The sequence below is a fragment of the Triturus cristatus genome, chromosome 4_1 (genome assembly GCF_964204655.1).
Source record: "Triturus cristatus chromosome 4_1, aTriCri1.1, whole genome shotgun sequence".
In the NCBI taxonomy this organism is placed as follows: domain Eukaryota; kingdom Metazoa; phylum Chordata; class Amphibia; order Caudata; family Salamandridae; genus Triturus; species Triturus cristatus.
The window spans coordinates 310,500,747-310,644,925 of record NC_140585.1 but is presented as its reverse complement, the minus strand read 5'-3'; the positions used below and the strand labels follow the sequence as shown (position 1 = coordinate 310,644,925).

General features: G+C 47.7%; 1 protein-coding gene across 1 annotated transcript; it reads right to left on the bottom strand.

The window, feature by feature from the left end:
* Positions 1–51,625: 51,625 nt before the first annotated feature.
* Positions 51,626–134,886, bottom strand: LOC146854844 (keratin, type I cytoskeletal 42-like). The gene is made up of 8 exons (XM_085652219.1): positions 134,802–134,886; positions 72,203–72,285; positions 70,128–70,284; positions 69,454–69,615; positions 68,286–68,411; positions 67,704–67,924; positions 65,149–65,180; positions 51,626–52,102 (listed from the first exon to the last, which is right to left on the bottom strand). The coding sequence occupies exons 1-8, from the start codon at positions 134,868–134,870 to the stop codon at positions 51,996–51,998; spliced, it is 957 nt and encodes a 318-aa protein (XP_085508345.1). The 5' UTR covers positions 134,871–134,886; the 3' UTR covers positions 51,626–51,995.
* Positions 134,887–144,179: the final 9,293 nt, after the last annotated feature.

Here is a 144,179-nt window from a genome sequence, read left to right as displayed (position 1 = left end):
GTTTACACGCCCCTTGTGATACATTTACACCGCAGTTGCGTCACTTCTGTGACACAGCGGTGGGGTAATACAGGTGACACATTTAGACTTATTCACAACGTAATGCATCTATGGGGATGCGTCACGTTGTGCAGTCCTGTGCAACATTAAACATGCATCAGCTGTGATGTAGGCAGGGTGTGCGTTTCTTTGGTTATGCCTCGTACATGTGATGCAGTGTAATCGACGAGATTTCACTGAGTCACTTTTCATAGGGTGGTGCTATACAAACTTACGCCTGCTTGAGGCACATGTAATGAGTGGCACAGAACGTTAGGTGTAGGCGGTCCATGGACATTGTTGGATTTGCTTCACACTTGCGACACTACTCCAGCAAAGCACCCCCCTAATGCCATCAGTTGCGACACACATCTGTCTATCCCTGAGCCACAGTGCACCGCATTGTAAATGTGACGCACAAGAGTTGGATTGCGTGTCGCATTGTTACTGGCGCATCTCTGCTGAGATTTGTCAATTGCTACTTAGCAGGCTGGTGTATTACTGCAACAGTACAGTGCCCATGTTTTCTAAAGTGGGGGAGGGATTTGCCATTTCCATCGCTAAGGATTGTGGGACTTGTGCTACATACAGAGGGTGACACATGAGTCTCTGACTGGCTATGATTTTTATATACACTTTGGACTACTTCCTTATTCACAATGACAGTGCAACACAGACAATCTTTTCATGCACTTTTCCTTTTCATCCCACTTACCTGGTACCACGTAGCGGACGTCACTAACAGGCAGCCCATGGACCAAGTGGGGGTGTATCGTGGTCAGGATTTCCTCCTCCAGTGGGGTGAGGCGGATGCGGGGTCCAGAGTATGCAGCAGGGAGGATCCGATGTAATTCAGTTCGGGTGTATTTCTCCTTCACCCTCAGCCGCTCATCCTGCCACTTTTTTTGATGTCCTGGACTGTGCGCCTCTCCTCCCCCAATGCTGTGACAGCAGTGGATAATTGCTGCCACAGGGCTGCCTTCTGTGCCCCACTGGTGCAGTAGGGTGGGAGTCCATAGAGGCGTTTGTGGTGCCTCACTATGAACTCCACAAGCATGGTGGTCTCCTCTGCTGTGAAATTCCTCTTCCTTTTCAGTAGCTCCATTGTTCTCAGCCAGTGTCAGCATGCAAACACAAACTTGCTGTGGCCAAACCTGTTCATTCACTGTGTGCTGCTTTTAAATGTTTTTTGCTGCTGGTCAATTAGTGTTAATTGGCTTCAGCTGGATCATGGTGGGGGATGGTAGGCACTAGCAACATCATGGCAAACTGGAGCTGTTGGCTGGGATTGGCTGGAGTGTGTCAGCTGATGCATGGTGGGGGATGGTAGGGACTTGGACAGGTGTTTACCCTTGGCTCAAATGATCAATGGCCACAGTTAATGTAGTCTGGCCCCAAAGCTGAACTTCCGGCCCGCGAGCGGACTTTCCGGCCCGAGAGCGGATTTTCCGGCCCGTAAGCGGACTTTCCGGCCCGTAAGCGGAACTCCCGGCCCGAGAGCGGACTTTCCGCTCCGGGTGCGGGATTTCCGCTCCAGAGGCGGAAATTCCGGCCCGAGTGCGGACGTAAAGTTAGTAGTCGTAAATCCATTCTGTGAATAGCAAAAGTAGTAAGTTCAATCTGTGAATAGCAAAAGTAGTAAGTTCATTCTGTGAATACCAGAAGTAGTAAGTGCATTCTGTCAATACCGTGAATACCGAAATGGTAGTAAGTTTAGGATTTTGTCTTAAGTTTGTTCTGTGAATCGGGCCCTGTGAGAATATGGATTTCTCAATTCAATTCTCCCCCCTACTGTCAGTTTCTGGCATCTTGATTTATTGTCCTCCAGTAGCAGAAGTTTCCTTCTGCAAAGTTTTGGTAGAGACAACGATCAACTTAGCCAGCATGTCCGCCAATTTTATCCTCCTAGGCGATTTTAATCTACATTTTGACGACCCAAAAGCGGTAGCTGCTGTTGAATTGGCAGCAGATCTTGCGACTTTGCAGCTTCCGCAAAAGGTCTCAAGAGCCACACACATGAAAGGACACCGCCTTGACTCTGTGTTCTCCAACGTGGAGAACCTCATAGGAGATGATCCTATTCCTGTCCCTTGGTCCGACCACTTCCTTATTCCTCTTTCCTGGTGTCCCAGGAACATTATCCTGCAAGTCCAACCTCTAATGACTTTGAGTCGACCCAGGTCTAAGCTCAATCCAGATAATTGGATCCAGGTATTGGAGAAGACCAGACCTGTACCCGATCCTTGTCCAATTACAGCGGATAAAGACTTCTGCAACTGGATTGAAGACTCATTAAATCAGGTCTTACCCAAAACTTTGATGAAGAAAAAAAGTAGTTCCCATAAATCCCCTTGGTATTCTGCGGAACTACGGGCTCTTAAACAATGTTGAAAAGTACATGAAAGAAGGTGGAGGAAGGATTTCTCTGCTAGTAAGAAGAATGAATATAGAATAGCCATATAGCCATCTGTAAATACAGAGCAGGAATAAAGAAGGCTCAAGCATCTTTTTATGAGGAAAAAATTCTTCAGGCTTCTAACTTCCCTAGAGAAACCTTTTTAATCATTAAAAAACTTATCAAAATCCCTGTCCCCCCTATCGCCCCCGATTTGTCAGGGAAACGATGTAATAAACAGGCAGAATTCTTTAGCTCTAAAATTCATAACATATTGCAATCGATGCCCTATGCTGAGGACGTACGCGATGATTAAGTTGCCTATCCCACTAGTCATACGCTGGATTCCCTCCCCCCTCTTTCTCCAGAAACTCTTTCGACCTTATGCTCTCAGGTGAAAAGTGGCTCACCTAGGGACCCGGCTCCCATAAACATCTTGGTTAAGGCGGTATCTACAGTCGCCCCTGTTGTTGTAGATGTGATTAATTCCTCACTTAACACAGGAATAGTGCCCCCGAAGTGGAAAAGGGCAATGGTGAAGTCATTGTTGAAAAAACCCAACCTAGACCCGGAAGAGTTAGGTAACTACCGCCCCATTTCCCTTCTCCCTAGGATCGCCAAAATAGCAGAGAAATATGTGAACTCTATACATTCCAATTTTTTGGAATCTCATAGTGTTCTGCATCCCTCTCAGACTGGATTCCGCCCACGACAGAGCACGGAGACCGCTCTGGTGGCTGTAGTGGAGGAAGGTAGAAAGATTGTGGACGCTGGAGGGTCGGCAGCCATTATTCTTCTCGCCCTAAGCGCCGCATTCTATACGGTAAACCATCCTACTCTTATCCACCGCCTCAAAAAAATAGGAATAGTTGGTACGGCCTCGAAATGGCTTTGTTCCTTTTTAGAGGATCGCTTCTTCCAGGTCTTTGAGGGAGATGTGAGCTCACTACCTCAACCTTTGCTATGTTGCGTTCCCCAAGGATCTTCATTAAGCCCGACTCTTTTTAATATATATATGGCCCCCTTGACAGCAATTATAGCACCATTCGGAATTCAAATGGTTACCTACGCCGACAACACCCAATTAGTCGTGGCTCTTAACCAAACTACCCACCAGACCAAGGCCCTTTTCTTTTGTTCAACTGAGGTTTTTAAATGGATGACTGCCTCCCAGCTGAAGCTGGATGGGGATAAGACAGAGATTATGATCTTGGGACCCCCCCCCTCACCCAGCTATACTGGAGTCCTCCTGGCCGGTATGCATGGGCCCTCTTCCTGTCTTTAAAACTGAAATAAAGAGCCTGGGCATTTGGCTTGACCAGGATCAGTCGTTCAAGGTGCAGGCAAGCAAGACAGTGGCCACCTGTTTCGGCCTGCTTAGAATGGCTAGGAAAGTGCTTCCTCTCCTTCCTCCTCTAGCCAAGAAAGTCCTGGTCCAGTCTGTGATACTTTCAAGGATTGACTATGGCAATGCCCTTTTTCTGGGTGCCCCAGCGTTAGTTATGACAAAATTACAAAATATCCAAAACTGTGCAGCCAGACTGCTGTCAGGCGTATCCAATCGTACCTCAGCTAAACCATCTATTCGCTCACTGCATTGGCTGCCGGTGAAGGATAGGGTAAATTTTAAAGCCCTTTGTATTGTTCATAAATCCCTTCAATTGGCACCCATGATTCGCCCACATAAATTTAACAGGAATCTCTGATCCAATGACCTTCATTTGGTATCAATCCCTAAAGTCAAGAGGGCCAGAAGTGGCGGCCGTCTTTTTTCTTTTAATGTGGCCAATTTTTGGAATGCCCTGCCCCTCCAGTTACGGAGGGAACCCAACCACCTAGTTTTCCGAAGACAATTGAAAACATTTCTGTTTCCATAATCATCCTCAGCCCTTCCCGAGCAGTCACATTCAGCACTGGGAGGCCTCCGGGTAGCCATGCTCTTTATAAATGCCCTTTTATTCATTCATTCAATCACAGCCATCATACTCAACGCAGGATCTCTGCTCTCACTACACCGTGTGACCCTACAGCCCAGCCAGGAGTGCACAAACTGAATCTAAACACCTACATCCATTGATACGCAAGCATTGTGGGGGTACCAGGGCCTAACATGTTATTTCCAACCAAGTAACGCCCTTCAGTAGCAAGAATTGTTAAAAATGATAAAAACGGATTGATCAAAGAAAGGACTAGTCGGGCAATAAAATAAAGAGTTGCTTTACACATGGCTGCTATAGCCTTCCTATTAGAAGTTGGGCCACTGTTGCCTACTTCTGGCGACAGGGCCACTCCATGCACCAACTGTAGGTGCCTCCATGCTCTCTACCTCAATGTCCTGCATCAATCTCGTGTGTAGCCTCCAAATAACAAGCTTGATTCTCGGCTCAGTCACTCATCTTTTTTTCCTCCCAACATCAAAATGACGAGCACCAAATCTAACGACGCTCCAAAGACACAGACTGGATACAAGTGATGACGGCTCCTGAGAAAAATTTGGTTGAGGTGTTCCTCAAAATGCTGTGTCATTCACTACTCAGCCACTTGCATTCAACAATTCAGTCAACCACTGCCTTCTGTCACCTACCCATTCACTCATCCACATTACAGTAGCCACTGTCATTCACCCAACTCGTATACCCAGCCACCCACATTTACTCAGCATCTCAGTCAACTCCTGCAATCATTGTCTCATCCATTCACAGAAACGCACATAGCCTCACCGTTCAGTATCCAGCAGTTTCAGTGATTAAACGCTATACATAGAGGCTTTGTTAATGTTTGTATTATTTAACCTGCAGATTGTTTAATATGTGTTTGATCTGATATATCATATGTAGTCATTAATCTGCAGAGGAATTAAAACCAACATCACTAGCCATGATAAATTACTGAAACCGATGGTACCTTAGAGAGACACCACCACTTAGAGATGCGGTGGAGGGAAGGGATGGGAGAGCTGAGAGAATAGATTTTTACGTATTTTTGGTAAATAGACAGAGCTTCAATTTACTCCTGTGTGCTTGTTGTCCTTGGCATATTTATGGCTTGAACTCAGGTCACACAGTCTTGTCTCCCAGACAAGCACTGGCTGAAGTTATTTATTGATTTGCATTCCTCTGCCTCGACTTTTTTTTCTTGCTTCGTTGAGTAATGTCACATACTCTTAATAAAATGTGACTATAAAGTATGTGCAGACTTCCAGTAGCATGCTTCTTAAACCCACCCAGGGCCGGACTGGTCATTCCGGGCACCGGGCAATTCCCCGGTAGGCTGGATGGGGTGGGGCTGGTTTTGTGTGACAGGTTCTGTCGTTGGGGCCCCAACAACAGAACACAGTGACCAAAGCTTACATTAAGCACAATTGGGCCGCCGGTCGGTCTGACTGAGGCCTGGTGAGCACAACGATTCTCATGCTGGTGCTCTGACACGTGTTCGCCGGCTGATTTCAAATCAATTTCATTTATGGAAGCACAGGCAGGCTATGCTAATATGATCAGGCGGCAGGCCGCCGTCCTACTCATTATAATTTATTAAACTGTAAGCACCACCTGACCGGTCACCTGACCATGATGAAGTAGACTCGCGCGCAGATGTCACGGCCTCCGCGTCTGCGTGCTGCTGTTTTTTTAGGTCTCGCCTGACCCAGCGCATGCGCTGGTCAGGGGAGACATTTTGTGAGGGCTCCAAAAAGTGCTACCAGGCCAGCCTAGAGCTACAGTGCATGTGCGCAGGCGCGCGCGTCACGCTTTACCGCGATTACTTTCTCTTTCGCGGCCGCTTTGATGTTTGATCGCGATCACTTTCGCGGCCGCACGGCCGCTTTGATGTTCTCCGTGAGGCTTCAATAGCAGCAGTTAAAACAAGCATTGGCATAGCCAATAGGTCTCGCTTTTGGGACCTTATAAGCGTTTAGTTATGCAACTGTTGCATGGCTAAACACTTATAAGGTCCCAAAGGCGAGACCTATTGGCTATGCCAATGCTTGTTTAGGTTGGGGTCTGCTGCCTGGTAGTGATGCTCATGCGCATTGGGAAAAAGTGCGCGGGACTCCTCTGAGGGCAGGCGAGGTCGAGGCAGGCTGAGGCATCTCAGAGGCCAGAGAGACAGGGACTGGGAAAGAGAGCGGCTCAACGGCACCCCATATAATTTAATTCCCTCTGTCTGCCGCCCGCAGGTGAGTGCTATTTGTTCAGAAGCAGAGAAACCGAGCGTCGTCCAAAGTATGTAACCCTAGCCACGGTGCGCCCAGAAGGCAGTGTAGCCATGTAGGCGCTTCATATAGGTATTCAATAACGCACAGCGTGAAGCAAACCTTGCACACGGCGCTAGGAGGGAAAGTAAACTGAGAGTGGAGGGAGCAGGTGTGCGGGGGCACAGAGCTGCCCGGGAAGGTCAAGGGATATTGTACATAGTTTCCCACATTTTAGTGTGCAAATTTGTGTGAGTGTCTCCGCCAAGTATTTTGTAAACTGAGAGCAGCAGGTGAAAATCATGGGCAGACAATAAACATGTAGGTGGCGCAAATACCGCCTTGCCCTAACACCAATCACCATTAACAAAAACACAGTCTATGCTGCAAAGAACGACCCTGACACTCGATACATTGGCACAGCTGATGCAGCATTGGACCAGTTTCTTAATTGTAACTTGCCAGGAGTGCAGTATTATCTTTAAAGAAACAGGCGTGAGGTGATTTGCCTCTTACCGTTCAGAAGGTTCGGCTGAATTCCATGTATTCAGCACAGGCCCGGTTCTAGCGGGTGGGCCGGGTGGGCCAGGCCCACCCAAACATGAGCCTGGCCCACCCAAACAGGAGCCTTGGCCCTCGCAGTGAGGGCTTGAAGGTTGGCCGCAACGCCATTGGGCTCAAAGTGCTTCAAACCCCCCCCACCACTCCCCCCCATCCCCTCCACACCGTTCGTGTGTGTCAGCCCGGCTGAAAATGCTTCCCGGCGCACACACACACAGACAGTTTTAGAGATTATCGCAGCCGCACCCGAGTACTTCACAGGTCTTTAAAAGACCATTTACATGTTACAAGGCTTTGTTTATTTTTCCACCCCTTCATCTGCACATGGGGAAAGGCGACAAATCCTTTCTTTGGCACTGGTAACCTTTGCCTACTGTCCTGCTGCGTCGATATTTCTTTTTATATGCAGTGCAGGAGAAAAGAAGTTTGTTTATTCCTATTCACCTTCGCACAATAACTCATAAACCACCACTTACTTGTTAGCAAAAAAGGCCACTTTATTAAGACAGGTGCCAAATCATAATTTTCTGCAACGAAATAACTTTCCAAAGTTTGTCTTCAAATCTCCCCAAAACATACCTCCAATGTAAAACCCCACTCCTAACCAGAATACTGACCCCTGTGTGCATCTTCCCTTAATACTCATTTCCTGTTCACGTGACTGCTCCCCCCCCACCCCCGTTGGAGGATGGGCTAACCCGCTCAAGGCTGCCCACCCCCCCAGCAAAACCCCGCCTACCCAGGACACTATCAGGCCTGAAAAAATAAAAGGAAAACCTGTCTTAGCGTGGCAAAAGAAAATAATACCAGCTTATGGCCAACCAAAAGAAAAGGGGAATAAAACAATGGCTATGGAAAAAGAGGGTGGGTGGGTGGGACAAAACTTCAACCAGCCCCTCCTCCCCGCTCCCGAGGGTCCAGTGATTTTCCCGCCCTTCCCTCCCCCTACTTATGACCTTCCCTTGCGCCGCGCACCATCCTAATTGACTCCCTTGCCCTACACCTGGGTGGCCGCTCCATTGTGCGAAGCCACCCAGGAGGAGACCTGGCTCGCGCCCTGCACCCCCTGGGTCCCCCCTCGCACAATAACTCACAAACCACCACTTACTTGTTCGCAAAAAAGGCCACTTTATTAAGACAGGTGCCAAATCATAATTTTCTGCAATGAAATAACTTTCCAAAGTTTGTCTTCAAATCTCCCCAAAACATACCTCCAATGTAAAACCCCACTCCTAACCAGAATACTGACCCCTGTGTGCATCTTCCCCTAATACTCATTTCCTGTTCACGTGACTGCTCCCCCCCCCCCGTTGGAGGATGGGCTAACCCGCTCAAGGCTGCCCACTTCCCCAGCAAAACCCCGCCACCCAGGAAAACCGACAGAGTTTTCCTGCCCCACCTAAAAGAACATTTTTTTGTTATTGCAAAACCCCTTCTCAAGAACACCATATATGTTCCTTCCAAATTTGCGCAATCAAATCCCTTAACTCCAGAAGGTAGTACGCCTGTCCTTTGTAGATAGGTGTACCCCATCTTCGCGAAAAAGATACTCTTACGTGCTTTTAATGTTGGAGTGAGCGAGGACCCGCAACCCATGACCCTCACAGAAAAGTCTCATAGTACGGTTGACCTTCCTTCTCGCTTTTTCCATAGCTGCATGATGACGTGCTCCTTTCCAGTGCAACCTCGTAATGAACTCTGTCCAGATCAACTGGGTGCTCTCCCATGTAGACTGGAGGACCTCCAGATCATGTTTCATCCGCTTTATTAGCGTCAGCCCTGATAAGTCAACCAGGTCATTCTCACCCAAATGAATAATGAGCAAATTCGGTTGTCCCCTTCCAGAACACATTGTGGCCAACACCGGAAACAAACCCTCCCAACGCATTCCCCCTTTCCCTTTCCATACCACCTCGTGGCTAGCGCTGTGCAGTCCAAGGGAACGCCCGCACATCTGTTGTTCAGCATAAACTGCAGCCCATTTAACGAAGGAGTGTCCTACTATCCATGTTGATTTTTTCGAACTTACGGGCCCCGGCGCCGTACCTAGATAGAAAAACAATGATTAACCAAAGAAAACGAGGATCTATGCAGAGACTTTCCTAACATATTTTTCACAACACTTGGACTTCCATCTCCCAATACGGCGTATGTCTGCCCATGACCACCCCAACCTGGCCGCCTCTGTGGCCGCCCCAATACGAAAAGAATGCGTTCCAAAACAGACAGGGTTTTCCCCCAAAATAAGGAGTACCTTTCTCATCACTGCCAGCAACTGAGCCACTGAAATCGGTTGCCCCGAGTCGTGGCAAAATATGTGTCCCAGAGCAAAACTACTAAAAACCTTGAAACTCTCCCATTCCCCTACAGGACAGCAGAAACCTTCCGCACTTCTGTTTAAGAAAACCCATTTACCCCTGCCCAGCTGATCAGTCTTTGAAAATCTCAACCAAAGGCTCAACCTGTGCCCTTCGAGAAAAACCTCATCCCTGTGAATACCTGGCCTATGGCGCAACCCAAGCAGTTCCGACGCCCTGAAAGCCCCAAAAAACAACCATATGAAACACAACCTAAACAGCCTGCACTCAGACTCATCGTAACATACAAATGGCAGCTGCAGCAGCATACCTTGCAGCAAATCATGAGTCACTGCCCTGCGTAACTGTTTCGTCCCCGCCTGCACCCTACTTAAACCCCTGAGGACCCTCCTCACCAAAACCCCCTTTACCAAATCCTTCCCCCACCACAACTGCCCGTAAAAAGAAATCCCCGCCAACTTGCCAGAAATGGTAGAATGTGTCAGACCTTTGTCTATCAAGTGTAAGACAAAACCTAGTACCAACTGAGCCTCGTCCGAACTCCACCTATTCTCAGCACACAGTTTACCATAGCGTAGGAACTCTCTCCACGCTTGCTGATAGCTCCGTCTTGTAGAAGCCGCTATTGAGTTCTCCACGAAGGCGACAATTCTCAATCCCCCCCACTCCCAGACACACTGCGGGATTGGAGTCTTGGTGTGTTCCGCCCCGGGGGCCAGCCTGCGAAATCTCACCCACTGTAAACGAGACAGAGAGTCAGCTATACCGTTATGCACTCCCGGGATATGCCGCGCCTTAAAAACAACATTGAGCTGTAAACATTTTAGCATAAAAGCGCGCAGTAAGCGTAAGACTCTCAAATCCCTGGCTTTCTGTTTGTTAATCAACTCTACCACCGTTAAATTGTCAACGTGAAAAAGCACTGAACGATTCTGAAACTCATCGCCCCAAACATACAGGGCAACCAAAAGTGGAAAAAACTCTAGGAAAGCGATACTGCGACCTTGCAACATCCAATGGCGTGGCCAACTCTCCGCACACCAATGCCCTTCCCAAAAGACACCAAAGCCTTTAGCACCAGACGCATCCGAGTAGATCTGCACTTGCCAAATCATGTCTTCATCCGCAAAAAACAAAGACACACCATTAAAATCTGCTAGAAAAGTCAACCAGATAGCCAAATCAGCCCTCGTAGCTGCTGAAATACGCACTCTGTGGTGAGGCAGAAAAGCCCCAGACATAGCCATTCCCAATCTCCTGCAAAACGTTCTCCCAGCCCGGACCACCCTGCACGCAAAATTAAGATAGCCCAACAGCTTCTGCACCTTCCTGAGCTCCAACTTGCGCTCCTCAAGCACAGATGACAAAAATTCAGAGATTTCCTGAACTTTCACTGCTGGCAACCTCGCTACCATAGCCACTGTGTCTATTTCAATACCCAAGAACACCAACGTTGTACTCGGCCCCTCTGTCTTATCCGGGGCCAATGGCACTCCCAGCTCTTGCGCCATTGTCTTGAAAGAATGCAAAGCCTCCTGACACTGACCTGTGCCCTGAACACCAATGAAAAGAAAATCATCCAAATAATGACAAATGAGGGCATGACCAGTAACCTGAGTGAAACATCACTGCAAAAACGTGCTGAACATTTCGAAGAGGGCACAAGAGATAGAACATCCCATAGGAAGCATCTTATCTACATAATACACCCCCTGCACCTGCATTCCCAACAGTTCAAAGTCGGAAGGATGAATGGGTAACAGCCTAAAAGCAGATTGGATATCACTCTTGGCCAATTGCGCCTCCCTCCCTGCCGATCTAACCAAACGCAGAGCATCATCCACTGAAGCGTATGACACACATGCATCATCGGGCGATATGAAATCATTAATGGAGGAGCCCTCAGGCCAAGACAGGTGGTGTATCAGATGGAACTCTCCCACTTTCTTTTTGGGGACCACCCCCAGTGGAGAGACAATCAAATTGGGCATAGGACAGCTTACAAAAGGACCAGCAACTCTACCTGCCTCCACCTCGGCCTGCAACTTCAGCTGAACCACCTGTGGCAACTCTTTAGCGGACTTCAAATTGTCTGACCACCTACTCTGTCTCGGACCCTGGTAACCTATTTTGAAACCGTCCTTGAAACCCCAAAAGAGTCGGCTGGCAGCCTCAGCATCCGGATAGTCCTGCAACCATCTCACCAAAATCTCCCACTTAACCGGAGTAGGACCCTTTGCCTGCAAACTGGAAAGCATTGCCTCTTCCCCTCTGTCCCCTGCCCATGTCACCAAACCGCTGGCCAGCGAAACATTGTGTGAGGGGATGTTTGCCGCCACACTGTGAACACTCATGCTTATATCTGCAAAACTGCCTAGTGCAGAAACCCCTGTTGAAATTCCAACAGGCTCCAAAATTAGTTGACTGACCTCTGCCCCCAAACCCCGCCCCAGGCTGGGCGGGACGAGATGGAAAGAGCCGATAAGAAATAGGTAACCCACTTGCCGTGTGCGTAGTAGCAGGCGGCTGAGAAGACGCCATCCATTGTAGCCACAGCTCAGAATCCACATCACCCCATGGCTTGTCCGGAGACACACTCATACGAGCTCGAAACTCCTCGTCATATGACAGCCATGCAAAACCCCCAAAGTAACTCTGAGCCTTCCGAATAATATCCATGTATTTGAAAATCGCTACCGCCCTATCTGGATATTTTTCACAATAGACGCTGGCATATATCAGAAAAGCAGAAGACCAGTTCTCAATAGTCTTAGGTACCCTAGGACGCCTAGCCAGCTCCCATTCTTCCTCCTTGGAGCCCTCTTTTGCCTGAATGTCACGGTGCAACAATTTGAAAACATCCACAAACTCATGGCGCCAAATTCTGCTTTTCGTCTTGTCTGATAAATGAGAGCCCAACGGCATAGCAATCCCCATATAAGGCAATTTTTTGTGTATATTTTTATCTTCCTCCACTGCCTCCGGGGCCCCCTTACCCGGAGCCGAAAGGGGCTGTGACCCAGGGGCGGGGGCAATCCCCCCCCTCCCCTCACCCAATGATGAACCCTGCTGCCCCACCTCAGAAGCTGCCTTGTCCCCCAATGTATCCCCCCCCAATGCCAATAGACCTGGTTGCTTTCGGTGGTTGACCCCCTTGCTGCCAAACCGACCACCACCCCGTCGTACCTTTAGACAATGGAGCTGTTCGTGGGATGCTGACTGGCCGTTCTGCCTGCCTGCGACTGACAGCTGCCGGATCCCGCTCCTTTGCATTGTCCGCACTAGACGTCTGCAAAAAACTAATCACATTTGGTTGCCCCAAAAAACCCCTCTGACCCCTCACAGATTTCCCCACTTTTTCCCCACGATCACCATCCCCGTCCCTCAATTCACCTTCCTCCAATTCATCACTGTCCAAATCCAAGCGCCCCAAAACACCAAGATCACCAGCAGGTGCCCCATTGTCCCCCATCTCATCAAATAAACCCCCTCTCCCAGAACCCAAATGCCACTGATCAGTCCGCCTAGCCGAGGGGTGACCTATCTGTGAAAGGAAATCCGCTCCAGATTGCCCTCCCTCAGTAGGCCCCCCAGACAGAGCCGCAGCATGCTCCATCCGCCTTGCGCGCTTGCCGGCCGCAAACCGTGTGGCTAAAACCGGCATATCTTCCTGTAAGCCGCTCAAACCATGCCGTTCCTTCTCACCCGCTGCAAACCCCTGGCCCTCAAATCTGCCACCCCTCCCAGCGCCCGAGGCACCCTCACTGCCCACCCATATCCACTGTCCATCCCGGGGCTCCTGTAACCCCTTTGGAGAAAACCCCTCCAAACTGTAAACCGGTGCCTCTAGCCCAGACGCGGAGCCTGTTCCCCGAACCGCTGCCTGGCCGATGTATTCGCCTTGAGGAACAAGGGGGCATGCGCCAACTAATTCAGGAGACCTGGCAGGCAATTGCTGACACTCCGCCCCTCCCTGCGCACTTTCCTGCCCCAATTCGCCACCTCCTGCGTGGAATGGACCTGTCCCGACTGTACCCGGGGCCCCCACCACCCTCCTGGGTGGCACAACCACTGACTTCCCCCTTGAGGGGTATTCATGGGGCACCTCCGGAGTAAAAACACCAGGCAATGACGGCGCTGGGCTCAAAATAAACGTCTGCCCATTCACCTGCACCAACTGAGGGCTGCTCTGCCACACCAACTCAACATGCCCTGAAACTGGGGGAGTGGCTTGCCTCTGAACCGGCCCGGGGGCCTGCAACGCCTCCAAACTCCGTGCACGCCCACCACTCCGAACATGCCCAGCCTGAACTCCAGCCCTGCAACCAGCTCTCCTCCCACGAAGACCGGCTGTCGAGAGGGACCACCCCCTCCTTCCCCCCACCTTAGCGCGCCTCGCGCCCACAACAAGATGGGCAGGCGCACATACCTGCACCTCTTCTGCCGCCTCCTCCGACGGGCCAGCCTGTGCCTCGTTACCCTCGAACCGGGCCGGTTCCAGCTCCACCAACGGACCCAGCGCGACCTCCTCCGTAGCTTCGGGCCCCGGGGATAAGCAGGCCGCCACTGCTCTAGCGACGCCACTCCTGGCCTTACGTGGTGCGAGTTCGAGGCCCACCCAGGCCTGACTTGGAACGCCGGGCTTCAGTAGGTCGCTTCTGCCGGCCTCGCAAATCACCCGAACCGCCTCCCGAACCGCCTCCTGTGATGACATGACGCCTACGCAGAACTACGGTGCGCGAAAGGAGACACAAAACTTCAACCAGCCCCTCCTCCCCGCTCCCGAGGGTCCAGTGATTTTCCCGCCCTTCCCTCCCCCTACTTATGACCTTCCCTTGCGCCGCGCGCCATCCTAATTGACTCCCTTGCCCTACACCTGGGTGGCCGCTCCATTGTGTGAAGCCACCCAGGGGGAGACCTGGCTCGCGCCCTGCACCCCCTGGGTCCCCCCTTCCTGACCCCTGCAGCAGCTTATCACATCAGGCTGTGATGCAAAGTTTGACTAATGGAGTAGGAAAGAGAATGTTTTACTAGTTGTTTTTCTTTTTAAAATCTACACAGGCCCAGCAGGACACATACTTCCTGTGTGCTTCATTTGAACAGTTTTTATCATTATCATGGCCGATGCAGGATAACAGTAAGACAATAAAAGATGCCCAGATAACGCTGGTGATTAATGATCCACTGGAGAGCAATCATTTGTCTGTTAGTAGTTTTTAAGTGCAGATGAACTGTATTTTATGTGGAAGCTCAGTGGGTTACTGCCTTTGTCACAGAGATCCTTGTGTTACTTGCAGTTCAGAAGTTACAATCCTAACATAGGACAGTGACCAATTGTGGGAAGTTGGCCTGGTATATGATGCTCACTAGTTAAAGTGATCACCTTGTACCATGCCAAGCAACCCTTATGGTGTGGTTGTAAGTCAACCTTTTCGGACTAGCTGCCCTAGTGGTAGCGTAGGCTAAGCAGTCTTTGAGGCTAAACTCGTGAAGCGTGTTAAGCCAGCTGTTTTACCAAATGCAACCCCCTTTTATACCAATGAAAGGACACCACACAGATATATATTCAAAATATATATGTATTTATTTCTCAAAGTAACCCCAAGTCTCTTTATGAGCACAGGAGCACAAATCGTCAAACAAGATTACAGTAGAATACACAGAAGTTGCACTTTATATGGATAGGCCCTGGTGGCCGCTCAAACCATATACTAAAATAGTGGTATAAGTACCACGAACAGAAAAGGGAAAAGGCCTAGGGCCTCTAGAATCGCTGGGCCTACAAGGAGCTAACTTCAGTTAGTGACCAGGAGGTCCACGGGTGGCGTGTGCAGAGCAAATAGTCACACGCGTGCTCCCATAGGTTTCAATGGGTGCGTAAAAAGTACAAAGTTACTGCAAAGAGGATCTTCCGGATGGACTAGAAACTCAAGATTTGGAACACAGGCACTAGAGATGTATTACTACACTTGGGCACAGGTGTGCCAGCTTTACCTCACCCACAGGAAGCGGGTGCATAGGCCTCGAAGTGCGTCGGGTTTCTTCTATCTGTTCCGTGGAGCTTGAAGACAAAGATGCTGCAGGCGGTCGGTCCGGGAGAGATGCAGTGGATCCAAGAGTGGATCGGAGATGTTGAAGACCTGTAAGCAGAGGGGACAGTGTTCACAGTCACTAGCCAGTGACCAGCGTGGCACCAGGTGGGTACCAGGCAATGTCGGGTGCAAACAGGAAGAAAGGTGTAGCTTGTCTCTGCAGCCACGTGGTCCCTGGAGGTCGATGACGTCCAGGAGTCGGGTCACGAGCTGTCCCACGCAGGCTCTCGCTGTCGGCGGTGTCGGCGACTTGATCAAAGCAAACAAGCCTTGGCAAAAGCAATTGTTGTAGGAGATGAAATAAGCTGATGGTTCTGACCAGCAAGGTCAGAAGGACTGCTCCTTTGGAGGGGAGCAAGGGCCAGTCTGGAGCAACCAGACCAGCGGTGTATTTCGTAAAGTTCGTTGCCAAGATGGCTACTAGCCAGCGGGCCAGCAACCGGTTAGGCGCGTCGAGTGGCAAAATGCAGAAGGGCCCCACGCAGATCGTGGAGATGCTGGAGGGCTCACCTTTGGTGCAGATGCTGCTCGGGTGTTGGGCTTCTCAGATCCCAAAGCACAACTTGGAGGGAGCCTCGGTTGTTGCACTTGTCAGCTTGTCGTGGTCGTTTCAAGATGGCTGGCTCCACGTGTCTCGGTGCCTCCACGGGTCTCCTCTTTTCAGGGACTGTGGATCGGGCGGTGAGAGGTCTGGAGGTCCAGGTCTTGTCAGTCTCTGGGCTCGGGCTCCGGCGGGAGGCGGCGGCAAAGCAGACGTTGATTCGCTGGATGGTGCTTGCGTTAGCAAGGTGGTCACTCCCTGACCACAGGGGAGATTGGCTTCAGTCCTCTGTGCAGCAGAGCATCGAAGTTCCCGTCTTCTTCTTAGTGTTAAGTTGATTCCAGGATGTCTGAAGTCTTAGGACACAGCTCCTACCTTTAAGCGGATTCTAGGGGCCGGACTACCTGCTAGGTCCCTCCCTATGGGTGGGACCAGGAAGGGGGGTGGTTACACCCCCAATCCTTTGTCCAGCTCGCCCCAGGCCCGGGACTGGTGTGCCCCAGGACCGGTTTGAACTGGCATATGCACCGAGGCTCCTTGTGAGCCACAGGCATGTCTGGTTTCTTTCAAGCCCTACTTGACCAATACACAAAATCCTGTCTGGGGTGGTGCACGCACCTCCCCTGGCAGGAAACCCTTTGTCCACACCTCCCAAGCTGGAAGGACTCCCAGCAGCAGGAGGGCAGACTTGTGTCTGTGGTGGCAGCATCCATTTTGTGGAGCTGAGGCTATGTCTGATTTTACCCGGGTTTCAGGTACTGTACATGTCGTGTCCCTCTAGAAGGGTGGAATGCTAACCCCGTCGCCAGAATTGGCGAGGGGTTAGTATTCCAATTCGTATGACACCTTACTCGACATGTTTTGATAAAGCCAAACCAAAGATAGCATTTAACCGCGAGGTTCATAATGCACTTAAGAGTATATGGTATGTCGATATCTGGAAACAGTAGAAGGAAGTTGTTCCGACCACTGCAGACAGGCTCAGCTCATGCCAGAGCACCATCTCACATGGAACCAAGCACTCTGCCTTCAGGATTGTTAAGGCCTGCCATAGGAGGGACTTATAGGTTACCATGTGTCCCATTTAAGGTTAGGTATAGGTATACTACACCTGAGTAAGTGGTGATTACACCAACTTACCCCAGCTGAGAGATCAGCCAGTTGTGTCAAATTGTTAGGCCAAGCCTGGGGTGGCATAATACATGCTTCAGCCCCTGGCAGGCCTTGGGTACACCAATGCCCTGGGTACCTAGTGTACACTGGTACAGGGGATGACAGGGTGATCCAACCAATTGGGTATGTACCTAGGGTACATGGAGTCCATTTTAAAGAGAGAACAGCCAGGCTGAGATCCTGAATAGCAGGATCTCAGGCCAACTAAGTCGAAAAACCAGCTAGACACTAGGCAAAAATTTGGGGGTAACCATAGTCAGATATCCACCTTCCTACACAACCCCCCCCCCAAACGAAGGGAGATAGGGCTGACCTTGACCAGGTAAGCCTATATTGCCCAAGTGGCCATATAAGGAGGAACCAGCACTGGCATGGTTACCCCCTGTCTCATGGTCCACTAAGCAATCCCTCACCCTAAGGGTATCAGAGGGTCTCCACCATAGGGAATCTCTACCTTTGGTGTGTCTTGGCAAAGTAAAAGGCTGGTGTTGAGATGGAGTACTGAAGTGAGTGTCCTCAAAGTGAGGCCTCACCTTCCTCCAATCCCCCTCCACCATGGATGCCTTTCTTTCCTTAACTGAGTTGCACTGTGCTCTCAGGGTCAGCCTCTGGCTACCTAAAGCTGGAGGCTGGGTCCCTTTTGTGGGCTTACTGGAGGGACAGGTCAGGTCTGGGGCCCTAAGGTCCCATGTTTGCCTGTACCCAACAGAATCCCTCTGGGGGAGGTCCCTAACTACCTGTAAAGGAGATCCCTCAGGAATGTTTTTACCCATCACCTGACTAGGGCTACTAGCCAGGCAATCCTCATTCTTTTGATGGGGGGGTTCTTGTGGACAGGGGCCCTCTTGGGGTCCACTGGCCTCCCTGACCTCTGCAGCCCTGGGCTGACTGAGGCAGGGTAGAGAGAGGCAGGCTACCTGCACCAGACTGGGTCCCACCTTGGAAGGGGCCACTGACATCAGAGGCTCTGCCAGGCCAGGCCTGGCTACCTCTGGGGCAGTTCCTTCACAAGGGGTGAGGTCAGCTCCCTGAGGAGGCTGACTTTTTCCTAATGTCTGGGGAGAGGGAGACTTTTCTTCCTCCCCACTACTCTCTGTTTGTGTGGAGTGATCCATAGTTTCAGGCTTCACTACACCTATGTCAGTCTGAGTATAGGCTGAGACCATTACAGCCTTGCCAACCTTTTCAGGGGGGCACTCAGTTTGTGTTTGAGCTGTGACTGTCACAGCTCTGCCAGCCTCTACAGGGAAGTCTGTCTGTGCCTGGGCTGTGGCTACCACTGCCCTTCCAACCTTTCCAGGGAGGAAATCCATTTGGACAGGGGTTGTGAATGGCACAACCCCACTACCCTTTTGTGAAAGGCCTACCATTTTAGAATGGGTGTCTTGTCCAACTCCAGCCCAAGCTGAGAGTTCTAAGTCATTCCCCAGTAAGCAGTCTACAGGCAAGGTTGGGGACACTGCCACCCTTTTAGGGCCAGTGACACCTCCCCAGCTGAGACATACCTCTGCCATGGGATGACTGTTCTGTTTGCCATCAATGTTGGTCACCTGGTAGGAGAAACCAGGCAAAAGCTGCTCAGAGGGAACTAGCCAATGGGCCACCATTGTGATGCTAGCTCCAGTGTCTCTGTAGGCCTCAGCTTTTGTACCATTGATGTAGGGCTCCTGTCTGTACCTACCCAAAGTGTTGGGACAGGCAGTGAAGTTAGCAAACCCCATGCCACCATCACAGACAAGAGTATCTGCTGCAGGGGAATTGGCTAAGCCAGGGTCCCCCTGTGTTCCCCAAGTAAACCCACCCAAATTTTTGGGGGCACTCCCACCACCTGGGGGATTACTGCTGACAGTAATAGGTGGTGTGACAGGAGTAATTGGAGGAACAGTTTTGTTTGTAGCCCTTGGGCAACTGCTGTCAGTTTTCCAATGCCCAGGAGTTTTACACTCATGGCAGTAAGGCTTTTTACCTGTGGTAGAGGAGGGAGCTTGGGACCCACCACCCTGTGTGGAGTTTTGGGGCCCTGAGGAAGATTTCTCTTTTGCCTTATCCCCTCCCTTCTCTTGAGGTTTGGTGGTATCTTTCTTTTGGTCACCACCCCGATTCTTAGGCCTGATCCTGGTCCTGACCCATTTATCTGCCCTCTTTCCCAATTCTTGGGGAGAGGTCAAATCTGAGTCTACCAGGTGTTGATGGAGGAGCTGGTTTTGACAGTTACTTAAAATCTGTTCTCTCATCATCAAATTGTACAATCCTGTATAATCAGATACCTTACTTCCCAGCAACCAACCCTCCAAAGCCTTAATGGCACATTCAACATATTCAGACCAGTCCTGAGTCTGTGTCTTTTGGGTGTCTCTGAACATTAACCTGTACTGTTCAGTGGTTAAGCCTAACCCATCAACCAGAACACTCTTCAGGACTCTATAGTTTCTGACATCCTCTTCTCTAACAGTGAGGAGTCTGTCTCTGCCTCTTCCTTCAAAGGAGAGCCAGAGGATTGCTGCCCACTGGTCTTCAGGAACCTGCTGTACTTTGCAGGCTCTCTCAAGAGCAGTTATCCATTTGTGGATATCATCCCCACTTTTGTAGGGGGGCACAACCTTAGACAGGTTCCTATTATCAAAGACCCTATCTTTGTCCTTAGGGACAATGCTGCCACCAGTGGGTATAGACCCACTCTCTCTAGGTTGCCTAGCCTTCCTCAGTTTTTCTTCCATCAGGGCTACTTCTAGCTCCTGCTTCCTGATCCTCAGCTGGGCTTCCTGCATTCTGGCCTCATGTTCCCTCCTCTGGGGGGTGGTCATCCTTTTCCTGGAGTGACCTTGAGAGCCTCTAGAGCCATGGGAAGCATTGGAGTCACCTGAGCGATTCCTTTGTCTCCCAAGCCCTGTGTTAAGTCCACTGGGGAGATCCAATGGGGTAAACCCACTGTCAATCCCCAATAGCCTTAGTTTAGCTGGGCCAAGTATAACACTTGGCACTGGGCTAGTTCTCCCTTCATCATCACTACTTTCTGTATCCTCACCACTTTCCTCCCCTGTAGTATGATTCTCATCTAAGGGATGGCTATTGGAACTGGGTACCTCTGTAGCATCTTCAGAAGGGGGGGCCTCCTGTTCCTGACCCTAAGGGGGCTAACTGGGAAGCTTTCCTGAGTTCTCTCTGATTCTCATCATTTTGCAAGAGTTCTCTGAGCTCAGCAGAGGTAGGGTTCTTGGGCTGTTTAAGGCCTCTAAGAGTTGCCAAATGCCTGAGCTCATTCTGGTTAAGGGTAGCAAAGCTGGATGGTGCCCTCTGGGGGTCACTCTCAACAGAGATGGGTACAGTGGACCCCTCTGCCCCGGCCATTGCTCTTAAGTGTGGGTGGATGTGTTGCAATCTACCTACACTTGGGTTTACCTACTAAACCTATCTAGTAGTTGTAGTCAGGGTGTGCTACTCCCTTTGCTCTACAACAACTAAGTTCAGTAGAACTTATGTATATCTAATCTTGTTTTATATGTACCTACAGGTACCTATGTGATCTTTCAATTGGTAACCAAGAGATTACAATGGTAAAACACAGCAAGCTCAAATCCAACCGCTGCTCACCAATGTGGGAAGTTGGCCTGGTATATGATGCTCACTAGTTAAAGTGATCACCTTGTACCATGCCAAGCAACCCTTATGGTGTGGTTGTAAGTCAACCTTTTCGGACTAGCTGCCCTAGTGGTAGCGTAGGCTAAGCAGTCTTTGAGGCTAAACTCGTGAAGCGTGTTAAGCCAGCTGTTTTACCAAATGCAACCCCCTTTTATACCAATGAAAGGACACCACACAGATATATATTCAAAATATATATGTATTTATTTCTCAAAGTAACCCCTAGTCTCTTTATGAGCACAGGAGCACAAATCGTCAAACAAGATTACAGTAGAATACACAGAAGTTGCACTTTATATGGATAGGCCCTGGTGGCCGCTCAAACCATATACTAAAATAGTGGTGTAAGTACCACGAACAGAAAAGGGAAAAGGCCTAGGGCCTCTAGAATCGCTGGGCCTACAAGGAGCTAACTTCAGTTAGTGACCAGGAGGTCCACGGGTGGCGTGTGCAGAGCAAATAGTCACACGCGTGTTCCCATAGGTTTCAATGGGTGCGTAAAAAGTACAAAGTTACTGCAAAGAGGATCTTCCGGATGGACTAGGAACTCAAGATTTGGAACACAGGCACTAGAGATGTATTACTACACTTGGGCACAGGTGTGCCAGCTTTACCTCACCCACAGGAAGCGGGTGCATAGGCCTCGAAGTGCGTCGGGTTTCTTCTATCTGTTCCGTGGAGCTTGAAGACAAAGATGCTGCAGGCGGTCGGTCCGGGAGAGATGCAGTGGATCCAAGAGTGGATCGGAGATGTTGAAGACCTGTAAGCAGAGGGGACAGTGTTCACAGTCACTAGCCAGTGACCAGCGTGGCACCAGGTGGGTACCAGGCAATGTCGGGTGCAAACAGGAAGAAAGGTGTAGCTTGTCTCTGCAGCCACGTGGTCCCTGGAGGTTGACGACGTCCAGGAGTCGGGTCACGAGCTGTCCCACGCAGGCTCTCGCTGTCGGCGGTGTCGGCGACTTGATCGAAGCAAACAAGCCTTGGCAAAAGCAATTGTTGTAGGAGATGAAATAAGCTGATGGTTCTGACCAGCAAGGTCAGAAGGACTGCTCCTTTGGAGGGGAGCAAGGGCCAGTCTGGAGCAACCAGACCAGCGGTGTATTTCATAAAGTTCGTCGCCAAGATGGCTACTAGCCAGCGGGCCAGCAACCGGTTAGGCGCGTCGAGTGGCAAAATGCAGAAGGGCCCCACGCAGATCGTGGAGATGCTGGAGGGCTCACCTTTGGTGCAGATGCTGCTCGGGTGTTGGGCTTCTCAGATCCCAAAGCACAACTTGGAGGGAGCCTCGGTTGTTGCACTTGTCAGCTTGTCGTGGTCGTTTCAAGATGGCTGGCTCCACGTGTCTCGGTGCCTCCACGGGTCTCCTCTTTTCAGGGACTGTGGATCGGGCGGTGAGAGGTCTGGAGGTCCAGGTCTTGTCAGTCTCTGGGCTCGGGCTCCGGCGGGAGGCGGCGGCAAAGCAGACGTTGATTCGCTGGATGGTGCTTGCGTTAGCAAGGTGGTCACTCCCTGACCACAGGGGAGATTGGCTTCAGTCCTCTGTGCAGCAGAGCGTCGAAGTTCCCGTCTTCTTCTTAGTGTTAAGTTGATTCCAGGATGTCTGAAGTCTTAGGACACAGCTCCTACCTTTAAGCGGATTCTAGGGGCCGGACTACCTGCTAGGTCCCTCCCTATGGGTGGGACCAGGAAGGGGGGTGGTTACACCCCCAATCCTTTGTCCAGCTCGCCCCAGGCCCGGGACTGGTGTGCCCCAGGACCGGTTTGAACTGGCATATGCACCGAGGCTCCTTGTGAGCCACAGGCATGTCTGGTTTCTTTCAAGCCCTACCTGACCAATACACAAAATCCTGTCTGGGGTGGTGCACGCACCTCCCCTGGCAGGAAACCCTTTGTCCACACCTCCCAAGCTGGAAGGACTCCCAGCAGCAGGAGGGCAGACTTGTGTCTGTGGTGGCAGCATCCATTTTGTGGAGCTGAGGCTATGTCTGATTTTACCCGGGTTTCAGGTACTGTACATGTCGTGTCCCTCTAGAAGGGTGGAATGCTAACCCCGTCGCCAGAATTGGCGAGGGGTTAGTATTCCAATTCGTATGACACCTTACTCGACATGTTTTGATAAAGCCAAACCAAAGATAGCATTTAACCGCGAGGTTCATAATGCACTTAAGAGTATATGGTATGACGATATCTGGAAACAGTAGAAGGAAGTTGTTCCGACCACTGCAGACAGGCTCAGCTCATGCCAGAGCACCATCTCACATGGAACCAAGCACTCTGCCTTCAGGATTGTTAAGGCCTGCCATAGGAGTGACTTATAGGTTACCATGTGTCCCATTTAAGGTTAGGTATAGGTATACTACACCTGAGTAAGTGGTGATTACACCAACTTACCCCAGCTGAGAGATCAGCCAGTTGTGTCAAATTGTTAGGCCAAGCCTGGGGTGGCATAATACATGCTTCAGCCCCTGGCAGGCCTTGGGTACACCAATGCCCTGGGTACCTAGTGTACACTGGTACAGGGGCTGACAGGGTGATCCAACCAATTGGGTATGTACCTAGGGTACATGGAGTCCATTTTAAAGAGAGAACAGCCAGGCTGAGATCCTGAATAGCAGGATCTCAGGCCAACTAAGTCGAAAAACCAGCTAGACACTAGGCAAAAATTTGGGGGTAACCATTGTCAGATATCCACCTTCCTACACCAATGAACTGTCATCAAAGAGCTCCATACAAACATGAATGGTATAGTTAGAACTTCGCTTTTTTTGTTTTGTGATATAGTTAGAACTTCCCCAGTCTTTCATTATTCTAATGTTGCTAAAATGAGTATGTTTGGGCAGATATACATTTTTGGCAGTAAAGCTGACACCCATGGAATACTCTTTAAATCCTGAGTTTGTGCTTCTCCAGACCAAACCCTCTTAAAATGCCCACCAGTATGGATGCCATGTGATTCATACACCTTGTAATCCTCATTCCCTGTAGACTGATTTATATACTTGTATGATTCATTGTCTCTGTATAATGTGTGCGTGGTGTTAAGTACTGACACACACTACACTGATATGAGTAGCGCTCTACAACAAATGAAATGCATATGGGAGAGGGGCTACGTAAAGATGAGGGGCACTGTTGGAGGGTGGCAGTGAAGGAATCCGAGAAGGAGGTAGTAGGAGGGGCTATGGAGCGATGAGGGGCACTGTTGGAGGGTGGCAGTGAGGCAATCCGAGGAAGAGGTCATGGGGGGAGGAGGGAGCTGGGGTGAGATGAGGGGCACTGGTGGAGGGTGGTAGTGAGTGAGCCTGAGGAGGAGGTCATGAGGGGGGGGGGCTACATAGAGATGAGGGGCACTGGTGGAGGGTGGCAGTGAGGGAATCCGAGGAGGAGGTCATAAGGGGGAGGGGTTATGGGAAGATGAGGGGCACTTGTGGCATGTGGCAGTGAGGGAATCCGAGGAGGAGGTCAATAGGGGGGGCCATGGAGGGATGAGGGGAACTGTTGGAAGGTGGTAGTAAAGGTATTTACGGAGAATTAGGTTATTGGTACGGCGCCAAAAAAGAATTTCGCATCAACGCTGAAGCCGGCCTTGACATGGCCTTTCTATTTTTGTTTATTTAATTAGCAGTCGGGTCATAAGGGCTACTGTGGAACTTACTTTAAAGTGCGTGCTAATTATATTTACTGCTATATTCAATGTTTTAGGTTTGAATGTGATTTTACTAATGTTTTTACCGGGAAAAATGAAAGTGGAGCCCGATGGTGCCTGATATGGGGCTGGGGCCCAAGGTCAGCTGTGAGATAAGGTGCACTGGAGAGGAGTAGTGGATAATCAAGCCTGTAAGGGAGAGCGTTGCCGAGTCCGGGGTCAGGTGGAGGTAGTAATGAAGAGGGATTCACCCTGAAGGCTCACACAGAGTGAGCCTTATACTCCCACCTCAGAAACCTCCTCTTCCCATCTGTGGTAGTCTGCGGTCCCTAATGGGGTTTACGGTCAATAATAAGTTGTGTATACTACTACATAGGTTTTTGATTCTGGTTTATTTACAGATATGCGGGTCGGTATAGTAGAACCAAGCACTGGTATGAGAGTCTCCTATCTGTAGCAGTGCAGAACAAAACAAAATATGTATTCTCCGAGGTTCCTCCCTGTAGGGTGCTTTCTTGGCGCCTCCTCGTTTCAGGGTCCTCGGTCTTGATATACTCGGGGGTGAAGGGAGAAGGAAAGAAAAGAAAACAGGTCTGAGTCACTGCTACCAGGGTGTCTTACGGTGCTACCTTCACCAAAGGGATGTGTAGGAAGGGAAGTGCGGGGTCGGGGATATTCTACACCTTTCTCGTGTTTCACAGCCCTTCACAACCTCCCCACCGCCCCCACCCAAAAGGTCCCCTAAGAGCCACTTGCCTCGAGCCACGGCCCGTTCTCTGGACCGCGGCGCTGGGACCCGGGGTGGTTTCTCCTCCCTGCAGCCCACCGGGTTTGATCGCAGTAAGGATGTTACTGGTACGACTGGCTCCGTTCGCTTCCCCCGCTGCTGTCTCTCCTCTCGCTCGTCGTTCTCCTCCTCCGCTCACCGCTGCTCCTCCGCTCGCCGCTGCTCCTCCGCTCACCGCTGCTCCTCCGCTCACCGCTGCTCCTCCGCTCGCCGCTGCTCCTCCGCTCACCGCTGCTCCTCCGCTCACCGCTGCTCCTCCGCTCACCGCTGCTCCTCTGCTCACCGCTGCTCCTCCCGATACTCCTCGCATCCCACGTCCTTCCTCGTCCTTCTCTGTCTTTTTCAAGCATCCCGCTTCCTCTTCCGTGGCTGGCTCCTCCTCTAAGGGCGGCCTCGAGGCTAGACCGTCTCCCGTTTCCGGTGCAATGTGCCGCGGCACAGTCCTGCTCCACTTCCGGCCTGCCTCGCGTTCTGGCTCACAGATCTCCCCCGCTAGGAATGGACGTTGGGGCCATTCAGTGGAGGGATTCCGGGACAGGTAGTCGGCGCAGCCTTGCCGAGTGCCGGGTATATGAAATGTCTGGAAAGAGAAAGGTTGTAAGGACATGAACCATCTGAGTATTCGTTGATTGGAATCCTTATGTTTCACAAGCCAGGTTAAAGGGGCATGATCGGTGAGTATGGTGAAGCAACGCCCTAATAGATAGTATTGTAGCGCTTCCACCGCCCATTTTATTGCTAAGCACTCTTTCTCTATTGTTGAATAATGACACTCCCTAGGAAACAATTTCCTACTGATATAGAGGGTCGGCTTGAGATCCCCCCGTGAGTCCGGCTGCTGTAGCACAGCCCCCAGACCAATACCGGATGCATCTGTTTGTAGGACGAAGTGTTTGCTGAAGTCTGGGCTGCGTAACACAGGGGCTGTGCATATGGCTTCTTTTAGAGCTTGGTAGCTGCGTTCGTGTACCTCTGTCCAGTTTTGTATTCGGGAGGGATATGTCTTAGTTAGGAGATCCGTGAGGGGGCTTGCCAAGGTAGAGAAGTTAGGGACCAACCGTCTGTAGTACCCCAGGAACCCGAGGAAGGAGCGGACATCCCTTTTGGTTTTTGGTTGAGGCAGGGTTTTTATTGCTTCTATTTTCGTCACCTGAGGTTTAATCAGTCCCCCTTTTATCGTATATACGTGGTATTGGATTGTATCAGTTACTAGCAGTGATTTCTTTGGGTTTATTTTTAGCCCGGCGTCCTGAATGGCTGAAAACACTTCTGCTAGATGTCTCAGATGTTCTGTCCACAATGGGCTGAAGATGACTATATCGTCCAAATACGCTGCTGCGTAACCTGTGTGTGGTTTCAGTAAGCGATCCATGAGACGTTGAAATGTCGCGGGTGCCCCGTGGAGGTCAAAAGGGAGTACCCGGAACTGATAGAGCCCTGATGGCGTTGAGAAGGCTGTCTTCTCTTTGGCTTGTGGTGTTAGGGGTATCTGCCAATAACCTTTGGTTAGGTCAAGGGTTGTCAAATATTTGGCATTCCCTACTTTCTGGATTAATTCGTCTATACGAGGCATTGGATAGGAGTCGAATTTAGTGACACTGTTTACTTGACGGAAGTTCATACAGAAACATAGACTTCCGTCAGGTTTCGGTACAAGCACTATTGGTGAACACCAGTTGCTTGTAGAGGGCTCTATTATGTTCGCCTGCAACATGTCTGTGACCTCTTGTTCTACCGCGTCTCTTCGTGCTTCGGGTATTCGGTATGGTTTTAGCTTTACCACCCGGTCGTCCAAGGACACGATGTCATGCTGGGTTATTGAAGTCAGCCCCGGGGTGGTGGAGAAGATACCAGGAAAACGGTCTAGTAGAGAAGCTAACTGGGTTTTCTGGTCAGGTGACATGATGTTGCCCTCAGGGGCCTTAGTACTCGTGGTCGGGTGTGTGTTGGCGGTGGTTATCTCTAGAGGTCTCTCTTTGTTTACCGTGAGAACAGACGGCCCAGGTCCGTCTGGGTTTGTGGGCTCCTCCCATTTTTTTAACAGATTGACATGGTATATTTGTTTACCCCCTGTTCTGAGCGGTTGAAGGACGCTATATGTCACGGGAGTGATTTTTTTCTCGATCACATAGGGGCCTTGCCACTTGGACAGGAGTTTGTTGTCTGTGGAGGGGAGTAATAGGAATACCTTATCTCCGGGAAGGAATTCTCTTAGTCTGCTATTTCGGTCATAAAATAGCTTTTGGGTGGTTTGTGCTTTTTCCATGTTTTCATGTGCGAGACCCCATATTTTCTCAACAGCAGACTTTAAATCGGCTGCATATTTGGGTAGGGGTTGTCCCTCCTCCTCCTCTGTCTCCCATTGCTCGGCTGCCATGTCTAGCAGGGTTCTTGGATTTCTACCAAATAGCAACTCAAACGGGGAGAACCCCGTTGATTTTTGTTCATGTGTTCTAATGGCGAATAGGACTAGCGGTAATTGCTGGTCCCAGTCCCTTCCTGTCTCGGATATGGCCTTGCGAAGCATGCTTTTAATGGTCTTATTATAACGTTCCACCAGACCGTCCGTCTGGGGGTGATAGACCGACGTCCGGATCTGGTGGATGCCCAACACTTTGCATACTTCGGCCATTAATCGTGACATGAAAGGAGTTCCTTGGTCCGTGAGGATTTCTGCCGGAAATCCCACCCGGGTGAAGAAACTAATCATGGCCCTAGCTACGACAGGTGAAGTCATGGATGTCAAGGGAAAAGCCTCCGGATACTTGCTAGCGTAATCAACAATGACTAAGATGTATTTATGTCCTCTGGCAGAGGGCGGGAGTGGGCCTACCAAGTCCATCCCGACACGCTGGAAGGGTACGTCTATTATGGGCAAAGGACGAAGTGGGGCCTTTCTAACACCTTCGGGGTTTGAGTATTGGCACCTAACACAGGACGCACAGTGCTTTGCTACATCATTATAGACCCCTGGCCAGTAGAATCTGCCCAGTAGATACTTCAGAGTATTCTCTTTCCCGTAGTGCCCACCCCCTGTATGGTTGTGTGCTAACTGCATGACATGAGGCCTGAAAGCAGAAGGCACCAGGAGCTGCGTTCTGACCCTGTCCCCCTCCTTTACTGAACGGTACAGAAGTCCCTTAGACACAAAAAAATAAGGTCCTACCTTCTCATCGTTCTGCTCCTGTGCTTGTTCCCAAGCATGGATGAGGGTCTGATCGTCTCTCTGTGCTGAACAGAAGCTAATCGGGACCGTCTTCACAGGTTCTGTAAGGGAGATAGGAAATGCGTGATATGGGTCATGCGCCTCTGCATACTGGTGTTTTGCTTTCCTTTTCTCTGTCTTGCTTTTTCTGTCTTTACCTGCGCTTGTTTCTAGACCGCATTCGCTAAAGGGTGCTTCCTGTAACCATGAAGTCCCCTCGTTTCGTATCTCACTTAGATACTGCTCAAACTTGGGGTGGTCTGTTCCTATTATGACTGCCTCTGGCAAGGACGGTATTACCCCTACTCGCCGTATTTGTGGGTCATGAGATATGTCAAGTAGTACCTCTGCGACCGGATAGGTCTTTGTGTCTCCGTGTACACAGGTGACTTGTACTGTGTCTGTCTCTCGTAACTGAAGCTGGGGTACTAGTGACCTATCCACCACGGACACGTGGCACCCAGTATCTAACAGCGCCCGTTGCTTCTTTCCGTTTAAGAGTACCTCCTTTTTATATCTAGGAGCCCCCTGACCTCCCACACATATCCGCCCCCTTGTATATCCTACCTCCATGGGTTCTACGGTTGAGGCTCTGTGTGGACATTGTCGAGCTATGTGGCCCCACTCGGAGCAATGAAAACACTGTGGTCCCTGATTTCCTAAGCTCGGGAGAGGGGGAAGTGGTCTATTCTGGGCACGGGGTTTGATCTCAGGCCTGGGGAGGTTTCTAGGGGGAATAGAGGGGGTCTGGGATGTTCCTGCCTTAAACTCGGGTGACCTGTGGAAGGCACAGGCTAGGTCGACTGCCGTGGAGGTGTTGAAATTAGGGTGCTGTTTTATCCAAGAACGAGTAGTGAGGGGCAGGGCGTCCAGGAATTGTTCCAAGAAGATCTTTTCCGTCACTTCCTCCATTGTAGACACATGGGGTGTTAGCCAGCGGTTCCCCATATCCCTGATCCTATAGTACAGTGCACGGGGGTTATCCCCAGAGTTCCATTTCTCCCTCCTAAACTTATTTCTATAGTATTCCTGATCACAACCGAGTCTTTTCAAGATGGCTTTTTTCACATCTTCATAGGATGTTGTTCCAGCAGGGTTGGCGGCCTGATAGGCAGCTTGTAGCTCTCCCGCCAACAGGGGAGCTATGTATTGACTCCAGCGTTCCGGGGGCCACGCCGCTGACGTGGCCACCCTTTCGAAGTTCACAAAAAAGTAGTCGGGGTCGTCTCCTTCCTGGAACTTTTGGAGGACCGACCCGGGGACATTAGGGCGGACTCGAGCACTGACGATGGCGTCAGTTAACCTTAGAATTGCGGTGTCCTGAACTTGCTGGTTCGATGTAAGAATCACTGCCTGATCCCGTAAAGCGCCATGTAACACCTCCCTATCTTTTCGGGCTGCCAGTGCTTGTTCCTCTAGTGCCAACTGTAGATGTCTCGGTCCTTCCGCCAATTGGTTTGTTATGCTCTCTATCGTGTTAGGCACGGGTTGGGTCATTGTCGACACCCGGTGAAGATCCCACTTCTGACACCAAGTTGTGGTAGTCTGCGGTCCCTAATGGGGTTTACGGTCAGTAATAAGTCGTGTATACTACTACATAGGTTTTTGATTCTGGTTTATTTACAGATATGCGGGTCGGTATAGTAGAACCAAGCACTGGTATGAGAGTCTCCTATCTGTAGCAGTGCAGAACAAAACAAAATAGGTATTCTCCGAGGTTCCTCCCTGTAGGGTGCTTTCTTGGCGCCTCCTCGTTTCAGGGTCCTCAGTCTTGATATACTCGGGGGTGAAGGGAGAAAGAAAGAAAAGAAAACAGGTCTGAGTCACTGCTACCAGGGTGTCTTACGGTGCTACCTTCACCAAAGGGATGTGTAGGAAGGGAAGTGCGGGGTCGGGGATATTCTACACCTTTCTCGTGTTTCACAGCCCTTCACAACCTCCCCACCGCCCCCACCCAAAAGGTCCCCTAAGAGCCACTTGCCTCGAGCCACGGCCCGTTCTCCGGACCGCGGCGCTGGGACCCGGGGTGGTTTCTCCTCCCTGCAGGCCACCGGGTTTGATCGCAGTAAGGATGTTGCTGGTACGACCGGCTCCGTCGTCTTCCCCCGCTGCTGTCTCTCCTCTCGCTCGTCGTTCTCCTCCTCCGCTCGCCGCTGCTCCTCCGCTCGCCGCTGCTCCTCCGCTCACCGCTGCTCCTCCGCTCGCCGCTGCTCCTCCGCTCACCGCTGCTCCTCCGCTCGCCGCTGCTCCTCCGCTCACCGCTGCTCCTCCGCTCACCGCTGCTCCTCCGCTCACCGCTGCTCCTCTGCTCACCGCTGCTCCTCCCGATACTCCTCGCATCCCACGTCCTTCCTCGTCCTTCTCTGTCTTTTTCAAGCGTCCCGCTTCCTCTTCCGTGGCTGGCTCCTCCTCTAAGGGCGGCCTCGAGGCTAGACCGTCTCCCGTTTCCGGTGCAATGTGCCGCGGCACAGTCCTGCTCCACTTCCGGCCTGCCTCGCGTTCTGGCTCACACCATCAAAGGAACATTACATGGAAAAAACACTTTTTGAGAGTGATAATATTTAGAAAGAGTTTTGGAAAAGAGTGCGTTTTACTGGGCCTTGTAAGACTAAGAAGAGATAAAGGAGGGCCCTGAAGCAGGCCTGCCCAGACATATATGCGACAAAACGAGCCGACAGTGGCCCACCCAAATGTACCCTTGGCCCACCCAAATAAAAATTCCTGGAGCCGGGCCTGATTCAGCATACTCAGTCTTATTTTTGCCAATCATCTGGTAATTTGACCCCTACCATGGCTGAAATTTACCAAATTGGCTGAGCGGCACCAAATGCCCAGTTTGACTGGGTGTGAGTGTTTGATTGGTTCTGATGCTCCGTCCATCATCACCCCCTTTTGTACCGCTCAGTTTAAAAGAGAGGCTTATCCTTTATAGCTAAATTGCACAACTGCTCGCCTGGAAACTGATTCACAGTGTAGAAGTAACCCAGAGTGGAAAGATCAGTTAAATTCCAGATATCTTATCTGTTCATAATACATAGAAATATTCGGGCTGCACGAGGCTGCAGTACTTTCACTTGCAACACTGATTCTGACTCAAAGCACATACATTTCACAGATCAACACTGCGCAGTTCTCCGGCAACTACTACAAAGGAGCTCTGACACAACGCACAGAATGAGTGAGGTACCTGGCAAGAGTCCATTTGCTACTGAATAATAATATTGTCCGTCAACACTCTTGTCCTTGCAGGGAAAAAGTTAATATGATACCCTTTCACGCAGGTATTTGCGCGGAAGGGGCGTGCAATGCGTGTTGTTGTTGGCGTTCCGCAGCAAAATCTACTGCTTTTTAATGCTGCCCCAGATTTACAAGGATCTGTGCATTGTTTTTGCTTTTTCTATGTGTGCTGCATAGTGCAGCACACATAGAAAGAGCAATACACCATTAATGTCTGTTTTTGTGCAGGAAGGGACACCTTCCTGCACACAAACCATCATCCCTACAACACAGGCACCCTTCCACTATGGTGCAAGGGTATCTGTGTTGGCATTAGGCAGCTATTTTTAGCGCCTGAGCTAGGGAAAACACAGGGGTGCGCCATATTCTTGTAAATACGGCGCATCCCTACATTTTGGAAATGATGCAGTGGGGCACTGCAAAATTTGCTGCAGCGCGGCTCTGTGCCATTTCCTTATACATGTGCCCTCTGGAGTTGAGAGAGCCTGGCTGCTTTAAGATGCTGCCCTGTACAGAAGCCTCGACTCGTAATGTCCCGTTAGTCCTATTTAATCGATAGCTGACTTAATTGGAGATGGTACTTCTGCTAGTTCGCCTACGAAGGGATCCTATAAATCTGTGATATGGAATGTAGACCATCCAATTACACCCTACACTTTACTATACCCAAGCATTAGGTTTTCAGATTATACCCAAAGGATTATGTTTGTGTTTTTGTGGTTACTAATCAGGTTTCTCTTCCGTAGATAAGATTGGACCAATATACTGTTATTACGGGTCTCCATTACAAGATGGTGACCGTCTTTTATCAATGATGAGCTAATACCCCTTATATAGAGAAATGGCACATGGTCACTGACAGAATAATGTAGCTCTTGATTAACACAGACTGTTCGATCTAATTCATACATACTGATATCGTGGGTCTCCATTACAAGATGGCGACCGCCATTTTAACGATCATGAGCTAACACCCTCTTCCTTGGAGAGATGGCACACAGTCGTTTACAGAATATTGTAGCCTTTGAATAGTACAGAATGCTCTAACCAATGTATCCGACTGCCTGCTGGTATGGGCAGTTACGGATTGATCTAGGTCCGGTATTTAAGACAAAGGTTTTCGTAGCCCTTAGCGAGATGCCAAAAAGCTAATGGAAGTACTCTCCCTCATCTTTGTAAGGTGAGGTACTTCTAATGCATGCAATATACTGCAGGGCTCTGGTCGTCCTGGTTTGTGTCACGCAAATAGGGATGACAGTGTTATCTGATGACTTTGTGTTTATTTGTTTTCTGCTTAAAACGCGCTGCACACCTATAATTGTCTTAACTTTAGTTAAAGATATGGTATTGCCGTTTGTATTTCGATATTTTCAATAGCTAAGGCATTCCTAGCAAGGGCTAGCCTAATTGAAGATTACTTGAATGAGGAATTATCTGGTGACATTTCCGCAGAGTGGCACGTATGATTACTTCGAATACTTTGCAAGCATCTCTGGTGCTACGTCTGGCAGCCTGACAATCACAAATATAGAGGCCCCATGGAATATGGGTGGTTGTTAATAATTTCCCTTTAGAGCAATGGTATACTAAGTTGCTCAGAGTAGCTTTATATGTAAGCTTTTTTGTGACCTTTCATTGACTTGTATATACTGAGCACTTTAAAGTATTATGAGGGTTTGTCACAGTTATTTACTTATAGGCCACGCGCTGATATTGCGGATTTACTTTGTTTTCAGATTTCCTAACTATACTAACTCCTGTTGTGGAATGGCTTGGAGACATAGGTATGATTTAGTTAATTGGTTACTCCTATAAGAATATTTGGTCTAATGCCTAATGTGTTATTTATACATGATCTGTCTCTATGACCAGATACTAGAGGAATTGGTGAGTTGTTACATATTATGGCACTATTATGGTGGTGGGCATCTGTTCTTACAGTGTCAACGACACTTCACGGATTTAATCAGGGCCGGACTGGCCGTAGCGGGCAACGGGTATTTCTCCGGTGGGCCGCTAGGGTGAGGGCGGGCCGAAACTAGCCGTTGCAAACAGCTCGGCCGCGCCCCTCCTCCCCCACAGGGGGGCTGGCCGAGCAGTTTGCCAGGGCTGGTTTTGGTTCCCAGTCCGGCCCTGCTAGACGTTATAAAATATACTCTCCCACGGTTACCAGTGAATTGAATCATTGTCTCACACAATCCTGCAACCGCCTCTTATGGGATGTACAAAGGTACCTTGTCTGTTGCTGCCTCTACTCTTCTACCCATCAGGAGTAGAGCTAGCGCAGGGGAACCAAGGATTAAGCCATGGACATCTCTGACTCCTGGATTTAGATAATCTTCGCCTGTGCTTATAAATGTCAACTTTTTCTACAGTTTTAAACATACATTTTGGGAACAGACATTTGGTTTCCTTCTGCACTACACATAAAGAACTGCACCTTTGTACTCAGCTGTCACCACCTGGCTGTAAGCGATTGGCTAGCTAGATCTGGTGGATCAGTGAGCAAACGCATCCCTCAGCACCTGGATGCCATCACTGGCGACGACCAGCGCTCTACAAATCCACCTTATATTGCATTACACATTACAGGGGCAGTAGTTGTCTACATGGTCATAGGTTTGTATCCTTGGGTGTTCTATCACCATCTCATCCTTCTGAGGTTGATAAAATGAGTAGACTGAGCTGCATAACAATAAACACCTGTTATCTGTCAGTGGTGCCAAGAGACCTAAGGCAGTGGATGTGCTGTCCACAAGTGTAATATTGTATATATTTTTGGCACGCACCCCATGGACCCTCTCCATCATGAGCTTGAATGAAAAGACAAAACATTATTCTGAATAAAGCCTTTGTTGTGCCCAAACGCTCAGTGCAGGAATAGTTTGTTTTTGTAACAAAAACTCAATCACAATTTTATATATTTTACAATAAATAAATAACAATACCTGATGAGGTATCCCTATACAACAAAGCTCAGTAACACCCCCTACCCACTGAGATAGCTTACAGAGTTAGAATAATCATGGATATAGGAAACTGGGTTACAAGTTGAGTGGGGTGGAAACTTACTTAAGAAGCAACCACAATTCTCTACAGGGTGAAGCCACAGTTAACCTATGCTTAACCCTGTGGTAGGTTGGCACAACTTTAAAGGCAATGTGCAAAGTATTTATGCAGCACTTCAAACAGTAATTACGTGGGAACACAACACAAGAAAAATCCCACACCAATAAAGTAAAATAGAATGAAACAAACAAAATTTGACACCAAAACAACAAAAATCCAGAGATATACAATTTGAAAGGATTAGGTAGAAACAGTGCTTAACAAAACAAGCTCCAACTACAGTTATCTGGTTGAGCCGGACCAGGATAAAGTCACAAGTTCAGGCTGACCACAATGGTGCAAGATACAGGACCAAGTTAGTTCCACTGAGAAATTTATCTTAAAACCTGGTTGCGGAATGTTGTGCCGTGCAGTGGCAGTCCCAAGAAGCAATGTGAGGTCTTGTGAATGCTGCTATGTGTGCTTGCGTCAAGGTTGCTACACACTGTGTCGGTGATTTTGATCTGAAGCTTCAAGGTCCGCATCGAGAATGGGGACACCTAGCAGGCAGAGTCGAGGTGCAGGGCTCAAGATGGTTGGAGCTTTTTCTGTCCATGAGGCGCCGATCAGGAGGCCAGACAATTAGCCCTTGGAGTCACTCTGGTGGTTTTGGGTTCAAGATGCAGGTCCAGCCCTGCTGACTTAGACAGTAGGGCAGCAGGAGAGCAGAGTAGCAGGGCTGCATGGAAGTCCTTCTTGGGGTTGAGCAGCATAGCAGTCCTTCTTCTGAGTGTTTCACAGGTCCAGAGGTATACTGAAGAGTTGGGTCTGAGGTTCCAATATTTATACAGGGTGCCCACTTTGAGCTAGGAGAACCGTCTGGAATACTTCCCCTACAGAGGTTTCTGGAATTTCCTTCCTCCCTTCCCTGGCCCCAGCTTGTCTGGGGGCACAGAAGACTAGTGTGAAACCCTCTGTGAGTGTGGCGAGGCAGAGACTTTGTGATATGCAAGTGTGGTAGCTGACAGCTCCTTTCCATCATCCTTACGGAGATGACCCCTATCTCCCTTTTCTCTCACTATGTACGAGTATTACACAAAGACAAATTGCCAGACACACCTAGTCATGTAACCCAGGATACAGGTTGCAGCCATCAAATGGTTGAGACAAATAAAATCCAACTTTCTAAAGGTAGCATTTCCATAAATTTTACTTAAAATCCCCCTTCACCATTGAAGAGGGTTTTAACTTACAATTGTTTGAACTCCAAACACAACATTTCTACCTGTTTCCAAATGAAATTTATCACTTATTAAATGTTAGAGAGTAGCTTAATGTTATCCTCTGGGAGAGGTAGGCCTTGCAGTAGTGAAAAATGAATTAAAGAGTTTTTACTACTATGACATGTAGAAGTTAAAAGTACAAAAAAACACTGCACCCCGGCCTATGGGCTGTATATGGCTTACCATAGAGGTGGCTTGTATATATTAAAAAAGGGAGATTTAGGCTTGTCAAAGGGATCGTTTTGTCAGGGCGACATGGCAGTTTGAAACTGCACACACAGGCTGCAATAGCAGGCCTGAGACATGTTTAAAATTCTATTTAAGTGGGTGGAACAATGAGTGCCTCAGGCCCACCAGAAGCATTTAATTTACAGGACCTGGGTACATGTAGTCCCACTTTTCTAGGGACTTACACAGAAATGAAATGTGCCAAACGGGTGTAAAGCCAATTACACCATGTTTAAATGAAAGAGCAAAAGCACTTTAGCACTGGTTAGCAGTGGTAAAGTGAGCAGAATCCTACGGCCATCAAAAATGAATTCATCAAAGACAGAAGGAGTAAGGCAAAGGGGTTGGGGGAAGACCACCCTAATGACAGGTCTAACAATGGGTGAACAGCAATTTTAAAGGTACTTTGGAACAAAGTTCAGTAAATAGCAAACACACCTGCTAAACTAGAAAGCTAAATGTTAAAGCTTTGGGTAATACTGAATACTTGACACATTTGTTAGAGAGTGATGGTCAGTACACAACAGTGGTACTGGTATTTGGCAGCACTGGCGGGGCAGTGAGTGGTTTAGGCTGCAGTTGCCTCTTGGGAACACTTTTGGTCCTGGAGACTATCTGTTTACAAATGAATCACTGGCTGTGCCACCGCAAAACCAAGGTCATAAAAGATTTTATTATACTGTACCTAGAGCCTTTGGCCCCAAATGCACATCAGAACCACTATCATCGTCACATTAGCAGTGAGTCCCACCACTGCCGACAAGTTGTTTGATAAAAATTGCCCCTTTTGGAGGACACTTTCATATTATGTGGCGGAAAGTATCCACAACATTTACTACAAATATTCACACCAGACTTGAAAAGTTGCAATCTGGTGTAGTACATCAGGTGCGAACTCTTAAGCGGCACCAACCTAAACACAGAATGGCAGATTTACAAGCCCCTTGCGCCACTTTTGCGTCACTTTTCCCATGTTAAAAGTGACGCAAAAGTGGTGCAAGGGGCTTGTAAATCTGCCCCAGAGTGTTTAATACATCTCTGGGTACATGCGTAGTTGTCACATTCTTCCTCCAATTGCCCAAAATCCCCCTCCCATCGTAACACGTAAAACAGAGCTCCTCCTAGCTACAAATTCTCTCCTATACTTCGAAATCTCATTTGTTCTTGGCCCTCTTCACACTTCCGGGTTGGAGGTGTGGGTACATGTGCAATAGTTATTAATTAATGCATTAGCAGAGGAGAGTCACAAATGCAATGTTTGTACTGTGTTCAATAGAACAAGGATGTTTAGCTTGGGATGAGTGAGGCTTTAGGCCTACTTGAGTTTTTAATTTCACTTTGTTTATTGTGAGTGTTCTTTAGAGCCTGACAACAGCTCATCTTCCCCCTCCCTGCCTGACAACAGCTCATCTCCCCCTCCCTGCCTGACAACAGCTCATCTTCCCCCTCCCTGCCTGACAACAGCTCCCCTCCCTCTCCCTGCCTGACAACAGCTCATCTTCCCCCTCCCTGCCTGTGCACCATGAAGATTCAGATGTGACCTTCACACTCTACATAACAGTATGAAAAAAACGTTAGTTCTGTGGTGTTACTTGCTTTGCAACATTTGTAAAATGCAATATTTTGTCTTCCTGATGTTCCTGGACAGGGTAGATTTTAAAACTGTATACAAATTGAAGGCCCTTCTTTAGATCGAAAGGAGGTGCTGTTTATAATCTGAATGTAGCGTTGCTTTCTGTGTAAAGCATGCTACAGCGTCTTCATTAGGGAAGGGGCACATTTCAATATTTATCATATGATGTGTTTCCTATTCACCTATTGGATGGTTCAATGTTACTTCCGTTGTCAGGTCACATTGACTGTGTAGTTTCTCTGTCTAGAAATGCACAAAGGCTGCCGGTTTTAGGGATGATGAAAAAATCAAAGAGATGGCCAGGAGGAAAAAATATACAAAAAAGAATTATTTCTCAATAGGAGGCTAAATATTCCTCCATTGATGGAACATAGTCCTATTATTCATTCACATACATTTCAAAAAAGGGAAAAAACAATCACATACCAAAGACCAAATGATTACAAAGTTTAATTAACGTAATCCAGATAAACTTCATCATAATTTTGGAGTTTCTCTCAATATACCATATACATATATATACATACACATATAACACTTATATACAAAATCGCATAAAATTAATAATGATAACAAAAATGTCAAGTTCCTTCCACCCAAATTGTCGAAAAAAGAGAAAGTTTTCACCTAAAACCTATAGGTAATACACTTGGATTTTAGGGATGAGCCAGAGTTTCTTCCTGAATCCCACTGAGGCAGACTCCACCTCAAAGCCTGATTTACTTTAATACTTCGAATATTCAGAACATTTCTTCCCTGACTATCGGAGAACAGAACTCACGTTGGCCTGTTAGCCACTCTTCACCTTGAATAATTTCATATTCCTTCTCTCCTGCTTCATTGAGCAGCCCATGTGAGATATGCTCGTTAGTAGTCGTTTGCCCTGTACTAGATTGTTTACAGTGCTGGTTATTCATTAGATGTGTGCTTATTTTTCACTGCCAATGATATTTTGCATTTTGAGCATTTCGAATAAGCTGACTAATGCCTTTTGTGTTCTGTATTAATTTTTAATTTGTAATAAACCTTAATGTGTGGATTATCCATTGTGGGCTTTCCTGTGTGGATTTTTCTATGTGTTGCTTCTGGGTTTCCATGATTGGTTTTTAAGTCTCTGGTCTTTAAAGTCGCATAGCGCCGATCCATCAATCAGCCCTTTTGATATATAAGCACCAACAGAGGTCACTACTGTTCTAGGGATTTGCCTTCATTATATGCAGGTTTGAGTAGCAAGGTTTAATATTACTGTTTTAAGGTTTTAAGGGTTAAGGTTCTGCTGGTTAGAGACAACCGAGCATCCCAAATGCCTAGATAGATTAACAGCACTTGCAGTATATAGTGCGCCTCTTTTCTGTTAGTGAGTTATATACTTGCACCTGCTTCTTCACTTGTGTCTTCTAGGTACCGCACCCCCATTGCTCTTCACTGTCCTGCACTGGCTTTTTACTATGCTATCCATTCTTCTTGTGTAACAATGCATCCAGCACCAGGGTTAATTCAAGATTCTAGGAAGGATTGGGGTGACAGCAGGGGATGCTAGATCGGCCAATTAAAACATGGGATTAATGTTCTGGTGTTGTGCTTCTGGTTTATAAATATATGTTATACATTCATTATTGTTGTTTTCAGGGAGATCTATTCTTCATTCTCTTCAACAGAACCAACATAGAAAATCCAGTGTGAGTAATCCCATTCTAGGATGAACGTTTTAATAAGTGCATGCGTGAAATGTCTGGTCACGGGTTTAAGTCTGATGTAAGTACAAAAGTTGATGGGAGGAACCTTTGCAATTAGTTTGAACTACTGACAATTACTGTAGGTAGTATTCCAACCCACCAATTCTCACCCACAGTTCCACCTTAGAAACAGGCTCACCATATGGAATTTCATGCTGACCAAGCATTTCGTGGAAACAGTCCACGCTGAAATTCCAGGTGAGGACCTCTGTAGAAATGAACAAAGCGCTTTGACGCCTCCTCAGCGGTAGTAAGCGCTATATAGCTGCAATTACAATACAATACAACGGAAGCAACCCCAGACAGCTTTCACCCTTGTTGGAACTTGTCAGTGAGGTGTACGTTATATCCTGTTGGACAGTGAGCAAGGAATCTGGGTCTGGGCATCCCCTCGGCCACTTAGGGTGTTGTGTCAAGCTATGCCTCCTTCTAATGAGGCCTTTCTAGCCTGAAAGTACTCTGAGACTGTTTGTGTTCCCATCTGGAGGTGACCAGGCCTGCTTAGACTAATTTGCAATTGGCTGACCTCCGTTGAGAGTGGCATACTGGACAAAAATGATAGTCTAGAATGCAACTCCGAGTGATTGCCAGTGATGAGATTCATGCAGCATTCCCTCCATCACATTGTTGGTTGTTGTGGTAAGTACTGGTGTGCCCGCCCTCTTTTTGCTTGTCTTGTTGCAGGGATTCTGCTTATGCACAGAACTATGCGCAGGAAACCAGGACCTCAGAGAATTGTGGTGTACCAGAAACTCCCCTCAGAACCAAGAACCTCCATATCCGACTAGCTTAGTGTCCCATTCGTTAGCCTAGATCTAGCTAGGCGGTCCCAATGTATAGACAACCCAGAACACGCGACTTAGATATTTCTCAGGAGTGGTGGGAATCCGAAATACCTGTTTGTACTTATTTAGCAGTCCACAACAAAATAATACAGACACTGTAAAGTTTAAAGAGTTTATTTTATAAACCTCGTGTCCTAAGATGCAGTACTTTGGCTAACACTAGTAGACAAATGGTTAAGATCAGAACCATCAGCATTGTTACAATACCATACACAATGAAAGGAGCAATCATAATAATAATGACAGTGGTAAACAGCCAGACTCCTTTCTCTAATAACTAATAAGTTTATTATACTAATAGAAGGTCTCTTAGGCTAACAGGGGGAACCCCATACCGTATAGATCAGCTTAGTAGAATCACATCACAGGATCAGCTAGGCTCTCTCATGCATCAGCTCTTCTGTTTGAACGAATTCTAAAACATTCTGTCCTGCAATATTAAAAGCACTTGTCCTTCAGATATTGGCAGCTGCATGTATGATATGTCTAAAAAGTGGGACGAGAAATCTGAACACAACACTCTGCACCGTCTAGTGTCCTAGACTTGTTCTTTACATGATGTACAGACGAAGGTCGCAGCACACTGTTAAGAATGTTAAACAACAAACTGTTATCCTGTAAGGCAAAGTTGAGTAAGCATTTCTAAAATGAATAACATATAACAACAGTGTCGCGTGCAAAGCAGCAGAAATGGCAAGCTGGCTTTCTAACAGTTGGCTTGGTTATGCTAACTTAGTGTTGTAAATAGGGAGTGGCTAACCCATCCTACACCCCCCCCTTGATCGGACTACTAACCACTAGGGGCGCACTTATCAAGAACGCAGAGTTCAAGTGATATAGAACAGAACCAAGGGCATGAACTATAAGTCCATATAAGGTAAGTGTAAAGTTCGAGAAAAAAAGAAGAAAAAAATCGTGTAAAAATAAAAACGATGTCCTAGAGAAAAAAACATTAAAAAAATGTCGATAAAAAATTGACATCTATGGATGCATCCTGTCTTGACTATGTGAAACAGTCAATCCATCAAGGTATATGCACCGTAAGTTGCAACTGCTTCCAAGAGGAAATCATTGGAGCGTTCCGCAAAAGTATCTGCCATCCAATTTAGCAAGGGAAAGGAACACACGTGTTCTTCAATTATCGGAGCATCCAGCACCATAACAGGACAACTGTCAGCATCCTCGAGATAACTTCGTTCAAGGAATTCAATAGCGGCCTCTCCGATATCCCAGTTACCAAGGACTCCTTGTGTAGCACCCAAAGCCATAAACCCAATTCCGGAACAAGCAAACTCATGATCCAGTAATGGACACATTAGTTCATCAGGGTCAGGTGACACCAAGTTTGACAGACACAAGTCCAGAGTCCATTGGAAGGGACAATCCAGGCAATGAAAGACAGGCTGCACACAGGTAAAATAAGGAAACCGGAATGACAATCCATACTTGACGCTTAAGGTCGCCAGAGGTAAAGTGCCGTAGTATTCAAGCATCCGGCTACGAAGATGGAGCAGGCGGAGCATTCTGTCCTGTAACCCCAGGCGTGCAGCCATAACGAAATGCGCAGATCAACAAGAGGATCCCGGCCCCAAGAGCGAGGAGCAAGAGAAACCCTCCGAAGACACTTGAAAAAATAGAATGTAAAAACGCAGGGATCACACCAAAAATAGTTTGGAAAGATGTCACGAGGCCTGAGCCGACAATTTTAAAAAAATGAACAAGGCCAGTCGTAGACGAAGAATTAAAGATAGTCTGTATCAACGTTCCAAAATGTAGGGGGAGGTCAGTATTTAAAAGAGCTTGTACTTCAGTGCGTGTGTTTGCTATGTGAAGAAGAAATGTTTCATGGGACGAAGTCAAAGTAACTTCTTTCTGAGACAAAAGAGCTCTTATTCTACTCATCCTGTTGAACTCTGCGTTCAAGGTTGGAATCGCCGGCCAGATGGATATATCGAGCCTGCCGTGCGGGGGTGGGAAAAGGACGTTATTACAGCAAACCACCTTTTGTGAAACGGTGACTATGTAAGGAATACCCACTAGCATCCCACAGCAAGCTTCATTATTTAAAAGCAAATAACTACCGTTGGCAAGCAGCTTAAATGAAGACGTTATAACTGGCATTGGAATACCTTTTAGGACACAAGCTAAATTAGGAGCGTGTATTTTGCAAGCGCCATGTAATTGTATATGTCTACAAACCACAGAATGATCAGGAGCGGAAGTGCACTCTTCACCTTTTGAGTAAACTTCCTTGCCATCCCTCACGCATCTATATGTGAAAGGAAGTGACCAAACTTCGTGTAGGAAGGCATTACCAAGCTGTTCATATCTGCCTACGGCATAATGCTTCATGCACGAACTGAGCTTAAACCGAGAAAAAGGCAACGTGATCAATCCGTGTACAAGCCACACAGCCGAATTCAACTCAGCAATAGAAAAAGGTAACGGTTCTAGTTTTTCAATGTGCAGTAATGCGTAAGTTGCGTCTTTCATAGACATGAACTGCTGTTTATCGGTCAAATTAAAAGGAAGGAATAACGAAGACGTATTCATGTAATCCCAAGGGACTTTCCCTGCTTTTAACGTTTGCAAGGTCCATGCAAACTGCATAATTGAACGCAACTGATCTTGACCATGATATAACACAGACACATCATCTTGCACAATATCTACGACAGATGAAACAATATTATCTAATGTATAAATTCTAGAAGACAAGGTATTAATACTATTATCTATAACAGCCAATACTTTCTCCATATTGGCCTGGTCAATAGCACGTAGCCTTGAAGCAGCTTCAATTTGCGATAACTTCCAAACTTCATTGTAAATAGCATAAACCCATCTCTTGGACCTGTCAGTCGCAGGACCCTTAATAAAATCATTTAAATCTATTTTGTCATTTAACCGTGATAAATGAATCTTAACTGAAGCTAATGTGGAATGTTGCAACCATGACTGGCATAACTTACCTACCGAGTAGGTAGTTACCATGTGTGACGATATAAAACGAGGGTCTACTCTAAGTTGTGTATACCCTGGTGTCAAATCCAGAAACAGACGTTGACAGGAATCTGAACCCGTCTGCCATACCAACCATCCTTCGGGATCTATTGCTGAAATATTGAAGGTGGTGTTGGAGACAAGGGACTGCAACATAGTAAGGGACAGATCTGTGCGATTCGCCCAATTAGGATAAGCACCCAGATCCGGGATTGTGAGGGAATTCAATTTTTTAGATATAGCCAATCCAAAACAGGTGGTCTGAAAAATAGTTGAATTTAAAAATAACATATGATTTGGGATAAGACAGGCACGATGCAAAGCTTCTGTTACTTGTACCTGCCACGGTTTAGTTCCCCAAACCGATTTAAGATCGACAGTAGCTTTCCAGAGGTCATAACCTCCAATAGCCAATTCATCCATAAAGGATTTGGAATATAATAATTTGGTGTGTGTCAGTCTAACCTTAGAAGTTGGTTCTACCGCCACCTTAAAATAAAAAGAGGCAGGGTGAGACACACTAAAATCCGAAAAGTATGTGAATTTTTTCACTAAAGTGGCAGAACTGCCAGGCATAGGGACCGGACAATGTTCCCATTGAGTGAAATTAACAAAATTCCGAAAGGTATTTGCCCTGTGTAGGAAATGTGTGCCATAATGTTGATAGCAAAATTGTTCATCATAATTTGCATTATTTAAATACAAATCTTCAGCATCAAATGCAGCATAATATTTCAAATCAGAAAACAGTGCTTCTATCGCGTGCACATCCCAATCATCTGATCAGATGTTCTGTTTAACTACACCACCCATAGAAACACGAAAAACAGTTGGTACATTAATCACTTCGGTGGGACCATGAATTTGAAAGTTCACAGCATCCCAAGCAATTCCATCACGTACAGGCCAGGCGGTGATGTTCACAAAAGTCTGGTCCCTTTTCATGATGTGTGATGAGGAATGTGGGGCTAAAGTTCCATCAATTAATTGAATTGTAGATCGTTCATTCAGGTAGTGTCCATTGATCAATTTAAAAAACACTACCACAAAGCCAATGGTCATGAACAAAAAAATACTTATTAGCACCAGCCAGATGTAAGTCTAAGGTGCAACCAAAAAATGTCTCTTGAACCAGGCAAAAAATTTAGAAAACTTGGAAGGGGCAGTGGAAGTCAATGATTCAGTTTCAAAGGAAGAATGTGACTGGACAATTGTTGTTGAATGTAATAGAGGCAAAGGTACTTCTGTTGGATAAGCATACTCAGGATCATCAGGTAAACCACCAGCATTAGATGGCATAGAAGGACCAGTAACTGTAAGCATCTCAATGGAAACTTCAGGCAAGATGTTAGAGGGTGGCACCACAACAGAGTTTCTCAGCATTGAAGGGCAAGAAACTGAAGGTGTCATACTATGGAGAATCGGCCACCCGCTGTAGCTTGACATTGTCAATCGAGATGTACCTGTTATCCTTGCGACCAGGAAGTGGAGGTAAAACAACTGTACGCGTACCCAGGACTCCAAGCACCGGGACAGGTGCATGATAAGAGGGGCCGAACTCCTTCTTGTTCTCCACCTTCTCACGGACCAGGTCACCAACTCGAGGTAGCCAGCCGACTACCGGAATCTGGAGCGCAGCCTCGGATGTAGAGGGTACGTGTCCTTTCGCTAGAGTGTCTCTGGCTTCTTGTAGATTCTGCAATACAGCACAGTGGTCATCTAGGTCAAAAGGGGCGGCTGCTGCCGCCATGTCTAGACCATCAAGGTCCGGAACAAACATTCTCACTCCAAAGAGCATCATGTACGGGGTCCTCCCACCCAGAGACCTTCTAGGGAGATTATTAAGTGCACGTTGCACGTCATACAAGTGGGACAGCCAGTTCCGGCCTGTACCTAATACCCTCGCTGTCAAAGATTGCTTTAGGTCACGGTTCATCCGCTCCACAACACTATTGCCCTCAGGCCGGTATGGAGACGAAAATTTGACTTGGACCCCCAGTTCTCTCATGGCCTCCTTGTACGCCCTTGAGGCGAACGCAGGACCCTGATCAGAATGAAGGGTACCACATGCAAAACTCCCTATAAAGACACGCAAATCCTTGATGACAGTTCTGGCATCAGCACTCCTTTGTGGCCATACCCACAGGAAACGTGTGCACGAATCGACTGCAACCAAGATATATTTGTACGCAGTATCAGAGGTAATAGGACCACAGTGATCTAAATAAACGCACGCAAGTGGTTGATTAGATATATGCAACTGTGTTTGTGGAGGACGCGCTGCAGAAGAAGGTTTAATCTGTTGGCAAATGTCACAATCAAGAACGTATGCCCGCGCTTGTTTGTACAAACCATACCACCAGTAACGGTGCTGCAAAAGAGATATAGTAGCCGACACTCCGGCATGCGCAGACGCAACACCCTCGTGGGCAGCTGATATCAAAGATGGTCTGCAGTCCGCGTTGGGAATCAATCTGTCACCAACGTCGTTAATCCTCACTAACGGGACGTTATCAGGACTTAAGCGATAATGGTAGCGAGAAGGGAAACCCTTCGGAAAGTTTTTCCCGGTCTCGGAAGCAGCAATAGCCGCCAAGATTTCATCATCGATCTTACTTTTTGATCGTGTAACTGCTGCTACTAGATATGTCGCCACTGCTGTTTTTGCTGCCTCGTCAGCCAAACTGTTACCGACAGCATGGACGCCAACTCGTTGGTGACCAAGAGTGTGAATTACATTCACGAGTGGCAGTAGTTCTTTAAGTGCTGCCACTCGAACCCAAAGCGTTTTATGCTTTATTGTGCTACCTTTGGAATCGCGAAAATCATTCTGAATCCAAAAATGTAGATTGTCATTGTAAGATTGAACACAATAGAACGAGTCACACACCACGAGAGTGGGGACTCGAAGATCAGCAAACTCCAGTGCAAGCACTAGAGCACGAACTTCAGCCAACTGCGCGGTACAATCACCCAATGTCTGTGTATGCACAGCTTCAGATTGGAACTCTCCATTCACGAAAGTACCCACAACAATTGCACAGGCAGCTGAATAGGCGTGCTTCGATCCAGTAGCGGGTTGCGCAGACCCATCAGTGTAAATGACACAACGGTACTCCTCAAGTGGGCGCAACGTCGAAGGATTCGGATGAACGAATTCATAATCCAAGAACTCCTGAGACTGCAACGCCGCGTCAAAGATATATGTGACGTCTTGCGAAGCCAAGGAAGTTGCCCATTGTATCCACCTTGGATGCAAAGCCTTAGAATTTGGTACACTAGCTTTAATGACTGCCTCGAGGGCAGGGTACGGTGTTACCACCAGCATGTGCTTTCCTTGTGATAGCGCTCGTTCTTTCAGGATCCCCATCTGAACTGCTGTCAGTACTTTTTCGACAGCGGAGAAGCGCAGCTCAGCTGAAGTGTACAGATGAGATTTGTAAGCAATGGGAACGGTGTCGCCCTCATTGAACGTTAAGTACGTGAAACCCACTGCGCCTGGCACAATTCTAATGACCAGGTTAGTGTGGTTATCACGAGTTTGTAAGTATTTTGTAGCAAGAAGATCAGACTGCAAAGTTTGCAATGCAGCTGTATGCTCTGGCAGCCAGCATGATTTGGTAAAAGTAGGTTGTACCAAGGCATAAAGCGTCTTGATACGCTGGGCATAATCAGGAATGTAGGTACGACCGAAATTCAGAAAACCCAGCAATGATTGCAATTTCTTCAGCGTTGTAGGAGTACAAAGGCGTGCGCACTTCTCAAGGAAGTGCGGAGCCAAGCCGCGACCCTCACTGTTGAGTTCGTACCCCAAGAACAACACTGTGAGCTCGGCAATGTGGCACTTCGCAAAATTGAATTTGTATCCGAAGTCTGCAAACATAGTAATTATGTTATCCACGCGAGCAAGGTGTGGAAGCAACTCGTTGTCTGTTAGATAGATGTCATCAACATACGTGTATGCATCCGGGTCCATATACTCTAGGAGCGAGACCACTCGAGCAGCAAAGTCCCCAGGGCTTTTCTTATAGCCCATAGGTAGCCTCTTAAACTTTCTTTGTTTACCGCCCGAGGTAAAAGCCGTCCACTCACTACTCTGAGGGGACAGGTTATGGCTGTAAAAGCCATTGGAAATGTCAAGTGTGGTTTTAAACTGTTTTCTCACAAGACTATCGACGAGAGCCGAACCGTGAGTATTCTGTACCGCGCATGTCCGGCAGTGAGAGTTTAAGTGCCGGTAATCCAAAACTAGGCGGTACGACCCGTCAGGCTTCGTCACAGTGAATAAAGGGTTATTCATAGGTGACACACAAGTTTCAATTACTCCCTGATATTCCAATTGCTCAAGGATAGTCGCGACGTGAGATCTAGCCTCGCGACGCATGGGATATTGGGGTTGAGGCTGGGGTTCGGACCGCAACGGAATCGTATGGTCGGGAGAAATTTTATCCCAGTCCACTTGATTGCGATACAACGCAGGCGCTTGCACCTGCGCCCACTCCCCGGCCAACCTGTTAGAATGTTCCATAGGCACTGTGTGCCCAAAGGAGGGGAGGATCACCACCTCCCCTCTAGGAGCATCTAAAATGAAAGCCGGAGGCCAATCCTCCTCCGCTAACAGAATGTCATAAGTGGAGGACAAATTATCCCAAAAAACTACTCTAATTCTACGGTGTATGTCACCCTCTATTTTAAGGATTATGTCAAACATCTGTTCAGAGGGAGCTACGCGAGTATCAGCAGTTTCAACACTCACATATGTATCAGTTGCTGTCACCTCCAGATACGGACGCAGTGCTTGCCGCACTACTGTAACTTCCGCCGCGCTGTCTAACACCGTTAGAGCCCATGTCCGGTTCTGAAGCAGTGTCCTTACCATCTGAGGCATATCTCGCTGTTAGAGCAGCAACCTTCTTTTTCTGAAACGGAGGTCTTTGACGCGCAGCGTCGTCCTGCTTGCCTTTTACGTCAGTCTGGCGGGGTTGCTCACGACCTTGAGCACCCCTTCCTCTTCCACGGTCTCCGCCACCGGATTGTGAAGCCGATGTTTCCTGTGAAGAACGAGGAGAGCATTCAGAAACCTGAAATCTATCAGGTGACTTAATATTAGAACGATCGCGCAAATCATATTTACGTTCTGTAGACGACTGAACTGGCGAAGCAGAACGCGACCTACGCTTCTGTTGCTGTTTCCCCTGTTTTTTGGTTCGCCAACTTTCCTTCGGAAACTTGGGCTTCTCGTCTTTTGTAGACGAACTCACCTTAGTCTGCTGTACTACATCAGGAATCTTTACGGTGGGTTTCACGCCTAGGGCGCTACGTCCCACCATCCTGTAGGCTTTTGCAATAATTTTTGCAAATTCCCTGGGCCTGTCGGCAGGATCCACAAGTTCCAGCATATTGCCTACTTGGAACTGCATGGCATCTCCTTTCAGGTTCCCCATCACCATGGAACTAATCACATCGAAGCTGTCGACAAGCCTCATTCCCAATTCAATGGCCGCCTCTGCACCATGATTTTCCTGAACTTTCTTGATGACAGAGGGTAGTAATAGACGGAGTGCCATAGCACTTCGAATAGGTCGCAGCAAAGACCTTGCCCCAATTGTTACAATCGACAATATCAGGTACTAGATCTTTCGGCAAAGTAATGGTGAGTATCCTGTGTTTATCCACAGGAGAAGTGTTTGGAAACACGGCTTCCAGTTGATCAAACTTTTCAGCAAGCCAGTAAGGAAATTCATCCTTACTTTGGGGGCGCTTGCCTACAACCGCATTAACCATCACAGGACTAATGACCACGGCTCGGTGTTCATTCGTGTGACCCGCAACAGCAGGTACCCCCACCTGCACGTTGCGAGACACATACTACACTAAAGCCCTATGGACCGTAATCAGGGCAGTGTGTAGTACCCGTAAGTCTGCCACCCCAACCGTCAAGTAGTTGGGATGGGGTGTAAAACCGGCCAATCAGCCCCTGCAATTGACAAAGGGCCCAGTCTTGGCGGTGCCACCGTATGGGGAAGGGCGCCATTAAACCAAATGGTATGCTGCCAGGCAGAAATAGGTATTTCTAGTGTCCTATACGGAGCATAAGCTGCAGGTACTTGTGTGGCAGTGTAGGTGTGGAACGTATCATCGTCCGCATTCACCTCTGGAAAAGTCACCCAAGAGTAGAACAACTCATTAGGGTGTGCTGCGTCAGCAGCAACCACAAAGACCACAGCCAGCCCGTCATCAGGCACTCCATAAGTCCTCAAATGCTGACGTAGAGGAACCCGACTATGCGCGGCTATATCGACCGCCATTAGGACACACTATAGAATAACGACAAGTTCTACAGTAGCACTTGGGTTCAGTAAAAACTAATCTTTTTAATTATCAAGCTTGAACGAACCTTTAGTCGAAACCTAGGTAGATTAAGCCGTCACTCCCGTTATCCGGAAACCAGAGTGAGGGCGTTGTGGACTAATAAAAGTACTAATAAGGCGTATCAGATCATAACCACGTTGGGCGCCATGTTGCAGGGATTCTGCTTATGCACAGAACTATGCGCAGGAAACCAGGACCTCAGAGAATTGTGGTGTACCAGAAACTCCCCTCAGAACCAAGAACCCCATATCCCACTAGCTTAGTGTCCCATTCGTTAGCCTAGATCTAGCTAGGCGGTCCCAATGTATAGACAACCCAGAACATGCGACTTAGATATTTCTCAGAAGTGGTGGGAATCCGAAATACCTGTTTGTACTTATTTAGCAGTCCACAACAAAATAATACAGACACGATAAAGTTTAAAGAGTTTATTTTATAAACCTCGTGTCCTAAGATGCAGTACTTTGGCTAACACTAGTAGACAAATGGTTAAGATCAGAACCATCAGCATTGTTACAATACCATACACAATGAAAGGAGCAATCATAATAATAATGACAGTGGTAAACAGCCAGACTCCTTTCTCTAATAACTAATAAGTTTATTATACTAATAGAAGGTCTCTTAGGCTAACAGGGAGAACCCCATACCGTATAGATCAGCTTAGTAGAATCACTTCACAGGATCAGCTAGGCTCTCTCATGCATCCGCTCTTCTGTTCGAATGAATTCTAGAACATTCTGTCCTGCAATATTAAAAGCACTTGTCCTTCAGATATTGGCAGCTGCATGTATGATATGTCTAAAAAGTGGGACGAGAAATCTGAACACAACACTCTGCACCGTCTAGTGTCCTAGACTTGTTCTTTACATGATGTACAGACGAAGGTCTCAGCACACTGTTAAGAATGTTAAACAACAAACTGTTATCCTGTAAGGCAAAGTCGAGTAAGCATTTCTAAAATGAATAACCTATAACAACAGTGTCGCGTGCAAAGCAGCAGAAACGGCAAGCTGGCTTTCTAACAGTTGGCTTGGTTATGCTAACTTAGTGTTGTAAATAGGGAGTGGCTAACCCATCCTACAGTCTGGGTGCTTAGTATAACAACATCAAATTGCCTTCTGCCCCCAAAGCTCTGTGATGCAGAAATGTTACACCAAAGCAGTATCTGGGAAGTCAGTGTGGGCAGAGTGGACTTCAGGAATTAAGAGGTATGTACTAGGAGACAATGCTCACTCCCAGATGGTCACTTAAAATGCCAGGTGGCCCCAAAATACCTCAGGTGGCATTGAAAAGCCAACTTCTATATCTAGGAGAACTGCATGGTACTAGGACATATTCTGCTTTGGATTGAGGATACCGAGTGGCCAGCTGTGGGCGCTAGGCTAGTCTCTCGGTTATGCAAGTGTCTATTTATGTGCACATGGTGTGGGTTTGCAGTAATTGTTCTCCTTGCCCGGGGGGGGAGGCATATAGAACTTGCTGTCAGAAAGGTGTATTCTAGGCCCTGATGCTTTATGCCTTTGCTTTACTGATCGTGTTCTGATTGGCTTTAGCTGTATTTGGGTGACTCTCTCCTTCTTTCTTACCAGCTGAAATTTCCTGGGAAATCGTTTTTATACTAAAAAAAGGGCAAATGAGACACCCTTGACAGATCTTTGTAGATGATGTTTATTGAAAAGATGTATTGCAAGAAGCACAAGAGAAATACATGACCACCTTCAACCCAGCCCAATGCACGCCACTGTGAAAAACCACATCACATAAGAAGAAGCACAAAGTTGTAGAACTGAATGAGATTAAAGCCATCTCTAGTTTTGGAGTAAACATCACATAATCCATTAATAGCTCCTTTTCAGAGCACTATTTTCTGAAAATGCTAAAGAAAGTGGTGGATTGTGGCGTTTGCTTCTAGAGGAAAGTCAAAGTGGCCATTGTGGCAGCTGTTTGTCGGTGTGAATGTGGTAAAGCAGGATGTTATATTCAGACTGAGCGGGACAACATGTGTGGTTCAGCAGCCAGATTAGTGAACCTGCTCGCGGGAGGAGACAACACTTCCATTCTCAATGTCTTCAGTGATCGACCGTACTTTGGTACTTCTGGAGATTGTGGTGTGTGTCCCTGAGGAGACTGAGGAGAAAGAGAAAGGTTTATTAGCATCCTTACAGTCAATCCCTTCCATAAACCTTTAAGCGGAATTGCTTTGACCCAAAATCACAGACACATCCTGCAAAACCAGGTTTGAAAGAAGATGTTAGCCACAGGAGCTACCAAATAGCATCTTTATGCAATGCAAAATACTTGTGGCCTTATTTATATGTTCAGTAGTGCAAGCTTCCCAGGGGTGTAGCTGCAATTGGTGCAGCAGGTGAAGTGGCAGTGGGGCCCAGAGTCCTGATGACCCATTACACCCTGACAGTGCTGCACTTACTACCACATGTACACGATTCTAAAGGAAATCACTCAAAAACTATTAATTCACTTGCAGGAGTTATCTCATTCAAGGTCCCTGCAGTCTAAATAAATGTTTTAAAGATTCTTCAATGTAATTGTTCTGAATTGTAAAGCACTTAACGCTAATGGTTCCTATAATTCTGTCCTGATGAAGACCCCATTAAATGATGTTAAGGGGTCAAAACGTTGACTTTTCAGTCATATTTGCAGTGATTGCCGGACTTTGAGGAACCTAACCACAATATTGTTTTAATGGGGTTCTACATTTAATAGATGTCCTGACGGTTAAGGCATTTCTTGGTTATTCACACTGTATTGCTGTTTTTTGCATTAGCACATTGATTACTTATTTTCACTCTCACTGCACCGTCACCTGTAGCACCTTTCCATATTTTTAAATAGTTTTTTTACTCAAGTAATGCACACAGCAATTACATTTAGGATTCTTTAAAAGCATTTATTGTGATAGCAGGGTAATTGAATAGGATAACCCCTGCCAATGTATTAAGTGCCTGATTCTGAGTCTGGCGGTCCACAGACCACCAGACTAATGGGGGCACGGCAGTGGCAGTCCAGTCACCACCACACCGGCGGTCCAATGCCCTATTACAATTAGGGCGGTTGGACAGCCATTGCACCGCAGCAACCACCAGGGATCAGAGATCCCTGGTGGTGGTGCAGCAGTCGGAGTGCCACAATATGCTTGGTGGTGCCCTGAGGCACTTCCAAGCATATTACGACTTTCCTCACCGCCAGCGGTCTCATGAAGATTCTTCCTCCATGAAACTGCTGGCAGAGAGGAAAAATGAGGGCCCTACAGGGCGTCCCCTTGCTCCTGTGCACGGGGTGCATGCATGGGGTCACATGTTGTGCCTCCATGTATTACCTCACCCACAGTTCCTGCATAGGAAGGAATGCATGCCATGGTGCATTCCTTCCCGTGCAGGAATGTGCATGGCGGTCCCTAAGTGGTGCCGTTTAGGGCTCACTTGTCGTACTTTAGAATTTGGGACCGCGTAGGAGATAGGGCCCTACCCCTGTCTATCTCGGTAATAGTGAACCGCGAATGGTTAATGCGGTATGTACAAGTGCTTTTTGTAACGTTTTAGCTATGAATGCACTGTGTATACGCTATTTTACATCACTGCGTGGGTTCCATTTTGTATCGGTGGCCATTTTATGATTGCCCTCACATAGGCTATGTAGTGTGAAGCAAATACGGGCCTTTTAAAGCACATGTGGCTTTCTTTGACTTTTCTGTGACCTGGGCAGCTGGGCTCTGCTGCCCCAGGTCAAACTGGTCTCACGAGTTTCCCGTCCTCTGGCCACCTGTGATTAGCATCAGGGCTTGACACACCATAAAGTTCTTTCATCCTACACAAGCCCCCAGCTAATCTCTTTCACACATTGCTGATTCCTGCTTTATGGCTTGTTTCCCAAAACAGGAGATGCTCATGTTTATTGGGGCCTATCAATATCTGAGGTGGAATCTGAGCTTTACTGTGTAAATAATTGTGGGCTGGCTTCACTGGAATGTGGGATGGTCATCATGACTCTGCTTTTTCATTTATAATGTACACTCTGAATGACCATGCCATAAACCCAAGAATGTACGCCCGAGGCAGGAAAATCTGTATTTAAGAAGAAGCCCGTTTCTGTGATTTTTAGCAGTCTCCTGAGAACATACACGCTGTTGTACTTCTAGGACGCCTGTAATTGGTCTGCAGCCAATAAACTGATCTTTGACTTCACCCAGAAGACTCTGTGTTTCTGTAGGTCTGAAACAGGAAGAACCCCGAAGTCATAGGGTGTGTTCCCCTGCACCGCTGGGCTTAAAATACCCAGTACTTCAGTTGGCGCCCAACTCGGCGCGATTTCAGCGGTACCGGTCCAAGCCAGAGGTTCGTGAGGAGCTTTGTGTGGAAATTCTGGAGGAAGGCCGCCACTTCATCGACCCCTGCATGTTGACGTGGTCCGAAAGTCTTTTCTGCGAGGTCCTCCGCGTCCCGACGGGTACGAAGGACTGCTGCCCTGATTAATCGCCCTGTTTTGGACCCTTGACGATTTTGGTAGAGCGAAACAATCGAGAGAGTCTTCTGGTGACGCCATCGATCATCAATATTCAGTTAAGTATAAGTGGAGCGTCTCCCAGTTTGAATTTGGTATCCTTCGGGATCATTTCGATTTGGTGCTTGCAAGTCCCAAAGCCAGAGGACTCGTGTATTCACGAGACTATCGTATTCGATAATCCTTTGACGTTTGAAACTAGACTAGTGAGCGAAGATGCCTGGTTCTAGTGTATTTTGTAGATTGTTTTGTTTGGGTTGTGGAAGGGATTTCCAGTTAGAGGATTCATGTCCGGTTCCTCCAATTGGAACTCCAACTTATGAGCTTTATGTAAAACATGGCGTGGGCCCCATTGCATATAATGAAATATGGATCCGATACACCAGAAAGGACGGTGTTTTAAAATGGCCCCAAAATGGTAGTTTCGATACAGATATCTTAGATAATTTGGAAGTTAAATTGTTTAAAAAGAAAGCCCGGCCGGCGATGTTTGATTCTTTCCGCCTATGGCGAAAGGAGGCCAAACAGAAGGAAATTAAGCTAGCGAAAAGAGATAAGAGAGAGAGAGGTATGTCAGTGATGCAAGCAGCTGTGCAATTTAAAGATAATGAGGAAGAACAAAGGAATGAGCAATTGCACAGACAGCGCAAACTAGGGATTGATAAATGTTACCCTGTTTTGTCACCCCTTGTGCAAGATGAGACACAAGAGAAAGAGAAAGATTCCCTAATGTCCCATTTGTTAAGTTCGCCACCCCCGTATGCGCAAAATGCCACCGCACCTCCACAGCTTGTAAATGCGTAGCCTCTAGTAAATATGCCGCAAGCCTTCCCGCAGCCGCCAGCTCCTCCTCAGCTGGCTCCTATCCCTGCAGTGCAGCCCTCTCAAGGATCGCCAGTTTTGCTACCTGTTACCCCCGCGCTTCCTGCGACTTTGCCTAGCGCGCCAGCGGCTTCCCCTGGCGCTCCTTCTTACACTACCCCAGTACCTGTATCTGAATCTGTTTTTCTTCCCTCTGTCTATCCCCCTATTCTCGCCTCAACTTCTCCTTCAGCACGACAACGACTGGCTAATGTAGTTACTAATTTAATGTCGCCTCTCTTTGGGTCATCTAGTGCGACTCCTGGTTTACAGCGTAAGCAATTGCGCAGTCAGCTACCTGGTCCCGAAGAGAAAGAGGTGTTAGATCATTTGGCGCGTAGGTGGATTGGTTTCCCTTCATGCTATGATGTGGAATCGGTTGTTAATGTCTTTCATCAATGGGATGCCCCAAAACAGAGGTATGTGTTTGATAAAATGTGTGAATTCCTCTGTGAGGAATTCGAGGATAAGGGTGCAAACCCAAACCCACAGGAATTGTGTCGAGTAAGATTTGATTTCGGAACAGGTGTAATTGTGGGCCCCAATGTAGATAAAGCAGTTGCGACTTTACTGTCCCTTAGAAATGGCGATTGTCAGCAATCATTGTTTGTTCAGGATTTCCCTGTAGGGAAGGAAGTAAAAGCGCGCCAATATCCGATGCGCGAGGTTCCTCCAGTCTGGAGACCTGGTGATCCAGCTGCTAACCCACCTGTTCAGCCATATTTTCAGCGTGTTTGGGTACATGTCCCATGGAAGCGATCTGAGGTGTTAGCACTTAAGCAGACGTTGCCTGATCCCCGTAAGAACCCTGCAGGATATTATAAGGAGTTGTCACAAACTGCAGAATCATGTGTAATGAATCTAGCCGACATAGACATGTTGTTTGGGAATGTGGTCCCGCAGCCTTTATGGGGATCCATTCGTAATGTAGATCACGCTGCAGAACTAGGTGACACATGGGCTAATATCATTGCCGCAGACACTAGACAAGTTGGTGGTGCAAAACCTGAGCCCCTCATAGCAGCGCTCCCTGGTAGAATTATCACATACATGAAGACCATAATGCCCGCAATGCGCGTCAATTGGGACAAACTATCCGCATGCAAGCAGAAGAAAGATGAAACAGTGTCAGATTTCTTTACCAGGTTTGAAGAAACGTTTATCGACCACAGTGGTCAAGACATGAGCACTGAAGGTGGCCAACGGTTATTCGTTGATAAGTTTGTGCAGAATCTACTCCCCGAGTTGTGTAAGAAATTAAAAGACTCAGAAAGTTCTTGGGCTGTTTCCTCTTCAGCGCAAATACTGGCTACTGCACAGTATTATGAGAATAGAGACAAAGATGAGAAGGATAGAACAGATAAGAAAACGAAAGAACTAAAGACAAAGGTCCTTTTGCAGCAGGCCTATCCGCCACGTGGAGGACAGAATAATTATAGGCAAACGCAAGGTATCTATCAGCAGCCCCAACAGTTTCAGAGTAATCAGCCAATGAATGGGTATTATCAACCACGAATCCCTGTAGGTCCCAACCAATGTTCATATTGCAAAGAGGAAGGTCATTTTAAATATAGTTGCCCTAAATTAATGCAGCGTAACAGTAATGCGTATGGCGCAAGAGGTAGAGGTGGTCAGCAAGCTCCTAGAGGTAGAGGGCGCGGAAATATTACCCAGAACGCGCGTCCTCTTCCGCCTCAAAATACCATAAATCGCTTTGATCAGCAAGCCAACGCGACTGGTAATACAGCTCAGTACTACAATAACGATTATTATGCGGAAGATGGCAATGTAGAAGATGATGATTACTAGGACAGCCGTAGACGGAGAGAGGGAGTTGTTTCAGTGCCAGTGGATCAGAGCGGACCTTATGTTAAAGTAACTACAGCAAATGTAACGGAGCCCTTTCTGCTGGACACTGGTGCTGCAAAGAGTTCAATCATGCATTCAAAACTCCCTGGCGCGCCTTTGTCTGGCGAAATGAATGTCTCAGTAGGTTTTTCTGGCGCCCCAGTTTGGAACCCGATTTCTAGTCCTATGTCTCTTTCTGTTGGACCTTGTGAGCTATTAGCATCCCTCATCCTAACAACAGGTTGTGGTGAAAATTTGCTAGGCTTAGATTTGCTGAAAAGATTGCATGCGACGCTGTATTGTTCTCCTTCAGGAGTACAACTTACATTAGGTAAAAAAGTGATTTCCCCAATGTATTTGTCTAAAAATACAATGCCACCTGAATTGTCATCCCTTCCGGATGCCCTTTGGGCTACTGGTCCCAATGATGTGGGTCTTTTGGAAATACCGCCATATGTGGTAACTTTAAAAGCCAATGTCAGATTGCCACGTATTCCCCAGTATAAGATCTCCAATGAGGGTCAGAAAGCGTTGTTAGAAATTGTCAACGATTTGATTAAGAAGGGCGTAATTGAAGAGACAAGAGGCAACGTTTGCAATAGTCCTGTTTTACCTGTCTTAAAACGAACGGACCCTTCACAGCCACCTGTTTACAGATTTGTGATTGATCTTAGAGAGGTTAATAAGATTGTTGTACCACAGTTTCCAGTTGTCCCTGATATAACTGCCTTGATAACTATGATTCCAGCCTCCGCTGCATGGTTCTCAGTGATCGATCTAAAGAATGCTTTCTTTAGCATCCCAATTGCAGAGGAGAGCAGAGACATTTTTGGCTTCAGTTTAGGAGGTCGAAGCTTCCGCCTTAAACGCGCTCCCCAGGGCTACTGTGAAAGTCCATCAATATACAGTCAGGCTTTGAAAGCGCAGCTTGATGCACTGGTTTTACCTAGTGGCGCTATCCTCATTCAGTACGTTGACGATTTACTAATCGCCGCGGATACTGAAAAGATTTGCAAGGAAGCTACATTGTCATTGTTGCGTCATTTGTCTGCCTCCCATCACAAAGTGTCTCTCTCAAAGCTGCAATATTGTCGACAAGAGGTGACCTACTTAGGTCATCTCTTATCGAAGGAGGGAAGGAAACTGACCCCAGAAAGAATTCAAGCCATTGCACAGTTGAGTGTGCCAAGAACACAGAGAGAAGTGCGTGCTTTCTTGGGCATTACTTCATACTGTAGGCATTGGATTCCTAATTTTTCCTTGTTGGCAAAACCTTTGTTAGCATTAACATGCAAAGACACACCGAATCCTATTCCATGGTCTGAAGAGTGTCAGAAAAGTTTTTAGGAATTGCGTAATGCATTATGTTCAGCTCCTGTGTTGGGTACCCCTGACTACAGCAAGCCTTTTACATTGTATGTTCATGAGAAAGATGGTTGTGCATTATCAGTGTTAACACAGCCTTTTGGCGACAGACCGCGTCCATGCGCGTATTTTTCCTCAACCTTGGACCCTGTAGCGAGGGCATTGCCAAGTTGTTTGAGAGCCACAGCCGCTGCAGCTATGTCTATTCGACAGTCTGCTGGACTAGTAATGGATAATACATTGATTGTTATGGTTCCACATGCCGTGGACACATTGTTAAACAGGACCAAGACACAGCACTTAACTAGTGCGCAACTATCTGGTTATGAGCTGACACTGTTAGCAAATCATATACACATAAAGAGATGTAACACGTTGAATCCAGCTACATTATTACCAATTCCAGCAGACCTAGATGAGATAGAGCAACATGATTGTCTGTTCAGAACAGAAGAAGAGACGAAAGGGAGAGTAGATCTCAAAGATACTCCCCTAACTGAGTGTGATGGTACTCTATGGGTGGATGGTTCGTGTTTCAAGCTTCCGAATGGTGATACGACTGCTGCGTATGCTATCACAACTTTGCACACGATTGTGGAAACTGCGCGTGTGCCACAGAATTCGGCTCAAGCAGCAGAATTGATTGCCCTTACGAGAGCATGCGTGTTGTCTGAAGGTATGAGAGTGAATATATACACAGACAGCCAGTACGCCTTTGGCGTGGCTCATAGTTTTGGGCGATTGTGGAAGGAACGTGGGTTCCTGACTTCGCATGGAGCTAAGATTCAGAATGGCAAGTTAGTGAATGATCTCCTTGAGTCGCTGACCCTACCGTTGCAAGTTGCGATTATGAAATGCAGTGCGCACAAGAAAATCACTGATGATGTTGGTCGTGGTAATGCGTTTGCTGATGAAGTCGCGAAAGAAACAGCAAAAGATGTGAAGACTCGAATGTATGTTGCAGGCCCTGCCAGATGGGTTGGTGATGTTGGAATGTGTGAAAACACAATAGAGAGTGTAAAGTCCCTTCAAGCTGAAGCCACAGAGAAAGAGTTAAGCAAGTGGAGAGAAAGTATGGGTAAGTTGGATGAGAATGGTTGTTGGATTGATCTGTCAGAACATAGGCGATGGTTGTTACCTGACGCATATGTGCTTCCAGTGGTTACGATGGCACATGGAATGGCACACATCAGTACGAAAGGAATCTGTGAGTTGTTGGCTCCAGTATGGCAGAATGATGGAATTCCAAAGTGTGCAGAGAATGTGGTCAAGAATTGTATGGTATGCTTGAAGTACAACCCTGGTAGGGGGACCCCAACCCCAGCTGGTCATTTTGCGCCTCCATCATATCCATTTGAAGTTTTGCAGCTGGATTTCATCCACATGGAAAGATGCAACAACCTAAAATATGTATTGGTGGTTGTTTGCGCTTTCTCAAAATGGATTGAGGCCTATCCTATAAAGGATAAAACTGCTCTGTCTACAGCCAAAGCCCTTGTGAAGGAATTTTTCCCTGGGTTTGGAATGCCAAGAATGGTGTGGAGTGATAATGGAAGTGAGTTTGTGGGTAAAGTGATGAAGAATGTGTGTGAGGGACTAGGTATAAGGCAGAAGTTCCATGCTGCAAATCACCCCCAATCAGCTGGATTAGTAGAGCACTACAACGGTGCACTAAAACTTAAACTGGCCAAAATCCAAGCGAGCTCAGGTCTTAAATGGCCTGACCCTCTGCCTCTAGCACTCCTGTCCACCAGAATGACCGTGCACTCACGAGTGGGACTTAGTCCCTACGAGGTCGTTTTTGGCCGCCCGGCTAATGTATGGGGTGTGCCAAGACCGATGAAATTCAGTGAGATCGAGCATCCAGTACTACTTGATTACTTGTATGATTTGACGGTTAAACTGCGTGTTTTACACCAACAGGTGCATGATACTCTCCCCCCGGCTTCTGAAGCTCCTGGACACCCTATCGAACCAGGCACGTGGATCCTTGTGAAGAATTTTCAGCGGAAGACCAACGAGGAGCCCCGCTGGCTCGGCCCGCACCTCGTGCTGCTGTCGACAAGATCAGCTGTTCGAGTGAATTGGAAGAAAAACTGGATCCACGGCGCCCACGTGAAAAGGATCCCTTTGCCTCTGCCGTATGACCAGTGGGTCCAGGAGGGTATCACAGACTCTGAAACAGACACTGTACCTCGTTTTGTGCCGTTCAGTGATGCACGCATAAAGGGCACAGCTTCAGCGCAGGAAAGTGACGATATTTTGCAAGAAGCTGTGCCTCCGTCAATTCGATTGGACACTACTGAGCCTGAACTCTTGTTTCAAGATCAGACAGTGCCTGGCCGTTTTCGTTATAATCTGAGGCCAAGGTCCATGGACAAATAAATATTCTTTTCCTTTTACCTTTTTTATTTTTTGATAACCAGAGCTCTCCCATCTGAAGGACTTTCTTGATTTTTGTTTTTCGAACCACCATCCGGGTTCAGCCGCAGGGTCGCGGTGCCAAGACTTTGGGGTACAGGCCGAAGACGTTAGGTCAACGGTTCTGGTTGGTCTAGGGCGTTCCCTGGACTGACAGGCGTACTCCTTAGCAGAAGAAACTCACCCGCCGCGAGCGGCACGATTAGAGGATGGAGTTTTGTAAGATGGAGAGACTCACTGAAGAAATGAACTTTAAGACAAGAATGTGTAAAATTATGACACGCAAACGTTTTGTGTTATTATGCCTGTTTGTATTATGAAGTATGGTAATGTTTACTGTAGGATTTGTATTCTTCTCCTCTCAAGAGCCTATTGCCCCCACTGTACAGCCTATACCTCCTCCTACTATCTCCTCACACTCTTTTCACCCTCTGCCCGAACATGAACAAGTTAGACGATCAGAGTTTGTGAATAACTCGTTTATTCAGCTCCTGCACCAGCACCAACTAGTTATGAATACAACCAATTGTTGGGTGTGCGGTTTAATGCCACATACCATTAATAAGGGTATTCCCTATCTAGTGCTGCCATATAGTTACAATGGATCGTCATGGGCATTCCAGACCATGTTTCTCTATGCACTAGATGCGTACTCCCCGCGACAACCGCGTTCCATCAGACCTAGCACCAATAACAAAGCTTTAGTGAAAGGAGTTGCCGATATGAGTAGAGATATCGATGCATACTCATCCATTCCTAAAGAAGAGCTGAGAGCTTATGTAAGGTGGAACGCGACGGGGTATAGTATTAGTCTAGGTGAAAGACAGCGGAAAATCTCATCCCCAATCTGGGTCGTACCCCACATAGGTCGGTTCTGTTTGCAAGGTAATGGTCAGAATCCTAGAGCTCAACTGGGAAGAAGTGACTGTACTGAAACGTACACTTTTCCGTCACAGTTTTCCCCTGCGTTTTTGGCTGCCAAGGGTACATACTTTATCTGCAATGACCGAGCATATACATGGTTGCCCCCTGATTTCTCGGGCACATGTTATATTGCAAATCTGCTACCGCCAACATTTACTGCCGCCTCCGACTATCACAAGACCAGAGTTGTGAGAGGCGTGATTAGTAAGGAGGATACTGCCGGTCAGGAAGCGGGAGATTTCTTTTTGGGTTTCCTGCCGTTTTGGGGACCTATGGTTAATAGTAGGATCCTGAGACAGCTGACTCGTGTGGTTGAATCCACTGTTAATGTTACGGCTGGTGCCCTTGGTAATTTGACAGCTGAGCTCCAAGCGTATCGCCTCATGACTTTGCAGAACCGCATGGTTCTAGACGTCATACTTGCAGACCGTAGTGGAGTATGTAAGGTTATCCAATCCAGTTGTTGCATTTTCATACCAGACAACGCTCCAACAGTCTATCAAGCCATCTCCAAACTGCATAAAATATCTGAGTCCATACACGTGGATAAAGGAGATTGGTCACCGGTGGGGTGGTTCTGGGAACTGATATCTGCCTGGGGTTGGAAAGTTCTGATGGTCATTGGAATGATCTTAGCCATCCTTTTCTTGTTCTGTCTGTGCATACAGTGTGCTCCTGCGATATGTGGCCTCTGTGCTACATTATGTGTAAGGAAACCTGTATCGAGGGACGAGCTGAGTAATAGGATGATGCTACAGCAACATCTCCATGGCTTCGTGAATATTGACCTAGACTCGGATTGAAATGAGTGTAGTTATTGCCTATGTAAGGGCAAAAGGAGGGTCTGTCGTACTTTAGAATTTGGGACCGCGTAGGAGATAGGGCCCTACCCCTGTCTATCTCGGTAATAGTGAACCGCGAATGGTTAATGCGGTATGTACAAGTGCTTTTTGTAACGTTTTAGCTATGAATGCACTGTGTATACGCTATTTTACATCACTGCGTGGGTTCCATTTTGTATCGGTGGCCATTTTATGATTGCCCTCACATAGGCTATGTAGTGTGAAGCAAATACGGGCCTTTTAAAGCACATGTGGCTTTCTTTGACTTTTCTGTGACCTGGGCAGCTGGGCTCTGCTGCCCCAGGTCAAACTGGTCTCACGAGTTTCCCGTCCTCTGGCCACCTGTGATTAGCATCAGGGCTTGACACACCATAAGGTTCTTTCATCCTACACAAGCCCCCAGCTAATCTCTTTCACACATTGCTGATTCCTGCTTTATGGCTTGTTTCCCAAAACAGGAGATGCTCATGTTTATTGGGGCCTATCGATATCTGAGGTGGAATCTGAGCTTTACTGTGTAAATAATTGTGGGCTGGCTTCACTGGAATGTGGGATGGTCATCATGACTCTGCTTTTTCATTTGTAATGTACACTCTGAATGACCATGCCATAAACCCAAGAATGTACGCCCGAGGCAGGAAAATCTGTATTTAAGAAGAAGCCCGTTTCTGTGATTTTTAGCAGTCTCCTGAGAACATACACGCTGTTGTACTTCTAGGACGCCTGTAATTGGTCTGCAGCCAATAAACTGATCTTTGACTTCACCCAGAAGACTCTGTGTTTCTGTAGGTCTGAAACAGGAAGAACCCCGAAGTCATAGGGTGTGTTCCCCTGCACCGCTGGGCTTAAAATACCCAGTACTTCACACTAGGAGCCTTTAAACTTCACTGCCACGGGACCGCCACGCCGTCCGCCTGACCACATAAATACTTGTAACGGGGTAGGTGGAGGTGAGTTTTGGCGGTGCAGGAGCATGGTGGTGGTGAGCTGCCCGTTCCTGCACTGCCAAAACTCGCTATCAGCTCTAAATGTTTCTGAATGATTTCCTGGAACACTGTTGTGCATATGGGTTTCATTACCCCAGTTCCATTGGAATACAGCGAGCCCCATTTCTCTTCCTGATATTTTACTACCCCAACATCGGTCAAAGGAGTCATTTTCCTTGCTAGCACTAAGGCTCATGGTGTCCTTTCTGCACAACTGAAGTTGAAAAGGGTCTTACATTTGGGACCCCCTAGCGAAGATCCACCCACCCGATTTAGAAATCCCCACGGTTCTGGTGAGATCTCTTTGCAAATAGTGCACCGGCTAGTCTGGTGGATGCATCTCTGCAAAGCTTTATGCCAAACACCCCTTCACAGTGCTTTGGCCTGTTCAGCAGTCCTTTTTACTGTTCATAAACAATCCCCACAGCAGAGGGTGTTTAAAGATAAAAAAACACTAAAGTCCTTGACATGCAGAACTTTTCTCCATGGGTGTCAGGAAAATCTGCCACTATGACCTCGTGGCCCTGTGACAAATGGTTGCCAGGTCAAAGGCTTCTAACAGCCAGCTGAGGCTCCACAGGCAGAACGCTGGCAGTATCCCCTTGTCCACCCGGAGCCTGGGTACCTCAGAATGTATGTGAAAGCTTCCTCCCCTTCAACTACTATAGCACTGCCTGTGGCATGACTAACACGTCTGAAGTCTCTACTGTGATCAGATTTCAGAACGCTCGTTTACTATTAAGGGGCTGCTTCCCATTGTGATGTGTGCTGTGTAGCTTTCCACTTGTTCATTAAAACCCAATGTAACTCATGCAGCATGCAAGTTCAGAAATAAGGAATTGCCAATGAAACAGATTCTACATCTTTGCAGCATTGACCAACCCTAATTTGAGGGAAGTGTAGAGAAGGGTAAAAAACATAGTGCATGCTTTTAGGCACAAGGCCCAAAATGAATGGCCAAGCAAAATAACAAGGGCACATTAGAGGAAAGGAGTGGCATGGAAGATATAATAGAGACATTCACATTTCTATAGGAAATAAGTATTCGAGCTGATTGCCAGCAGAAATCTACTATAATAGAGGTCGGAGGCAGCCAGGATCAAAACAATCTTGCATGAAAATATTAAAAATTCAGCGAAAAAACTTTTTTTTTAAACATGGTGGAGAAATGCAGACTTTGTAAAGTGCTAGAGGGCTGGAGAGGAGCAATTACCAAACAAGACGAGCTAAAACTAGAGATGATGTAATTTTTGTAAATGGAGAAGACAGTGCCATGGGTGGACTGACAGATCCTGCTAAGCGTTACCTCCCATCAAATGCTCTGTTAATATTTAGATCAAAAGTATTCATCAATAGACTACTACCGAAGCAAAGAGATTAGTTATCAAAAACAAGGTGATCATCTTACCTTCTTTACCTCCAGGAAAATAGGATCTGTTTCTGTGAAGATAAGAAGAAAAATATGTAAGATACTTTGTGCATTAACGTTTACAGAAAAAAGAAGCTGTGTTTTTTGAGGTCATACATGTAAAAGCATGAGCTGACAGAGAAGTTGGTGAGATCTGAAGATCAACAACGTATTTTATTTATGTATTTGAGGATTTTTTTGAAGCAGTGACATCTGTGAAAGCAGACTTCCTAGGCTATAGGAATGTATATGTATTGTTAGGACAAGTTTTAAAACAACTGAGTAGGCTAAACATTCATTCAGAAATATGCATGTTGCAATTCCAAATCCTCTAAAGACTAGCTTGGTATTTAGCCATTGTGTGTTGGAATTGCATGGGTTAATAATACCACTATTTGAGAATGATTTTAGTTATGGCCATAGAAACACATTTGGACGCACTCAAAGTCCTGCACAGATTCCACACAGTGTTTGCAGCTGATTTCAAATTCCGATTTGAGGAAAATGTACACTCAGGCTTCTGTATTATCCCATGCAAATTTCTCCAGGTATGACACGAAGGATTTTGCATGGGGAAATCAAGTTGAAAATTAGTGCAACACGTGGGGGCTTATTTACACACCCCCTAGCGTCGCCTGTGCATCACTTTTTGTGACGCACAGGCGGCGCAACATGCTGCCACATATTTACAAGGACATGTAAAATGACCCTGCGTGGCTTATAGTGTCCTTGTAAATATGCCCCTTTACACGCAGCACTTTGCGTGAAAGGGGCGTGCAATGAGTGTCTCTGTGGGTATTCCACACAACACCCATGGCTTCTGCCGCATTTCCAGATTTACGAGAAATCATAAACTTGGAAATGCGTCAGAATGCTACGCCTCCGCAGGGGAGGCATTTCTCCTTGTTCTTTCCTCTTTCTATGCGTGCCGCATTCTGCAGCACACATAGAATGAGGAAATCACCTCTTGTGATTGTTTATGTGCAGGAAGGTGTCCCTTCCTGCACATAAACAATCATTAAAAAAATGACGTTTTGCAAATTTTATGTGTGCTGCTCTAAGCTGCACACATGGAAGTTTCAAAACGCCATTTCAGATTGTTTATGTGCAGGAAGAGGCACCTTCCTGCACATAAACAATCACTCCCCTCAACTCAGGCACACCTGCACTCTGGTACAAGGGTGCCTGTGTAGACGCATGGCAGCTAATTGTGTGCCAGCGCAGGAGAGAGCAAAGGGATCCGTCATATCATTGTAGCCAAATAGCTTGCGGCACCACGCTGCGTTTATTCCTTGTAAATAAGTTGTTAACTATCACTGCCTGTCTCCAGAAAGATATCAGATTTTCCTCAGCAACTTTTCCACTGAAATGAGAGAAATCATTAGCAAATACAGTAAGAAAATTGAAAATGTTTAGGTTTTGGTCTTCAGGTGCTGTTTTACAGACTACACATAACAGAAACTGATGTGAGAATCCCACAGTCATTGTTTTTATTTTCTGTTTCTCAGATTAGTTTCAATTGATTCCAGGCAACATCCCTAAATTAAAGTATGCAGGCAAGGCTAGGGTCTTGGCCTAACAATTTTGCACACGAGGTGATCCAGGTATGCCTTTGATTTGTACTAAGGGTACAGCCGAGTGCACTTTGTCAATTTGTTGCTAATTGATAATGAAAATCCTTTCGTCTTCTCTCTCTATTTTTAGTGTTTTTCATATATCCATTCGGAATTGTTGATCTATTTTTACATGACTATCAAGGCTGAGATACCATTGCAAAGTCTTTCCTCCATATTTAGTCCTATGACTAGTCTACATTGCCTTTCCAACTCATCTCTTTATGTTCCTAGCTCACCCCTTGATCCAGATCACCTCCTGTGTCAGAAAACACATCTAATGCATGCAGTGGATGAGTGGAGAGGGAAAGTGAATGGCAGCAAAATTGTAGGTCGGTTGCAGAAAATAAATACAGGCTAAAACAATTACTCGGATGGTGTCCTGGGCGCTGTCCTGGTCTGCACCATTCATATGGACGTATTTGTTTCAAGGCAAAGAGAACTGACCATTCATCACCAAGATCAAAGGAGATGTACAGATAACCGAAGACCCACTGTCATATGGCACCACCAGAAGCAGATCATTGGTCCTCCATGATTCTACCTCCCTAGCATACGTCTAAGAACTTCTGACTCGGAACTGGTCGCTGTCCCAAAGATCAACAGAGAATGGTTGGGTGGTCATTCCTTTAGATACCTGACAGCCAAACTTTGGAACGCTCTTCCGCTGGAATTGAGACTGGAAGATGCAGAGTCCATTTTCCAGGAAAATCTTAAAACCCGGCTCTTCAGGCAAATATAAGGAATGAGTGAGGCAGACAGCAGACGTGCGGTTCTTCTTTGGTAGCCTAGCGCGGGGGACACTCCATATGGAGAATCCATGTGCTTTACAAAACTGCTAACATAACAACATAACATAACACGATTCCATTGGCTCCTTATGGATACTTGTTGGAGTAATAGCTACATGTTAGCAAATAAACCCCTTTGCAGAATACTCACGGAATGTCCTCCCCGTCCAGTAAGTGGCGGTAGGTGGCGATCTCCAGCTCTAGGCGAGTTTTCACATCCATCAGCACCTTGTAATCATAGTTGTGGCGTTCTAGGTCGCTCCGAAGCTCGGCCAGCTGCTCCTCCACGTTGCTGATCAAGGCCTGGACTTGGCTGAGCTGGGCACAGTACCGGCCTTCAGTCTCCGCCAAGGTTCCTTCTAGCGCACTTTTCTGAGAACAAAAAGAGGGAATAGGGATTTAGAGGGCTAGCATAGTGTCATTCTCACTGCATGCCCATTTCCGCCAGTCGTTGTAGGTCCCCCTAAGTCCAAATGCAAGTGAGGGTTTGCAGTCACATATTCACCCACCTACTCCATCTACATTTTAGAGGTGGGATTAATGAGTGATGAAAAGCAATGTCAGTGGAAGGACATTAGGCATCAAAAAAACATCAAATACATTGATTTTTAACCTTATCGATTGGTATGCTGCCAACTTGTGGGAAAGGCTGGTTGATGCCTACTGTTCGTACCCTCTTGGCATGACATAGGTGTATCCCAAGAGGACATGCCTGGTGTGAAGTCATACCTACCATGCTTAGCTGAGCCTGCAGGTCTATCTCCAAGCCTTGGACGCTGTGTCTCAACTCAATGATTTCCGTCTGCACAGACTGCAGTTGTGACGCACCCGAGGTCACCTGTTGATTTAGTTCTTCACTCTGAAATGGAAAGAAAGTACATACACAGCCTTCTCAGTGAGGTATGAACATTTTAATCTTGTTTAAAGTTTTTTTGTTAGGAAGATGTTCCACCCACAAGTGCGTTAGGAGAACACACGAGAACAGTGCCGGATTACCAAATAGGAAAACTAGGCACCGGCCTATGGGCCCCACTCCTTTTAGGGGCCCCGCGACAATGGATCAAAATAATATTGATTTGATATTAAAAGAAAATTACAATCAAGTGTTCTTAAATATTGCTTCCAAAAGATAGAAAAAAATGAATCAACTCAAAGAAACAAAACTTTTACATTATACAGAAAATACTGTATTAATGTAATGTTCCCATTAACAACTTAAAGTACATAAACCTAAAGTAAACATAAAGTACATCAGATTCACATAACAGTATGTCTCTAAAAAGCTCATCTTCTGGTAGCTGGCAGTTTGTAAAAAAATCCGGTACATTCGGTATTCGGAGATAATTTACGAGGGGGGCCCGAAATTTCGACTGCCTAGGGGCCACTGCAGGATTTAATCTGGCACTGGAAGTGAAGACTACCTCTGCCAAACTGAGAAATTTCCACAATATTGGAAGATGGCTGACATGATATTGTGGCTTTGGACCCTGAAATTGCAGCCTCTTCTACAGCGGGACCCACCTCAAGGAAAGAAGTCTAGATTCTATGGCCGTGATTTCACTGTGCCATGTGCATATCAGCATATGCGGGTGATAGAATTGTTCTTTCAAAGTCCCAGTACATTCCCAGTACTCACATTACAAGCATCTCCGGGCATGCTGGGAACTGATGGCTGCTCTGCCACCATTTTTGTCAGCACTTCCACTGCTCAAATAACATCCTTCATGAGGCCGAGGACCAATGTTACACTTGCTTAAAAACGGTCTTCTGCCATATTCAAAATACGGTGTAAGAATATTGAGTATGAAGGATGGGACTCTAGCACAAGTTTGCCAGCTGTCCAAAAACAACCCTTCTTTAATTCAGACCCTTGGTTTGTGAGTTTTCAGGGGGGACTTTACCTTGGTGGTGAACCAGGTCTCTGCCTCTTGCCTATTCTTTTCCATCACCCTCTCATATTGTTCTCTCATTTCATTGAGGATCCTATTGAGATCCACAGGTGGTGCGGCGTCCACTTCCACGTTGACCCGGGCTCCGAGCTGAGCACGCAGTATGGTCACGTCCTGTGGGGAGAATATTGAAGTAAGAAGGAAGCGATAGATAGCACACTCATCTGTTACTCTCCACCGCTCACAGAGCTCTGCGGGTTACCAAAGATGAGGATGTCGTGAACTGTGTGAGATCCAGTCCCTAATCTCAATCAAATGTCACACAGGAAAACATCAGCTCTGCTTTGGGCATGCTGACAGAGTGGTGCTGTCCTGTGTTTACTCTTACTGTAGACATTCACAATCCAGTCCCTGGCAGCAAATGGTAGGGTGGGATTTATCAATATTCATATTAATAAGTCTGGGACTGGTTTGTGGATAACATTTGCATTACCATTGAAAATCCTGAATTATTTACAGACTGCTAGGGCTAGAAATGCAAACCCTCAACATTCTATTCATGGCCAACACATGGATCATTAAATAACGCAGAGGTTAATACAGATTAGCAAAGTAATGCACACGTTGCAAAGACCTCTTTGCCACCAGACCCTGTTCTTATTTGATAGACTATTGCTAGGCAGCACCTCTTCATGGTTCTTCTTCAGGTGCACCAGCTCTTCCTTCAAGTTCTCGCTTTGCAGCTCCAGGTCACTCCTCTCCAGGGTGAGTTCATCAAGGACCCTCCGCAGGCCATTTACATCGGCTTCCACGCTCTGGCGAAGACCCTGCTCCACTTCAAACCTGGGAGGGTGAGAGCAGACATCAAAACTTCTGGGATCTGGAAGATAGGTTTGGAAAGGGAAGACTGGCACAGTATATTGTGTGATGAGGCGGGACCGGCTCACCATGGGTAAGCTCCTTATTATTAAGCATTCACCTCTGGCCGCTTAGATCCAAATGCCAAAGTTGGCCGGTAAATATTCAATGTACTTTGTAAAATTAACTTGACGCAGTGAAAGCCCGAGGGTCTGATTTATCAAAAACGCATAAATGCTAAATATGTAGACTCCGGACCATGCACTGCAGACATTCAGGACTTTTCTCCTATTCTCAAATGTTTTCGGCAAATATCAAGAAAATCTATGACTGTCAGATATATGTCATCACAGACCAGAACATGTACTGGGGTTAGGGAATATGTCCACTTGCACAACGTTTATTCTTTTTCCTTCAGACAGATAACATTGTTATCCATGTGAAGAAATCATTCAGTTACACACCCTCACAAATGGGGGCCTTAGATGCATTTATCCATACGCATTTCACCTCATAAACCTGCAAGAGGATTGAGGTGCAGTAAATGTAATCAGGGGAGCTAATGTTTGTAGTTTCCTAGCCCTTTACTCTTTGAATATCATTTTCAAAGTCCCCCAGCTGTCCTCATTTCCCCCTCCTTTCTTATATAGCGCAAACTCGGCCCAAAGTCAACAGAGCACTTTAGTTGAGCATCTGATTACATTAAAGAAGGTCAGATTGATTTTTTTTCATTACCTTCCATCTTTTTTCTTCTGTTCCTGTCCTACTCCCTTTATTTGTCTTCTGTTACTGTTCCATTCCTCCCATTCCCACATATTTTTCTTCTGTTCCTGTTCCAATCCTTTAATTCTTACCTGTCTAAGATCACTCTTGTCTTCTTCCTACTTTTTTGTATTGCTAATGTTTATACTAAAGCATTTAGGGGACAATGTCTATCTTGGCGGTATCGATACTCCATCACATTGGCAACGGAGTATCTATACCACCGAGTTATAAGTCCGCCTGCCCGATTTAGATGCAGGTTGACCCTAGGTTTTATTACGGAAGAGGCTACTCCGTCTCCGCTGTGATTAAATCCCCCCAATGGCCCGATGGAGTACGGGGCGTCAGAGACAGACCTGGAATTCCACCCACTTGATTTAGATGGGCGAAATAAGAGGTCAGTTTTCACTGCCTGTCAGTAAAATCCTGGTAGTATGGGACAGTGAAAACTGCTAAATACTCCTCTCACCATGGGAGAGGACTCCTATGGTGAGGGTACGTTTTCTTTAAAAAAATCAAAAAAAAAATCCGTTTCAGGATTTTCATTTAAAAAACATAAAAATAAAATGTTAATGTCAGGCTCCATCCTGTTGATGTATGAACTATGACAGCGGTTCCTGCCAATGCTTTATAAGTGACCGCAAGCTTGGCAGTCATTTACATGTTCAGCAGACAGCATCCCTATCAGGGCGATGAAGTAATTTACTCTATCAGCCTAGTGGGGAAACAGGCCGCTCGTCCAAAATCTCAATTATTCCCTTTGTCTGCAAACATGGGCTTCAAGTAGGTGGGTCAGGGGTTTCATTAAAGCTGTATCCTCCTTTCTCTTCCTTCTTTGTGGAATCTGGGAGATATAATCATCCCGGGAGGAACGTATCACACAACACTGCACCACAATAATCTAACGTATTGGAAACCCAACCACTATGATTCCTTGTAAAAGAGAACTACTAGAAACATATACATGAAAGAATATATTCATATCAATGAAGGCTCAATCAATAGTACCCTTATGTAGATCCTTACTCAGATTCATCATATCACAAACTAACGTTGTACGGCTCCGCGAGTAGTAGGGTGGTCTGGTTTTTATCACATGGAAAAATATACATGAAATGGTCCAGTCTATTAGAAGACCTACTTGTTGCGGAAGTCATCAGCAGCAAGCCTGGCATTGTCAATTTGCAGGACACATTTGGCGTTGTCCACTGTGGCGGCCTGGATCTGAAACACAAGGCAAACTTTCAGGGAAGGACAGACACTGATTACCAGGAAAGAGCACGCGATGGTTTGATATTAATTCAGAATAGGCAACAAGGAGAGATATTAAGAAAAAATGGAGGAGCTGAAGGGGTTTAGGGACACAATTCCATATGCTGCAAAGGTCCACTGCAGATCTAAGAATACATTTCTCTCTCCATCTCTCACAATTCTCTTGAACCACCATGAATTTTCACAAAGGAACGTTAATCTATGTCTAAAGAACCTCAAAGTATGGGGTTCTTCATTGTTTGAGAAAGCTCTTCTACCACAGAGTCTTAGAGATAGCGGTTGGGGGATTGCTTAACTTTAAGGTGGCTTAACAATTGTATTAGAGTAGTGCAACAGAGATACAGAGACTAGATATTTCATTATCGAAATTCCATACATAAACACATATATGGTTGTAGTCAATTGAATAGTGGAAGGAGGCACACGTGATTTTGTGATGAGGTCAGGTTTTCTGGGTTTCATGTTTGGACCCTGATGTTCCATTTGTAGTGCATGAATTGTTCTAGGGTGCAGGGGGGTCTCCGTTGCTGTGTGGGAGCGCATTCCTATGGAAGGCGCCAAGTACCTCACCGTTGATTGGGACCATAAGGGTGCACACTGCATCCCTTCTATTGGCCAACCATTGCCCTTCTGGAATCTCCCTCAAGTGTCCTACTGAGAAACACTCCTTTCAGAAGTCTTCTCCTGCTTGGCTTTGACATCATCAAAAAAATATCCTTTCCTTTTTCTTACAAGAGAACAGAATCAGCATGAAATCTAGGTTACGGGAGAACTACTTAGAAGGAAGGGAGCTAGAAAAGAGGAATTGGAATGGAGCGGACGCTCTACAGGTACACCTTAGCATTGAAAATTGACCTTCCGTTTTAGGGGAATAAGTGAGTCCATTCAATGTCTTTAAACACACAGACAGCACAGATTCAATGCCATCAGGTTAGGAGGGTGGAGGCATCCCTGGCATGTAACTGACTTATCTCCTCTCTAGCATCTTTCCACCTATAATTCTGTCTAGTTCCAAAGACTGTGGCTCATTACAGCCTGAAGGTTTCTAACTGAGACATAATCTGGCATTTCAAGTCCACATTCGATTCTGCAGCCGCCTACTTGGCCCGTAATCACTACCACTCTTGGTAGATAGCGATAACCTCAGCAGAAGACCCCAGGACTGATCTGACATGAGTTGGGAGCTGATCTTTGCTCTGCCAGCCACAGCATCTCCTAGGGCTGCCAGTGTGCTCAGTGCTGTACCTTCCAAGGACACCATCTCACCCCTCGATTCTGTATGCTGAACGCGCTGATATCAAAGTCACGGTCTTTCTTGTATGCCAGTTTGCTCAACCATGAAACTGGCAACCAGTAAAAAACAACCCTATGTCTAATGGAAAATAATTTGTAAAGAGTCTATGGTGTTCATTAAAACTGCTAACCGTGACCACTGGCCACTAAAGAAAATAAGATGGCGCCGCTGCAATGATGTCCCTCAATAAACTCTTGCATGGGTCAAGAAGCTTGAGTCATTTGTTACAGTTTCCTAAATAAATGGACTCCTAGAGAAAAAGCTTTGTGCTCTGAGCAGGAGTTCATGCACTAAAGTAAACATGCTGGCAAGGGTGTCTGGATAAATGTGCTCCTAAAACACACGTACGCTATTCTCTGTTGTCAGGCCTTAAATTGGTAAGATTTACATTTCCAATGAAGTACAATTTGACAGTATGAAATCAGCTGTAAAACATTTGGCGGTGTCTCTCGTTCAGAAAGTACCAGTGCCTTGAGTATTCAGTCAGGTTACCTTGACTCCTTTGTATCTTCCCCAAATCCCCTGGAGTTTAGAGCCTGCGGAATGCGAGCACTTCCTTCTTTGGGTTCCCTAACTGTGCAACATCCTTTTCAAGTGTACTGGTGAATCAGTACATTTTCCTTTGTCATAACTGGCCACCTCGTTCCACACAAAGCTTTTCTGTTCACTTGCAAAAGACTTTTAAAACATTTTAAAACAACCTCAGTGGAAAAATAGGGAGAAAAACCTCGAATCATTGTTATTCTGAGAAGAAGAAAATATGCAAAAACTTCCCCCTTTTCCCCTGGGTCTTCAGAAAGTCAGCTCCCTATAAAGAGACTTCCAAAGACATCACTTTCAATGTCTCTCACAAACTTCTGTCCGCCAAACAATGTTGATTTGTAGGGAATGAAGATGTTTAGAAGTGCACATCTAGACGAGCATACATTCAGGGTATAATGGAGGGCATTCTTCAGAAGGCAATAACAACTTCTTGCTTAGGGGATAAACCAATAATGACACTTGCTATATACTATCAAATCTCTTACAATTGTTCATGCCCTTCGTAAACTAGCCAGGCAAGAAGGATTGAAGCAGCAACATCCTAACAGAAGGGATGCTCTACCTTGTTTTGAAGCTCTTCGATGGTCCTGAAGTAGGGATGGAAGTCTGGGGACATGTACGGTACTTGCTTGTCGTACCACTCTCTGATCTGCCGCTCCAGTTGGCTGTTCTCCTGCTCCAAAGAATGCACCTTTCCAAGGTAGGTGGCCAGGCGGTCATTCAGGCACTGCATGGTCTCCTTCTCATTGACATTAAGGAGGCCCTCTTGGCCCAGCCGCCTCCAGAGACCCCGAATCCCCCGCCATAGCCACCGCCCATCCCAGTGGAAAACTGAGACATGGAGAGGCCTCCGCTGCCTCCATGGATGCTTGGAGCTCTGTAGGAGCCTCCCACACGGACAGAAGACATGCGGGAAGAGACACCACTACCTCCCAGACCTCCATGCCCAGAGGATGTGGAATAGCGAACGCTCCCGCCTGGGAGGCCACCTTTCAGAGACCCAGAAGAGGAGTAGCTCTGCCTGATGGTATGGCTCATGATGACAGAAGGTAAGGGGACAGATCAAGCCAACTCTGCGTGCTCTTGGGTTATTCCGCCGACGGTGGAAGCAGAGTCCCTGGACACCTTCTTTTATAGCTCCTGCGGAGGGAGTTCCTGGAGGAAAAAAGATTTTTATTGGCATGACACATGCATTCCCATCCATGCCAAGATATCTGAGGTACATGAAATTGGACGTGAAAATTGAGCCATTGTATTGTGTGGCATTTGAAGGACCAGGAGTCTATCATTATACAAGAAAAGGCGTGCATCGCTTTATGCCCGAGGCTTCAGTTTTATGGTAATGGAGCATCCTATGAATGCAAATCTGGAGAGAATCCTCACGCCATGCTTGGTGTGATTACAGGGACATGTCCGGGACTGGCCCACATAAGATTACTGCAAGAGACACTTTTGCACCATTACACTCCTCTTAGCTGAATCTCTGTTCTGAGCATCTTGAGGCCAGCTGTGGTCTGCAGACACTTTCTATCTTCATTTTTCAGCCTTGAATGAGGGCCAAGGGAGGGTTAGAATCTTGGCCAAGGGAAGAGATGAGCACTGTAGGAATTGTATCTGCAAGCTCTGCAGTGTTATGCTGTCACGGGGTCACTTGAGGTTAGCTAGGAATCTGACCTTGTCCGGTACAGACTGAATCAAGAGTTTTGATGTAAGGCTTCATCAGTACGCTTCCTCTGCACATACAATGAAAGATGAAGGCTTGTGATTGAAAGTAATAAAACAGCAAAAAACGTATTATTTATTTCCGCTGTGAAAAGAATTAGGCACTATTGTTTTCAAGCCAGATTTGTTAGGCTTAAGCATATGTAATTATGAAGCACTGATGTCAAATTGCTGTGGGGGCATTGTGATTGTTTTAAAAGCGATAACATTATAGTGACTGCTTTTTAACTGTATTTTACTGGGGTTCGTGTCTTTGACTTGACTTTCTTGACACTTAGCACTTTTTTTGGGCACTCGACTCGGCGTTGTCCGTCTGTTAGCGCAGACACGCCTGCTACCTGGGTCAGCGCTCTAGCTTTTTTCTCTGCATCATCTATTTAAACACCGTACTGGCGTGTGCGCGTGCAGCGGGCGTGCCGGCGGCGCGCCGAGGGCGCACCAAAGGCAAGCCCGTCTGCGCCTGTCGGCGCTCGGCCCTCGCTCAGTGCCAGCCATGCTGCCTGTAACGCAGGGACTCGATGTTACTCTAGTGAAACCCTGCAGAAGATTCACGAAACTATGAGCGAGAAGGTAGGAGTACTGAGACTTGAAGGGACAACTAGATTGAATGCTGATATTTGTAGGAAGGATGCTTTGAGCTGTGGATTGCTGAATGTTCGTTCCCTCTCCAAACATTGCACAGAGATTCAGTTACTCATTGAGGCACACAATCTGGATGTTGTGTTCATGACCGAAACTTAGACATACCCTGACTCTGTTTTTGAATTAGGGCAGGCTTGCCCTCTTGGATATAAGATCTTCCATAAACCTAGAGCCTCTGGCAGAGGAGGGGGGGGGGTCGGCATGTTGTTTAAAGACAGCTGGAATTTTGTTCCTATGGAGGCCGACATGGTGGAGGGATTTGAGCTTTTGGGATTTTCTTTAAAAGACACGAAGGAACACCTACTAGATGGTATAGTCTGTTATAAACCCCCTGGCCCTGTTAATATGCTTCATCTGCAGGCATTGATTGCTGTTATTGACAATATGGTCCTTACGCACTCGAGACTGCTTATAGTTGGAGATTTTAACATGTGGTTCAATGGGAATTTGGACATGGGATATTCTAACCTTCTCCAATCCTGTGAAAACCATGGTCTCCGTCAAGGGGTAACCGAGCCTACACATAAAGGGGGGCACATGTTGGATTTCATTTTTAGTGAGGATAGCGCCACTGGGCATATAAGGGTACTTCCGGTGGAGTGGACTGACCATTTTTTGGATAAATTCCTGACGTATACTGGGCATATAAGGGTACTTCCAGTGGAGTGGACTGACCATTTTTTGGTTAAATTCCTGACGTATACTCCTAGTCGATAAGCTCCCGCTAATAGGGAAGTTATGAGTTTTTTAAATAGGGACTGGAAGAGGGAATTAAAAAAGACAACGTGCTCTTCAACGTTCACCATCAATAAGGATTTAGATGTAGCCAGAACAGTAGAGGAGATCTATGTAGAATTCTGTAGTCAGATCATGGCAACTGTCAATCAAATTGCCCCTTTGAAAGTCTGCAAAAATAGAGGCAGACCTTCGGCCAGATGGTTTGATGAAAATGTGAAAAATCTGAAATTGAGGTGTAAACAGGCAGAAAGAAAATGGCGAAAGCACTATGCAGACGATGATAAGAATGCATGGAAAATGGCTATATCCATTTATAAAAAAGTGATTTTCTCGGCTAAAACAGAATACTTTGCAGAAACTATTCTGAAATCATCTAACAAATCCAAATGTGTTTTTAGATTGGTCGAAGAGATTAGTAATCCAAAGTGCCTACAAAATGAGACTGCCAACTCAAGGTCTTTGCGATAGTTTGGCAATCTTCTTTGAGGAAAAGATTAGTACCATCATAAATGGGCTTAAAACAACTATCCCAGTCGTAGCAGAAAGTTGGACCAGTGGAATAACAACTAACTCGTCCACCGATGGAGGAAAAATGGCCTACGTAGAGATGGATGCTGGGACTGTGAATCCGAGCACTCTGGACTATTTCAAACTTATACCAGAGAAGGATTTTGGTGGGTTTGCTCTGGGTATCTCTTCCGGCTCCCCACTGGACCCTCTTCCTCATAAAATCTGGAAGGAATATGTTTCTGATCTGTTTCCTAGTCTTAGACAGATTTGCAACTATTCACTTTCCAGTGGGGATCTGCCATCTAGCTGGAAACAAGCTGTGGTTACACCTCTCCTGAAGAAGGCTACTCTTGATCCTGCCGGCCCAGAAAGTTATCGACAAATCTCCCTCCTACGTTACCCCGTGAAAATCCTTGAACGCTGGGTCAGCAGATCTCTGTCTGTGTTCTTAGAAAGTAACAACAAGTTAGCGGACGTTCAATTTGGCATCCGTCCAGAGCACGGTACAGAATCTGCTTTGGTGACCGTGATGGACGATCTTCGCTTGCTGGCAGACAAGGGACAGTCGGCTATATTAATATTGCTTGACTTGTCTCACGCTTTCGACACGGTCAACCATAGTATTTTGCTGACCCGCCTTGAGGAGGCTGGAGTGGTAGGTAATGCACTGGGCTGGTTCCGCTCCTATCTATCTGGTAGGCGTCAGGCAGTGGCCCTTCCGCCGTTTCAATCTGCGTTTATTAATATCGGCCATGGTGTCCCCCAAAGGTCTGCCATCAGCACGATTATGTTTAACATCTATCTTAGTCCGCTGATAGATATAATCCAGGCTCACAATGTGAAGCTGATAAACTATGCTGATGATACTCAGATTATTCTATCCTGGGATGGCACCCAACCTTCAGCGCTGGAGGATTTTCATGCTTGTATGCGTGATACTGTGCATTGGCTACAGCTGAATTTTCTATAATTCAATTCTTTGAAAACCAAAATCATGCACTGCATAGTAGGGAAGGTTCCTTTACCTCTCCCTCATAATTTTTGGCCATTAGGTACTTCTTCCACCTTGGTTCCGGCCAAAACAGTCCGTAATCTGGGAGTTCTGTTTAGTGCTAACTTGTCCCTGGAGGCACAGGTGAACAAAACGGCGGGGTGTCGTTTTGGTCTTATTAGAGCCTTGAGAAAGATCCTGCCACTGCTGCCGGCCACTGCCAGAGCATTAGTAGTGTAGGGCGCTATTTTAAGTCGCCTTGACTATTGTAATGCTCTGCTGCTGGATTCTCCCAAATATCTGATCCAGCGTTTGCAACGTGCTCAAAATATGGTGGTAAGATTAGCTCTGGCTAAACCTCGAGACATTTGTGCCTCAAAATGTTTGGCCGAGCTACACTGGCTTCCAGTGTTGCAAAGAGTACAGTTTAAGTCTCTGTGTATAATGTTCAAAGCCTTGCATGGGTTTGGTCCAACACCACTGCAAGAAAAATTACTTTGGTATATTCCTACTCAACATCTCCGTTCTTCGGCCCTTCTGGCAAAGGTTCCTAGGTTCAACAGGGTCAGAGTGGGTGGACGAGCCTTCAGCATTGCTGCTGCAAGGCTGTGGAATGAATTGCCACCCGGTATTAGACAATGTAATTCCCTGTTGCTCTTTAGAAAAAGGATTAAGATCTGGTTGTTCCCTAGAATCTGATTTTGCCGTCTGAGTACTGTCCAATCCTTCTTCCTGCCTTCTGATTAATACTGCTCTGCAGTTACGTAATGCAGCGCCAGGGTACCCGTGGGGTGTTTCTTGCGCTTAATAAATATCATATACATACATACTTAAGCTGGAACCTAATGGTCCATGTTCTAAGCCACAAATCCCTAACATACCTCTTTTTTTATAAAAGTTGTTGGAGAGGATGGTGATTCCATATGTAAAAATTTATCTCTGATAAGACCACTTGTTTTTTTTAATCAGACAGGAATTTTACTATGGGGAGGCAACAGTATTGCTTTCAGTGTGCAGGGAGCAACTTACCGGTGACCTTCACTAGAGGGTGGTGCATTGCACAAAGTTTCTGATTGGATACCTACATAGCCACAAACTGAGACAAGAAAAAGAAGAATTAATTCTAAAATGTCAGGGAGAGTGAAAACCCCCGCTTGCCAGACAAGAGATGCACTTAATCAATAATCTTTTTTAAGATTAAGAAAACCTTTTAGTATGTGTCTGTTTGTTCCCTGACTGGTTATCAAGAACAGTATGGCCTGTCGGTAGTACCAATGGGCTCCCGCGTCCGATCTGTCGCTATTAAGCAGAGTGCCTAGAAGATGTGGAAATTACTGTTTGGTAGCGATAGAGACATCTCTGCTTGAGGCATGCTTTAGGGATTGTTGGAGCCTGCCATACTTTATGAAGCATTGATATAGAAACGGAGCAGCAGCCATTGACACATTTGGACCTTGGTGGACATTGTATGTATGTGTGTATGTATATGGTGTTTCTATAGCACAAACTTAGCGAAAAGGCAGCAGAGCTCTATACATGGTCAAAAGCAAGCCTAAAGTCAGCCAGTAATAGGAGAGGAAACTGAGTGTGGAGGGTTAATCCATTGTGATGTAGGGTTTGTTAAAGAATGGAGTCTTCATTTCTTTCCTAAATTGGAGCAGCTTTGGGGCACGTTTGATGGATATTGAGACGTTCTTCCAGTCCTTGGTGCATAGATGGAACGGGCCTGACTTCTTGTTTTAACTTTTTTACTTTTTTGCACTTAGTCTGCAGTCTGATGGTGTCCTGGCTGAGGGTGTACCAGACCCACTAGAGATGGTGAATCTGTCCAGTGCTTAATTGGTAAATTAAGGAGTGCCTGGGCCGAAAGCACTGCTTAGAAGCCTGCGCCCGGTGCAATTAAATGTCAGCGCACCGAATACCATTTTTGTGTAGTTCTGAATCCCCCTCATGCCTCTTTAATTCACTACCAGCCCTTTATCTCACTCTTTCAGGTTCCTGCTTTGTCACTGCATGGCGGTTTTGCTGTCTTTCTCTCCGTCTTTCTTTCCCCTTTGTGTGTTTTCCCTCTCAGGCTCTCGGGAAATATCTGATGAGGAAAAATAAGTGTTGGACCCTAAAAATGAGTGCCGATGGCCCACACCAACAACCACTGGTTCAAATTAATTACTCTCTTTGTCTGAAAGTTTGGGGGGGGGGTACCGGTAGTGATGGCTCAACAGAGTAAACCTATTTTCCTAGCTGGTATACGTGTCACAATGGATATGACTAGAATATTGTAGCCAAAATATCACCCCATTGGAGTTAATAATACAAGCCCTACACTTAATGGAACAATATTTTTGTCAACGATATTTAGGGGACAATGCAACCCCATGATAACTACAGTTGCACAGTTGCACGTCAATCACTGCCAAAGCCTGGGAACAAGTCCAGCACTAGGGCAAAACTGGAGCAGAGCTCATAGGTGCATTTTGTTTTCTTTTTAAGAGCATTGCTCTGACTAGTCATACATTTATTCCATTTATGAGCTCATTTCAAGATATGTTTCTGCAGCTTCAGCAGTAATATATTTTTATTAGTGGGTGTCAGGATCCTAAGAAGTAAAACAAGAATATTCCTGTCTCTTCCCGAAAGTCTTTTCCAAAGTCTTTTAATAAGCATCATCACACTACAATAAATATTTTACCAGGGGAAAAAAACCTACATATAAAAAAAAGCTGATGTGCCTCAGTTGCTGGAGAAAGTCCCAAGACAACCCCTTCTTCTGTGATTCACTTTGAGACTTCTTCAACCCAAAAGATCCCTCGCAGTTTTGAAAGTCTGAAAGCCCAACACCGATCTGAGATAATGGTTGAAAGAATGAATTGTAAGATTAGAGGGCAGCTTTACCACTTTTGCATGCAGCGCAGTGCAGCAGCCGCAAATGTGTGAAAAGGAGAGCGGAGGAGAGCGCCAAATTTACTGAGATATGGCATTCTCCTCCCCATTCCCTAGCGCCGGCGCTGAAATTGGCTGCCATGCACCACAGAGACACCTTTGCGCCATGTTTGAAGGGTGTCTCCGTGACTCTAGCGTACGTTTTGTACTAGAAGGGTATCCTTCCAGTACAAAATACTATGCATAGACTGACTTAAACCCTTGTCCCTCTTTGTATGTGTGCTGTACAATGCTGCACATGTACAAAATCAGAAAAGGAAGGAGGAATGAAAGCATTTCTCCTTTCTTGCACCTATTTCAAAAGGGAGAGGTTTTCTGCAGCTAAACCCTGTCTACTTTATTTAGTAATTTGGGTTTAACGTCAGAAACCTTGGATGGGGGCGTGGAAAGGCACATGCTCCAGCCACGGAACGCCCCCTTGGCGTTAAGTAATGCAAATCAGCAATACTTTTACATTATTTCCAGCGCTAAACAAGTTTAGCGCTGGAAAATACATAGGAAAAGAAAGATTTTGCTCCAATTTCTGAAGCAAACCTGGTGTAAAATCTTAGTAAAGCTCCCCCTAGATGCTTTCTCTAGGTTTTATTTATTTAAGCACAAGCTTGTGAGAAGAAGCCATTTGTAGTGTTAGCGCCATAGAAGAAAGTAAGCTCTTTGGTGCATGTGATGCAGTGCAAGAGAATCCATAAGTATGGACTTGTGATGCTTGAATTACATCCAATCAGACTCTGTCTCCTTTTAGGCGGGACTAGTCACAGTATTATTGATATATAAAAAAAAGCCTCTTCCACCATGCTTGTTTTTTAAAGGATGCCTGAAATGGTTGTCTGCTATGGTCTGGGTGCAATGTCAAAGCTGAGCCCGAAATACCCTGAACAATTTACTTCAATGAGATTTGATATTGAATCTGACCTTGGTATTCACATCTGCTCTGTTGGACCTCAAGAGTTGCCTGGGTGTATAGTTCAGGAAATGATCTTGCAGCTGTTTTAGGCCCTTGTCCTCCTGTGCTTTGAAAACTCTAAACTTCATTCTTTTTCCAACAAAAGTGAGTAAAGGGTCCTAAGTAACAGTGTAATTATAGTTAATTTGCTTATGTTAAGACAGAGTCTGGTTGAGTGATTTTGCAGTCTGTAGTTTTCATGATCTCTTTCTTTGGTGCTTCTGCATATGGGCAGTAGTCCAGTTAAATGCCACAAATTCCCTGGTTAATATAACATGTTATGTCAAGCAACAGGAAGATCTCCTTTACATAATTTGGTAAAGGCTGACTGTTAGAAACGGGATCTCTGGTTGGCTAAGGCTTGCGCCAAAGCCAGGCCGAGACCACCACTCTAGTCAGGGCAAGGGAGTTACACGCCAAAGATAACCCCTGCTCACCCCCTTGGTAGATTGGCACGAGCAGTCAGGCTTATCCCGGAGGCCATGTCTAAAGCATTTGCGCACAACATCCCAGGCACCCCGCAAAAGGAACTCCACACAAGGTTATATCAAAAATAGCCTTTGTATTCTCATAACACATTAGAATAGTAATCACATAATATACATGGTGCCACCTGGCACTGGGTCATATCTACAAGGGATTATATACACCTGACAGGGCCCACTGGACCACTGTCAGAACCATCACAAAGCGAACTTAGTAAAAGTAAAACAGATCATAAACGTACAACCAGTAACCACTGGTAATCACTGTACTTAGCATCAGCCTGTAACATAAATTACATTATGCACAGTATCACATCAGGCGCAAATTACATTCTGCGCCAACGTCACCAGCTTAAACACATTATGCAATCCTCTCATAACTCTAAACACATTAGACCCTAACCTCCTAAGCATAACTCACATTAGGGGCATAAATCACACAGTGAAACATAATCTGACTAGCATAAACCATAATATGCAAAACAACCTCCTAATCATAAAAAACACATTTAGAGGAATAGAACAGGGTGCGTAAATCATACTACATAGATTACATTTCCTAGCACCCTTTAAATCACATCAGGGCCTGGCGCCCTACAAACCTAATAGTCCCCCTGGCCAACTGGCCATCTCAAAAGGGGCTCAAATGCCCTATGTCCAACAGTCAGGGCGTGCTGCCAAGGCAGCGGAAGTCAAGGGTGCGCCACTGCGCAGACCTAAACGTTGCAGCTGCCCACTACTTGCTGGGCAGCTGGGAGTATCACATGAGGGCCTAAACGATGCAGCTGGCACTAAGTGCTGCGCAGCTGTGAAAGGCAAAAGTGTGGGCACTGGCACTCACTGTGCCCTTGAACAAATATGCCCAAACTGTCAGGAACACGAGCACCGACAATGTGTTCCAATCTGGGGACCAACATACCCTACAGACGTTGCAGCTGCCCTCTAGCAGATGGGGCAGCTGTGGAGGACCGGCCACGCAATGGGGGGAAAAGAACATGAGCCCCTCTGGGTCCCAAATGATTATGCCCATCGTTGGAGCCATACGGGGCTCTGAAAATAAGCTTGCCCAATGGGAAGGCACGGGCCCCCCTGGGGCCTCTGTCAGCAATTCTGCTCAGACTGTGCTTCGGGCACCACACAGCAAAGAGCCATTACTCACCGGCTCTGTGGGGCAGGGCCTCTCTGCTCCGGTCTCCGCTCGGGGGCTCCCAGGGCCGGCACTCCGCTCTTCGCCCAGTCCCTCTCCTGGGACCGGGACTTCAGCATGGGGCCTACGGGGCTCCAGACGTCTCCCCAGGCTGCGGGGGACGTGTGCAGGACTTTCTCCACTAAACCGGAAGTCCCGCCCGCCGCCAGGCACCATGTTGCCTGACTTCCGCTTTTGCCGCGACTCGGGCTGCAGCGGTTGTGAGAAGGTGGCCTGATATATGCTGTCCACTAGTTCTAGTGGGCACCTTGTATGAGTCCAAACAACCCCTTATTGTGATAGGTTAAAGACAACCTTTATTGAAAGCTATCCTAGTGGTAGCTATGGAGAGCAGCCTTCAGGCTAAGTCTTGAAGGAATGTAAAGCAGCTTGTTTTACCAGTCTATAATCTCTTGAATGATCAAATGAAAAGACAACTACACCAGGTATATATTTAAAATGTATGTATTTAGGTTACAACACACCCCTCTAGTCTCTTTATGAGACTGGAGTTCTAAGTACTTAAGTTACAAGTGATTAAGCATCAGTAAAAGCACAAATACACGTCTGGGCCCTAGGGGCGTACCAAACCATATACCAAAAAAGTGGTATAAGAACCACGACGGGAATAGGCACTAGGCCTATTGCCTCTAGAATCGCTGGGATCCCAAGGAACCACCCAAGGTAGTGACACAGGGGACCTACGGGAGCCGTATGCAGTGTGAAAACACAGCCGCGGGTTCCTATTATCTTCTATGGGGAATGTCAAGGTTGGAATTTTAAAGATTAGGGACACTTCTAATCGAGTCAGGACCAAACCCTTTTGGACTTAGGTAGTTCTAGGGCTAGCACCCACGAGAGCACCGGAGTACTCGAGTTACCTCACCAAGGGAAGCCGGGTGCATAGGTGCCTTTTGGTGTCGGGTTGCGTCGTAGATTCCAATGGAAGCCTGCAAAGAACTGCTGCTGCCGTGAAGAGGAGAAGTGTCCGGAGAGATCCAAGCCTGGATCTAGGATGTGAGGAACCTGAAAGCAGAGGGGACAGAGTCTGGGTCACTAGCCAGTGACCTAGGGCAGGATGGACCAAAGCCCACAGATGTCGGGTGCTTCAGGTGAGTTGATGGGTGTCTTGACTCTTCAGCCACGAGGTCCAGGAGGCGTTGACAAACTCCACGCGCCGGATTCGAGCTGTCCCACAAAGTCTGTCGAGTGCTGCGGTGTCGACGACCAGATTGGACCCAACAAGCCTTGGCAACGGCAAGTCACTGGAAATCAGAGAAATGACTGCGGTGCAGACCAGCAAGGTCTGATGGACTCACCCAGTGAGGGTAAGTAAGGGCACGTCTGGAGCAACCAGCAAAGCCCAAGGAGAAGAGGAGTTGCCTTCGTGGGGACCTGCTAGCCAATGGGATAGTGATTGCGAAGGAGCCTCGAGCGGTCGCACTTGAAGCTGGCCCGCGGGTCACTCGTGGAGTGGAGGCCAACAATCTTCGGTGCAGGAGATGCTCAAGGCTAGGGCTACTCGGAGCTCAAAGCACAACTTCAAAGAGGACCAGGAAGACAGTGTTGCTGCAAAAGTTCACGGTGTCCAGGGGTCACGTTTCCACGTCACCCACGGGCCTCAGCTTTGCTGTGGACTCAGGCTAGCCTCAGGGAAGTCTGGAAATCCACATCTGGGGATGCAGAGACTTCAGCGTCTGGCGGGAGCTTCAGAATTGCAGACCAGTCAGTTGCTTCTTTGGTGCCTGCCAAGCAGGGGAGTCACTCCAAGGGAGTTGACCCCAAGGGAGATCTCTTCAGTCTTCTAGTCAGGATAGCACGTCGAAGGTCCAGGATGTACATTGCAGAGTTTTGTCCAGGGTAATCTAAAGTCCTAGGGACTGGATTCCTATACTTATAGTGAGTTTAGGGGATGAACTAACTCTAAGGCCCCACCTATGGGTGGGCCAGGAAAGAGGGGTTGGTACACCCATTTCCTTTGTCCATAAGGAAGTATTTCCGAAAGCTGCAGAGGGGCTCAGCTCATGCTTGGGCACCCTCTCACATAAAACCAAGCACTCTGCCTTCAGAATTGTCAAGGCCTGCTATAGGAGTGGCTTATAGGTTTATATGTGTCTGTATAAGGTAGTGATATACGTAGCCTATACCACAGTAAGGGGTGCAAGCACACCCTTACCCAGGCTGCAGTAGCAGACCTGTGGTGTCATTTTGGAGTGCTTCCCAGGGGTAGCATAATATATGCTGCAGCCCCTGGTAGGCCACTGAGGTACCTATGCCCTAGGTACATAGTATACCATATACTAGGGGCTTATAAGGCACTCCAGAATCCAATTAGATATATACCTAATGTACATGGAAACCATTTTAGAGAGGAAGCAGCTAGACTGTGGTCCTGATTAGCAGGGCCACAGCCAGACTAAGATCGAAAAACAGTGAAACACCAGCAAAAAGTGGGGGTACCCATGTGCAGCAGATCCTACTCTCCTACACAACCCACCTCAAACGCAAGGACATTAAACCAACCTTGACCAGTTAAGTCTTCATGTTCTAAGTGGAAATACCTAGAGAGTCCATCTGCATTGGCATGGTTACTCCCAGGTCTATGTTCCACTGTAAAGTCCATCCCCTGTAGGGAAATAGACCACCTAAGCAGTTTGGGGTTTTCACCCTTCATTGTTTTAGCCATAAGAGGGGCTTATGGTCTGTCTGAACAAGGAAGTGAGTACCAAACAAGTATGGCCTCAACTTCTTCAGAGCCCAAACCACAGCAAAGGCCTCCCTCTCAATGGCTGACCAACGTTTCTCTCTAGGGGTCAGCCTTCTGCTTATGAAAGCCACTGGCTGATCCTGACCTTCTTCATTCAATTGTGACAGTACAGCCCCAACCCCAATTCAGATGCATCAGTCTGAACAATGAACTTTTTGGAGTAGTCCGGACTCTGCAGAATGGGAGCAGTACACATGGCCTGCTTCAGGTCATCAAATACCTTTTGACAGCTAGCTGTCCACTGAACCTTTTTGGGCACGGGCCCCCCTGGGCATTTACTTAGAAGTTAAGTCATTCAAGGGTGTCACTATTGATCGATACCCTTTGACAAATCTCCTATAGTACCCAGTCAGGCCTAAGAAGGCTCTCACCTGAGTCTGGGTAGTTAGAGCAAGATCCAGACCATAATGGAATGGACTGCTCCGCTATGGTTGAACCTGGCCTCCACCTACAAGGTGGCCCAGGTACACAACCTGACTCTGCCCTATCTGGCACTTAGTAGCCTTGATAGTTAGGCCTGCTTTTTGCAGGGCCTCCAAAACATTCCTTAGGTGGACCAGGTGATCCTCCCAGGTGGAGCTAAAAACAGCAATATCATCTAGATATGCTGCACTAAAGGCTTCCAGGCCTGTGAGAACTGTATTCACCAACCTTTGGAAAGTGGCAGGTGCATTCTTCAAACCAAAGGGCATTACCACAAATTAATAGTGCCCACTAGGGGTAGAAAATGCTGTTTTTGGCTTTGCATCATCAGCTAGTCTGATCTGCCAGTAGCCAGCTGTCAAGTTAAATGTGCTAAGGAACTTGGCTGACGCCAAAGTATCTATAAGCTGATCTGCCCTTGGTATTGGATGGGCATCAGTCCTAGTGACTGCATTGAGACCCCTGTAGTCCACACAAAACCTCATCTCTCTTTTTCCACCACTGGTGTGAGGTTTTGGCACAAGGACCACTGGACTAGCCCAAGGGCTATCTGAGGGTTCATTCACACCCAAATCAAACATTTTCTGGACTTCTGTCCTGATACAGTCCCTGACATGGTCAGGTTGCCTATACATTTTATTTTTATTAGTCAGACTGTCCCCAGTGTCCACTTCATGAGTGCACCAGGTAGTCTGACTTGGAGTCAGTGAGAACATGTGTCTGAACTGATTGAGAACCTGTCTGCAATCTGTTTGCTGCTGGGCAGTGAGGCTGCCTGCCAAGGCTACACCATCAACTGACCCATCATCAGGGTTCTGTGAGAGGAGGTCCGGGAGTGGGTCACTCTCTTCCTCCTGTCCCTCATCAGTTGCCATGAGCAAGCCCATGTCAGCCCTGTCCACATATGCTTTAGCCTGTTGACATGGAGAACCCTATGGGGACTCCTAGGGATTCCATGGTCTACCAAGTAGGTAACCTCCCCTTTCTGTTCAACAATATTGTGGGGTCCACTCCACTTGTCCTGGAGAGCTGCTGGGGCCACAGGCTCCAACACCCACACTTTCTGTCCTGGCTGGTAAACAGTCAGTATAGCCTTTTGGTCATGCCAGGCTTTTTGCAGTTCCTGGCTAGCCTCAAGGTTTTTGTTTGCCTTTTTCATGTACTCAGCCATCCGGGAGCGGAGACCAAGTACATAGTCCACTATGTCTTGCTTTGGGGTATTGAGAGGTAACTCCCATCCTTCCTTCACCAAACACAATGGACCCCTGACAGGGTGACCAAACAGAAGTTCAAATGGGCTGTAGCCAACCCCCTTCTGAGGCACCTCCCTGTATGCAAATAAAAGTCAGGGCAAGAGCAGGTCCCATTTTTGCCTAAGCTTTTCTGGGAGTCCTTTGATCATGCCCTTTAAGGGTTTGTTGAATCTCTCAACTAAACCATTGCATTGTGGGTGATAGGGTGTGGTGAACTTGTAGTTCACTCCATACTCCTTCCACATAGCAGTTTAGTAACTTGACACAAAGTTTGCATCTCTGTCAGATAATACCTCCTTAGGAAAGCCTACTCTTGAGAACACACTCAAGAGAGCTCTTGCCACTACAGGTGCTGTAGTGGTTCTTAGGGGAATTGCTTCTGGATACCTGGTGGCATGATCCACTACCACCAGTATAAACCTGTGCCCAGATGCTCTATGGGGATCCATGGGACCAACAATGTCAACCCCCACCCTTTCAAAGGGCACCCCCACCACAGGTAGTGGTATCAGGGGGCCTTTGTAGTGCCACCTGCGTTGCCACTGGCTTGGCAGGTTACACAGGAGCGACAAAACTCCTTTGTGCCTTCAGACATGTGTGGCCAGTGAAAGTGAGGAACAATTCTGTCCGAAGTCTTGTTCTGGCCTAAGTGTCCTGCTAGGGGAATATCATGGGCTAGTCTCAATAGGAAACCCCTAAACTTCAGAGGTATAACCAACCTTCTGGATGCACCAGGCTTGGGGTCTCTACTCTCTGAGTACAGGAGTCCATCATCCCAATAAACTTTATGGGTACCACTAGCATTCCCAGCAGCCTCATCAGCAGCTTGCTGTCTGAGGGTTTCAAGAGAGGGGAAGGTTTTCTGCTCCTGGCTCAAGTCAGACCTGGAAGGGCCCCCTGTCCCCAAGAACTCAACCTGGTCAGGTTCAAGCTCCTCTGGGACAGTTCCTTCTGCAGGCTCAAGATCATCTCCCTGAGGAGACTGATCAGCATCCTGAGACAGGTAGGAAGGCTCTGCCCTAACCCTACTGCTCCTCCTCTTGTGAGGCACCTGGTCCATTATTCCAGAATCCAGGGCCTGTCCAGCTTTTGACATTTTTGCCTGTGACCTGGTCACAGCAAAGACATGTGCAGGAATCCCTAACATTTCTGCATGTGTCCTGAGCTCCACTTCAGCCCAAGCTGAAGTTTCCAGATCATTGCCAAGCAAGCACTGTACTGGTAGGTCTGCACTTACCACAACCTTCTTAACCCCTTCGCTGCCAGGCCTTTTCCCCCTCCTGTGCCAAGCCTTTTTTTGGCTATTTGGGGTAGTGCGCGCTTAGGCCCCTGTAACTTTTTGACCACATTAGGTATCCACGCCAAATTTGCGTCCTTTTCTTCCAACATCATGGGGATTCTAAAGGTACTCAGGGTTTGTGGATTCCCCTGGAGGGGTCACAGAAATGAGCCAAAATACAGCAAAATTTTGTTTTTTTTCCGGAAAAATTGGAAAAACGGGCTGAAAATGAAAGCATCTGGGTTTTTCCCTGCAAATGTTATCAAAAAAGGGTTTGTGGGGTTGAAATCACCATTTTCCCAACTTTTCGGGGATACCAGACTTTTGTCAGAAACCCAACATTTTTTACACAGTTTTGGCATTTTTCTGGGACATAGCCTATTTTTGCTATTTTTTGTGGTTTGACCTCCTTCCAGTTAATGGCAGAAATGGGTACAAAAGCAATAATGGATCCTGGAAAACTATACATTTTCGAGAAGAAGACAAAATTCTGAATTCAGCAAGGGGTCATTTGTGTAGATCCATCAAGGTTTTTTTATAGAAACAAACAGTTAAATATAGGATAAATTGAAATTTAGTTGAAAGAAACAGCCTTTTGTGTCAACGTTTTCACCTGTAACTTCTTCTAATTATGACAGCCCTTTGAAAGCAATATACCGTTGCATCCGCTGGACATTAATGGTTGTGGGGATATAAAGGACTTGTAGGTTCACCAAGAACCCGACGAGCCCAGAGCCAAAAACTGAGCAGCAACTTGCAATGGTTTTTTATTATGTACCAGGTATATAGTAATTATTCTGTAAAAATGTGTACATGGAAAAATCAGTATGAAAGACACCTATGTATTTTTGAAATGGGAACAAAATATAAAGTTTAGAAACAGTAGATATTTGCACATTTCTGAAATTGGAAATACTCATACTAGCATGAGAATTATCAGTCATTTTTTAGAATGACTTATTTTTTACACAATGTCTTTCATTTGGAAGGCAGACATGCATCGAAAGTCAATAGATAATAACAGTTCCTTTACAAATCTGAATTACCCTAAGTCTCCCGATAAAAATGGTACCTCACTTGTGTGGGTAGGCATAGTGCCCGCGACAGGAAATGGCGCAAAACGCAACATGGTCACAAATCAATATCGCAGTGAAAATTTACCCTTTTTTGGCAAAGTGCCTAGCTCTAGTTTTTTAACCCTAGCTCTGCGGGCACCTTGGGAAACCTAGCAAACCTATACATTTTTGAAAACTAGACACCCAGGGGAATCCAGGATGGGGTGACTTGACTGCCTCCCACCAGGGTCTGTTACCCAGAATCCCTTGCAAACCTAAAAAATTGTCCAAAAAAACACATTTTCCCCACATTTCTGTCGTGGAAAGTTCCGGAATCTGCGTGGATCCACAAATTTCCACCCACCCCGCGTTCCCCAAAGTCTTACGAGAAAAACGGTACCTCACTTGTGTGGGTCGGCCTAGTGCCCGCGACAGGAAACGGCGCAAAACGCAACGTGGTCACACCTCAATTTCGCAGTGAAAAATGACCCTTTTTTGGCAAAATGTCTAGCTGTAGTTTTTGAACCCTAGCTCTGCGGGCACCTTGGGAAACCTAGCAAACCTATACATTTTTGAAACCTAGACACCCAGGGGAATCCAGGATGGGGTGACTTGACTGCCTCCCACCAGGGTCTGTTACCCAGAATCCCTTGCAAACCTAAAAAATTGTCAAAAAAAACACATTTTCCCCACATTTCTGTCGTGCAAAGTTCCGGAATCTGCGTGGATCCACAAATTTCCACCCACCCCGCGTTCCCCAAAGTCTTACGAGAAAAACGGTATCTCACTTGTGTGGTTCGGCCTAGTGCCCGCGACAGGAAACGTCGCAAAACGCATCTTGGTCACACCTCAATTTCGCAGTGTAAAATGACCCTTTTTTGGCAAAATGACTAGCTGTAGTTTTTGAACCCTAGCTCTGCGGGCCCCTTGGGAAACCTAGCAAACCTATACATTTTTGAAAACTAGACACCCAGGGGAATCCAGGATGGGGTGACTTGACTGCCTCCCACCAGGGTCTGTTACCCAGAATCCCTTGCAAACCTAAAAAATTGTCAAAAAAACCACATTTTCCACACATTTCTGTGGTGGAAAGTTCCGGAATCTGCGTGGATCCACAAATTTCCACCCACCCTACGTTCCCCAAAGTCTTACGAGAAAAACGGTATCTCACTTGTGTGGTTCGGCCTAGTGCCCGCGACAGGAAACGTCGCAAAACGCATCTTGGTCACACCTCAATTTCGCAGTGAAAAATTACCCTTTTTTGGCAAAATGACTAGCTGTAGTTTTTGAACCCTAGCTCTGCGGGCACCTTGGGAAACCTAGCAAACCTATACATTTTTGAAAACTAGACACCCAGGGGAATCCAGGATGGGGTGACTTGACTGCCTCCCACCAGGGTCTGTTACCCAGAATCCCTTGCAAACCTAAAAAATTGTCAAAAAAGCCCATTTTCCCCACATTTCTGTGGTGGAAAGTTCCGGAATCTGTGTGGATCCACAAATTTCCACCCACCCTGCGTTCCCCAAAGTCTTATGAGAAAAATGGTACCTCACTTGTGTGGGTCGGCCTAGTGCCCGTGACAGGAAACGTCGTAAAACGCATCGTGGTCACACCTCAATTTCGCAGTGAAAAATGACCCTTTTTTGGCAAAATGACTAGCTGTAGTTTTTGAACCCTAGCTCTGCGGGCACCTTGGGAAACCTAGCAAACCTATACATTTTTGAAAACTAGACACCCAGGGGAATCCAAGATGGGGTGACTTGACTGCCTCCCACCAGGGTCTGTTACCCAGAATCCCTTGCAAACCTAAAAAATTGTCCAAAAAAACACATTTTCCCCACATTTCTGTGGTGGAAAGTTCCGGAATCTGCGTGGATCCACAAATTTCCACCCACCCCGCGTTCCCCAAAGTCTTACGAGAAAAACGGTACCTCACTTGTGTGGGTCGGCCTAGTGCCCGCGACAGGAAACGGCGCAAAACGCAACGTGGTCACACATCAAGTTCGCAGTGAAAAATGACCCTTTTTTGGCAAAATGTCTAGCTGTAGTTTTTGAACCCTAGCTCTGCGGGCACCTTGGGAAACCTAGCAAACATATACATTTTTGAAAACTAGACACCCAGGGGAATCCAGGATGGGGTGACTTGACTGCCTCCCACCAGGGTCTGTTACCCAGAATCCCTTGCAAACCTAAAAAATTGTCAAAAAAAACAAATTTTCCCCACATTTCTGTGGTGGAAAGTTCCGGAATCTGCGTGGATGCACAAATTTCTACCCACCCCGCGTTCCCCAAAGTCTTACGAGAAAAACTTTATCTCACTTGTGTGGTTCGGCCTAGTGCCCGCGACAGGAAACGTCGCAAAACGCATCTTGGTCACACCTCAATTTCGCAGTGTAAAATGACCCTTTTTTGGCAAAATGACTAGCTGTAGTTTTTGAACCCTAGCTCTGCGGGCACCTTGGGAAACCTAGCAAACCTATACATTTTTGAAAACTAGACACCCAGGGGAATCCAGGATGGGGTGACTTGACTGCCTCCCACCAGGGTCTGTTACCCAGAATCCCTTGCAAACCTAAAAAATTGTCAAAAAAACCACATTTTCCACACATTTCTGTGGTGGAAAGTTCCGGAACCTGCGTGGATCCACAAATTTCCACCCACCCTACGTTCCCCAAAGTCTTACGAGAAAAACGGTATCTCACTTGTGTGGTTCGGCCTAGTGCCCGCGACAGGAAACGTCGCAAAACGGATCGTGGTCACACCTCAATTTCGCAGTGAAAAATGACCCTTTTTTGGCAAAATGACTAGCTGTAGTTTTTGAACCCAAGCTCTGCGGGCACCTTGGGAAACCTAGCAAACCTATACATTTTTGAAAACTAGACACCCAGGGGAATCCAGGATGGGGTGACTTGACTGCCTCCCACCAGGGTCTGTTACCCAGAATCCCTTGCAAACCTAAAAAATTGTCAAAAAAAGCCCATTTTCCCCACATTTCTGTGGTGGAAAGTTCCGGAATCTGCGTGGATCCACAAATTTCCACCCACCCCGCGTTCCCCAAAGTCTTATGAGAAAAATGGTACCTCACTTGTGTGGGTCGGCCTAGTGCCCGTGACAGGAAACGTCGCAAAACGCATCGTGGTCACACCTCAATTTCGCAGTGAAAAATGACCCTTTTTTGGCAAAATGACTAGCTGTAGTTTTTGAACCCTAGCTCTGCGGGCACCTTGGGAAACCTAGCAAACCTATACATTTTTGAAAACTAGACACCCAGGGGAATCCAGGATGGGGTGACTTGACTGCCTCCCACCAGGGTCTGTTACCCAGAATCCCTTGCAAACCTAAAAAATTGTCAAACAAAACACATTTTCCCCACATTTCTGTGGTGGAAAGTTCCGGAATCTGCGTGGAGCCACAAATTTCCACCCACCCCGCGTTCCCCAAAGTCTTACGAGAAAAACGGTACCTCACTTGTGTGGGTCGGCCTAGTGCCCGCGACAGGACACGGCGCAAAACGTAGTGAGGTAACATCAAAATTGCCTATCCCAAAACCACCTGGTTTTGCAAGGGGGGTCACTTGGGTTTTTGGCCCGGTGCTCGGCGGCCATCTAGGGAAACCTACCAGACCCATACATTTCTGAAAACTAGACACCCGGGGGCTTCCAGAGAGGTATGGCTTGCGTGGATCCCCCAACGTTTCCTTACCCAGAATCCCCTGCAAACCTCAATTTTAGCTGAAAAATTTACTTTTTTCACACATTTTTGTGTGGGAAAGTTGTGGCATCACCGGGCTCACTCAAATTTCCCACCTCCGAGCGTTCCCCTGGGTCCCCCGGTAAAAATGGTGCCTCACTTGTGTGTGAGGCCCAAGTTCCCGCGACAGGCAAGGGCCCAAAACGTAGTGAGGTGACTTCAAATTTGCCTATCTCAAAACCACCTGGTTTTGCAAGGGGGGTCACCTGGGTTTTTGGCCCGGTGCTCTGCGGCCATCTAGGGAAACCTACCACACCCATACATGTCTGAAAACTAGATACCCGGGGTCTTCCAGGGAGGTATGGCTTGCGTGGATCCCCCAACGTTTCCTTACCCAGAATCCCCTGCAAACCTCAATTTTAGCTGAAAAAATCACTTTTTTCACACATTTTTGTGTGGGAAGGTTGTGGCATCACCAGGCTCACTCAAATTTCCCACCTCCCAGCGTTCCCCTGGGTCTCCCGGTAAAAATGGTGCCTCACTTGTGTGGGAGGCCCATGTACCCGCGACAGGCAAGGGCCCAAAACGTAGTGAGGTGACTTACTAATTGGTTCCAACGATGGCGTGCTTAGTACTGAACTATACAAAAAAACGATGGCTCGTAACTCCTTATTACATTTTCAGAGTTTCCATCCGAAAGCTCTAAGGGAGAATCTACCATTCGGCCAATTTCTCCGGATACGTCGGAACTGTTCCAACCTCTCTAAATATCGAGAACATGCCTCTCATCTCTCAGCACAGCTCCTTGATAGACAATACCCCAAAAAAATCATTAGAACATCTATGAAAAGGGCTGTCAATAATCACAGAGAGGCTCTCCTTGAAAAGAGGATTCGCAACCCAGCGGTCGAAGGAGATAAAAGAATTACATGCGTTAACACATATTGCTGTTATTCCAACGCATTGAAGAAGAGCATCCTAAAAACTGGAAATTGCTTAAGATTGAGGGAGAAGCTCTACCTCCTCCTCTCTTTGCTTTCAAAAGGAGCTCTAATATAAAGGATCAGTTGATACACACACGTCCCAGAGAAACGAAAAGTTAAGACAACATCACACTATGGGGTTTACCTCCTGTTAAAGGCCATTTTCCTTGTGGCACCTGCTTGGTGTGCCCACAGACCTCGCATACAACAGAGGTAGACATCGGCACGAATAGACCTTGGATTCTGAACAAACACACTAATTGTAATAGTGAAAGAGTCATATATCTGATCAAATGCCCATGTAAGAAGAACTATGTGGGCATGACATCTCGTAAGATCAAGATAAGAATATCAGAACACAAGAGTACTATACGCTGCAAAAAAAGTGCGACGAAACTCACGAATCATTTTATTGCAGCAGGTCATAAAGAAACTGACCTACATTGGGTTATTTTAGAACAACCCCCTATTCCCTCACACATAACAGATGTCCAACACTTCCTGCTACGCAGAGAACAACGATGGGTACATCGATTACACTCAGATACCATAGGGCTGAATGACGATATTCCTTGGCTGCTGTTATAAACCCATTTATAAACTGTCGAAACTAGATATCGATACAACTATTCGATAATTTGAGCTTGAAGCTCTCATTTGACAGACCATCTTTGTTTTGTCCCTTTCATTATTCATATGAAAGAACCATTGTCGGCATCGCTAGGTATATTATATCTTATCTTACCGTGAGACAACTCTTCTACTGTTCATTTCACATATGCCGATTATGAATCACAAATTGTTTTTGTTTAAATCGTTTTTGGCATAGATTGAAGATGCACCTAATATTTACTGATATTTTATGATACTGACTATGCCATCTATCAAAGATCTGCTAGTACATTACGAACCGCTAGCAACTGTGCTTTTTCTTGTTTTGAATATACCATCTCTGTACATTTGAGCGGAATAGAACGGGTGCTGACATTAATACAGAATCCAGCCCTGTCCTTTTATTTCTCCGATTAACGAAGGGCTCAGATACACTCAGCACGCATACGCTGGTTTGTGCACTAATGTGTCTTCCATACACGCATGCGCTTGTTTGAGCGCTACCTTGAAAGCGCGGAGGTCCGTACACCAGGTCTAGTGTCGCTGATTTCTCACATGCGCGCTAGAATAGACCCTCTGTCTTTTGGTCTAGTGTCGCTTCTTCTGCACATGCGCACTAGATTAGACTTCTGATCAGGCATTAGCTTAACCAGCTTGTCGGACACGCGAACCTGCAACCAATTAAGACCTTTGGGCTATAAAGAGCGCGCAGGCCACCTCGGCGGTACCTCCGGTCTTTACTCAAAGACCGCCCTGGGGTACCGACGGAGAGGTGAGTTTGTCGTTCCCTTTTCTTCCTTGACCTTTTCTCATATCAACTTTATTTTAGCGCGAGGTACTGGCTACTCCCTAAGAGATTCCTATAGTCTTTTTGTCCTGTTCCTTGTGAACAATTAAGGTACATCCATTTTGGTATTGAATATGAAATGTGACTAACAAACATACCCCATCATGGGTATATGGAATAGCGGTTCATTCTGTAAACATTTTTTCAATGAAAAGTTTTTCAATGATCTCAGACAGACAGTGACTATTTAGTCACAAAGAGACACTCTGTTTCTACAAACACTACATAGTTATAGGCACTTTGCCACTTGACTATCACCACGATATAGGTCCATTGACTTTGACAGTATGTTTTCCATTCCACGTGAGTGTGCACTAGATTAGTCTCGTTGCTGTTAGCCAATACTAACTTGAAGGCTATGCTTTGGGCATCATAAAATGGAGCCTGATTTTGTCTTCCTTTTTAAATAGAGCGGGGCCCCCTTCCCTGAGTCAGGACCAGGTTGAGGTGAGGGCACAACCCAATGATTATGGGTAAGTGCAACTTAATTCAATTACTAAGTGCTTTTAAGCATTACTGAATGCTTTTATTGAGTCATCTAAGAGAATAGACCAATTGCTGAATCTAAGTACACCAGGAGATATGTTACCACTAACTGTTCTTTTTGTTCCCCTAGGTATCCGGTTCACGATATCTTGAAATTCAAGAATTGACCGGTGCGGTAGGATTTTAATTTAAAAACAATTTCATTTAAAATAATTTTTGACATATTCTTTGTCACATTTTTTCACTATAGCAGCAGCATCTAAGGTCCTGAGGAAAGCCCAGATACTTATAGATCAAATTGGGCAGAAACATGTCGACCCTACTAATATGGACAATAGCATAATGATAAAGAATTTTTGCTAAGTTGCCATACTGCTTTTTAATTATGACAGGGGCACTCTGCTAATAAAGAACATTTGATTTCCTCTAGTCATTTTTATCTTCACCAATTATTATTTAGTGCTCCTTTTTCTAGGATCCCCTTCATAACCTTTGGGTACACTGTCGTTTTGACACATATTGAGATCTGACAGCAACCCCCTTTTTTGCGTTCTCTCTGTGCGCTCCTTGGTCAATATGTCTAGACTAGGTTCGTCACTCTGAGAATCACAGACCCAAATGATGATAAATAACCACCTTCTGTGAATGATGGGTCCTGTTCTAGAAGGGTTTCTCTCCTAAAGAGATGTCAGAACAGCTGTGAGTATTGTCTCCTGGTTTATCTTTTTAATTCTGCACAGACCCAGGTTGTTTTGTGGTTATTGTGTTAGTGGTTGAGGGAAACACAACCTGCAGGTCTTTAAACCTCTCCCTTGGACCTCCCCCTAGCTCTTGTTGTGTTGCTGATGCCACAACTTTCCCACACAAAAATGTGTGAAAAAGGTGATTTTTTTAAGCTAAATTTGAGGTTTGCATGGCATTCTGGGTAAGGAAACGTTGGGGGATCCACGCAAGCCATACCTCCCTGGAATCCCCCAGGTGTGTAGTTTTCAGAAATGTATGGGTTTGGTAGGTTTCCCTAGGTGGCCGCCGAGCACTGGGCCAAAAACCCAAGTCACCCCCCTTGCAAAACCAGGTCGTTTTGAGAGAGGCAATTTTCATGTCGCCTCACTACGTTGTGGGCCCTTGCCTGTTGTGGGTACTTGGGCCTCCCACACGAGTGAGGCACCGTTTTTATCGGGAGACCCAGGGGAATGCTGGGTGGTAGGAAATTTGTGTCAGCCCGGTGATGCCACAACTTTCCCACACAAAAATGTGTGAAAAAGGTGATTTTTTCAGCTAAGTTTGAGGTTTGCAAGGCATTCTGGGTAAGGAAACATTGAGGGATCCACGCAAGCCATACCTCCCTGGAATCCTCCGGGTGTCTAGTTTTCAGAAATGTGTGGGTTTGGTAGGTTTCCCTAGGTGCCGGCAGAGCTAGGGTTCAAAAACTACAGCTAGGCACTTTGCCAAAAAAGGTTCATTTTTCACAGCGAAATTGAGGTGTGTCCACGATGCGTTTTGCGCCGTTTCCTGTCGCGGGCACTAGGCCGAAACACACAAGTGAGGTACCATTTTTCTCGGAAGACTTTGGGGAACACGGGGTGGGTGGAAATTTGTGGATCCACGCAGATTCCAGAACTTTCCACCACAGAAATGTGGGGAAAATTAGTTTTTTTTGGCTATTTATTAGGTTTGCAATGGATTCTGGGTAACAGAACCTGGAGGGAGGCAGTCAAGTCACCCCATCCTGGATTTCCCTGGGTGTCTAGTTTTCACAAATGTATAGGTTTTCTAGGTTTCCCTAGGTGCCGGCAGAGCTATGGTTAAAAAACTACAGCTAGGCACTTTGCCAAACAAGAGTCATTTTTCACAGCGAAATTGAGGTGTGTCCACGTTGCGTTTTGCGCCATTTCCTGTTGCGGGCACTATGCCGACCCACACAAGTGAGGTACCATTTTTCTCGGAAGACTTTGGGGAATGCGGGGTGGGTGGAAATTTGTGGATCCACTCAGATTCCAGTACTTTCCACCAGAGAAATGTGGGGAAAATGTGTTTTGTTTGGCAATTTTTAAGGTTTGCAAGGGATTCTGGGTAACAGAACCTGGTGGGAGGCAGTCAAGTCACCCCATCCTGGATTCCTCTGGGTGTCTAGTTTTCAAAAATGTATAGGTTTGCTAGGTTTCCCTAGGTGCCGGCAGAGCTATGGTTCAAAAACTATAGCTAGGCACTTTGCCAAAAAAGGGTCATTTTTCGCTGCGAAATTGAGGTGTGTCCACGTTATGTTTTGCACCATTTCCTGTTGCGGGCACTAGGCCGACCCACACAAGTGAGGTACCATTTTTCTCGGAAGACTTTGGGGAACGCGGCGTGGGTGGAAATTTGTGGATCCACGCAGATTCCAGAACTTTCCACAAGAGAAATGTGGGGAAAATGTGTTTTTTTGGCAATTTTTTAGGTTTGCAAGGGATTCTGGGTAACATAACCTGGTGGGAGGCAGTCAAGTCACCCCATCCTGGATTCCCCTGGGTGTCTAGTTTTCAGAAATGTGTGGGTTTGGTAGGTTCCCCTAGGTGGCCGCCGAGCACCGGGCCAAAAACCCAGGTGACCCCCCTTGCCAAACAAGGTCGTTTTGAGGTAGGCAATTTTCATGTCGCCTCAATACGTTTTGGGCCCTGGCCTGTTGCGGGTACTTGGGCCTCCCACACGAGTGAGGCACCGTTTTTATCGGGAGACCCGGGGGAACGCTGGGTGGTAGGAAATTTGTGTCAGCCCGGTGATGCCACAACTTTCCCACACAAAAATGTGTGAAAAAGGTGATTTTTTCAGCTAAATTTGAGGTTTGCAGGGCATTCTGGGTAAGGAAACGTTGGGAGATCCACGCAAGCCATACCTCCCTGGAATCCCCCAGGTGTCTAGTTTTCAGAAATGTGTGGGTTTGGTAGGTTCCCTGTTAGAAATGGATACCCCTGGTTGGCGTTGGTAGTGCAAGCGACAAGCAGGGATCCGTCACCTCTAGTCAGGGCATAGGATTACCCCTAAGAATAACCCCTGCTCACCCTTAAGGTTGCGTGGCGCGAGCAGACAAGGCTAATCCCCAGGCGGTATACGGTTAAGCATTTGAGAGCATCCACACAGCAAACACATCAGTTGTACCACAGAGAGACACCAGTCGGGTTTTTATAAAAATATGTAAACTTTATGAAAAATAGGTATCTTCCTATTCAGGCTTAAGTACAAGACCGTCAATATTGTTTTTAGATGCACACAATACTGGTTTGGATCAAGAGTTCTCTTTAAGAAATGCTTCGTGTCAGGTTCTGTGCAGAGCGGGTCTTTGTGTTACGGACCTTCTGATCCGCGGCGCGCACTTTCCAGTGCGGGGGCACAAAATACCTGGCAGTGACTTGGGACGATGCGGAGCCACGAATGGGGGGTCGTCGGCAGCTCACAGGCGGGTCCGGCTCTCAGCAGCGCCGCGATGCGGGGTGTTGGGGCGGGACCTCTGGAGGAGCTGCGGCGGAGTCAGGCTGCGGCAAAGTCCAGCAAAGGGGGAGATTCCTTCAGGGTCGAGGCGACTTCCCCCGGGGCGGCAAGGCGGCACTTAGCGGCCGGTACGGGTCGTACAGGGCGGCTCTTCAGGTGCGGCGCGGCCTTGGGGGACGAGACACAGTGCGGAGATACGCTTGTAGGTGCACGCACAGGGTCGTCTTCTCGGACTTGCGCTGCGAGGTCGTGGCGGCTGTCGGCAGTGGCGGTGCGGCTCAGACGTGAAGGGGAGAGCGAGTCAGGTGCAGGGCGGCCTCAGCGGGACACGGTGCGGGCTACGGCTTACTCAGCGGAGACCCGCAGGGTCGGGCGGCACCAGCACGAACTCGAGGCACTTCAGGGCAAAACAACTGTTGCAAGGCACACTCAGCAACGGCAACCGCGGGGCATGAGCACAGGCAGTCCAGCAGCTCGTTTTTGAAGGGGGCGAGAGCCCAATGGTCCAGGGGCTCAGTTCAGGGGGCAAGTTCACAAGCAAGCCCTTGGAGATTGTTCACAAAGCACAAGTTGATTCTAAGAGTCTTTTCCTCTCCTTCTTGCAGCAAGGCACCCACCACAGGCCAGTCTCCCAGGTCAGAGACAGTAGTCCTCCATGTAGCTTTCCCAGGTCCTTCTCTTCGGGCAGAGGTTCTTCTTGGCGTAAACAGGATCTGATTTCTTAGGAGCAGGGCTCCTTCTTTTATAGCACAATTCTTTTGTTCTTTGTCGCCAGGGGGCCTGGGCCTGGCTCAGTCCAGTTTTGGAGCACTTTGTTGTGGTGACTCTGCTCTTTCCTTTCAGCAGCAGGGCAGAGACATAATATGTAGTTAAGGGAAGGTTTAGGGACTGGCAAGTGGGTGCACTTGCGCAGTCAGCGCGACAGAACCAGACTGCACGCAGGTTCTGCAGTGGCAGACCTTAGACACATTTTACTAGGCCGCTTCTGTGGGTGGCACAACCAGTGCTGCAAGCCCACCAGCAGTATTTGTATTTACAAGCCCTGGCACTCCTGGTGAACTTTACTAGGGGCTGATAGTAAACCAAATAAGCCAAACATGGACACCAATCAATGTATACACTTTTCAAAAGGGAGCACTTGCACTGTGGCACTGATTAGCAGTGGCACAGTGCCCTGAGCAGCTAACACCAACAAAACACAATAAGGCACATCAGCAAAAAAGTGGAAGGGAAACTCACGCCAAGGTGCCAGGTCTAACACGTTTCCCCTCCAGCTGAAATGTGGGGGGAACTACCCTACCCCAGGGAGTTCCTCTTCACTAAGGCGGAAAAACCTGGACAGACCGTCAGCATTGGCGTGATCTGTGCCAGGGCGGTGCTCCACCGTAAAGTCCATACCCTGTAGGGAGATGGACCACCTCAACAGTTTTGGGTTCTCACCCCTCATTTGCATCAACCATCTGAGGGGCCTGTGGTCGGTCTGAACCCGGAAGTGAGTCCCAAACAAGTAGGGCCTCAGCTTCTTCAGCGCCCAGACCACAGCAAACCTTCTCGCTCTATCGCACTCCACCTTTTTTTTTTTTTTTTTTTTTTTTTTGGTCGTAAGACATTTATTATGAACAAATGAAACAGATGACATACACTGCGTCACGCCAACAACCCGGAGGCAGGCCGCTATAGGGTAAATTATACAAAGATTATACAGAAATATCTCTGAGGCCTACGTCCGGCCAATGGTACCGGCAGAGGTGAGCTTAAGGTATAATAAAAGTCTACAGTTCGTATTGTACATCTTTTAGCGAGTAAACGGTCTTACTTTTGACCCAGTGCTGCTTCCAGCTGAAAGGTAGCGAAAATCAACAAATCCGCCCACAAATAAGCAGCGGTCATCCGCCCGCTTCAGCAGACTATAAAAAGGATGTGTCGGTCAGCACCTTGTTTCCCCCAACAGGACCCCCCAACAACTAGACCAAAAACATCAAACAAAGGTGCAAGTACTTGGAAAACAGCTATGTGGAGAGCGGGTGCGGGAAAGTATCTTAGCTGTGTGCGACTTAGCGAGGGAAGGGCGGGGCGGGGGGCAGGGGGAGAGGGGCAGCAAATTATCCACAGTGGGACCAGGAGGGCGGAGGGGGGGGGGGGGGGGGGGCAGTGGACTCCGGTCAGGTCAGTGGAGTCAGTAAACGCCAAAGCTTGCGGCTGAGCAGTGTCCAATAGCCCAAGTGCGGGGCAGCGGGACCTCTAACGCTAGTTTACGCAGCGCGCTCCCTCAGCCCATGTCGTCGGAAACGCTGGTAGCGCGCGAGGTGTCGGCGGAGTCAGGGGCCGCGCGTCCTGTAGTCCACTGTATAAACGGGCCCCATATGTCAATGGGTCTGGAAGCGGTGGGCATGGTCTCCCAGTAGTTCGCCAGCTGAGTTTGGCCGTAAGTCACATCACTGATCCAGCTTTCGAGCGTGGGGAGGGCCGGTCTGCCCCAGTGTATAGCTATCTGCCGTTTGGCGTATAACAGGAGTAGTGCATGTAGTTTCCTGTCGCAGGGCTCAGTGCGCTTAACATACCCCAGCAAACCCAGCAGTGGAGATGGGGAGTCGTTCCTCTGTACGATTTGATTTATGGCGTTGAAGACCCCCGACCAGTATGCCTCCAGCTTGGGGCAGCTCCAAGCTACATGTAGAAAGGTGGCATCGTCACCCCCACATTTCCAGCAAGCGGCATCTTCGCGGATCCCCATGCGGCGTAGCAGTGTCGGAGTGCGGTAATATCTGTGTAGGAATTTGAAGTGTATAAGCCGCAATCGGTAACTCGGTGATAGAGCTGTGAGTTGAGCGCAGCAATACCCCCATGCATCATCCGGCAGCTGATCCCCCAGGTCTTCAGCCCAGGCGGACTCGGCCGTGGCTACTGTCACCGGGGCTTGTTCCTGCATGCAGTTATACAATCTGGACACCAGCTTTTTAGGAGAAGGTCTTGAGAGCAAGTCCTGCAGGGCGGCTAGTGCGCAAGGCTCGTCCGGGAAGCCCTGTCCCATTTTCTTGCAGGATTCCCTAAGGGAATGATATAGTAATTTGTCCGCAAACGTGCAAGGTTGGTCATCCCCATCCGCAGGCATCTCGAAAAATGAGCCATCTGGATATATGTCCGCGAAAGTGAGTAGCCTATTCCCACGGATAGTGAGGACTTCACCTCTTGCCGTCAAACAGGGCAGCATCGGGTTGCCCCTGAGAGGAACCGCAGGCGCATAGAGCAGGGAGAGACCAGCTCGCTTCCGAAGCTCGCGCCAGGACCAGCGGATCATTTCCACCGTGTCCACCTCACGCGACGGGCACGTAACCGCTCCGTATAATGCCACTCGTAATGGCGAGGGGGCGACCACTGCAAGCTCCACCGCCACATGCGGCTGGTAGGGGGCTGGGTAGGCCCAGAAATGAAGGAATTGAGCTTGTGCACAAAGCGAATAGAGCTTCAAGTCCGGGGCCCCCAGTCCACCCTGTCGGAGCGGAAGCGTGAGTAGGTCCCAGGATACTCTTGCCTGACCGCCGGCCCACACCAGTTTCAGCAATAGTGAGCGGACCCGTGTGTGGAAGTGCGTCGTCATAGGTAGTGGTACATTGACAAACAAGTACAAGAATTTGGGGAGGACCACCATTTTGGCCAACGCAATTCTAGCCACCAGGGACAGCGGCAATTTATTCCAGACTTCGACTTTCCCTTCCAGCCAGTCCACCGCCCTACCAAAATTCAGCGACCACAGCTCCTGTACATCTCGGCTAATCCAGACGCCCAAATACTTGACAGCTTCCGTCTCCCATCTGAGGGGGTAGTCAGGGGCAGGTCTGCCAGTGCTCTCCGTCAGGGGGAATGCCACTGACTTCGACCAATTAATGGATATCCCTGCTAGACCCTCAAATCTCACAAACTCGCGCAGCAGTGGGCTCAGGTTGTCTCTGGGGTTCTGAACGTACAGTGTGACATCGTCCGCGTATAGCGAGATCAATAAGCTTCTAGCCCTGAAACCGATGCCTCTGGCAGTGTGGTGTTGCCGAATTCGAGCTGCTAATGGCTCCATAGCAATCGCAAAGAGAAGCGGGGATAGCGGGCAACCCTGCCTAGTTCCCCTCGAGACAGCGAACGGCTTGGAGACAAGACCATTAACGCTCACCCGGGCTCTGGGTGACGTGTATAGGAGCTTAATAAGGGTCATGAAGTTTTGACTGAATCCCATCCGCTTCAACACTTCGAAGAGATAGGGCCACTCCAGGGAGTCAAAGGCTTTGGTGGCGTCCAAAAACACCACCGCTGCCTGTACTGACGGGTGTAAATAGTGAAGGACCGAGAAGATAGTCCTGAGGTTGTGTGATGTTGCACGTCCAGGGATGAATCCCGATTGATCAGGGAGCGCTATAATCGGCAACAACGGTTGCAATCTATCCGCAATTACTTTTGCGTAGATTTTGGCATCTACGTTTATGAGGGACAGGGGTCTGTAAGAGTCCAGCTGTTGGTCATCCTTGTCTGGCTTTAGTAGCGTGACAATGAGAGCCTCCCGCATGGAGTCTGGGAGGGATTGTGACTCGAGAGCCTCAACAAACACAGAGTGCAGTCTCGGCGCTAGTTCAGCCACATAGGTTTTATAAAAGGAGGTGGTCAGGCCATCCGGGCCAGGAGCTTTATTGGCCGGCATGCTTTTAATCACTTGGGCGATATCTTGCACTGTAACGGTTAGGTCCATGTACTGTCTGTGATTGTTGTTGAACCACACGAGGGCTATGGAGTCTAGGAAGTCCCGTAGTGACGCCGGTGTCGTGGGCTGTTTCGAGGTGTACAGAGAGGCATAAAAGTCTGCAAAGGCGCCCAGCACCGCCTCTTGGCCTACCACTAGACGGCCAGTGGTATCATAGATTGCGTGTATGTAGTTCGACTGTGTGCGAGGAGCAATCAGTCTGGCTAGAGTCCTGCTTGGCCTATCTCCCTCCCCGTACCTGCGCGCCTCAGCCTGCCGCCCCAGGAATCGCACCTCCCGCTTCGCCTCCTCTTTGAATGCTAACAGTTTAGTTTTCAGAGCGCCAGCAAGCGCCAACGTTGGGTCGGAGCTAAAAGCGACATCGAGGGCTTTCAGTTCCCCTTCAAGTGAAGCTAACGTGGCCCGTATGGTACGGAGGACCCCTGCTTGTCGTGCAATGCATTGGCCCCGTACGACAGCTTTAAATGCATCCCACACAATGGCATCAGAAGTTGCTGACCCCTCATTCTCAGTAAAATAATTAGTGATATCCTCCCTTATCTCCTCCACAAACACAGGGTCAGCAAGCGCATGTGGGGGAAGGCGCCACTGGAACGCCCTGCGTGCAGCGTCGGGGGGGCGCAATACCAACATACATGGAGCATGGTCTGATAGCGATCTAGCCATAATATCCACATCCGACACCCATGTCGCAACCTCAGGAGACACCAGCCAGAAATCCAGTCGCGACCAAGCAGCCTTGTGAGAGGTGTAGCAGGTCCCCACTTTAGCACCCGGATTTCTAACTCTCCATACATCGGAAAGCAGACCCTCCCTCATGATATCAGAAATCGCTTGGCGCGCCCTAGTGTGCTGCGGTCTGCTCACACCTTTGCGATCTGAGTCATCATCTAACACCACATTAAAATCTCCCCCCAACACCACCGCCCGGCAATCCAGCAGCATAATTTTCGCCCAAACAGTTCTGAAGAAGTCAGGATCGTCCACATTCGGGCCATAGATTGCAGCCAGGACAATGGGTCGCCCCTGCAAAGCCCCATGGAGCAGAACATACCTACCCTCCGCATCCCTCACATGAGAGTACTCCCGCCAATCCAGCCCCCTCCGAATGAGTATTGCTACGCCCCTCGCATAATTCGAGTAAATGGAGGAATAAACATGCGCCCATCTTGAATTCTTCAATCTAGCTGAGGGGGTGACATTCAGATGCGTTTCCTGTAGGAAGCATATATCTACAGTATGCCTTGACAACATGCCATGTAGCAAGCGGGCTTTTTGGAAGTCCCCAAGGCCTCTAATGTTCCAAGTCCAGATTTTGATGTCTCCCATTAAAGCAGTTGACAGACCCAAACCCCTGCCACCCAACCCCGCCCCCGGAAGTCTACCTGGCACCCGGACCTCCTATCTACGGACCCAGCGCCTTGAGAGCTAGGCTCGTGTTGTAGTACAATGCACCTAATATGAACCAAAACTTGCAACTTTTCAAAACCCCCCCTCCACCCCCTTCCCTCAGCAACCCCCCAATTAGGTCGTGATATAGCCCAATAACATGTACTCAATGTATCAAAAGACCCCAACAACAGCAACAAAGGGAGGCACCCCATGAGGCGTGGTGTGCTCGGCTAACACCCCCACACATGTGGGGTGGCTACTGTCAAACTTAAATGGTCCTGGGTCTGGCAGCACCCCCACCCTACAAACCCCAAGATCCGCAGCCAACCTGTGTCTCAGTGGGAACTCGGAGATGGCAGCCCAAGTCTGCATGCAGTGGCGTCCCATCAACCGCCCCCAAGTAGGCAGTTCGGGAGAAGCAAGCCTGTGCGAGAGATCAGTCCGGCTGTCAACAGTTGCTCAAAGAGGATACCCGCAGCCCCGTAGGCTGAGCGTGCCAGGGTCCTCAGTCATTGTCACTCAGGTGCCCTGAAGCCTCCTCGAGTCGTGGCGACTTTCTCCTGGCCCCAGCACAGATGTGTTTGGCAAATTTCAGGGCTGCCTTGGCGTCCGTGAAAAAGTGCGAAGTGTTTTCGTGCAGGACCTTTAGCTTTGCCGGGTAGAGGAGAGAGTAGGACACGCCGGCTTGTATTAGGACTTTCTTAGCTGGTAAAAATTCCTTCCGGGCCGCCTGCACCAGCGGGGTGAAATCTGGGTAGAAGGATACGTGATTACCCTGATGCATGATCTTACCCTTCTCTCTCGCCAATCGAAGAATGATGTCCCTATCTTGGTAGTTGAGTAGTTTGGCCAGGATCGGACGTGGTGGGGCCCCCACCGGAGGTTTCTTCCCCAGTGACCTGTGTGCCCTTTCCACCGTGAACACCGGGGACAAGTCCGGGTCGAACAGCTCATGCAGGAGGGACGACACAAACGATTCCATCTTTCCCGTGTTTGTGGTCTCTGGGACACCCGTAATGCGAATATTGGATCTTCGGGAGCGCGCTTCCAAATCGTCTGACTTGGCGCGCAAATTGTCGAGTTCGCGCTCCAGCGTCGTAATGTGTCGCTTAGCTTGTTGTTGGAATTCGCAACACTCAGTTTGCCCATGCTCGAGACTGTCCAGTCTCTTCTCGTGGGTGTCCACCTTCGTCTGCACGGATTCGAGTTGCGCCGTCATGGTATCCAGCTTTGCATCTATGCTCTTCAGGCTCGTCCTCACCTCCATTATGAGAGCCCCAAAGTCTATATCCGGGGTCGACCCCCGCGACGGTGATGTGCTCACATCAGGTTCCATTGTCGCGCCCTTCGGAGTCTTCTTACCGTCGAATGTCAGCTTCGGTTGTTTGGCGTCCGTTTTCCCCATCGCAGCGGGCAAGAGAGATCTACCGGCCTATCAATAGGGCAGCACCCCACTGCGCGACCGCCAGCAAGCGTCCCGTAGGTGTGCGACTGTCCAGTCGGCACCGGTGCGCGCCAAGCGTGACCCTGAATGCGCAGCAAGTGTGGCAATACACGGTTGAAAACTCTGTAGGCGCCCAGGCCGCTCTGCAAGCGCCAGCGGTCAGCGAGAGCCTTCCTCGGGCGCAACGTGCCGTCTTCCCACTCCACTAGGATAGCGCCGCGCCGGGGCTCAAGGGATTCAGGGCCACAAAGGTCCACTCCGGGTGTCCAGGCGTGTGGCCCGCCCGGCCGAAGAGTAGTGGGAGGCCCCGGTGCCGTTTCAACGTGGCAGGATCAGCTGTGCCCCTCGTCCCTTCAGGGCGCCCTCTCACCTCCTCCCCAGCCGTCGCTGTGACGCCGCCGGCGCGGGCTTGTCTGCACGATCTCCCCCGGGCTCAGCCCCGGTCAGCACCGCCCTCCGCGGCCGCAGGATCTTCGTTTCGCCGCCCGGCTGTCTCTCCAGGTCGCCCCGGTCTTCTCTGTCTCCCCGCAGCCGTCCGCTCAGGGAGCTCACCGTCGGCCGCAATAGTGGTACAGCGGCGAAGCCTTCACAGCAAATTCCGCGCGGTCCGCTTAGGCCTCTGCAGCCTCGGTCTCCCGTGACTCGCGGCTCCCCGCAGGAGGCACTTCCGGCGCAGGTCAGGACCTTCCCGTCAGCCGGCAAATAATTCGACCGCCTCCGCTGCGAGGGGAAACCATCCCCGTGCCCCCAAGTCGAGCCGAAGGATCACCAGGTCGTTAGCCGCAGAGTCCGGGAGGTGCGGGGCTCCGCAGTCTCCAGGAACAGGATTACTGAAGGATTAATCCGAGTAGCCGGCGGAGCTCACTCAGAGAGCGGCCATCACGCTGCTCGGCTAGCCACGCCCCCCCATCGCACTCCACCTTTGTTCCCGTGGAAGTAACCTCCTACTTTTGAAGGCTACAGGTTGGTCCCAGCCCTCCTCAGTCATCTGTGAGAGAACAGCCCCTACACCATGCTCTGATGCATCTGTCTGCACTAGGAATTCTTTGGAGAAGTCAGGAGCCAAGAGCACGGGCGCCGTGCACATGGCAGTCTTCAGGGTGTCAAAGGCCTTCTGACAGGTGTCAGTCCATATCACTTTTCTGGGCTGCTTCTTCGAAGTCAGCTCTGTCAAGGGGGCAACGATGCTGCCATACCCCTTGACAAACCTCCTGTAGTACCCTGTGAGTCCTAAAAAGGCCCTCACCTCCGTCTGGGTCTTTGGGGGCTCCCAAGCCAGGATGGTTACGATCTTGGGTTGTAGGGGCGCCACCTGGCCGCTCCCTACTTGGTGTCCCAAGTACACCACGGAACCCTGCCCGATCTGACACTTGCTTGCCGTGATCGTGAGGCCTGCCTTGCGCAGCGCTATCAACACTTCCCAGAGATGTTGCAGGTGCTCTTTCCATGTGCCACTGAACACTGCGATGTCATCGAGGTATGCGGCGCTGAACTCGGTCAGCCCAGCCAACACCTGGTTGACCAACCTCTGGAAGGTGGCAGAGGCATTCTTCATCCCAAATGGCATAACCCAGAACTGGTAGTGCCCATCTGGTGTGGAGAATGCGGTCCTCTCTTTGGCCCCATCAGTCAAGGCGATCTGCCAGTACCCAGACGTTAAATCAAACGTGGTGAGGTACCGTGCAGCCCCTAACCGATCGATGAGCTCATCAGCTCTGGGGATGGGGTGCGCGTCAGTCTTCGTGACTGAATTGAGTCCTCTGTAGTCCACACAGAACCGGAGTTCGGGTGTGGCACCCGGCGCTGCAGCCTTTGGGACCAAGACCACTGGGCTGGCCCAAGGACTGCTGGAGGACTCAACCACCCCAAGAGCAAGCATCTTTGAGACCTCCTCTTTGATGCAGGCTCTGACCCTGTCAGTTACCCTGTAAGCCTTGTGCTTCACAGGTAAGCTGTCTCCTGTATCCACATCATGGATGCACCAATCTGTGATACCAGGAACCAGGGAGAACAGGTCAGGAAACTGCCCTAGCAGCTGGCAGCAGTCATCCTGTTGCTCAGGGGTCAGGGTGGGTGAGAGGTTAACTCCATCCACCGACCCGTCTCGCTCTGAGGCTACCAGGAGGTCAGGAAGTGGCTCAGACTCCTCCTCCGTCCCATCATCTGTGGCCAAGAGCATGCCCACTTCGGACCTCTCCAAGTGGGGCTTCAGTTGATTGACATGGAGGACCCTCAAGGGGTTCCTAGGAGACTGCAAGTCCACCAGGTAGGTGACAGAACTCTTGCGCTCCACAATCTCAAAGGGTCCTGTCCACTTGTCCTGGAGTGCACAAGGCTCCACAGGGGCCAGGACCCATACCTTTTGACCAGGTTGAAGCTCAACCAGAGTGGCATTCTGGTCGTACCACCGCTTCATTTCCTCCTGGCTGGCTTCCAGATTTGCCTCAGCAAGTTGCCTGAAACGCCTAGTCTGGTTCCGGAAGGCCAGCATGTAACTGTATACATTCTGGGGAGGTTTCCTGGGAGATTGCTCCCAGCCTTCCTTGACCAGACTAAGAGGTCCTCATACTGGGTGGCCATACAAAAGCTCAAAGGGACTGAACTCCAGAGACTTCTGTGGCACCTCACGGTACGTGAAAAGAAGGCATGGTAAGAGGACGTCCCACTTACGCCTCATGGGTTCCTCAAGACCCATAATCATGCCTTTTAGGGTTTGGTTGAAGCGCTCAACCAACCCGTTTCCTTGGGGATGGTAAGGGGTGGTGAACTTGTACGTCACACCACACTCTTGCCAAAGGGATTTCATATATTTCGATATGAAATTGGTCCCCCTGTCAGACACCACCTCTAGAGGGAATCCTACTCGTGAGAAAATTCCCATCAGTGCCCGTCCGACCACGGGGGCCGTCACTGTCCTCAGAGTGATGGCTTCAGGGTACCGGGTGGCATGGTCCACCAAGACCAGGATAAACCTGTTGCCCATGGCTGTCTTGGGGTCCAGTGGCCCCACAATGTCAATCCCCACTCGCTGGAATGGGGTACTGACCACAGGGAAAGGTTGTAGTGGAGCCTTCAGCTTCCTTCCACTCTTGCCACTTGCCTGGCAAGTCTGGCATGTCCTGCAGTAAGTGTCAGAACTCCTGCGCATTTGAGGCCAATAAAAGTGGGTGACAAGCCTTTCGAAGGTCTTGTCCTGCCCCAAATGCCCTGCTAGCGGAACGTCGTGAGCCAGCCCCAGTAGGAAGGCTCTGAACTTCTGGGGTACCACCAGCGCACGGGCTGACCCAGGTTCAGCAACCTTAGGCTCGGAGTACAGGAGGTCGTTCTCCCAGTAGATTAAGTGAGTACCGGACTGATCACCATTGGCCTGGGCTGCAGCCTGCTGCCGCATACCCACTAGAGAGGGGCACTCTTTCTGCTCCCTGCAAAATTCCTCCCTGGTGGGGCCTCCTTCTTGCTGCCAATAGGTCAGCTCAGGCAGGTCCCCCAGTTCGGCTATCTGTTCCCCGGTAGGCTCCAGGGCATCCCCCTCAAGGTCTGCTTCCTCCTGGGCCGTGGGAACTTTAGGAGCCGGTTTCCCGTGCCTCCTGCGCCCTCTCCCTAAAGCCGGTTCCTGGGCCTCTCCCTCAGGCTCCAGGGTCCCTTTAACACCCCTACTGGCTGCCATCGACCGGGTCGTCACGCACGCCCAATCAGGTAAACCCACCATCCGCAGGTGAGCTGTCTTCTCCACCTTTTCCCAAGGGGAGCTCTCCAAATCATTCCCTAGGAGACAGTCTACAGGCATGGCAGTTCTCACAGCGACTTGCAGAGTACCAGAGACCCCCCCCACTCAAAGGGAACTTGAGCCATTGGACAATGACCCTCTGTGTTCTCAGCATTGACAACCCGACAATAGGCATGGGGTACTGACCACAGGGAAAGGTTGTAGTGGAGCCTTCAGCTTCCTTCCACTCTTGCCACTTGCCTGGCAAGTCTGGCATGTCCTGCAGTAAGTGTCAGAACTCCTGCGCATTTGAGGCCAATAAAAGTGGGTGACAAGCCTTTCGAAGGTCTTGTCCTGCCCCAAATGCCCTGCTAGCGGAACGTCGTGAGCCAGCCCCAGTAGGAAGGCTCTGAACTTCTGGGGTACCACCAGCGCACGGGCTGACCCAGGTTCAGCAACCTTAGGCTCGGAGTACAGGAGGTCGTTCTCCCAGTAGATTAAGTGAGTACCGGACTGATCACCATTGGCCTGGGCTGCAGCCTGCTGCCGCATACCCACTAGAGAGGGGCACTCTTTCTGCTCCCTGCAAAATTCCTCCCTGGTGGGGCCTCCTTCTTGCTGCCAATAGGTCAGCTCAAGCAGGTCCCCCAGTTCGGCTATCTGTTCCCCGGTAGGCTCCAGGGCATCCCCCTCAAGGTCTGCTTCCTCCTGGGCCGTGGGAACTTTAGGAGCCGGTTTCCCGTGCCTCCTGCGCCCTCTCCCTAAAGCCGGTTCCTGGGCCTCTCCCTCAGGCTCCAGGGTCCCTTTAACACCCCTACTGGCTGCCATCGACCGGGTCGTCACGCACGCCCAATCAGGTAAACCCACCATCCGCAGGTGAGCTGTCTTCTCCACCTTTTCCCAAGGGGAGCTCTCCAAATCATTCCCTAGGAGACAGTCTACAGGCATGGCAGTTCTCACAGCGACTTGCAGAGTACCAGAGACCCCCCCCACTCAAAGGGAACTTGAGCCATTGGACAATGACCCTCTGTGTTCTCAGCATTGACAACCCGACAATAGGCATGGGGTACGACCTGCTCTTGAGATACCAGGTGCTGCCACACTGCAGTCACGCTGGCTCCTGTGTCTCTAAGAGCCTCTACCTTCTTCCCATTGATGGTCACCACTTGCCCATATTTCTTAGTGTTAGAGGGCAAGTCGGCGTTTGGGACCCTCTCACTGTCGCCTAGTGAGACTAAGGTCAGTTGGACGGGGTCCCACCCACCTGGGACTTCTACCTCCTCCCCAAAGGCTACTGTAGCCACTTGCTTCGGTAGAGCACCAGTGGGTGCTGGTTTCACATACTGGCGACACTTGGGGTCACTGGCAAAGTGACCTAGTTCGCCATATTTATAACATTGAGGGGGCCCCTTGGGAACAGGTTTACCTGTCGGGCCCCTGTCGGCTTCAGAGGTGGGGGAGGCTGGGAACCTTTCTGCTGGTTCCCTTGGGTATTACTTTGGGGGCCTTTTGGAAACCCTTTCTGTTTTCCCCTGCCTCCCCCACTCTTCTGCTGGGGACCCTGCCCACCCTTGGCGGAGTCTCCCACTTGACCCTTGTGGACCCTGGTGCTGACCCAGCGGTCCGCCTCTTCAGCAAGCTTCCTAGGGTTAGTCAGCTTGCTATCTATCAGGTGTTGGCGTAGCTCAGGAAAACAATTAAGGGACAAGTGCTCCCATGCAATTAAATCAAAGAGACCTTGGTAATCATTCACTTTGCTACCCTTCACCCAGCCATCCAGTGCTCTGCAGAAAAAGGTTACATACTCCACATACGTACTCCCCACAATCTTGGTACACCCCCTGAACCTCTGTCTATACAATTCAGGAGTTAGCCCAAACCTGGTCATCAAAGCGCCCTTCATGTGGGGGTAAGAGTTATAGACATCAGAGGGCAAATCTAAGAGTGTGTCCCGCCCCTCACTGAGGAACCGCCCCCACAACCCCGCTCCCCAATCTTTCTCAGGGACCCGGTGGGAGGACATGGCTACCTCATAGGCCCGGAACCATTGCCCTATGTCATCATTCTTGAAATACTCTTTAACTACATCTTTGGGCACGTACACCCTTGACTCTACCTGCACCGGCGTTGCTCTGCCACCAGAGGGAGTGGTTTCCAAACTTTTGGCTTTCAGCTCCAACTCCCTAATTTTCATGTCGTGCTCCATCTGAATTTTCCTTTCTTCTAGAGCCATCTTTTTGTTTTCTAGTTCCAACTGGCCATTTAATTTCAGCTCGGCCAATTTCATTTCATGATCCCTGGTGGCTTGTCTGCCTGCCAGCTCCTCTGCTGACAGGCCCCTGCCCAAACTATGAATGCTCTCTGCTGGTTCCACTGGTACCACCTCCTGAGGTGTACCCCTTGATTCAATCCAGGCCCTCAGCGCCTTTAAGTATTGAGCTTTGTGCCTAAATCCAGTTTTGGAGATTCCAAATTTGTTGCAAAAGCCTTTCAGCTGTGCCACCGTATAGCTTTCCAATTTCTCTTAATCCCACTCTAAGTCTTCCATGTCACTCACACTAAGGACTATGGATGGCGCTTTCTCTGCAGACTTGGAGCCAGGCATGATTCAAAAAGAAATGGAGGTTCTTGGCAAAGCAACAGAAACGATCAACAGTATGTGGCTGCGTTATTTGGTCTGAACTCACTATGTGGACACTAATTATTTACTGTGTGTAAACTCCAAATGCAAATTCGAGAAATCCCCACCGCTGCCACCAATGTTAGAAATGGGTACCCCTGGTTGGCGTTGGTAGTGCCAGCGACACGCAGGGATCCGTCACCTCCAGTCAGGGCGTAGGATTACCCCTAAGAATAACCCCTGCTCTCCCTTAAGGTTGCGTAGCAGACAAGGCTAATCCCCAGGCGGTATACGGTTAAGCATTTGAGAGCATCCACACAGCAAACACATCAGTTGTACCACAGAGGGACACCAGTCGGGTTTTTATAAAAATATGTAAACTTTATGAAAAATAGGTATCTTCTTATTCAGGCTTAAGTACAAGACCGTCAATAACGTTTTTAGATGCATACAATACTGGTTTGGATCAAGAGTTCTCTTTAAGAAATGCTTCGTGTTAGGTTCTGTGCAGAGCGGGTCTTTGTGTTACGGACCTTCTGATCCGCAGCGCGCACTTTCCAGTGCGGGGGCACAAAATACCTGGCAGTGACTTGGGACGATGCGGAGCCACGAACGGGTGGTCGTCGGCAGCTCACAGGCGGGTCCGGCTCTCAGCAGCGCCGCGGGGCGTTGGGGCGGGACCTCCGGAGGAGCTGCGGCGGAGTCAGGCTGCGGCAAAGTCCAGCAAAGGGGGAGATTCCTTCAGGGTCGAGGCTACTTCCCCCGGGGCGGCAAGGCGGCACTTAGCAGCCGGTACGGATTGTACAGGGCGGCTCTTCAGGTGCGGCGCGGCCTTGGGGGACGAGACACAGTGCGTAGATACGCTTGTAGGTGCACGCACAGGGTCGTCTTCTCATACTTGCGCTGCGAGGTCGTGGCGGCTGTCGGCAGTGGCGGTGCGGCTCAGACGTGAAGGGGAGAGCGAGTCAGGTGCAGGGCGGCCTCAGCGGGACACGGTGCGGGCTACGGCTTACTCAGCGGAGGCCCGCAGGGTCAGGCGGCACCAGCACGAACTCGAGGCACTTCAGGGCAAAACAACGGTTGCAAGGCACACTCAGCAACGGCAACAGCGGGGCACGAGAACAGGCAGTCCAGCAGCTCGTTTTTGAAGGGGGAGAGAGCCCAATGGTCCTGGGGCTCAGTTCAGGGGGCAAGTTCACAAGCAAGCCCTTGGAGATTGTTCACAAAGCACAAGTTGATTCTAAGAGTCTTTCTCAGTCTTTTCCTCTCCTTCTTGCAGCAAGGCACCCACCACAGGCCAGTCTCCCAGGTCAGAGACAGTAGTCCTCCATGTAGCTTTCCCAGGTCCTTCTCTACGGGCAGAGGTTCTTCTTGGCGAAAACAGGATCTGATTTCTTAGGAGCAGGGCTCCTTCTTTTATAGCACAATTCTTTTGTTCTTTGTCGCCAGGGGGCCTGGGCCTGGCTCAGTCCAGTTTTGGAGCATTTTGTTGTGGTGACTCTGCTCTTTCCTTTCAGCAGCAGGGCAGAGACATCAGCCGCTCCACAGGGGTCGGAGCCGGCATTGTGGCGGCAGAGCACAGGTCTATTCAGAGTCAAAGGTGTACTCCTCCCACCCATCCTGGTGTAATCTCTCTACCCACCACCTGGCAGCCAGCCTGTCTCCTGGAATTCCCCAGCCCTGCTCCTTTACTGTTACTAGGCAGAACACACACACACAGCAGAGGCTGACTGAAATGGCCAGGTCAGTAAATACTAACTTTCTAAAAGTAGTATTTACAAACACAGGATATTAAAATAAACTTTACTAAAAGAAGTATTTTATTATTCTGAGTTCAAGCATACTAAACTTGACTTTCTACCATGCTCTCTGAGTCCACTGGGATTACAGCGTGTAGTAATTCCAGCAGCCCATTCTGGCCTATGGAGAGCAGGTAGCCTTCAATAGTGAAAAACGAAAATGGCTGTAATTCACTATTAGGACATGCCACACACATCAGGGCATGTCCTACCTTATACCTACAATGCACCCTGCCCTTGGGCCTACCAGAGGGGTGACTAATATGTAGTTAAGGGAAGGTTTAGGGACTGGGAAGTGGGTGCACTTGCGCAGTCAGCGCGACAGTACCAGACTGCACGCAGGTTCTGCAGTGGCAGACCTTAGACACATTTTACTAGGCTGCTTCTGTGGGTGGCACAACCAGTGCTGCAAGCCCACCAGCAGTATTTGTATTTACAAGCCCTGGCACTCCTGGTGCACTTTACTAGGGGCTGATAGTAAACCAAATAAGCCAAACATGGACACCAATCAATGTATACACTTTTCAAAAGGGAGCACTTGCACTGTGGCACTGATTAGCAGTGGCACAGTGCCCTGAGCAGCTAACACCAACTGAACACAATGAGGCACATCAGCAAAAAAGTGGAAGGGAAACTCACGCCAAGGTGCCAGGTCTAACATTCCCCTAGGTGGCCGCCGAGCACCGGCCCAAAAACCCAGGTGACCCCCCCTTGCAAAACCAGGTCGTATTGAGGCAGGCAATTTTCATGTCGCCTCAATACGTTTTGGGCCCTTGCCTGTCGCGGGTACTTGGGCCTCCCACACGAGTGAGGCACCGTTTTTATCGGGAGACCCGGGGGAACGCTGGGTGGTAGGAAATTTGTGTCAGCCCGGTGATGCCACAACTTTCCCACACAAAAATGTGTGAAAAAGGTGATTTTTTTCAGCAAAATTTGAGGTTTGCAGGGCATTCTGGGTAAGGAAACGTTGGGGGATCCACGCAAGCACTTTGCCAAAAATGGTTCATTTTTCACAGCGAAATTGAGGTGTGTCCACGATGCATTTTGCGCCGTTTCCTGTCGCACACAAGTGCGACACACAAGTGAGGTACCATTTTTCTTGGAAGACTTTGGGGAACACGGGGTGGGTGGAAATTTGTGGATCCACGCAGATTCCAGAACTGTCCACCACAGAAATGTGGGGAAAATTAGGTTTTTTGGGCTATTTTTTAGGTTTGCAAGGGATTCTGGGTAACAGAACCTGGAGGGAGGCAGTCAAGTCACCCCATCCTGGATTCCCCTGGGTGTCTAGTTTTCACAAATGTATAGGTTTTCTAGGTTTCCCTAGGTGCCGGCAGAGCTATGGTAAAAAAACTACAGCTAGGCACTTTTCCAAACAAGAGTCATTTTTCACAGCGAAATTGAGGTGTGTCCACGTTGTGTTTTGCGCCGTTTCCTGTCGCGGGCACTATGCCGACCCACACAAGTGAGGTACCATTTTTCTCGGAAGACTTTGGGGAACGCGGGGTGGGTGGAAATTTGTGGATCCACGCAGATTCCAGTACTTTCCACAAGAGAAATGTGGGGAAAATGTGTTTTGTTTGGCAATTTTTAAGGTTTGCAAGGGATTCTGGGTAACAGAACCTGGTGGGAGGCAGTCAAGTCACCGCATCCTGGATTCCTCTGGGTGTCTAGTTTTCAAAAATGTATAGGTTTGCTAGGTTTCCCTAGGTGCCGGCAGAGCTATGGTTCAAAAACTATAGCTAGGCACTTTGCCGAAAAAGGGTCATTTTTCGCTGCGAAATTGAGGTGTGTCCACGTTATGTTTTGCACCATTTCCTGTTGCGGGCACTAGGCCGACCCACACAAGTGAGGTACCATTTTTCTCGGAAGACTTTGGGGAACGCGGGGTCGGTGGAAATTTGTGGATCCACGCAGATTCCAGAACTTTCCACAAGAGAAATGTGGGGAAAATGTGTTTTTTTTGGCAATTTTTTAGGTTTGCAAGGGATTCTGGGTAACAGAACCTGGTGGGAGGCAGTCAAGTCACCCCATCCTAGATTCCCCTGGGTGTCTAGTTTTCAGAAATGTGTGGGTTTGGTAGGTTCCCCTAGGTGGCCGCCAGCACCGGGCCAAAAACCCAGGTGACCCCCCTTGCCAAACAAGGTCGTTTTGAGGTAGGCAATTTTCATGTCGTCTCAATACGTTTTGGGCCCTGGCCTGTTGCGGGTACTTGGGCCTCCCACACGAGTGAGGCACCGTTTTTATCGGGAGACCCGGGGGAACACTGGGTGGTAGGAAATTTGTGTCAGCCCGGAGATGACACAACTTTCCCACACAAAAATGTGTGAAAAAGGTGATTTCTTTCAGCTAAATTTGAGGTTTGCAGGGCAATCTGGGTAAGGAAACGTTGGGGGATCCACGCAAACCATACCTCCCTGGAATCCCCCAGGTGTCTAGTTTTCAGAAATGTGTGGGTTTGGTAGGTTCCTCTAGGTGGTTGCCGAGCACCGGGCCAAAAACCCAGGTGACCCCCCTGGCAAAGCCAGGTCGTTTTGAGGTAGGCAATTTTCATGTCGCCTCAATACGTTTTGGGCCCTTGCCTGTCGCGGGTACTTGGGCCTCCCACACGAGTGAGGCACCATTTTTATCGGGAGACCCGGGGGAATGCTGGGTGGTAGAAAATTTGTGTCAGCCCGGTGATGCCACAACTTTCCCTCACAAAAATGTGTGAAAAAGGTGGGTTTTTTCAGCTAAATTTGAGGTTTGCAGGGCATTCTGGGTAAGGAAACGTTGGGGGATCCACGCAAGCCATACCTCCCTGGAATCCCCCGGGTGTCTAGTTTTCAGAAATGTGTGGGTTTGGTAGGTTTCCCTAGGTGGCCGCCGAGCACCGGGCCAAAAACCCAAGTGACCCCCCCATGCAAAACCAGGTCGTTTTGAGATAGGGAATTTTCATGTCGCCTCACTACGTTGTCGGCCCTTGCCTGTCGCGGGTACTTTGACCTCCCACACGAGTGAGGCACCTTTTTTATCGGGAGACATGGGGAATGCTGGGTGGTAGGAAATTTGTGTCAGCCCGGTGATGCCACAACTTTCCCACACAAAAATGTGTGAAAAAGGTGATTTTTTTCAGGTAAATTTGAGGTTTGCAGGGCATTCTGGGTAAGGAAACATTGAGGGATCCACGCATACCATACCTCCCTGGAATCTCCTGGGTGTCTAGTTTTCAGAAATGTGTGGGTTTGGTAGGTTTTCCTAGGTGCCGGCAGAGCTAGGATTCAAAAACTACAGCTAGGCACTTTGCCAAAAAAGGTTCATTTTTCACAGCGAAATTGAGGTGTGTCCACGATGCGTTTTGCGCCGTTTCCTGTCGCGGGCACTAGGCCGAAACACACAAGTGAGGTACCATTTTTCTCGGAAGACTTTGGGGAACATGGGGTGGGTGGAAATTTATGGATCCACGCAGATTTCAGAACTTTCCACCACAGAAATGTGGGGAAAATTGTTTTTTTTGGCAATTTTTTAGGTTTGCAAGGGATTCTGGGTAACAGAACCTGGAGGGAGGCAGTCAAGTCACCCCATCCTGGATTCCCCTGGGTGTCTAGTTTTCAAAAATGTATAGGTTTGCTAGGTTTCCTAGGTGCCGGCAGAGCTATGGTTAAAAAACTACAGCTAGGCACTTTGCCAAAAAAGGGTCATTTTTCACAGCGAAATTGAGGTGTGTCCACGTTGCGTTTTGCACCGTTTCCTGTCACGGGCCCTAGGCCGACCCACACAAGTGAGTTACCATTTTTCTCGGGAGACTTTGGGGAACGCGGGGTGGGTGGAAATTTGTGGATCCGTGCAGATTCCAGAACTTTCCACCAGAGAAATATTGGGGAAATGTGGTTTTTTTGGCAATGTTTTAGGTTTGCAAGGGATTCTGGGTAACAGAATCTGGTGGGAGGCAGTCAAGTCACCCCATCCTTGATTCGTCTGGGTGTCTAGTTTTCAAAAATGTATAGGTTTGCTAGGTTTCCCTAGGTGGCGGCAGAGCTATGGTTTAAAAACTATAGTTGGGCACTTTGCCAAAAAAGGGTCATTTTTCGCTGCAAAATTGAGGTGTGTCCACGTTACGTTTTGCGCCATTTCCTGTCGCGGGCACTAGGCCGACCCACACAAGTGAGGTACCATTTTTCTCGGAAGACTTTGGGGAACGCGGGGTGGGTGGAAATTTGTGGATCCACGCAGATTCCAGTACTTTCCACAAGAGAAATGTGGGGAAAATGTGTTTTGTTTGGCAATTTTTAAGGTTTGCAAGGGATTCTGGGTAACAGAACCTAGTGGGAGGCAGTCAAGTCACCGCATCCTGGATTCCTCTGGGTGTCTAGTTTTCAAAAATGTATAGGTTTGCTAGGTTTCCCTAGGTGCCGGCAGAGCTATGGTTCAAAAACTATAGCTAGGCACTTTGCCGAAAAAGGGTCATTTTTCGCTGCGAAATTGAGGTGTGTCCACGTTATGTTTTGCACCATTTCCTGTTGCGGGCACTAGGCCGACCCACACAAGTGAGGTACCATTTTTCTCGGAAGACTTTGGGGAACGCGGGGTCGGTGGAAATTTGTGGATCCACGCAGATTCCAGAACTTTCCACAAGAGAAATGTGGGGAAAATGTGTTTTTTTTGGCAATTTTTTAGGTTTGCAAGGGATTCTGGGTAACAGAACCTGGTGGGAGGCAGTCAAGTCACCCCATCCTAGATTCCCCTGGGTGTCTAGTTTTCAGAAATGTGTGGGTTTGGTAGGTTCCCCTAGGTGGCCGCCAGCACCGGGCCAAAAACCCAGGTGACCCCCCTTGCCAAACAAGGTCGTTTTGAGGTAGGCAATTTTCATGTCGTCTCAATACGTTTTGGGCCCTGGCCTGTTGCGGGTACTTGGGCCTCCCACACGAGTGAGGCACCGTTTTTATCGGGAGACCCGGGGGAACACTGGGTGGTAGGAAATTTGTGTCAGCCCGGAGATGACACAACTTTCCCACACAAAAATGTGTGAAAAAGGTGATTTCTTTCAGCTAAATTTGAGGTTTGCAGGGCAATCTGGGTAAGGAAACGTTGGGGGATCCACGCAAGCCATACCTCCCTGGAATCCCCCAGGTGTCTAGTTTTCAGAAATGTGTGGGTTTGGTAGGTTCCTCTAGGTGGTTGCCGAGCACCGGGCCAAAAACCCAGGTGACCCCCCTGGCAAAGCCAGGTCGTTTTGAGGTAGGCAATTTTCATGTCGCCTCAATACGTTTTGGGCCCTTGCCTGTCGCGGGTACTTGGGCCTCCCACACGAGTGAGGCACCATTTTTATCGGGAGACCCGGGGGAATGCTGGGTGGTAGAAAATTTGTGTCAGCCCGGTGATGCCACAACTTTCCCTCACAAAAATGTGTGAAAAAGGTGGGTTTTTTCAGCTAAATTTGAGGTTTGCAGGGCATTCTGGGTAAGGAAACGTTGGGGGATCCACGCAAGCCATACCTCCCTGGAATCCCCCGGGTGTCTAGTTTTCAGAAATGTGTGGGTTTGGTAGGTTTCCCTAGGTGGCCGCCGAGCACCGGGCCAAAAACCCAAGTGACCCCCCCATGCAAAACCAGGTCGTTTTGAGATAGGGAATTTTCATGTCGCCTCACTACGTTGTCGGCCCTTGCCTGTCGCGGGTACTTTGACCTCCCACACGAGTGAGGCACCTTTTTTATCGGGAGACATGGGGAATGCTGGGTGGTAGGAAATTTGTGTCAGCCCGGTGATGCCACAACTTTCCCACACAAAAATGTGTGAAAAAGGTGATTTTTTTCAGGTAAATTTGAGGTTTGCAGGGCATTCTGGGTAAGGAAACATTGAGGGATCCACGCAAACCATACCTCCCTGGAATCTCCTGGGTGTCTAGTTTTCAGAAATGTGTGGGTTTGGTAGGTTTTCCTAGGTGCCGGCAGAGCTAGGATTCAAAAACTACAGCTAGGCACTTTGCCAAAAAAGGTTCATTTTTCACAGCGAAATTGAGGTGTGTCCACGATGCGTTTTGCGCCGTTTCCTGTCGCGGGCACTAGGCCGAAACACACAAGTGAGGTACCATTTTTCTCGGAAGACTTTGGGGAACATGGGGTGGGTGGAAATTTATGGATCCACGCAGATTTCAGAACTTTCCACCACAGAAATGTGGGGAAAATTGTTTTTTTTGGCAATTTTTTAGGTTTGCAAGGGATTCTGGGTAACAGAACCTGGAGGGAGGCAGTCAAGTCACCCCATCCTGGATTCCCCTGGGTGTCTAGTTTTCAAAAATGTATAGGTTTGCTAGGTTTCCTAGGTGCCGGCAGAGCTATGGTTAAAAAACTACAGCTAGGCACTTTGCCAAAAAAGGGTCATTTTTCACAGCGAAATTGAGGTGTGTCCACGTTGCGTTTTGCACCGTTTCCTGTCACGGGCCCTAGGCCGACCCACACAAGTGAGTTACCATTTTTCTCGGGAGACTTTGGGGAACGCGGGGTGGGTGGAAATTTGTGGATCCGTGCAGATTCCAGAACTTTCCACCAGAGAAATATTGGGGAAATGTGGTTTTTTTGGCAATGTTTTAGGTTTGCAAGGGATTCTGGGTAACAGAATCTGGTGGGAGGCAGTCAAGTCACCCCATCCTGGATTCGTCTGGGTGTCTAGTTTTCAAAAATGTATAGGTTTGCTAGGTTTCCCTAGGTGGCGGCAGAGCTATGGTTTAAAAACTATAGTTGGGCACTTTGCCAAAAAAGGGTCATTTTTCGCTGCAAAATTGAGGTGTGTCCACGTTACGTTTTGCGCCATTTCCTGTCGCGGGCACTAGGCCGACCCACACAAGTGAGGTACCATTTTTCTCGGAAGACTTTGGGGAACGTGGGCTGGGTGGAAATTTGTGGATCCACGCAGATTCCAGAACTTTCCACAAGAGAAATGTGAGGAAAATGTGTTTTTTTGGGCAATTTTTTAGGTTTGCAAGGGATTCTGGGTAACAGAACCTGGTGGGAGGCAGTCAAGTCACCCCATCCTGGATTCCCCTGGATGTCTAGTTTTCATAAATGTATAGGTTTGCTAGGTTTCCCTAGGTGCCGGCAGAGCTATGGTTCAAAAACTACAGCTAGGCACTTTGCCAAAAAAGGGTCATTTTTCACCGCGAAATTGAGGTGTGTCCACGTTATGTTTTGCGCCGTTTCCTGTCGCGGGCACTAGGCCGACCCACACAAGTGAGGTACCATTTTTTTTGGAAGACTTTGGGGAACGCGGGGTGGGTGAATATTTGTGGATCCACGCAGATTCCAGAACTTTCCACCACAGAAATGTGAGGAAAATGTGTTTTTTTGGGCAATATTTTTTAGGTTTGCAAGGGATTCTGGGTAACACAACCTGGTGGGATGCAGTCAAGTCACCCAATCCTGGATTCCCCTGGGTGTCTAGTTTTCAAAAATGTATAGGTTTGCTAGGTTTACCTAGGTGCCGGCAGAGCTATGGTTCAAAAACTACAGCTAGGCACTTTGCCAAAAAAGGGTCATTTTTCGCTACGAAATTGAGGTGTGTCCACGTTACGTTTTGTGCAGTTTCCTGTCGCGGGCACTAGGCCGACCCACACAAGTGAGGTACCATTTTTCTCTGAAGACTTTAGGGAATGCGGGGTGGGTGGAAATTTGTGGATCCACGCAGATTCCAGAACTTTCCACCAGAGAAATATTGGGGAAATGTGGTTTTTTTGGCAATGTTTTAGGTTTGCAAGGGATTCTGGGTAACAGAACCTGGTGGGAGGCAGTCAAGTCACCCCATCCTGGATTCGTCTGGGTGTCTAGTTTTCAAAAATGTATAGGTTTGCTAGGTTTCCCTAGGTGGCGGCAGAGCTATGGTTCAAAAACTATAGCTGGGCACTTTGCCAAAAAAGGGTCATTTTTCGCTGCAAAATTGAGGTGTGTCCACGTTACGTTTTGCGCCGTTTCCTGTCGCGGGCACTAGGCTGACCCACACAAGTGAGGTACCATTTTTCTCGGAAGACTTTGGGGAACGCGGGGTGGGTGGAAATTTGTGGATTCACGCAGATTCCAGAACTTTCCACAAGAGAAATGTGGGGAAAATGTGTTTGTTTGGGCAATTTTTTAGGTTTGCAAGGGATTCTGGGTAACAGAACCTGGTGGGAGGCAGTCAAGTCACCCCATCCTGGATTCCCCTGGATGTCTAGTTTTCATAAATGTATAGGTTTGCTAGGTTTCCCTAGGTGCCGGCAGAGCTATGGTTCAAAAACTACAGCTAGGCACTTTGCCAAAAAAGGGTCATTTTTCGCTACGAAATTGAGGTGTGTCCACGTTACGTTTTGCACAGTTTCCTGTCGCGGGCACTAGGCCGACCCACACAAGTGAGGTACCATTTTACTCTGAAGACTTTGGGGAATGCGGGGTGGGTGGAAATTTGTGGATCCACGCAGATTCCAGAACTTTCCACCAGAGAAATATTGGGGAAATGTGTTTTTTTTGGCAATGTTTTAGGTTTGCAAGGGATTCTGGGTAACAGAACCTGGTGGGAGGCAGTCAAGTCACCCCATCCTGGATTCCCCTGGATGTCTAGTTTTCATAAATGTATAGGTTTGCTAGGTTTCCCTAGGTGCTGGCAGAGGTATGGTTCAAAAACTACAGCTAGGCACTTTGCCAAAAAAAGGGTCATTTTTCACTGCGAAATTGAGATGTGTCCACGTTATGTTTTGCGCTGTTTCCTGTCGCGGGCACTAGACCGACCCACACAAGTGAGGTACCATTTTTTTTGGAAGACTTTAGGGAACGCGGGGTGGGTGAAAATGTGTGGATCCACGCAGATTCCAGAACTTTCCACCACAGAAATGTGAGGAAAATGTGTTTTTTTGGGCAATATCTTTTAGGTTTGCAAGGGATTCTGGGTAACACAACCTGGTGGGATGCAGTCAAGTCACACAATACTGGATTCCCCTGGGTGTCTAGTTTTCAAAAATGTATAGGTTTTCTAGGTTTACCTAGGTGCCGGCAGAGCTATGGTTCAAAAACTACAGCTAGGCACTTTGCCAAAAAAGGGTCATTTTTTGCTACGAAATTGAGGTGTGTCCACGTTACGTTTTGCGCAGTTTCCTGTCGCGGGCACTAGGCCGACCCACACAAGTGAGGTACCATTTTTCTCTGAAGACTTTGGGGAATGCGGGGTGGGTGGAAATTTGTGGATCCACGCAGATTCCAGAACTTTCCACCAGAGAAATATTGGGGAAATGTGTTTTTTTTGGCAATGTTTTAGGTTTGCAAGGGATTCTGGGTAACAGAACATGGTGGGAGGCAGTCAAGTCACCCCTTCCTGGATTCCCCTGGGTGTCTAGTTTTCAAAAATGTATAGGTTTGCTAGGTTTCCCTAGGTGCCGGCAGAGCTAGGGTTAAAAAACTACAGCTAGGCACTTTGCTAAAAAAGGGTAATTTTGGCATTGTGAAAATGTGGTGTGTTCACGTTGGGTTTTGAGCCATTTCCTGTCATGGGCACTATGCCTACCCATACAAGTGAGGTACCATTTTTATCGGGAGACTTAGGGTAATTCAGATTTGTAAAGGAACTGTTATTACCTATTGACTTTCGATGCATTTCTGCCTTCCAAATGAAAGACATTGTGTAAAAAAGAAGTCATTCTAAAAAATGACTGATAATTCTCATGCTAAGATGAGTATTTCCAATTTCGGAAATGTGCAAATATCTACTGTTTCTAAACTCTATATTGTGTTCCCATTTCAGAAATACATAGGTGTCTTTCATACCGATTTTTCCATGTTATGTTATGTTATGTTATGTTATGATGAATTTGTATAGCGCACGTACACCGGATTGGTTTCTTGGCGCTTCTTGGATAGGTGACAGAGAATTTATCAGTCAGTGGGTCAGTCGAATGCTTGTTTGAAAAGCCACGTTTTTTGCAGTTTACGGAAGACCATGATATTTGTACAGCTTTTGATCTCTAGGGGCAAGGAATTCCAGTACCTTGGACCCAAGAAGGCAAACCTAGATCCGCCAAATCGTTTCTGTTTAAAGGAAGGTATTGTTAGAAGGTGCAGGTGAGTGGATCTCAGATTACGATTTGGGATATATCTGGTGATTAAGCTGTCAATGAACTTAGGGTTTTTACCATTCAAGGATTTGAATATGATGCAGCCCATCTTGAAGGCGCACCTTTGTGATACGGGGAGCCAATGTAGTTTCCTAAGAAGAGGAGATATGTGTTGGCGTTTGTTTTCCCGCAAGATCAGTCTAGCTGCTTGGTTCTGTATTAGCTGTAGGCGATAGTTAAGATAGGCTGGGATACCAAAATATAAGGAGTTAGCATAGTCAATATGCGAGATCACCAGGGCAAGAATAGCTTGTAGTTTTGCCTCCTGTGTTAAGAACCGGCTAATTTTCTTTATTTTTCTTAGTTGGAAAAAGCATGTGGATGATACTGATCCTATTTGGGTTTTCATGGAGAGATCATTACAGATAGTAACTCCTAGAGTTTTGGCATGCTTGGAGGGGCTCGGTGGTTGTCCCAGTTCGTTTGGCCAGAAGTTGGGGGTCCAATGGTTTAGTGAGCCGCCCGTGAGGATCAGTTCAGTTTTGTCTGGATTTAGTTTCAATTGATTGCTGTTCATCCAGTCACGGATGAACAGCATGGTTGTTTGAAATTCAAGAATGGAGCCCGGAGAGTCATTGATAGGAAAAATCAGTTGAAAATCGTCTGCGTAGTTAAAAGTCTGTATTTGTTTTCCTTTTAATGCATGGATCAGGGGGAGAAGATACAAATTAAAAAGATGAGGGGATAGAGAGGATCCCTGGGGGACTCCGCAGGTATTTTTAATCATGGGGGTTGAAAAACCGCCAAGATATACAGCCTGTGAGCGATCTGTTAAGAAGGATCTAATCCACTCAAGAGCGTTTCCTTTAATACCTGCGTCTCTGACACGGTCGATCAAGATGTTATAGTCGACCGTGTCAAAGGCCGCAGAGAGATCCAGCAGTACCAATGCTTGAGGGAGACCCTTATCAGCCTTTTCTCTCAGGGTGTCCAGCACAGATAATACTACTGACTCTGTGGAGTGGGCTGGGCGGAAACCTGCTTGATGGGCGTCCAAATATTCAGACTGCTCCAGAAATGCAGACAGATTTTTGGCTACATGTGCTTCCAACACTTTGGCCAGGTAGGGAAGCAGCGAGATCGGACGATAATTAGTCAATGTATCAGGATCTGCTCCTGCCTTTTTTAGGAGAGGGATGACAACCGCTTCCTTAAAGGTCTCTGGAACCTGGCCCTGAGTTATTGACTTGTTTAGAAGAGCCATGGCTGGTCCAGGGCAGATGGTAAATGCTTCCTTTAAGATCCAAGGGGGACAGTGGTCCCTTGGGGACCCAGATTTGACTTTAGCCAATAGGTCATTGAAGCTTTCCTGGTTTATAGTAGGAAATTGTTCCAACTTGTGTGGGTTCGTAGGTTTTTTAGGGTAAACAGGGCTTGGACAGTGGGGGATGTTAGATTTAATGGTTTTGATTTTTTCAATAAAGAAGTTATTTAAAGAATCACATAGGGACTGGGAGGGCGTGGGTTTAATTGTTATTCTGTCTGGATTAGATAGTTCATTAATGATTGAGAAAATTTCTTTGGATCGATTAGTAGAGTTAATGATTTTGGAGGAGAAGTATTCAGATTTGGAGGCCAGTATAGCTCTTTTATGTACACATTTTTACAGAATAATTACTATATACCCGGTACGTAATAAAAAACCATTGCAAGTTGCTGCTCAGTTTTTGGCTCTGGGTTCATCTGGTTCTTGGTGAACCTACAAGTCCTATATATCCCCACAACCAGTAATGTCCAGCGGATCTAACGGTATATTGCTTTCAAAGAGCTGTCATAATTAGAAGAAGTTACAGGTGAAAACGTTGATACAAAAGGCTTTTTTTTTCAACAAATTTTCTATTTATCCTATATTTAACTGTTAGTTTCTATAAAGAAACCTTGATGGATCTACACAAATGACCCCTCGCTGAATTCAGAATTTTGTCTACTTCTCCAAAATGTATAGCTTTCCTAGATCCATTATTGCTTTTTTACCCATTTCTACCATTAACTGGAAGGAGGTCGAAAGCACAAAAAATAGCAAAAATAGGCTATGTCCCAGAAAAATGCCAAAACTGTGTAACAAATGTTGGGTTTCTAACAAAAGTCTGGTATCCCCTAAAAGCTGGGAAAATGGTGATTTCAGCCCCACAAACTCTTTTTTGATAACATTTGCAGGGAAAATCCCAGATGCTTTCATTTGCAGCCCATAAATTTTGCTGTATTTTGGCTCATTTCTGTGACCCCTCCAGGGGAATCCACAAACCCTGAGTCCCTTTAGAATCCCCATGATGTTGGAAGAAAAGGACGTAAATTGGGCGTGGATACCTTATGTGGTCAAAAAGTTACAGGGGCCTCAGCGCGCACTACCCCAAATAGCCAAAAAAAGGCTTGGCACAGGAGGGGGAAAAGGCCTGGCAGCGAAGGGGTTAAGAAGGTTGTGGTAAGTGCAGACCTACCAGTACAGTGCTTGCTTGGCAATGATCTGGAAACTTCAGCTTGGGCTGAAGTGGAGCTCAGGACACATGCAGAAATGTTAGGGATTCCTGCACATGTCTTTGCTGTGACCAGGTCACAGGCAAAAATGTCAAAAGCTGGACAGGCCCTGGATTCTGGAATAATGGACCAGGTGCCTCACAAGAGGAGGAGCAGTAGGGTTAGGGCAGAGCCTTCCTACCTGTCTCAGGATGCTGATCAGTCTCCTCAGGGAGATGATCTTGAGCCTGCAGAAGGAACTGTCCCAGAGGAGCTTGAACCTGACCAGGTTGAGTTCTTGGGGACAGGGGGCCCTTCCAGGTCTGACCTGAGCCAGGAGCAGAAAACCTGCCCCTCTCTTGAAACCCTCAGACAGCAAGCTGCTGATGAGGCTGCTGGGAATGCTAGTGGTACCCATAAAGTTTATTGGGATGATGGACTCCTGTACTCAGAGAGTAGAGACCCCAAGCCTGGTGCATCCAGAAGGTTGGTTATACCTCTGAAGTTTAGGGGTTTCCTATTGAGACTAGCCCATGATATTCCCCTAGCAGGACACTTAGGCCAGAACAAGACTTCGGACAGAATTGTTCCTCACTTTCACTGGCCACACATGTCACATGAACACATTGAGAAAACTCTTGTTATCAACTACCTAGAAAAGTTTCCGATATGGACAATATAATGTTCCCAAGCCCCTGTATCTATTGGTGAATTAGTGCAGAGGATTTTCCACATTAGATGAAAAAGTGACAGATGGTCTCACCATCAGGACAAGCAGTGACACATTTGTCAGTGATGGAGAGCAGCATTGTGATAATCAAGAAGAGAGTACCCATGTGAGCCGCTGACTGCTCAGCAGTCCTCAGCAGCCAGCTACAGGCTGGATCTGTGAAGTTACAGGCCGGATCTGTGAAGCTACAGGCCGGATCTGTGAAGCTACAGGCCGGATCTGTGAAGCTACAGGCTGGATCTGTGAAGCTACAGGCTAGATCTGTGAAGCTACAGGCTGGATCTGTGAAGCTACAGGCTGGATCTGTGAAGCTACAGGCTGGATCTGTGCATGGAATCTTTGGTAAATGGAGGCAGACCTTCCATCCATCCATCCATCCATCCATCCATCCATCCATCCGTCCAGCCTGCCCGTCCGCACTTACTGGACTGACACTACCCCATTTCTCATTGTGTCACACCCTCGCACACATTGAGCACTTCAGGTCACTTGCGTTAGCTGCACATGTATGCGTGAGAGGTTGGCACAGATATGTGTGTGTGGACACGGGTACGAGCGCAACATGTGTCTGTGTTTGGAACTGAGACGTTCAGTTTGAGAACGCTGTGGTGGTGCTGGTGGGATCGGCTACAGAAAAAAATCTGAGTCTAGTCACAGGAAGTCATGTTCAATGTATGGATTATTTGTGAATGGCAAATAGTGTGATATTCTTGCAATACAACACAGTGCCTGCTGGCATGTGCTGGCATGGGTCATGAAAAAGAGGACGATGGTTTCCTCATGAGTAGACACATATGCCAGAACCAGCAACTGCCACAACATTCGAGACCTTGAACTGCAAACTACAGGCCACATGCACTAATCTTTGTTGTGGTCGCAAACACCCATTTGCAAAATGGGATTGTTTGTGACTGTAAAACAGGGATTTCTTATGTACGAACCCCATTTTAGAAGTCAGTAAACCTTTACCAAGCCCTAAAATGGTTACTGATTCACGATTTAGAAAGGACGTTTTGCGGGTGTCCCTTCCAAATTGCAAATCTGGACCATATGTATCAATGGTTTACAGCGGGAATTCCGGTCGCAAACCATTGAAAAGTGATCTACTTTCAAGTCGGGATGGTAACCGATTTGCAAAAGGGAGAGGGTCACCTTTTGACCCCTTCGTCTTTGGGATCTGGGGAAGGTGTTTCTGGAGCAGTAGGCAGTGGTCCAGTCTACTACTGCCAGTTTTCTATGAAACGTTTTGAAAAATCTATTTTTTAATAAATTACAGTCCGATTTCCGATTTTAGTTTAGATAATCAGACAAGTTGACTTTATTTCATCTGAATCACTGACTCGGTGGTGTGCTGGCTCTTGCAGGCGCTCTACCCTTTTGCCCAACAGGAGTAAAACGTACTTTGTGACCTACCTACTGAATATTAATTAGGTAGGTTGGAATATGACTCACTCTGAATCCTTAGTTTGTGTATCGACCTACTAATACATAGGTTGGGTTACAAGATAATTTTCTGGCCGAAAAATAAATGTTCACATATAGCGACCAATGTTTGGAACCAGAGAAACACTGCATCGGTCCTTGAGTATCACATGAGACACACAGGACTGAGTGTCACACTATTAATCGGAACAGTGATTGTAACAATGTTGACTCTTTATTTCCCACCTGTTTCCTTTGTTGAGAAACAGAGTCTTAGAGAGCAGAGTCAAGAGAACTGTAATTATGTCGCAGAGGAGGACCAGACTGTGTGTCAGAGTTGATAACATTATGCACAAGATAGGCAAATTATGAGGCATAATGCACATTTCATAATAGTATTGCTTCATTAGTTTGTGTTTTTTTTTTAAATGGCATCATGGTCTGGGCAAAGATGTTACCTTGCTTGCACCAGTTTAACAACCAAATACAGTAAACAAAACTACTGAAAGATGGCCAGCCTACCTTATTGAAAGGCATTTCACTGAACTGGAATGCATGTCGCCAGGTTTTGGTAACTTTAGCTCTGATTGAGCTAGAAACAAAGGGGCCTATGTACAATAGAAGTGGCAGAGCACATCGTTAACCTACTTGGCTTAACGACCCGTTCCGCCACTTCTGAAATGCAGGACTGCACCATATTTACAACAATATTTCCCCCTGCATTGGCGCTAACTTTAACTGCCTAGCGCCAACGCAGGCACCCATGCACCATAGTGCAAGGGTGTCTGCATTTCAGGGGAAGATTGTTCATGTGCAGGAAGGTGTCCCTTCCTGCATATGTGCAGGAAGGCATCCCTTCCTGCACATAAACAATCTTCAAATGCTGTTTTGTAACTTCCATGTGGGTTGCATTGGCACACATAGAAGTAGCAAAACATCATTTTTTTACTTATGTGCAGAAAGGGATACCTTCCTGCAATCAAACAATTAATGGTGTTTTGCTGTTTCCATGTGTGCTGCACAACGCAGCACACATGGAAACAGGAAAAACGAGGAGAAAATAAAATGTTCCTCTTGTTGCGCCAGATTTTACCTGATCTTAATTTTGGCGCTGCCCCATATTAACTCCACCCTTGTAAATATGGGGCAGCATCAAAATCTGAAGCCCTTTGTGCCCAATGGGCGTTGCGCGCCTGACTGTGATTATAATCTGTGAATGACAGGCTTCACAATAGATATCTGCAGTGGTTGCATAAACCCAGTGAGCTATCTTAACTGTTATAATTCTTCCCTCAGCACCATGACTGACCGACCCCTCCTGTTCACTTTGTAGGGATGTATTCCCCTGTCGCAGCACGCTTCCATAGTCTGTAAAGCATGAGTCTTTTTCCTATTTCACTTAAGAATTTCAATGCTTTCTGTTTTTGCTGCGTTTGCATTGAGGGTGTGTGGTCGCGTCATTTCTATGCACAGAATGGAGTTTGTAGCAATGTTAGGGACAGACTCATCTTGTGCTCCATTTGTGGGTGTGTGTCGAAGGACTACACAGGGCTGTGTGTTTCTCAGGATGAAGGCAGTGCTTAATTTGAGCCAGTGTTTTCCAGTGCTCGGCACCGGCACTTAATTGTCAACACCAGCATTTGTGACATTCTGCCACTAGGTGGCGCTGTGTTGGCAAATTTAGAGGGAACCATAGAAACAGTTCATTGTAAATTCAATATACATTAAAAATGACTATTACCTGCCGTCCAAGCCATTCTTATAGCTTTGGGCTCCTGAAACAGTCCGAATTGTCACACTTAAAGGAGTGTGATGGTTAGTAGTTGTGTTGGTGCTGTCACTGGCAGGGGCAATATGTGGTGCAAGCTGTAGTGGCCTCCTGGCGAGAGCCCTGGCACTTATATTTTTTTACAAATTAAGCACTGGAAGGAGGTTTAAACTGGTCATGGCACTTTGCCAACCCTCAACACTCACACAGAGTTCAGTGCCCTGTGCTCCCAATGAAGTATCTGAGTGGTGAGGGGCGCTAGAGGGTGCACGACGGAATGGCTGCACTTTAGTGCCGTTCCGCTGGTCGGGGGGAATATCCTTGCATAATTTCGGACCTACTGAAGCTTATGACCAGGCGGCCCCCTCGCTTAGAGGAGGGGCGCCCTTAGTCGCGCCACGAAACCGAGCGGCAGTTTGAGGGGAGGGTTCTGGTGGTCAGATTTCGTGATGACGTGTGGTATGCGGTGGGAAACCGAAACTAATTTCCTTGGGGTATATAAGGCGGCATCCCTGGAGTCTCCTCCTCTTTGTCTCTTTGGACCCAGGGAAGCCGCAAGAACGTCGGAAACGAGGCGAGGCGGGTTCAGGGAGGCCTGGCATAGTGTGGTTAAACATCGAGCTACTAGCTCAGATAAGTATTGTTGTGGTGATCAGGACCCTAGTTCACGGGTTCGATTCTTCGGGAAACGATTGGATTGGGTTTAATTGTCGTTTGTAATTGACTTCTTTTAGTCACTTTGCAATTTTCAATTGGATTGTAGGGGCCGCGCTCAACTAATTATTAGTATGGGGCCCCGGCGAGTTGAGGGCGATCTTGTATGTGGTGGGCGTGACTCCGGTGATGGAGCATCGTGGTCGGCCTTTTAGCGGCGTTTTAGTCTGCGTGGTAAATGCTCTGCGCGAAATGAAAATGTGTTTTTTGTTGTGTATCATGCGCTGCATTTATGAAGAGCGTGGCTTTGCCCACTGCTCTCGAGCTGATATCGCGCGGAAACGAGAAGCGTCTTTTCCGGTGGCCCCAAGCTCACTGGCGTTGTTCGTCGTCTGAAGCAGCGAGGCGTGTACAGCACGGTGGGTCTAGGGAGGCCTGGCGTAGCTTTGCTAGGAGCTGTTAGCTCACCGCGGTGAGCGTTGGTCTTGGTCTAATAGTCTCTGCAGTGGTGGGGGGGGTTCGATCCTCACGTTTTGAGAAAAAAATTATAATAATAATAAGGGCGCCCCTCCTCTAAGCGAGGGGGCCGCCTGGTCATAGGTGGTTTCTTGACAAACCAGAATCAGTTAGGGGCACTATCACAACTGCTGCAATCCGTTTGCCAGATGCGGCAGGGGCAGAGCCACCAAAGACTGAGAGCCGGCGTGGAAGGCAGGAAGCTGCCTGCGTTCTAGCGGTTTCGTGCCTGCAGCTTCCTGTGGTCGGGTCACTTACCTTTGCTTCCGTGTTTCTCCACGTTATCTCGGCATCCTCTGCGGTTTCGTTGTGTTCTTCCGGCATCATTATTCCACACCTTCCAATTCAGTCCTGGTGGGTGATGCGGCATTACGGCATCATGGATTCATGTAAAAAAAAACAAAAACAGAACGTACACAGCGAAACGAGGAGAAAAACATTAAATAATCTGCATTCCTACAAGTATGGGTAACACGAGCTGCGCTCTAACTAAAGTAAAACATAATACTTACCTGATGTTTTATCTTGCCTGTTGACACAGATAATTCTATATTGCTTGTTGGTATAGTCAAACCTATGGACACAAAATAATAGAATGAAAATAGGGGTATGTGTTGGGACTATTTAAAATACTAAGGATAAGACAGATTATATTTAAATTCTTGAAAGGCCGTAAATGCTTCCTTTTTTCCTTTTTATTCAGGTTCAGGATTGAAAAAGCCAACATGATTGGAATGTATGTCTTTTATCTACTTATTATGGACTGATTTATTTTTAGTCAGTTTCTGGGGCTTACTTTACATAACGAACCCTATATGCTTAGGTAGGTGGGAGTATACAATAGACAATACGGTAATACTATCAGCACTCGAACCCCTCCGCTATCTCTTCAGGCAACATTTTGGAAGTGGTGTGCCCGGGGAAACGAATTCAGGAAACCTCATTAAAGATGGGGTTCATCGGCCTCGCTGCAGCCTCTGGTGCAGGAAACCATGGTTCGACCCGCGAGGTCGTGTCCGCAGTACACATCCTGCGATTCTGGGCAAATCACGTAATCTTCCCGTGCCTGAAGGGTTTTATGTCAATACGGTGCTATGTAAAGCGCTCTATTACCTTCGGGTCGAGTTCGCGCTATATAAATATGCCAAAAAAAAAAAAAAAAAGGAAGGGTGCATTCTGCATGCCGTTCTGGTCTTGCGATCGGAGAATTGTCTCGTCTGGATACGCAACGCAGCATGGCCGGTCGTCATGCGGGGGCCGCTTTTGGCATTACGGCAGTCCGCCACCAGGGTTCGGTATTTGGCCCGATAGAAGGGGCTTAGCCTGCATCGGTAGGCTTGGGAAATTACATTGGTGGCAGCCTTTATGAGGAGTTTGGCGCCCCACTAGGGGGAACTGGTTAAAAAATAAATAAATAAATAAATATATAAATAATAACGAGGTGGTTTAGACCGGCGGCTGGATGCAGGTGTCCGGAAGTGACATGCCGCACTTTGGGGTGCCTATAGTGCAGTGGTTCGATCGGCAGCTCCGGAGGCTGCACTGAGAGTTCGAAGCTGGCCATATTGAATGGGAAGAAACGCAATGCATAAAGCAGATAATTTTCTGGTATTCTTAGGTATCTCGTTTTATCGCTTGGGCTTTCATGGTTTTTAATTGGGTATATAACTCGGCCTGGTTATAAAGGGACCTATGGTGCAGCGGTTCTGACCGGCGGCTCTGGCGGCTGCAATGAGGGGTTTTTCATTCTCGCCATGTTTAAGTGGGAGAAATGCAATGCATCAAATTAATGTGTTCTGTCATATTATGTATATTATTTTACGGTTTTGGCTGTCATGTGTTTTAACTGGGGGTATAACGAGGCATACTTATGAAGGACGGAGTAGGCAATTGCACTCTCTTTTCTGCACGAGTGCGCCTTGATCGTTGCAACACATTAGATAAAACAAGCGCTACCATCTCTGCTAGGCAGGGCTTCAGTTCAGGTGAATTGAAGGACTTCTTGGGGCATTGTGGCGGCTTTCAGTGGAGAGGCAAGGGAGGCCATCGGGAAGCGGGGCCCAGGCAGTAGCGTCTTAGTGCAGCAGGCGCGGGAGTGCCGGGTTATGGCCTTGCTCCTTATCACCCTCGACCAGGCAATAGCTTAATGGCTCCATAACCAGCAATATAATTTCCTTATGTCAATGTTCCACACCTAGGGAGGGCTATAATGTCACTCGGGTCTTTACTTGATTCCTTATGAATGAGGAATAGGTGTGTTACAGATAGCCTTGCTGACTTTGGACAGAGCTAATGCAGGCAGAAGGATACTCAATGGTCTCGGCAGGCATAGCAGACGGGGCCTCAGTCAGAAAGTATTTGACGGGCAAGTAACTTTCAATGTTCAATAGCCTCAATTTATAATTGGTGGCGTTACATCCCGTCCGGCTGAGTTAAATAGTGGGGGTATAAAAAAAAAAAAATAAAAAAAATAAAAAAAAGGTACGGCAAGTATTGGCGCGAGATCTGCACGTCATGTATGAAGCGTACTGTATATATTGTATTCGGGCAGTCATAAGGGCAAGCATCCTCAGTCGCGGGGAAATGAATGCATCTAAGTTTTGTGTATGAAAGATGGAAGCACACCAAACATTGACGACCGTATTTATTTATTTTCTTCCCTGATATGGTCGTGGGAGGCACATCACGCGGACATGGGAGCATCATGTTTTCGTAATAGCGCCTAGCAGCAACTTCTGGAGGGTCGGCATATCGGTTCCAGCAGCCAAGGGAAGGATTCCGTGTCGCCGGTGGTAACTGGTTTGTATGCTATATGCAAATGGGCTCAAGGTACATAAAGCCAGCTCGCTGTGGTAAGCTTCCAGCTTTTAAACAGGTGATTCCCAAACAGCGCTACATTGGGGAAGGGGCGGCAGCAGCACAGGCAATATAATCTCCTAGGATGGTTTCAGGCCAATGAGGGCGCTACTCAGTGAAAAGGGAGCAGATTTCGCCTATCGGCGAAAGCTACCAGCTTTCGAGCCTGTGACTTACAAATAAATATATCATGAGTAATGTAAATGGTGATCTTGTATAATGCAACAAGTTGGCGCTCTATATGAACGTATGTATCACTTAAAATTACATCACAAACAGGTGCGGTTCCTCTCCCCTTGTTCTAAAGGGCAGTGAGGGTCAGTAGTGGGGTATGTAGTGCTCTCACTGGCTTATGTTAGAGCAGGAAGGAGTCTTTGAAGCAGTTCGTCACCTGCAGCTAGGCTTCTCTTAGGCCAGGGGCCTAGATGGCTCAGCGTAATATCATTATTTTACATGTGCACCAGCCGGATATCACGAGGTATTTTACTATTCCATCTGCGGAAGTTTTGTTCATCTTAACTCTATCTCCTGGGTTACACTGGGGCTCCCGGTAACACCCGGGGGGCGTGACAAGAGATGAACCGGGACCGCACCATATCACCAGTGCTCTTGGGATTAGGATATCGGTATCCTATCGTGGCCATGTTATGGGGACTGCAGGGGTCATATACTGGTTATATTGCAACCTGTATTCACAACCGGGGACTGCCATGGAAAATTGGTGGCGAGTAACTATATATCAGCAAATATCCGTTTAGATATTTGTTTGGCTCGTTCACATTCTTAAGTAGCAATGGGTATGCTGTTAAGCCAAGGGCTGAGTTAGTGCGCCGAGCAGTGGCTATTCTTGCAACCCTGGGATAACGGTTGTTCGTATTTTCAACAATTCTTGTATTTTCCTAATTTTCTGCTATCTGTTTAGATAATTGATTGGCTCATTCACATGCTTAATTAGCAATGGGTCTGCTGTTAAGCCAAGGGCGGAGTTAGTGCTCCGAGCAGTGGCTAATCTTGCAACCCGGGGATAAGGGTTGTTTGAATTTTCAACAATTCTCGTATTTTCCTAGTTTGCTGTTGGGGCTTTTGGCGTTTTTTACTGGGTTCACGGAGCTGTGCAGGTGGGGTGGCTAGAACGCCTGCCGCCAATAACTGTATACCGGATGCTTCATTGCATACGTCATATGTTTATGGCGCTCTATTTTGGTGGCTTGTCTTACAGCTAAAAGTACAGCGGAGTGCACCCCCAGGAGCGTGGCGCACTGTCGGTGCAAGGTATAAGAGTACCTTAATATAATGGATAGGAGTACCTTAATATATTCCATATGCTCGGCTCCGGGAATAAGAGTAGGTTCATGGTACAGTATCACTCTTTACCCTTTGCAAAAGCATAGCAATACTCAACAGCGGGGGGATTGCGCGGCTTGCTGCCAGGATAATGGAGGCTGTCTATACATATCTCGCTTCATTTTCCAGTGCACCCGTCTTGCTATTTCGGTGCGGTTAACATGCACGTGCTCAGTTATCGAAGTACATGGTTTGCTAGCAAGTAAGCATTCCTGATAAATGGAGCCAATAAGAACGCAGTGGGAAGCGGAGCCCCTGTGGTCTATTACGAAGGTCGTGGTCGTTGGCTGGGAAGCAGGTCACACTCAAGAGTAGGTAGAGGGTGCGGTACACTTTCACCTCCGGGACAGGCTGGCCAGGTGTGGGGGGGTTACACCTGGGACAGGTATCCTAGTGGCGGTAACTACAAAAAAAAAAAAAAAAAAAAAAAAAAAAACAGGGAGGGAGGGCAGGTGCCCAGATTTCTGCTGCTAAGAAGCGCACTATAACATATAAGCGCCGGTCGCCCATTAATAACTTAAGTGGTCAGCACGGGCTTCCACTGGCTCGATGTGGTGTGCGGTGCTCCCCCGTCCCCCCCTCCCCCCCAAGTTATGTATCTGTTTGCTGGGGCACGTGAGGGCCTGTCGGCGCAATGGGACGACCAGCGGGACGTTTATCTGTTGCTGTAGTGCGTTGGGGCCTGCTGGCGCAACGTGTGCAGCTGAGTGGTATCTGTTGGCTGTAGCGCATTGGGGCCTGCCGGCGCAATGGGCATAGCTGGGCGTTCAAGTGTATGGGCTACTTGACGTGATGCCGACTGGTAATGCCAATGTTAATTTCTTACCGGATATGAATTGCAGTTTTCACAAGCATTTTCAGGTACATTCCCTTCAAAGGCAACAATATTGTGGTCGGAAGTGATTATACGAATGGCCTGGGCTGGTGGGGTTCCGGTAATGGCATGAACGAATCGGTGAAAAGCTGAACCATTGCATAAAAGCATTTGAGTAAAGCCCTTCATGGGTACTATTAGAAACAAATTGCTACCTCCCGGGATGAAGGATTTGTTCCATGAGGATGGGGTGCATCTGTCTGCTTAGGGGATGGCGATCTTTGTCCACACTGTGCTGGGGGCTATTTCTGTGCACAGCCAGCGCCAGGTAGAGGGGGGAGGGCGAGTGCGCCAGGGACCTTCTCGCCCTGTGGCGGAGCGCTGGCAGTTAACGCCAAAGGGGGCATGCCCAGCAATGGCGGTTCAGCGACTGGATGAATCCCAAGAGGGGGTACGATGGAACTGTGCAGTGGATAGGCGAGGAGGGGACGGCCTGCTGGTGGACCTCTCTCTACTGCCTTATCCCGCAACGTATGGATTGTGTGGACTCTTTGGGAGGCTGCCTGTGTTCAGGTACCTCGGTGGGCCGGTGCGCTATGCGGTGCCCAGTATTTCAAGCAATTCAATGTTTGCTGTAGCGCGTTGGGGTCTGCCGGCACATTGTGCGCAGCTGAGTGGGTCGGCCGAGTCGGCCAACAAATTTAAGTACATGTGTATGGCGAAGCAAAATCAATTACAATGTTATGACTAATTTCCTTTCTGCCTTTGACATGTGACAATGTTTGCTGTAGCGCATTGGGGCCTGCCGGCGCAAGGTGCTCAGCTGAGTGGGTCGGCCGAGTCGGCCAACAAATTTAAGTACAAGTGTACTGCGAAGCTGAAATCAATTATAATGCTATGCCTAATGACTTACTGCCTTTGACATGTGGGTGTTGCAAAATCTGTTGATATATTCCCAAGTAGTACTTTACTCCCCTAGTGGGTGTGTAGATTTATATGATTTGATGTGAATAAAATCTACGCCTTGGACAACATAACCGATGTTTGGATATTCTTGGGCCCAGTGGGCGATGAGGGGTGTCAGAAGTGAAGGGGAGTGAGTGTTTCGTTGTGCGCGTACTATAGCGTGTAACTAACAGAAAACGGCAGCGGAATGACAGCACTACACAGCAACAACATCGATGTGCAGTAAAATCAAGTTTTCGCCTGGGAAAATTGACCGGAGACAGCAGGCTGCTGAACTGTTGCGGAGAAACAAAATGGTGGCGCGCTTGGACTGATAGCGGCCCGCAGTGAAACCGGCGGATCAGCAGGTGTGCCTGCCTTCATACGTTCGCGCCCTGCCCTGCACTGCTGGCGTCTCTCCCCATGATGCCCGTAACGCTTTGAATACTGCTACCGGCTGAGCCCCAGACGACAACATTGCTGCGACGCGGAGTACCGGAGAGGCTGAAGATCCGACGCCAGCGGCCGCATGGAGAAGACCTGCTGAGGAGTTGCGCTGCGCACAGAGGACACCATTGGCACTAAAGGTGGGTGCGCCAGTCCTGCGTGGCGTGATAAGGATTAACGATTAGCGCAGTTGCGCTACAAGCACGTTGTGGCTCCTTAAGCAAATGTGACTGCCTTGCAGGGAGCCAATAACTACCGAAGGGAAGATGGGTCCATCTCCGGATCGCTCCCCTGCATAAAACCCAGTTCGTTTCATTGGAAGCCACATTGTGCCCCCTTCTTCCGATCCCGGCCCCCATCAGAACGAAGCAATAATGATAATAGGCCATATAACCAACATCCAATAATCTACATGGCAGTGGATATATATCTGACGAGTGTGTCTATGGGGGTACCCATGAGCTGTCGCACTGTGATATAGGTTACTACTCGAACTCTGAACCGACAACAGGGGTAACGGACGCAACAGTTTTAAAACTTCTCCAACATAGTGTGGGACGGCTGGATGCGCTGGATGTTGTGCGCCGTCGAAGGCCCCATGTTACACCGGCAACTAACCACTTCTATTAGCAACCAGTATATGTTTGTCATGAACACTGTATCTGCCAAACTATACAAGCACAACACTTCTGACGCCATAGAATTTCACAACCACAGAGACAATCGCTATTGTGCTAGTTGCCAAAATAACCAGAACAGTATTTTGCAAACGGCAGGTTAGTACTCTCTGTGAAGTATATTGTTGTACACACTTTCCATGATGGGCAAACCAGATAAGCAGCAGCCCAAATTGTCCTTCGGCATGCGCCGGACTCCTAGGAACATGTCAGCTCACTCGGATACTGAATTGGATGCTAGTAGTGCCAAAAAGACAACAATGGAAGATACCCTAAAAGCTATACAACATAGCCGACAAGCTATAGACAGCAAAATTGACACTCTTACTCATAGAGTCGATCATATGGCGGCTAAACTTGATAAACAGGGTTAACGCCTGGATGATGTCGAGCTACGAATATCAGTGGTGGAGGATGAGTCTAACACTACAACACGTAAATGCCTGGAGATGGAAAAGGTGCTAGAAGTCATAAAAAAACAAAAACGAAGATTTGGAAGAACGCTCACGGCGTAACAATGTCCGTATTACGGGTATTCCAGAGAGTGCCAACACAGGGAAAATTGAATAATTAGTAGAAGACATGGTGCGTGACATTTTTGGCGCCAAGGCATTCTCACCCGCGTTTATAGTTCAACGCACACATAGATCACTTGCGCCAAAGCCGATCCCAGGAGCCCCGCCACGACCCATCATTGCCCGAATACTTAACTACAAGGATATGGATACGATACTACGACTGGCAAGGGAAAAGCAACAAATTAATCAACACGGCAACAACATCTCATTCTACCCAGATTTCACAATGACAGTTCAGACGGCTCATAAAGATTTTGCGCCTGTGAAAAGAAACTGCGAGAGATGGGCATTGAATATGCTATGCTCTGTCCAGCGAGACTGCAATTGTCACATGACGGATGTACTAAAATACTGACTACACCTAAAGCAGCACATGACTTTGTCAAGCTGATTGCCACAAAAAATTAGAAAGCAGACCACTCCTCTGCTGATCCGGACTCAGACTGATGCAATGGGACAACATGGTAAAAGTAGGTTATAAAGTGTGTCTGATAAGCAGGGCATATGGTGCTATTATGAATAAGCTACGCATACGATTCAGAAGTGACATGGTGTTATTGTATGCCATAGATATTCAGTTATATTGGTCTACACCTCAGCTGTTATAAAATTGATAGTGACTTTGGATGATATAAGATGTTGAAAACAGTTTATTGCACAAACGGCAAACTGGTATATATAGGATACTTCATTCTAACTTACGATTGGGTAATTGGCAATAAGCCTCTGGATCAATGGGTATTGTTAACTGACCACGTAATTCCACAGATTTTGTAACAGGGGTCCTTTCCGTATATACATTACCCAACCACATCCGCCCCCACGGATGAGATAGCGTGCTCTTAGCGGCCCCCTGTAGGTATACCCTGCAACAGTTGGTATAATGTTTTTTTTGTATTATGGGTTCTGTCTTTGGCATAATTGGGATGCCAATGTGGGAGGGGGATTTGGGAAATGTTTTATGTAGTTTACTTCAGGCACCTGCATATATGGCACAATGCAGACGAGAGTAGAATTAACAGATGCGTATATGTACAACAGACTATAAACTACCACAGACGGTATATACAAAACTGCAAGGTGTACAAATTGCTGTATATAGTAATTCATGACCCAGAGCAGGCAGTAATGTAAAGCCATTTCCAGTCAATTTGTTAACCTGGTACGTTCAAGGGTTAAATGGCCCCCAAAAAATTCATCAGGTGTTTGCATTCCTTGATAGACATCAAATCGACATAGCCCTATTACAGAAAACACATCTGGCAAAAGCGACCAAGTGTGGATTGGGACATAGATGGGCCGAGCATACCATTGTGTCATCATACTCAACCTACTCGAGAGGTGTTATAATCCTAATAAAGAAGGGAGTACAATTTATTGTGAACCAAACACTTATCGACGACTGCGGTCGCCATGCTATAGTCACAGGGATACTTCGGGGCCAACACATTAGGCTAATAAATATCTATGGGCTGAACATAGATGACCTGGAATTTTTAAATGATATTAGATCAAAATTGAGAGAACTGCCTGAGGTGGAAACACTGTGGGGAGGGGATTTCAATCTAGCCCTTAATGATACACTTGACCATTCAGGTGTGACTAAAGAGCCTCATACCAGGGCAGTCCAAGTAGTACGAGATGGTATGAGAGAATGCAACATGACGGACGTGTGGAGGTTATGAAATTTGCACACTCTGGCAGCTACTCAGAACTCCTCTATACATAATAGCTGGTCATGCATAGAATATTGGTTGATGACCACAACAGCTAATACATGGATAAGCAACATACAGCACCTACCAAAAACACTGTCGGACCATAACCCGATCCGGCTTTCCTTAGACATCCCTAGGTATGCACCGTCACCGTTCATCTGGCGCTTTAATGCCAAAGCCCTACTAGATACACTCTATAATGACTCTATACAAAATGCCATCACAGAATATTTCCAATTAAACCAGAATTCAGTAGA

Coding starts and splice junctions, on each gene's coding strand:
- LOC146854844 (XM_085652219.1), bottom strand. CDS start 134,870: ATGATGCCGGAAGAACACAACGAAACCGCAGAGGATGCCGAGATAACG. Junction 72,286..134,801: donor GGAGAAACACGGAAGCAAAG/GTAAGTGACCCG, acceptor CTTGTGTTTCAG/ATCCAGGCCGCCACAGTGGA. Junction 68,412..69,453: donor AGACCTGGTTCACCACCAAG/GTAAAGTCCCCC, acceptor TTTCCATTTCAG/AGTGAAGAACTAAATCAACA.